Here is a 144,179-nt window from a genome sequence, read left to right as displayed (position 1 = left end):
GCCTTTCAGTATATTCTAAGTTGTCCACAAAGTTAAGTTTGCAAACAAAAAAATTACTTTCACCATTGCTACCTATCTGCTCCCCCTATCTGCACTCCTGAATGTGGGAATATTCAGACAGTATATTAAAATAAAAACACTACTTAGGTTGAAAGGTGATACAGTCTTCTGCATAGTTTAAGAAACAAACAAAAATGAAATAGATTGGCAGAATGAGGAAAACAGGTTGCTGTCTAGTTTCTTTGTAGTAGAATGTTCATAATGAGGCTTCTTAAATTTGTACTGGTATAAATTCAGTGTAAGACATATTCACATATATGCAAAATGTATATTAAAGTCAAATAGAAACATTTAAAAATTATCTTGTCAGAAGGCTTGACTACAAGTACATCACTCTCAAATTCTGTTACTTTATATTATAAATAATCAACTGTTCTTCTCACAGCATAATTTATGGATGATTTCATGGTAAAATTAAACGGAAGAAGCCACAGTGTGACAGTGGCTCTTTTAGATATATTTATAATGCTCAAGTCTAGTATTAGGAGGCTGAAAATTAATTGTTCTAAAATAAATTCCAGATGGATGGATATAATTAACAGTGGAAAATAAAACCTGAAAACTACCAGAGAGAGGAGACAAAATGACGGCGGGATAGATGGACATCTTCGGAGCCTTGTCCCAGAGCAGATGGAATGAGCAACTAAATCGAATAACATCCACCTGGAATTGGCGAAGTAGACACAGCTGGTGAGACAATTGGCAGCCGGGAAAGGAGAAGATGCCTGGAAAATGGTAAAATCAGGGATTGGGGCTGGAGAGAACTGTGAGACCTTTGAGCCCAGAGGGTCAGAGGGAAACTGCACAGCACTGAGGCTGTGTCCCTTGGGACAGGCACAGCGTCTGACTGTGGAAAGGAGGTCCACAGGACTGCTGGCAGCAGGGGAGTCTAGATCTGGGTCCACAGCCATGAAAGACTGAGCCCAGAGGGGGCAGCCTAAATGGCTGCCCAGGCCGTGCCATGCTGGGGAGAGAGGGGCTCACAGTGGTGCAGCTCTTTCCCCTCTTTTTCGTCTTTGTTTTTCTTCGATGAATCTAGTTCATAGGACCTTTCAAATACAGACACTCACCCATGTCTGAGGTGCAGGTGGAGGTGCAGACTTGTGGAGTCTGGGAAGAGGCTGGGGAGAGGAGAGAGTCCAGGAGACGTGACCGCGAGATTGGCGCTGAGTCATACCTGAGGTGCGGGACCCGGGTAGCCACTTTCTCCTGAAGAGATAGCCTCTCCCTGCAGTCTCCAGGCAACCAATACAGTCACACCCAGACTACACCCTGAGTGGCACAAAGGACACAAAGAAACATCTGAACCATCCCTGAGAGCCCTCAGGGACTGGCCTAAAGAGAGGTCTTCAGTCCCAGCAACAGGAAACTGAGAAGCTGCAGACGGTACAGAAGAGTGGGATCCTAATCGGCAGAAAGGAACGACACTTCACTTTTTCATTTTTATTTTATTTTATTATTATTATCTCTTTTTTATTTATTTTCCTTTCTTGTTTGTTTCTTTATTTTCTATTTCTTTTTGCATTATTTTTTCATCATTCTAACTTTTTTATTTTATCCTATTTTTTAAATTAATATATTTTTTATTTTTTTTCTACTCTTTCTCTTTCTTCTTATCCACTCATCCTCTTTCTACTTCCTCTATACTGAACTGAGATCCTCCCCATATTCATCCAATTCCTTAACCTTAATTTCTGTATATAAGATTCTGCTCCCACCCTCTTTACTGGGTATTTGGTGGTTGTATGTTTTGATTTATCTGTTTGTTCTCTAGTGTTTTCTGCATATATATATATTTCTTTTTCTTCTTCTTCCTTCTTTTTCTTTTCTTTCATACCATTTTTTCTCTCTTAGATATCATATGTGCTCTCTTTTCTCTCCTCTAATTCTCTTTTCTCTGGTGGTCACTTATATTGAGGTTATCAGTGTTGTGAGTACATTCTTCTTCTTTTGTTACCTTTGTGTCATGTCAAGGTGAATTTTATCCTGTTTGGCCAAAGTGGTAGAGAATGAGCCACAAAATCAGACATCCATAGAGGAGACTCCATCCACGAACGGGTCAATAACTCTCCAGACCCAACTACAGAGGCAGGAAGAAGGTGGCAGTGAGAAAGAGAGCGTGAGTGAGGGAGCAAAGTGTGAGAAGTGTGTGGACATGTGGGGTGTGTAGGTGTGTGAGTGAGGCATAGTTAGATCCCACAGGACCTTCGGGGGCAGGCCGACTGGGATCACCTAACCAGGCAGCTTCTGCTACCATTGTAAACAGACCCAGAGCGGCCAGCTCTTCTGCAGAGGTTGCGCCTTTTTGAAGGGGCAAGCTGCCCAGCCTCACCTCCACCTAGGATGCCCTCAGATAACACCTGGGACACTACAGCCACCCCTGCCAGGGACCTGCTGCCTCAGCTGTGGTCCCACGGTCACCGAAACTCCAGCCACCCCAGGCATGGGCTCCTGTGAGTTCCAAAGCACACTCCCCTCTGACTGGCTAAATGCTTTAGCCCAGGGTAGTGCAACCATGCAAGCAGCAGCCATGTGAGCAACCTGCCCCGTCTGAGGAGCAGCAGCCCCAAGACCAGCCTGCCCACATCCGAGGAACAGCAACCCCATGAACAGGTTTCCTCCATCTGAGGAGCAGCAGCCCTGCAAGCAGCACGCCCCCATCTGAGGAGCAGCAGCCACGTGAGCAGCCTGCCACCATATGAGGAGTAGCAGCCCTGCGTGCAACCTGCCCCTGTCCAAAGAGCAGCAGCGATGTGAGCAGCCTGCCCCCATCTGAGGAGTGGAAGCCAAATGAGCAACCCGCCCCTGTCTGAAAAGCAGCAGCCACACGAGCAGTGCGCCCCCATATGAGCAGCAACAGGTGCATGGGGCCTGCCCCCATCAGAGGAGCAGCAGCCACGCAAGCAGCCCAACCCCATCTGAGGAGCAACAGCCACGCAACCCGCCTGCCCCTGTATGAGGAGGAGCAGCCCCGTGAGCAGCCTGCCCTCATCCGATGAACAGAAGCCGCGCACAGCCCATCCCTGTCAGAGGAGCAGCAGCCTCATGAGCAGCCCATCCCCCTCTGAGGAGCAGCAGCTGCATGAGCAGCCTGCCTCTGCCAGCCAGAGGAGCCACCACTGCCGCGAGCAGTGCCTACCAGAGGAGCTGCCGCCAACTGAGGAAGAGCCGCTGCCACCACCGCCCGAAGAGCAGCTGCTGCCCGAGGAGCCACTACTGCCAGAGGAGCAGCCCCCGCAAAGCTCAACACCTAGATCCTTCTATGAGAGAAAAAATGGGGAGACAAAGAAACCCCCAAAGGAAAGGAGAAATCATCGCAAAAGTCGCTAAGTGAAATGGAGGCATATAACGTCAGAAAAAGAATTCAGAATAAGGGTCATACACTTCATAAACCAGATGGATGAAAATATCAACAACTTATGTAAGAATCAAGAAGAAATAGAGAGTGATATAGCTGCAATAAAAAACACCATGGAAAGTTTCAACAGTAGACTAGGAGAAGCGGAGGAACGAATTAACAAATTAGAAAACAGGGAAGCAAAACACACCCAAACTGAACTGCAATTGGAGAAAAAAAAATATTAAAAGACAGGAAGAGAGCCTAAGGGAGCGTTGGGACAACATGAAACAAAGCAACATATGAATAATAGGGGTGCCAGAATGACAGGAAGAGGAATAAGGGTTAGAAAACCTATTTGAAAAAAATAATGTCAGAAAACTTCCCTGAGGTGGGGAAGAAAAAGTCACACAAGAAGATTCCAAACAAGAAGAATCCAAAAAGACACACATCAAGATACATAATTACAATGGCAAACGTTCAGGACAAAGAATCTTAAAAGCTGCAAGAGAGAGACAGAAAGTTACGTACAAGGGATCTTCCATTAGATTATCAAATGATTTCTCAACAGAAACACATCAGGCCAGAAAGGAATGGAAGGAAATTTACAAAGAGATGCAAAGCAAGAGACTGAATCCAAGACTACTCTACCCAGCAAGGCTATCATTCAACATTGAAGGAAAAATAAGGAACTTCACAGACAAAAAAAGGCTAAGGGAGTTTATCACTACCAAGCCAGAAATGCAAGAAATGCTAAAGGGACTGGTGTAAAAAGAATAAGTAAAAAGAGAAGAAGGGACACAGGCACAAAAAATAAAAACGGCTACAAGCAAGTACCTATCAATAATAACTTTAAACGTAAATGGACTAAATGCTCTAATCAAAAGACATCGAGTGGCTGAATGGATATAAAAACAAGACTCATGTATATGCTGTTTAAAAGGGACTCACATGGCCCTAACTGGTTTGGCTCAGTGGATAGAGCGTTGGCCTGCGGACTCAAGGGTCCCAGGTTCAATTCTGGTCAAGGGCATGTACCTTGGTTACGAGCACATCCCCAGTAGGGGGTGTGCAGGAGGCAGCTGATCGATGTTTCTCTCTCATCCATGTTTATAACTCTCTATCCCTCTCCCTTCCTCTCTGTAAGAAAAAAAAAATCAATAAAATATATTTAAAAAATAAATAAAAGGGACTCACATGTACTGAAAGTGAAGGGGTGGAAAAATGCCTTTCAGGAAAATGGAAATGAAAAAAAAGCTGGGGTAGCAATACTTATATCTGACAAAATAGGCCTTAAAGTGAAGGCCATAACAAGAGATAAGGAAGGCTACTTCATAATAATACAGGGATCAATACAACAAGAGGATGTATCCCTGGTAAACATATATGCACCCAATGCAGAAGCACTCAAATACATTTAAAAAAAAAAACTCCTGGAAGATTTCAAGGGAGAGATTGACAACAATACAATCATAGTAGGGAATTTTAATATACCACTGACATCACTGGATAAATCCGCTAGACAAAAAATCAGCAAAGAAACATCAATCCTAAATGACTCACTAGATCAGATGGACTTAATTAACATCTTCAGAATATTTCACCCCAAAGCCACAGAATATATGTTCTTCTCAAGTTCACATGGGTCATTTTCAAAGATAGACCACATATTGGGTCACAGGCAAAGTCTTTCCAAATTCAAGAAAATTGAAATCATATCAAGCATCTTCTCAGACCACAATGGCATAATATTAGAAATAAACTACAATAAAAACAATCCAAAAAATTCAAACACTTGGAAGCTGAATAGCATGTTATTAAACAATGATTGGGTTACCAAAGAGATCAAAGAATAAATTAAAAAACATCCTGGAAACTAATGACAATGAAAACACAACACTCCAAAATCTATGGGACACAGTGAAAGCAGTCCTGAGAGGAAAGTTCATAGCTCTACAGGCCTGCCTCTAAAAACAGGAAAAAATGGTAATAAATTATCTAACTCTACAACTTAAAGAATTAAAAAGAGAGCAACAAGAAAAGCCCAGAGTGAGCAGAAGGAAGGAGATAATAAAGATCAGAGCAGAAATAAATGACATAGAGACAAAAAAACAACAACAATACAAAACATCAATGAAACCAAGAACTGGTTCTTTGAAAGGATAAGCAAGATTGATGAACCTCCAGCCAGGCTCACCAAGAAACAAAGAGAAAGAATCCAAATAAACAAAATCAGAAATGAAAGAGGCAAAATAACAACAGACTCCACAGAAAGACAAAAGATTGCCAAAAAAATATTATGAACAGCTCTATTCCAACAAATAAAACAACCCTAGAGGAAATGGACATATTCCTAGAAAAATACAACCTTCCAAAACTCAATCAGGAAGAATCTAAAAATCTCAATAGGCCAATAACTATGGAGGAAATTTAAGTAGTCATAAAAAAGCTTCCATCAAACAAAAGCCCAGGCCAGACAGCGTCACAGGGGAGTTTTACCAAACATTCAAGGAAGAACTAAAACCTATCCTCCTCAGCTATTCCAAAAAATTCAAGAGGAAAGAACACTTCCAAGCTCATTCTATGAAGCCAGCATTACCTTAATACCAAAACCAGATAAAGAATACAATGAAAGAGAATTACAGGCCAATATCCCTCATGAACATAGATGACAAAATCCTCAACAAAAATTCCAGCAAATCGGATCCAGCAGTACATCAGAAAGATCATACACCATGACCAAGTAGGATTTATCCCAGGGATGCAAGGATGGCACAATATCCACAAATCAATAAATGTTATACTTCACATAAACAAATTGAGAGATAAAAATCACATAGTCATATCAATTGATGCCGAAAAAGCATTTGACAAAATGCAACACCATTTCTTGAAAAAACCCTAATCAAAATGGGAATAGAGGGGTAATACCTCAACATAATAAAAGTCTTATATGACAAACCTACAGCCAACATCATGCTCAATGGGCAAAAACTAAAACCATTTCACCTAAGAACAGGAATGAGACAGGGATGCCCACTTTCACCATTCCTGTTAGACATAGTTCTGGAAGTGCTAGCCATAGCAATTAGAAAAGAAGAAGAAATAAATGTATCCAAATTGGAAAAGAAGAAGTAAAAAATTGTCATTATTCTCAGATGACATGATACTGTACATAGAAAACCCTAAAGACTCCATCAAAAAATTTTTAGAATTAATAAATAAATTCAGCAGTGTATCAAGATACAAAATTAACATCCAGAAATCTATGGCCTTTTTACACACCAATACTGAACGTACAGAAAGAGAGACTGGAAAAAAAAATCCCATTTACCACCGCACCAAAATAATTAAGATACTTAGGAATAAACTTAACTAAGGAGGTAAAAGACCTATACTCAGAAAACTACAGGACACCAAAAAAAAAAAAAAAGAGTTAGGGGAAGACATAAACATATGGAAGAACATACAGTGTTCATGGATTAGTAGAATCAACATCATTAAAATGTCCATACTACCCAAAGCAATCTACAGATTCAATACACTCCCCATTAAAATTCCAACGGCATATTTCACAGACTTAGAAAGAACTCTTCAAATTTTCATCTGGAATAAAAATAAAAAAGACCCCGAATAGCTGCAGCAATCCTGAGAAAGAAAAACAAAGTAAGAGGGATCTCAATACCAGATATCAATCTGTATTACCAAGTCACTGTTCTCATAACAGCTTGGTACAGGCACAAGAACAGACATATAGATCAATGAAATAGAATACAGAACCCAGAAATCAATCCAAGCCACTATGCTCAATTAATATTTCACAAAGGAGGCAAGAGCATACAATGGAGTCAAGACAGTCTCTTCAATAATTGGTGCTGGAAAAATTGGACAGACACATGCAAAAAAAAAAATGAAACTAGACCACCAACTTACACCATACATAAAAATAAACTCAAAATGGATAAAGGACTTAAACATAAGATGGGAAACCATAGAAATATTAGAGGAATCCACAAGGCAGCAAAATCTCAGACATATGCCAAAGCAATATCTTCAGCAATACAGCTCCTAGGTCAATGAAGACTAAGGAGAAAATAAACAAATGGGACTACATCAAAATAAAAAGCTTCTGTACTGCAAAAGAAACCATCAACAAAACAACAAGAAAGCCCACTGCATGAGAGAACATATTAGCCAATATTATCTCCGACAAGGGTTTAATCTCCAGAATTTACAGGGAACTCATACAACCTAACAAAAGGAAGATAAACAATCCAATCAAAAAATGGGCAACGGACCTAAATAGATACTTTTTGAAAGAAGACATAAGGAAGGCCAAGAGACGTGTGAAAACATGCTCAAAGTCACTAATCATCTAAGAGATGCAAATCAAAATGACAATGCGGTACCATCACACACCTGTCAGATTGGCTATCATCAACAAATCAACAAATGACAAGTGCTGGCGCTGACGCAGAGAAAAAGGAACCCTCGTGCACTGTTGGTGGGAATGCAGACTGGTGCAGCCACTGTGGAGAACAGTATGGAGTTTCCTCAAAAAACTAGAAATGGAATTCCCATTTGACCCAGTGATCCCATTTCTAGGAATATATTCCAAGAAACTAGAAACACCAATCATAAAGGATATATGCACCCCCATGTTCACAGCAGCACAATTTACGATAGCTAAGATTTGGAAACAGCTTAAGTGGCCATCAGTCAATGAGTGGATTAAAAAACTGTGGTACATCTACACAATGGAATACTACGCTGCGGTAAAAAAGAAGTTCTTACCATTTGCAACAGCAAGGATGAAACTGGAGAGCATTATGCTAAGAGAAATAAGCCAGTCAGAGAAAGATAAATAACACATGATCTCACTCATTTGTGAAATATAATGAACAACATAAACTGATGAACAAAAACAGATCCAGAGACAGAGAAGCATTGATCATACTGTCAAACCTCAGAGGGAATGTAGGGGAGGGTTGGGGGTAAGGGGGAGAGATTAACCAAAGGACTTGTATGCATGCATATAAGCCTAACCAATGGACACAGACACCAGGGGCTGAGGGCATGAGTTGGGGGCAATGGGAGAATGAGGAAACATATGTAATACCTTAATCAATAAAGAAAAATAAATAAATATAAAAAACACCAGAAACACCAATCAGAAAGCATATATGCACCCCTATGTTCATAGCAGCACAATTTACAATAGCTAAGATTTGGAAACAGCTCAAGTGTCCATCAGTAGATGAGTGGATAAAAAAGTTGTGGTAAATTTATACAATGAAATACTATGCAGCAGTAAAAAACAAGGATCTCTTACCATTTTAGGTGGCAAGGAGGGACCTGGAGAGTATTATGCTAAGTGAAATAAGCCAGTCAGAGAAAGACAAGTATCACTTGATTTTACTCATATGCATACTCTAATGAACAAAATAAACTGATGGACAAAATGGATCCAGGGACACAGAAGCATGGAACAGACTGTGGAATCTCAGAGGGAAGGCAGGAGAGTATAGGTGGGTGGGAAGAGATCAACCAAAGAATTTGCATGCATATATGCATAACCCAAAGACACAGATAATAGGCTTAAGCTCTGGGGCAGAAGATAGAGGCAGTTTAGAAGAGGTTGATTGGGGGAGAAGAGGTCATATGCAATATTTTCAACAATAAAGATTTAAGAAAATAAATACATAAAAGACAGGGGAGAATTCCTTGATAAATAGAAGTAAAGCAGTTTTGGTTGTTTCCTAATATCTGAATGAATACTATAAACAAAATGAAAAGAAAAAGTACATCCTAGGGGAAAAATTTGTAAAATACATTACAGTTAACAAAATTAGTAAGAAACTTTTACAAGTCAATGTGAAAATATTAAATATTTTAAAAGAAAATGATAAAAAAAGTCTTTAAAAGATTAACACAAGTGGCCCATAAATATATGAACAGTTGTTCAACCTCACTAGTGTGTCTTTACTAGCCCCAGCCTGTTTGGCTCAGTGGATAGAGCATTGGTGTGAGGACCGAAGAGTCCCGGGTTCGATTCTGGTCAAGGGCATGTACCTCATTTGCAGGCTCCTCCCCAGCCCAGGCCCTGGTCAGGCCTCAGGCAGGAGGCAACCAATCGATATGTTTCTCTCACATCAATATTTCTGTCTGTCTTTTCCTCTCTCTTTCACGCTCTCTAAAAAGCAATGGAAAAATATCCTCGGGTGAGAATTAAAAAAAAATAAAAGGAACTATACACTAGTACAAGTTTTTAATAGGCAAATTGGCTAGACTTATCAAAATATTTAAAATGTGCATATTTAGCAATTTCCCTTCTAGAAATTTAACCTAAGGAAAAAATATGAGATGTGAACAACAATAATGCCCTTATCAGTATCATTGGCAAAGAAAAAAATTAGAACTAGCCAATGAATTATTATTATTTAGAGTTAGTAAATTATATATAAAATGAAATTCCCTGAAACCATTAAAAATTATTGTAATTGACACGATTATGTACATCCAGATCAAGACAAAAGAAATTATTCCTCCAGCTGTTGGGAGGGCCATTGGCAGATAGCCCTCAGCTGTCAGCCTTCTCTGGGAACTGCCCTCAACAAAAGAGAGTGACAAATCTCAAGGGTTACATACCATTACAAGGTGCAGCTTGCATTCAATATGCAGTCAATACTGGGGAAAGATTCAGCCCCTTTGCTCCAACTGGGGAAAATTCTTGGAAGTTATTACAGAGTCAGAGTTCCCTGTATGGCCTACTCCAGTCTTGTGACTGCATTACAGCTCAGCTTTCCCCTTACTCCACTCTTGTTTCCTTTCCTTCCTCTCACAGTTGTTGATCTCAAGGGCACTCTCCAGTACACTTTTTCCTGACCTGGAATATGATTTCTATGAAATTCAATTTACAACAATTATGTTGAATTGTGAAGATATTAAAAATATTTTTTGTGAAGTGAAGAAAACAAAGCTGCTACCAATTTCTAGTAATATGCCCAACTAAATGAACTGAAAACCCTTCTGATGCAAACTTCTATGACTGAAAGAGAAAATATACATTCTTTCAATGCATAACCGAACTCATAAAAAAAATAAAAGAAATTTCCCTGATGCCAGAAATAAAAAGGAAACTGAAAACGAGAGTTTTTTAAAAATTAAATCTTTATTGTTCAGATTATTACAGTTGTTCCTCTTTTCCACCCCCCCCCCATTGCTCCCCTTCACCTGGTTCCTACCCCACCCTCTGCCCTTACCCCTCCACTGTCCTCATCCATAGGCGTACGATTTTTGTCCAGTCTCTTCCTGCACCCCCTCACCCCTTTCCCCCCAAGAATTGTCAGTCCACTCTCTATGCCCCTGATTCTATTATATTCACCAGTTTATTCTGTTCATCAGATTTTTTATTCACTTGATTTTTTGATTCACTTGTTGATAGATATGTACTTGTTGTTCATAATTTTTATCTTTACCTTTTTCTTCTTCCTCTTCTTAAAGAATACTTTTCAGCATTTCATATAATATTGGTTTGGTGGTGATGAACTCCTTTAGCTTTTTCTTATCTGTGAAGCTCTTTATCTGACCTTCAATTCTGAATGATAGCTTTGCTGGGTAAAGTAATCTTGGTTGTAGGTTCTTGCTATTCATCACTTTGAATATTTCTTGCCACTCCCTTCTGGCCTGCATAGTTTCTGTTGAGAAATCAGCTGACAATCTTATGGGTACTCCCTTGTAGGTAACTGTTTTTCTCTTGCTGCTTTTAAGATTCTCTCTTTATCTTTTGCTCTTGGCATTTTAATTATGATGTGTCTTGGTGTGGTCCTCTTTGGATTCCTTTTGTTTGGGGTTCTCTGCGCTTCCTGGACTTGTAAGTCTATTTCCTTCACCAGGTAGGGGAAGTTTTCTGTCATTATTTCTTCTAATAGGTTTTCAATATCTTGCTCTCTCTCTTCTTCTGGTACCCCTATAATTCGCATGTTGGTTTGCTTGAAGTTGTCCCAGGAGCTTTAATGTTGTGAGTGGAAGTTGTGCTTACCCTGGAAAGGGAGTTTCAAATTTTAAGAACCACAGGGATAGGAGATAAAGTCTTAGGCCTAAGGATTCCATCATAAACTTCCACTGGAAGGCTGTACTCTTCATAAAAGGTTGGACTAGAAGAAACTCTGCATCTGTGGCACATCAAGAAAGTTTATCTCTCTCTAAGTCCTAGATGGAGAAAACAGTTCCTCTAAGCATTATATCACAGATCTGTAACTCATGTGAGTTTTACGTTTTAATTTACCTGCATATCTGGGCAACATTTACTTTGAAGCCATTGGGAGAAGCAAAGAAAAGTTGCATTGCAGGGATACTCCCACAACATATACCACAAGACGTTTTCACAGAATTTTTTTAAAGGCCCATTAAAAATATATTGCAAAAAAAAAAACCCCAAAAAACAACAAAAAAAAAACAAGCCCTACAAGAATAAATTATCTACCACGAGTGAGTCAGTAGACACAGTCACCAGCAAGATTAGAATACTGAGAATCAGATTCCAAGATGATGGGGAATTAAGTGGAAGCTACACTGACACTCTGCCAGGACCAAATCGGAATTACAACTACACTATAGAAAAACTATCCTGAATAATCAACTGAAGACTAGCTGGAAAGAACTTAGATAACCAAGGACATAAAGTGGAAACTATATAGAGACTGGTAGGAAGTGCAGAGGTGCAAGAGGGCTGGCCAGGCTACCAAAGCCAGCAGCTGAAGTTTCAGAGAGATATCTCAGCTGTGGGGGGTTCCCACTGAGAACTATGGGGCCTAAACCCAAAGATGGACTACCCAGCCCAGAGCACCAGAACTGAGAAAGGTGTCCACATAGCTAGATGAACCTTTAGGCAGACTCATCAAGAAACACACTTATGAATAGCCTGGCCAGCATAGCTTAGTGGTTGAGCGTTGCGCTATGAACCAGGAGATCATGGTTCAATTTCCAGTCAGGGCATATGCCCGGGTTGCAGGCTCGATCCCTAGTGTGGGGCACGCAGGAAGCTGCCAATCAATGATTCTCTCTCATTATTGATGATTCTATCTCTCTCTCCCTCTCCCTTCCTCTCTGAAATCAATAAAAAATATATTAAAAAATAAACAGATGAATAATATAGAACCAGAGATAGGGAAACATGGAATTGACTGACAAATCTCTGAGGGAAGGGAGAGAGAGGGGTAGAAAGATATTAACCACAGAACTTATATGCATATATGCATTACCTATGGACAAAGAAAACAGGGTGGTAAAGGCCTGGGGCGGATGGGAACCAGGTGGAGAGAGGCAATGAGAGGAAAAAGGGAGACATCTTTAATATTCTCAACAATAAAGTTTTTTTAAAAAAAACTCCCATCAAACAAAAGCCCTCATCCAGACGGCTTCACAGGAGAGTTTTAGCAAACTTTCAAAGCTCAACTAACACCTATTCTCCTCAAACTATTCCAAAAAGTCCAAGAGGAAGGAATATTTCCAACCTCTTTTTCCAAGGCCAGCATTACTCTAATTCCAAAACTAGATAAAGACACTACAAAGAGCCTGGCTGGTTTGGCTCAGTGGATAGAGTGTCGGTCTGTGGACTGAAGGGTCCCAGGTTCGATTCTGGTCAAGGGCACATGCCTGAGTTGTGGGCTTGATCCCCAGAGGGGGGCATGCAAGAGGCAGCCGATCAATGATTCTCATCATTGATGTTTCTCTCTTTCTCTCCCTCTCCCTTCCTCTCTGAAATCAATAAAAATATTTTTTAAAAAAGACACTACAAAGAAAGAGAATTACAGGCCAATATCCCTGATGAACATGGACACTAAAACCCTCAACAAAATATTAGCAAATCAGATCCAGCAATATATTAAAAAGATAATACACCATGACCAAGTAGGATTTATTCCAGGGATACAAGACTGGTACAATATTTGCAAACAAATAAATGTGATACATCACATAAATAAATTGAAAGACTGAAATCACATGATCATATCAATAGATGCAGAAAATGCATATGACAAAAATCCAACACCCATTTTTGATAAAAACTCTCAGCAAAGTGGGAATAGAGAGATCATACCTAAACATAAAAAAGGCCATATGTGACAAACCTATAGCCAACATCATATTCAATGGGCAAAAACTGAAATCATTTCCCCTAAGAACAGGAACAAGATAGGGATATTCACTTTCACCACTCTTCTTAAACACAGAACTAGAAGTTCTAGCCACAGCGACCAGACAATAAAAATAAATAAAATGCAACAAAATTGGAAAAGAGAAACTGTCATTATTTGCAAATGACATGACATTGTATATAGAAAACCCTAAAGACTCCACCAAAAACTACTAGATTTAATAAACAAATTGGGCAATGTAGCAGAATGCATAATTAACACCCAGAAATCAATGGCATTTTTATACACCATAAAGAGAAACTAAACAAACAATCCCACTTACCACTGCAACAAAAAATTAAGACACTTAGGAATAAACTTAACCATGGAGGTTAAAGACCTATATTCAGAAAACTACAGGATACTGAAAAAAGTGATAGAGGAAGATATAAACAAGTGGAAGAATATACCATGTTCATGTTTGGTAGAATTAATATCATTAAAATGTCCATACTACCCAAAGCAATCTATAGATTCAGTGCAATCCCTATTAAAATGCCAATGGCATATTTCACAGATCTAGAACAAATACTCCAAAAATTTATATGGAACCTAAAAACAAACAAACAAACAAAAAACAACAAAAAACACTAGTGTCAGCAATCTTGACAAAGAAGAACAAAGTTGGACACCAAGTTATACTACAAAGCCACTTTAATCTGGTACTGGCACAAGAACAGACACATAGATCAATGGAACAGAACAGAGAACCCAGAAATCGACCCAGGCCATTATGCTTAATTAATATTTGACAAAGGAGGCAAGAGCATACAATGGAGTAAAGACAGGCTCTTCAATAAATGGTGCTGGGAAAATTGAACATGTACACATACAAAAAATGAAATCAGACCACCAACTTACACTATATATAAGAATAAACTCAAAATGAATAAAAACTTAAAGGCAAGTAGTGGAACCATAAAAATTTCAGAAGAAACTATAGGCAGAAAAATCTCAGACATCTCTCGTAGCCTATATTTGCTGACACATGTCCTAGGTCAAGGGAAACAAAGGAGAAAATAAACAAATGGGACTACATCAAAATAAAAAGCTTCTTCACAACAACAACAACAAAATCAACAAAATGAAAGGGGAGCCTACTGTATGTGAGAACATATTTTCCAATGATACATCTAATAAGGAATTAATTTCCAAAATATATAAGATACTCATACAACTTAAGAAAAAGAAGACAAACAATCCAGTTAAAAAATGGTCAAAGGACCTAAATAGACACTCCTCCAAAGCAGACATAAGGGAGACCAAGAGCCATATGAAAAAATGCTCAAAGTCACTGATCACCCAGAAGATGCAAATTAAAATGACAATGAGGTATTACCTCACACCTGTCAGAATGGCTACCCTCAGCAAATCAACAAATGACAAGTCTTGGCGAGGACGTCAAAAAAAGGGAACCCTAGTATACTGTGGGTGGCAATGCAGACTGGTGCAACCACTATAGAAAACAGTATGGCGTTTCCTCAAAAAATTAAAAATGGGACAGTTATTTGGCCCAGTGTTCCCACTTCTAGGAATATATACTAAGAGACCCAAGCACGAATCAGAAAGAATGTATGCATCCTTATGTTCATAGCAGCACAATTTAAAATAGCTAAGATCTGGAACCAGCCCAAGTGCCCATCAATAGATGAATGGATAAAAAGGCTGATGTACATTTACACCATGGAATACTATGTTTCTGTAAGAAAGAAGGCTCTTTTATCCCTTGAGACAGCATGGAGGGACCTGGAGAATATTTTGCTAAGCGAAAAAAGCCAGTCAGAGAAAGACAAGTATCACATGATCTCACTTATATGTGGAATCTAATGAACAAAACAAACTGATTAAAAATAGATCCAGAAATATAGAAGCATGGAACAGTCTGATGATTTCAGAGGGAAGGTGGGAGTGGGGAGAGATTAATCAAAGAACTTATAGTGTGGTGAAGGCCTGGTGGAGGAGTGAGTGCAGGGTGGAGAGGTTCAATGGGGAAAAAGGGGGCCCATCTGTAATACTTTCAACTATAAAGGTAATTAAAAAAAAAAAGGATACTGACAACCATTGGGTTGGGATATAGTTTTGAGAAAATAAAATAGATTTAAGAACAAATAATGATGGAAAATATGACAGGGTAAAATATATGGAGGAGCCCAACTGTGTGGCTCAGTGGTTGAGTATTGACCCATGAACTAGGAGGTCACAGTTTGATTCTTGGTCAGAGCATATGTCCGAGTTGCGGGCTCGATCCCCAGTAAGAAGTGTGTAGGAGGCAGCCGATCTATGAGTCTCTCTCATCATTGATGTTTCTATCTCTCTTGTCCTCTCCCTTCCTCTTTGAAATCAATAAAAAAAATATTTTTAAAAAGATATGGAGGATAGAATGAAAGACCCAACCTTTATCTAAGAGGAGCTCCAAAAGAAAAATGGGAAAAAGGCAATATTCACGGACATAATGGCTGAGGATTTCCCAATATTGACGAAATATTTAAAAAGCATAAGTGGCAAGTAAAATAAAATTAAATCTATATCCAGACCTATTAGTCAAACTGCAGAACAACAAAAACAAAGAGAAAAACCTTTTAAAACTACTAGAGCGAAAAGGCAGATTACCCCCAAAGGAACAACAATGAGATGAACAGCAAACTTTTAAATTACAAAATATAAGCCAGAAAACAGGTAAATGATATCTTCAAAGTTCTGAGGGAAAATATCTGTTAACCAATTTTTCTAAACTCGGGTAAATTATTATTCAAGAGTGAAGGCAATAAGTGCTTGCTATAGCAGCACATATACTAAAATTGGAATGGTACAGAAAAGATTAGCAAAGATGACATACAAATTTATGAAGCATTGCATATTTTGTGTAGTACCCTGTCATCCTCATACCCTTGGCTGATTAACACACACACACACACACACACACACACACACACACACACACACACACTGAAGGCAGTAAAAACATTTCCAGAAATGAACTGGAAGAATCAAGAACTCACAAACCCTGCTGAAAGAGTACTAAAGTAGGTACTTCAGCAAAGAAGCACTCATGTGGGAAAAATAATGGTGAGCAAAGATATCAGTAAACACTTGGGTAGATGTAAATGAGCATTGGTTGTAAAAATCAATAATGAGGATGATGAATGATTTAAGGATATAAAAACAACAATGGAAGGGCATGGTTTGGTTAAAACTTTCTAAGTTATTGAATTATTTTAAAGGAATAATGAAAAATCAATAGAAATAATTAAAAACTTTAGACATTTTAAGAAAAAAAACCCAAACAAAAAACATAATGTAGTAAACTTCCAAACTAGTAGGAATAAAATAATTTAAAAATTGACTAATCCAAAAAAAGCAAGAAGGGAAAAAAGCATAGTAAAGGACAGAATAAGAGAAAAATCCTATAAGAACAAGATATAAATAAATCCAAATATATTATTAAGCACCATAAAGGTGACTGGACTAAAAAACTTGTGAGTTAAAGGCACAATATTGGTTGTATTTAAAAATCCAAAATTTAACTAATTTCTGTTTATAAAATTCATAACCTATAACTTAAGGGCACGGAAATTGATGGGAAAATATGTGGTAGGCAAATACTAGCCAAATTTGATATAGACATGTTAATGTTAAGCCAATGATACTTTAAAACAGGGAGGGAACCTTTTTTTTCTGCCAAGGGCCATTTGGATATTAATAATTCACGGGCCATACAAAATTATCAACTTAAAAATTAGCCTGCTGAAATCATATAGGTTTCAAATGTACATTTATATGGCTTCTGCCATACCACCTAAATATGCCTGATCTCGTCTGATCTCAAAAGCTAAGCAGAGTCTGGCGTGGTTAGTAGTTGGATGGAAGGCATTTTAACTATTAATTCTTTCAGTCCATTACCATGTAATATGTTTTCATTTATTTGTGTATTCCTAGATTTATTTTATCACTGTACTATAATCTTCAGTGTAAACATCTTTTTGGTTAAATTTATTTTTTCTACTTATTTTATCATTTTTGATGAAATTTGAAATGGGATTTTTCTTCTTGTTTTCCTTTCTGAGTGGTCATTATTATTATGAGCAAACATTACAGATGTCCTTACTGAAAAAAAATTAGCCTGCTGTATTTGGTCAAGCATTTAATTAACTCACCCCTAATGCCTTGGCAGGGCCAGACCAAATGATTTCACAGGCCTTATATGGCCTGCGAACAGAACATTCCCCACCCCTGCTTTAAAACAACAAATATTTTAGGGATAAATTGTGTCATAGAATACTGATAAAGGGAACAGTACACCAGAAAGATACAGCAATTCTAAATCTGTTTGCACATAAATATATTGCCTCAAATTATATAAAGCAAAAATTGAGAGAATTATAAGGTGATACTGATAAATCTATCATCAGTGATAAATTTTTAATACATCTATCCATGTTGATAGTGAAGACAAAAATTAACAGGAATGTAGATTTGCATGACACAATTTTTTAAAAAAACTTGAATTGATATACAGGGTGGAGTAAAAGTAGGTTTACAGTTGGGAGCATGCAAAACAGAGTTTATTTTTGTACTATTAACTATTAATTATTGTTTGGTTTTCCATATAAACAACTGTAAACCTACTTTTGTCCCACCCTATGTGTAGAATTCTGTGCCCAATAACTACAGAAACCCATTCTTTAAAAATATACATAGATCATTTAGCACATTATTTTATCATAATGAAGTAAAATTAGAAATCCCAGAAACAAAAAGATAATAAAAAATAATACACTGGAAATTAAAAGAAAGTAGGTTATAAAATCACTAGGTGTAATATCATCCCATTTGGGGAAAAATAGTATCTATGTTATGCATTGGGGAAAAAAGGTTGGAAAGAGCCACTAAAAATGGTAAGATTTTCTTGTCTTGATGGTGAATTTTAGTTTTGCTTTATTTTTATTTATTTTTTTAAAGAATGTTTATTGATTTTTAGAGAGAGAGGAAGGGAGAGGGAGAGAGATAAACGTCTATGTGAGAGCGAAACATGGATCGGCTGCCTCCTGCATATCCCCAAGCAGGGATCAAACCCACAACCCAGGCATGTGCCTTTACTAAGAATAGAATTGCAACCTTTTGGTGCACTGGAGGATGTCCAACCAACTGAGCTACACCAGCCAGGGCTTTGCTTTATTTTTAAAGAGCTTTTCTGTATTGTTAGAACTTCCTGCTTGGAGCATGACAGCATGGAATTTTTCTTAATTAGAACAAAATTAACAATGTATTTTATTTAAGACTAGAGGCACAGTGCGATAAATCTGTGCACTCGGGAGGGTCCCTCAGCCCGGCCTGTGCCCTCTCGCAGTCTGGGACCCCTCAGGGAATGACCACCTGCTGGCTTAGGCCTGTTCCCCAGGGGATGGGGCCTAAGCTGGAAGTCCGACATCCCTCTGGCAGCCCAGGAGCCCTCTGGGGATGTCCACTTGCCAGCGGGGAGCAGGCCTAGCTGCAGTCAGACATCCTTAGTGCTTCTTAGGAGGCGGGAGAGGCTCCCACCACCACCACTGTACTGCCAGCTGTCAGCCTGGCTTGTGGCTGAGCAGAGCTTCCCCTGTGGGAGTGCACTGACCACCAGGGGACAGCTCCTGTATTGAGCATCTGCCCCCTGGTGGTCAGTGTCTGTCATAGTGACCAGTGATCCCCAGTCACTCTGCTGTTAGGGTCAATTTGCATATTACCCTTTCATTATATAGGATAGAAGCCTGGTGCATGGGTGGGGGCCGGCTGGTTTGCTCTGAAGGGTGTCCCAGATCAGGTTGGGGGTCCTGCTGGGGTGCCTGGCCAGCCTGGGTGAGGGGCTGAGGGCCGTTTGCAGGTTGGCCACAGTCCCTTCAGGGTGGGGGTCCCCCTAGGGTGCCTGGCCAGCCCGGGTGAGGAGCTGATGGCTGTTTGCAGGTTGGCCACAGCCCCTTCAGGGTGGGGGTCCCCCCTGGGGTGCCTGGCCAGCCTGGGTGAGGTGCTGAGGGCCGTTCTCAGGCCAGCCACACGCCCTTCAGGGTGGAGGGTCCTGCTGGGGTCCCTGGCCAGCCTGCGTGAGGGGCTCATGGCTGTTTGCAGACTGTCCAAGCCTCCCAGCAGGGACCCTCAACCCATGATGGTGTGGCCATCCTGGGTGAGGGGCTGATGGCTGTTTGCAGACTGGCCACAGCCCCCAGCCACCCAAGCTCCCAGTGTTGGCTGGCTGGAAGCAGGTATCTGGGATTTATTTAGCTTCTGTAATTGAAACTTTGTTGCCTTTTGTGGAGGCCACAGTTGGTCAGAGCAGATGGGAAGCTTGGCTTCCTCCATCGCCGAGGCAACCAAGCCTCCTTCTTGCTCCAGCTCCGTGGCTGCCAGCCACCATCTTGGTTGGGTTAATTTGCATATAGTCTCTCTGATTGGCTGGTGGGCATGGCTTGGGTGTAGCAAAGGTATGGTCAATTAGCATCTTTGTCTTTTATTAGTGTAGATAACATGTAAAATAATACTTTGCCTGGGCTGTTGCAATAGTCTCCTAACTGGTCTCCCCATTCCCATTCTTGACTCCCAAGACACTTTTTTCCCTAAAACACTAAAGATAAAATCCAAATTTCCAAACATTAGCCTGCAATGTTCTACATGACATTGCTCCAGACTACATTTCCAGACTTACCTACACTCACACTCCCCAGGTTCACTCTACTCCAATCACCCTGGCTTTCATTTCCCTGAACTGTCCAAGTTTTTGCCAGTCTGGTTCTTCATTATTTGCTACCCCTGGCACCTAGAAGTCCTACTATTCTCCTTCCCCCAATACTCTCTTTGCCTGGCTAAGTCCTAGGTATTCTTCATGTTTCAGCCAAAGTGTTAAATCTTTAGGAAAGTTATTTTCTGCTCTCCCTCCCCAGACTAGGTTTGGTTTCTCTAATAGATATTCTTAATGTACCTATGTTTTTTCCTTCACAGTAGTAACAATAAACTTGAAAATATATGGTTATGTGTTTACTTGGTTATTGTTTGTCTCCCTTGCTTAACTGGTTTTTGTTGTTGTTCCTCATCTTCACCTGAGGATATTTTTAAATTGATTTTTAGAGAGAGTGGAATGAAGGGGAGACAGAGAGAAACATCAACATGAAAGAGACACATTGATTGGTTGCCTCCCGTACTGGTCCTAACCAGGGCAGGGGATCGAGCCTGCAACCGAAGCGCATGCCCTTGACCGGAATCAAACCCGGGACCCTTCAGTCTGCAGGTCGACGCTCTATCCACTGAGCCAAACCAGCTAGAGACTTGCTTAACTGTTTGCTCTGTGAGGATAGACCATATCTAGTTTGCTATTGCTATATTGCCAGTTCCTAACATAGTGCTGAGTGGATATTTGTTGAAAGAATGCATAAAGGAGTGAATGAATAAATTATTGAATCCTCACAAGTTTTACTGGAAATTATGGACCCAAAAAGTGAGGTAAAGAAGTTTGTGGGAATTTTGAAGATGGCGGCGATATAGGCAGACGCGTCCCAGGCCGTGTCCTGGAGCAAATGGAGTGAGCAGCTGAAACTAATAACACCCACACCGAATTGGCGAAATTGCTCAGCTGGTGAGACCCTTTGCAGCCGGGAAGGGCAGAACTCCCCTGGAAAGATAAAAAAAAACAGGGATTTGGGCAGGAAAGTTTGCCAGACCTCTGAGCCCAGAGGGTCGGAGGGAGACCGCGTGGCAGAGAGCCACGTCCCTTGGGACAGGCACAGCCCCTGACTGGGGAAAGGAGATCCGCGGGATTCCTGGCACCGCCGGGGGATTTGAGAGCTGGGTTCTGTGATCACGGAGGGGGCAGCCTGAAGAGCTGACCAGACCATGCAGTGCCCATAAGAGAAGAGATTACAGAAACCAAGCCTTCCCCGTTTCTGCGGCCGGCGTTTGTTTGTTTGTTTTCACTGAATCCTGTTCATAAGATATTCCGGATACAGACACTCACCTATGCTGAAGAGAGGGAGAGGGAGCGGAGGAGTGGAATCTGGGAAGAGACTGAGGAGAGAAGGGGGGCCGGGAGAGGTGGCAGCGAATTGAGCGCTGAGACACCCCTGAGCCCAGGACTGGGGCAGCCATTCTCTCCAGAGAGTGAGACTCCTCCCCCCAGCCCCCAGGCAAGGAGCACAGCCACACCCAGATTCCAACCTGAACGAGATCAAGGATTAAAATAATCTGACCAGTCCCTGGGAGTTAACAGGGTCTGGCCTATAGAGGGATTTTCAATCCCAGCAACAACACAGAGCAGGTAACTATTAGGGAACCAGCTCTGGATAGTTGACCTCTCCAAATCAGTTTTAAATGCGATAAGAAACCATATAGCCTCAGAGGCCAACTCCAGAACACTGCCACCCAGAGGCTGAGCCACAAACTGACTCTTTGCTAAACACAAAATAAGGCAGTCTGGGAAACAAATACGACCTGCTTTAAAATAAGGGCTGTGGTTTACAACAGAGAGGAACAGTGTATCGCAGGGAAACTCAACACTCTCCTAAATACCTGGCAGGACTAAAGGCGAGCCAGACTGAAGAATAGAAGAACTGAAGGACCTTCACTACTGCAATTTTTTTTTTCATTTTTCACCTTTTAACTAAGAAACCAATTTTTTTCTTTCTTTTTCTTTCTTTCTTTTTTCTTTCTTTTTTTTCCTTCTTTTTCCATCACCTGATTTTACCCTTTTAATTACTACCTTCTTATTTTTAACCAGTATTATTACTGCTACCATTTTACCATTTTTTAAAGTGCCATTTTATTTTTTATTTATTTTATTTTGGGATTAGTGTCCTCCATTCTATTTTCATCGTTATATTACTAGTTGTTTCTAGTTTGCATCGATCTCCAGGGAGCTGTTGCTGGAATTTGTTGGGATTAGTGGCGGCTCTATAGGAGTATTCTCCGCATATAAAAAGTCTCTTCCCCTCTTCCACTTCATTCTCTCTTTTCGCTCTTTATTTTTTTCTTTTCTTTTCTTTTCTCGCTTTTATTTTCCCCCCTCCTTTTTCCCAATTTAATTTTTGCACCACTTTTTTTGGTCCCTACTTTTCTTTTCTTTTTTCTTTTTTACCTTTTCTCTTCCTTCTTCCTTATCCCCTAATTCTCTTAATTCGGGTGGTCACCTTTATTTGGGGTTATTAATATCATGAATATATTTGTGTTTAGTGCCTGGTACGTGGTGCCTTGTTGTGTTGTATTTTGTGCCTTTAAATCAATGCAGCAGATCCAAGCAACAGCAGCCTCCTGAGCACCACACCCTCTGCTGAGGAACAGCAGCTGTACGTGAAGCCTCCCCCCACCAGCCAGAAGTGCCACCACAGCTGTGAACAGCACCCAAAAGAGGAGCTTCTGCCAACTGAGGAGCAGCTGCTACCGCAACCGCCCGAAGAACAACCACGGACCAAGGAGTCACTGCCACCCAGGGAGAAGCCACTGAACGACTCAACGTCTAGATATGTCAGTGAGATCATGGGTAGACAAAGAAACCCCCAAAAGAAAGAAAAGGAGGACTCTCCAGAAAAGCAGCTAAGTAATACAGAGGCATGCAACATGACAGAAAAAGAATTCAGAATAAGGGTCCGAGAGTGAATAAACCGGATGGAGGAAAAAATCAACAACTTCTACAAGAAGCAAGAAGAAACAGATGAAAAAGTCAACTACCTATGCAAGAAGCAAGAAGAAACAGATGAAAAAATCAATAACATATGGAAGAAACTAGAAGTAACGAATGAAAAAAATCAACAACTTAAGTAAGACCCAAGAAGAAATGAAGAGAGATACAGTTGCAATAAAAAACACCATTGAAAGTATCAAAAGTAGACTAGGAGAAGTGGAGGACCGAATTAATGAATTAGAAGACAAGGAAGCAAAACACACCCAAAATGTACTACAATTGGAGAAAAAAATTAAAAGACAGGAGGAGAGCCTAAGGGAGCTTTGGGACAACATGAAACGAAACAACATACGAATAATAGGGGAGCCAGAACAACAGAAAGATGAACAAGGATTAGAAAACCTATTGGAAGAAATAATATCAGAAAACTTCCCTGAGGTGGGGAAGAAAAATGTCACACAAGCCCAGAGAGTCCCAAACAAGGTGAACCCGAAAAGACCCACACCAAGACACATCATAATTACCATGGCAAATGTTCAGGGCAAAGAGAGAATCTTACAGGCTGCAAGAGAGAGACGGAAAGTTACATACAAGGGATCTCCCATTAGATTATCAAATGATTTCTCAACAGAAACGCATCAGGCCAGAAAAGAATGGACGGAAATTTACAAAGTGATGCAAAGCAAAGGACTGAATCCAAGAATACTCTATCTAGCAAGGCTATCATTCAAACTTGAAGGGGAAATAAGAAGCTTCACAGACAAAAAAAGGCTAATGGAGTTTATCACCACCAAGCCAGCATTGCAAGGAATGCTAAAGGGACTGGTATAAAAAGAAGAAATAAAAAGCTCAGAAATACAACAGCCACACAAAAAAAGAAATGGCTACAAACAAGTACCTTTCAATAATAACTTTAAACGTAAATGGACTAAATGCTCCAACCAAAAGACATCGAGTGGCTGAATGGATAAAAAAACATGACCCATACATCTGCTGTCTACAAGAAACCCACCTCATTAGATGGGATTCACACTGACTGAAAGTGAAAGGATGTAAAAATATCTTTCAGGCAAATGGGAAGGAAAAGAAAGCTGGGGTAGCAATACTTATATCGGACAAAATAGACCTCAAAGTGAAGGCCATAACAAGAGATAAGAAAGGCCACTTCATGATACTAAAGGGATCAATACAACAAGAAGATATAACCCTGGTAAACATATATGCACCCAATGCAGGAGCACCCAAATTCATAAAAAAACTCCTGGAAGATATCAAAGGAGAGATCGACAACAATACAATCATAGTAGGGGACGTTAATACACCACTGACAGCACTGGACAAGTCCTCTAGTCAAACAATCAGCAAAGATACAGCAATCCTAAATGACTCACTAGATCAGATGGACTTAATTGACATCTTCAGAACACTTCACCCCAAAGCCAAGGAATATACATTCTACTCATGTGCTCATCAGTCATATTCAAAAATAGACCATATATTGGGTTACAAGCAAAGTATCCCCAAATTTAAGAAGATTGAAATCATAAAAAGCATCTTCTTAGGCCACGATGGCATAATATTAGAAATAAACTACAATAAAAACAACCCAAAATACTCAAACACCTGGAAGCTGAATAGCATGCTATTAAATATTGATTGGGTTACCAATGAAATCAAAGAAGAAATTAAAAATATCCTGGAAACTAATGACAATGAAAACATAACAATACAAAACCTATGGGACACAATGAAAGCAGTCCTGAGAGGGAAGTTTATAGCTCTACAGGCCTATCTCAAAAAACAAGAAAAAATGGTAGTAAATCATCTAACTCTACAACTCAAAGAATTAGAAAGAGAGCAACAAGAAAACCCCAGAGTGAGCAGAAGGAAGGAGATAATAAAGATTAGAGCAGAAATAAATGACATAGAGACCAAAAAACAATACAGAAAATCAATGAAACCAAGAGCTGGTTCTTTGAAAGGATAAACAAGATTGACAAACCTCTAGCCAGACTCACCAAGAAGCAAAGAGAGAGGACCCAAATAAACAAAATCAGAAACGATAGAGGCGAAATAACAACAGACCCCACAGAAATACAAATGATTGTTAAAAAATACTATGGACAGCTCTACTCCAAAAAACTAGACAACCTGGAGGAAATGGACAAATTCCTAGAAAAATACAACATTCCAAACTCAATCAGGAAGAATCTAAAAATCTCAACAGGCCAATAACTAGGGAAGAAATTGAAGCAGTCATCAAAAAGCTTCCAGCAAACAAAAGCCCAGGACCAGATGGCTTCACAGGGGAGTTTTACCAAACATTCAAGGAAGAACTAAAACCTATCCTCCTCAGACTACTACAAAAAATTCAAGAGGAAGGAACACTTCCAAGCTCATACTATGAAGCCAGCATCACCCTAATACCAAAAACAGGTAAAGACAACACTATAAAAGAGAATTACAGGCCAATATCCCTCATGAACATAGATGCCAAAATTCTCAACATGATCTTAGCAAATCGGATCCAGCAGTACATCAGAAAGATCATACACCATGACCAAGTAGGATTTATCCCAGGAATGCAAGGATGGTACAATATCCGCAAATCAATAAACGTGATACATCACATACACAAATTGAAAGAAAAAAACCACATGGTCATATCAATTGATGCAGAAAAAGCATTTGACAAAATTCAACACTCATTTTTGATAAAAACTCTCAGTAAGGCTGGAGTAGAAGGTTCATACCTCAACATAATAAAAGCCATATATGACAGGCCCACAGCCAACATCATACTCAATGGACAAAAACTAACACCATTTCCCCTAAGAACAGGAAGAAGACAGGGATGCCCCCTCTCACCACTCCTGTTCAACATAGTACTGGAAGTGTCAGCCATTGGAATTAGGCAAGAAGAAGAAATAAAAGGCAACCAAATTGAAAAAGAGGAAGTAAAACTGTCCTTATTTGCAGAAGACATGATATGATACATACAAAACCCTAGAGACTCCATCAAAAAGCTACTAGACTTAATACATGAATTTGGCAATGTAGCAGGATACAAAGTTAATCCCAAGAAATCTGAGGCATTTCTATACACCAGTAGTGAACTTTCAGAAAGAGAGATTATAAAAACAATCCCATTTACCATTGCACCAAAAAAATTAAGCTACCTAGGAATAAACTTAACTAAAGAGGTAAAAGACCTCTACTCAGAAAACTACAGGACATTGAAAAAAGATATAGAGGAAGACATAAACAGATGGAAGAACATACCGTGTTCATGGATTGGTAGAATCAACATCATTAAAATGTCCATACTACCCAAAGCAATCTATAAATTCAACGCACTTCCCATTAAAATACCAACTGCATACTTCATAGATCTAGAACAAACTCTCCAAAAATTCATCCGGAACAAAAAAATACCCAGAATAGCTGCAGCAATCCTGAAAAAGAACAAAGTAGGTGGGATCTCAATACCAGATATCAAGATGTATTACAAAGCCACTGTTCTCAAAACTGCCTGGTACTGGCACAAGAACAGGCATATAGATCAATGGAATAGAATAGAGAGCCTAGATATTGGCCCGAACCGATATGCTCAATTAATATTTGACAAAGGAGGCAAGAACATACAATGGAGCCAAGATAGTCTCTTCAATAAATGGTGTTGGGAAAATTGGACAGATATATGCAAGAAAATGAAACTAGACCACCAACTTACACCATACACAAAAATAAACTCAAAATGGATAAAGGACTTAAATGTACGGCAGGAAACCATAAAAATTCTAGAAGAATCCAAAGGCAACAAAATCTCAGACATATGCCGAAGCAATTTCTTCACTGATACAGCTCCTAGGGCACTTGAAACTAAAGAGAAAATGAACAAATGGGAGTACATCAAAATAAAAAGCTTCTGCACAGCAAAAGAAACCGTCAACAAAACAACGAGAAAACCCACTGTGTGGGAAAACATATTTGCCAATGTCATATCTGATAAGGGCCTAATCTCCAAAATTTATAGGGAACTCATACAACTTAACAAAAGGAAGGTAAACAATCCAATCAATAAATGGGCAAAGGACCTAAATAGACACCTTTCAAAAGAGGACATTCAGAAAGCCAAGAGACATATGAAAACATGCTCAAAGTCACTAATCATCCGAGAGATGCAAATCAAAACAACAATGAGGTACCATCTCGCACCTGTCAGACTGGCTATCATCAACAAATCAACAAACGACAGGTGCTGGAGAGGATGTGGAGAAAAAGGAACACTTGTGCACTGCTGGTGGGAATGCAGACTGGTGCAGCCACTATGGAAGACAGTATGGAGTTTCCTTAAAAAACTGAAAATGGAACTCCCATTTGACCCTGTGATCCCTCTCCTAGGAATATATCCCAAGAAAGCAGAAACACCAATCAGAAAGGATATATGCCCCCCTATGTTCATAGCAGCACAATTCACCATAGCTAAGATCTGGAAGCAGCCTAAGTGCCCATCAGTAGATGAATGGATTAGAAAACTGTAGTACATCTACACGATGGAATACTATGCCGCTCTAAAAAGGAAGGAACTCTTACCATTTGCAATGGCATGGATGGAACTGGAGAGCATTATGCTAAGTGAAATAAGCCAGTCAATGAAGGATAAATACCACGTGATCTCACTCATTCATGGATAATAGAGACCATTATAAACTTTTGAACAATAATAGATACAGAGGCAGAGCTGCCTCAAACAGATTGTCAAACTGCAGCGGGAAGGCCAGGGAGGGTTGGGGGACAGGATGTAGGGGGGTAAGAGTTCAACCAAAGGACTTGTATGCATGCATATAAGCATAACCAATGGACATAAGACACTGGGGCATAGGGGAGGCTAGGGGTCTGTCTAGGGCGGGGTGGGGGGGAATGGACACATATGTAATACCCTTTGTATTACTTTAAGCAATAAAAAATAAATAAAAAAATAAAAAAAGACGTTTGTGAAGGAGAAGGCTAATGATATGCCACAATTGTGGTTTTAACTTCCAATTCTGGTAAGAGCTAACATTCATTGAAAAATGCTAACAAGATAAATTTCCTTTTGCCTTCTCTTTTCCTACATTTACTTTAGCGGACTATTCCTCTTGAAAGGAAAAAAATTCCGTGAATTAGCTTAAAGACAAAACAACAATGACAACACAGTTGTTACTTCTGAGGCCAAGAATGCAAAGACAGTGCACTAGGATGATTTGTGGATGGGTATAAATTAGTGCATCATATTCCATTGTCTTAAATCTCTATTTCATTATATAATTGATACAGTACAATATAACCAAAGCCAAATTCAAGTTGGCCTGGATATGTTCTATCTTCACTTCCAGGGACAATTTATACACATTCACTCAGCTTGAGTAATAATGGTTTCTGTAATTAAGGCCAGTACATAGGAAAAATATACATTTTCCCACTTACTGTTGCTTCACTAGAGAAGAAAAATATTGGTTACTGCTTAGGCTTGTTCAAGAGTTTATACTTCAGGATGCAATCTTAAATTCTTAAAATACATCCTTTAAAAAAAGATGCGAAGAAAGCAAAATACGAGGCTCTTTTAATCCTGCAACATCATGGATTTAAATTCAGATATTAGCATCCTTTCAGTTAATCCCACCCTCAACTCTTTTTTAAAAAATGTTTCCTTAAACTGATTTTAGAGAGAGAACAAGGGAGAGAGAGAAAGAGAGAGAGAAACATTGATATGCACCTGACGGAGGGGATCAAATCCACAACCTAGGGATATGCCCTGACCTGGAATTGAACCCACAAATCTTTTGGTATATGGACGATGCTCTAAACAACCAAGCCATCCTCAACTCAACTTCCACAGAAGAAACTCATGGTGGTAATTTCTATGTCAAATTCTCTTCAAGAGCTTAGATTTTTAACACAACCACTTTTTCTAAAATCTCAGCCTTCTGCTTTGATTTGGTCTACTTACAAACTAGATGCTTGGTAGTTATCTATATAAGTAAGTGCAGAAAATATCTGCTTGAGTATTTAGTTCCTTAATAGTTCACATAGAAGGAATAAATATCTTTCCTTTATTCATCTTTTTTCAAAATGTACTCCCAGGTAACACCACAGTTCTATGATAATGTGTGAGGCCAAGTCACACAAGCTTTAAAATATAATTTATTCATAAGCAATTCTGAAATAAACATATGCAATGCAATAGAGAAGAGGTAGGGGACATTGGCATAATTCATAAAAATAGGTATGTCCAATTAAGAATGAAGATAGAAATGAGAGAATAAGATTTGTAAATGCATCACACTTTTCTTTATATTCTTTTTAAATTTCAAGGATTTCAATTACTAAAGATAAACACAGTATCCTGAAAAGTATTGCTAATAATTATTAATGCATAAAATGAAAAATATTTTTGTCTAATTAGATCCAAACATGGAGAGCAGGACTGATGAAGCCAAATAATACCATGTGCTCAAGAGTATTTCTGATTCAAGTAAAACATGTGGTTAGCATGGTACATTAACTATTTATGATCCTTTGTTATTTGTATACTAGAGGCCTGGTATACGAAATTCATGCACTCAGGGTGAGGGTCCCTCAGCCTAGATTGGGAGAGGGTGCAGGCCAGGCAGAAGGACCCCACCAGTGCAAGATTGGGGCCAGGGAAGGATGCAGGAGGTTGGCCAGCCGGGGAGGAGCCGTGGGCATGTCTGGCCCATCTCACTCAGTCCCTATTGTTCGGACCCCAGCAGCAAGCTAACCTACTGGTCAGAGCATCTGCCCCCTGGTGGTCAGTGTAAGTCATAGCGAGCAGTTGAGTAGCCTTAGCATATCATTAGCATATTACGCTTTGATTGGTTGAATGGCCAACCAGATGACCGGACACTTAGCATATTAGGCTTTTATTATATAGGATTCCATAACACTTTTGAGAGCCTAAATAGAGAACACTAAATCATTTGATCAGATCAATGAAAAGAAAAAAAATACACTTTTCTGGTAATAATAAGGTCAATTGCTATGTAACTGACTGTATCACAGTATAATTAATTGGCTTAAGTTCTTAAGACTACTGAAATAAGTAGACCATCCATTTCATGGTCTTATCTCAATTAGTTAATTGATCATGTAGTAGTCTAATGGTTAACTTATAAAATCTGTCCAGCTGTCACTATAAAAGTGGAATAGCTTATTAGTATGAGAAAACTATATTTTCTATCAGAGTGGCAGAAATGACTGTAAATGATCAGAATCCTATATAATAAAAGTGTAGTATGCAAATTGTCCCCTCTACCCGGAGTTCTTCTAGGAGTTTGACCAGGGGGTGGGGCCAGCCAGGGGAAGGGAGGGAGTACCTGGCTAGCCACTGCCAGCCACCAGGGACCCTACTAGTGCACAAATTTCGTGCCCTGGGTTTCTAGTATTAGTGTAATTGTATTTAGGCCCTTGCTAAAGTTTGTTAGAATAATAAAGGAAAAGAGAAAACATTAACCATTTATTTTTTTATCAGGGCTATTTTGCCATGTTTCTCCCTTCCTCATGCAGTTTCAGAAGAAATTAACAAAATCCAATTCTCTTTTCAAAGTTACAGTAACTTCAAGAGTTTCAGTTTCCATGATATAGGAAGCTTTGGCACTGTTGCAATCCACAGGATGGGGAAAGTTCAGCAACAATTTCCTAAACAAAACAAAACAAACATAGAATGAGCTTCCTAAAGTGATAGAAAGAAGACATCACTTTTAAGAAGGCAATGGAGAAAGCAAGTTATACCATTAGAACATTATAAACCAGAAACAAAACAAAAAAACACACACCAATATTTAGACAGTACTAGTACTGGATCAAAAGTACGCCTAAATAACACAAATAGTATGACAGTTTTTTGGCCTTAAAAACCCAAGCAGTGGTTTTTATTCCCTTCTCTTTTTTTCTAAATTGACCTCATTTTCTATGATATAAACATAGTCTCAGGCTATGTTTATAGAAATAAAAATAGAACCATTGCCACCTTTAAGTTGGTTGGATAGATTTGTTGACAGCCATACTTATGTGTGCATGGATTGTGGATAGTTGACACAAATCTGAAAATTTAAATGGTTCCACAAGAATTCTGCTAACAAAACTTTAGGCTGAGTCTCTAAGGCCTGGAATGATTTCAATTCCAGATCAATGAGAGTGCTTCTCTCCGCTTGTTTCTGGTTCTTTCTACTATGCATTAACAAAAATTCCCAATGAGGGATTGCTGGGTTTATTTTGCAGTGGATGGCTCAGTTTCTGGATAACTTCATGCTTTAGACGCTTTACGGGGATATGACATCCATAATTCTGCCATAGTGATATTAATGTAAATTATGCATGGGGTTGGTACATGCTGGTATCTGAAGAAAATTAAATTCATGAAACACTTGGTACCTTACATTCTCGATAGAGAAGGCTTAAGTATCTCTATAAAATAGTGGACAGAAAAGCTCATTTACAAGTTATAAGGTCTAAATCAGTAGGAATTTTGATATTTTTAGGGGTACTTATTGAATACTTGTATAAATAACTAGTATTTGGCCCTAACTGGTTTTGCTCAGTGGATAGAGCATCGGCCTGTGGACCGAAGGGTCCTGGGTTCGATTCCAGGTCAGGGCAAATACCTCAGTTGCAGGCTCCTCCCCAGCCTGGGTCCTGGTTGGGGCACATGCAGGAGACAACTAATTTCTGTGTTTCTCTTACATCGATACTTCTATCTTTCCCTCTCTTCCACTCTCTCTAAAAATCAATGGAAAAATATCCTCAGGTGAGGATAAAAAAAAAAAGAATTAGTATTTTAAAACAAAAACCTTGAAAATCAATTGCTTCTTTACTGATTTGCAGACCTAAATTCAGGACACTGGGCTCATTAAAAGTATTTACCACACATCTACAGAAGCTGAAGAAGAAATTTTATGTGACTTTTATTTTATTACAGATATATAAGATAGGAGAACCACCTCCTTTCACCTTAACTAATGAAATCATGAGGTATTTTAATGTAGCCTTTAATATTTGATATCTCAAAAAAAGTAGGTGCAGAAACATTTAGGGTCCATCTTTTTAAATATATTAACAATATAAGTTGTGCTACAGTTATATTTGCTTTATCCCTTATTCTACAAATTATAATATATTCACTTTAAAAAGAAAGCAAAGTTCAGTGGTAGTAGCTTCACTGCACTGAAAGAGAACTATAAATCACCTGAAGAATAAATTCCAATGACAATATACACTTCCCTGTCCAGAAAGAAATAAATTTTAAAAAGACAGTTAGTGGCCATTGGCATTACTGTCTAGTCCTTAGTTATGGCTTTACATAATACAATTTTGAATAATACAACCTGTGTAACTTATTTAGACTCTTAGGAGAAGGAACGTATTTTGATCTAATCTATTTACTGTCTCATATCTGAGATTTATATTTAAACAAAGCAAAATTTTTCCAAATACTTAACCATTGAAGGATAGGAATGTATCTTATCTTGGTGTCCCCCCACTATCTAGCAGAAGAGTTTGTAAATATTTGTTGAGTGAATAAATAAATGAGTGAAAAGAAAACTGGTCACCACAAAGTGATATCTGAATAACTACTATAGATTAGTAATTAGTACTATAAAATGTGAACAAACGTTTAAACCCAAACCCCTCTGCCTTTACATTGATAATGTATTTGTATTTTAAGAAGCTAAAGTTTAGACACTGGTCAAATATTTATCCAGTCCCAATTTCCATTAGGAATTATGTAAAGGCAGACAATAATATATGAAAATAAAAAAATATCTATACAGTGAACATTAGAGACTTGCATGCTAACATTTATAATGGAGAATTCAAGATGATGTTGCTTGCAAGAGATATACATAAAGGACGATCTTGCTCTGTGCATACTTACATAATGCAATTTTTATTTTATGTAGTTAATAAATGCTTTGATTTACATATCTGTGTAAAACACAGACATGGCCTTTTTTTAAAAAATTTTAATCCTCACCCAAGGATATTTTCCCATTGATTTTTAGAGAGAGGGAAAGACAGAGAGAAATATCGATGCGAGAGAAATACATCCATTGGTTGCCTCCTGCATGCGCCCTGACCAGAGCCTGGAGCAAGGAGGAGCCTGCAACTGAGGTACATGCCCTTGACCGGAATCGAACCCAGGACCCTGAGTGGCCAATGCTCTATCCACTCAGCCAAACCGGCTAGGGCAAAACATGGCCTTTTTAAGGTTTCCTATTGGAGATAAGATATAACTATTTTCAAAGAAAGTGCAGAAATACCTTCTGAGCTGCAATTCACTATTCTATTTAGAAAACATTAGGTATTGATGTCATGGAATATCAGTCAACTATCAAGCTGAATTAAAGGAGCACAGCAAAGGTGAAAATAATCTAAAGCAGCACTCAACTAAAATTAACTTATACTTGTCTTTAGAATGTGCCTTTATTATCATGTTCAAGGAATTTAATTATGATATTCTTAGAATTCACTTAAAAAATAATGAGTGGTAGCAATACTTATATCTGACAACATAGACCTCAAAGTGAGGGCCGTAACAAGAGTTAAGGAGGGCCACTTCATAAGACTAAAGGGAACAATTCAACAAGAGGATATAACTCTGGTAAACATATATGCACCCAATACAAGAGCACCCAAATACATAAAAAAGTCTGGAAGATATCAAGGAAGAGATCAACAGCAATACAGTCATAGTAGGGGACTTTAATACCCCATTCACAACAGTGGATAAATCCTCTAAACAAACAAAAAAAAATCAGCAAAGAAACAGCAATCCTAAATGACTCACTAGATCAGATGGACTTAATTGACATCTACAGAACATTTCACCCCAAAGATACAGACTATACATTCATCTAAAGTGCACACAGGACATTTTTAAAGATAGACCACATATTAGGACACAGGCAAAGTCTCTTCAAATTCAAGAATACTGAAATCATATCAAGCATCTTCTCAGATCACAATGGCATAAAATTAGAAATCAACTACAATAAAAACAACGAAAAAAATCAAACACTTGGAGGCTTAATAGCATGCTATTAAAAAATGATTGGGTTACCAAAGAGATCTAAGAAGAAATAAAAAGCATCCTGGAAACAAATGACAATGAAAATACAACAATCCAAAATTGGACACAGTGAAAGGGGTACTGAGAAGGAAGTTCATATCTCTACAAGGCTACCTCAACAATAAAGAAAAAATGGCAACAAATTATCTAACCCTGCAACTTAAAGAATTATAAAGAGAGCAGCAAGAAAATCCCAGAGTAAGCAGAAGAAAAGAAATAATAAAGATCAGAATGGAAATAAATGACATAGAGACAGAAAAATACAAAAGATCAATAAAACCAAGAGCTGGTTCTTTTTTTTATATATATACTAGGGGCCCGGTGCACAAAATTCGTGCACTGGGTGGGGGGGGGAGAGTGTCCCTCAGCCCAGCCTGCCCCCTCTCACATATTGGGAGCTCTCAGGTGTTGACCCCCATCACCCTCCGATCGCCTGATCGGCCCCTTGCCCAGGCCTGACGCCTCTGCCAGAGGTGTCAGGCTTGGACAGGGGACCCCCATCTCCCCCCGATCACTGGCTCTGGCCCCCGCCCAGGCCTGAGGCCTCTGGCCCAGGAATCATGCCTGGGCAGGGGACCCCCATCTCCCTCTGATCGCTTGCTCCAACCCCCGCCCAAGCCTGACGCCTCTGACCCAGGCTTCAGGCCTGGGCAAGGGGACCATCATATCCCCCCAATCCCCGGCTCCGCCCCCCACCCAGGCCTGATGCCTCAGCCAGAGGAGTTGACCCTCATCACCCTCCGATCACCAATCACCGGATCAGCCCCTTGACCAGGCCTGAGGCCTCCGGCAGAGGTGTCAGGCCTGGGCAGGGGACCCCCAGCTCCCCGCGGTTGCAGGCTCCGCCCCTGCCCAGGCCTAACGCCTCTGGCCTAGGCGTCCGGCCCAGGCAGCGGGGACCTGCAGTGGCAGCGGGGGGTGCCGCGATTATGGGCTTCGCTTTAGGCCCAGGCAAGGGACCCCTAGCTCCTGGGACTGCCAGCTTCGACCGTGCCCAGCTTCCATCGCTGGCTCCACCCCTACTTCCTGCTATCACTGGCCAGGGCGGCAAAGGCACCTGATTCTCCGATCATGGCTGGGGGGGCAGGGCAAAGGCGGCTCCAGGGCCGCCTTTGCCCTGCCCCCGCAGCTCTTAGCTCCCCCCTGGGTTTCTGATCACTGTCAGTGGCAGGGGGCTTCTTCCTGCTTTCCCTTTTGCCTCCCTGCATTGTGCCTACATATGCAAATTAGCTGCCATCTTGTTGGCAGTTAACTGCCAATCTTAGTTGGCAGTTAACTGCCAATCTTAGTTGGCAGTTAATTTGCATATAGCCCTGATTAGCCAATGAAAAAGGTATTGCCGTACGCCAATTACCATTTTTCTCTTTTATTAGTGTAGATTTTATTGATTTTTTACAAAGAGGAAGGGAGAGGGATAGAGAGTTAGAAACATCAATGAGAAACATGGATCAGCTGCCTCCTGCACACTCCCCACTGGGGATATGCCTGCAAACAAGGTACATGCCCCTGACCAGAACTGAACCTGGGACCCTTCAGTCCGCAGGCTGACACTCTATCCACTGAGCCAAACCAGTTAGGGAAAGAGCTGGTTCTTTGAAAAGATAAACAATATTGATGAACCCCTAGCCAGGCTCACCAAGAAAGAGTGAGACTACTCAAATAAACAAAATCAGAAATGAAAGAGGTGAAGTAACAACTGACCCCACAGACATACAAAGGATTGTGAAAAAAATACTATAAACAACTCTACTCCAAAAAACTGAACAACCTTTATGAAATGGACATATTCCTACAGAAATACAAGCTGCCAAAACTCAATCAGGAAGAATAAAAAAACATGAATAGGCTGATAATTACTGATGAAATTGAAACAGTAATCAAAAAACTTCCACCAAACAAAAGTTCTGTACTAGACAGCCTCACAGAGGAATTTTACCAGTCAAAGAAAAACTAAAACCTATCATTTTCAAAAAATTCAAGAGGAAGGCACACTTCCAAGCTCTTTCTATGAAGCTAGCATTACCCTAATTCCAAAACCAGATAAGAAAGAGAATTACAGGCCAATATCCCTGATGAACATAGATGCTAAAATTGTCCAAAAAATTCTAGCAAATCGGATCCAGCATTACATTAGAAAGATCATACACCATAATCAAGTGAGATTTATTCCCGGGATGCAAGGCTGGTACAATATCCACAAATCAATAAAAGTGATACATCACATAAACAAATTGAGAGACAAAAATCACATAATCATATCAATTGATTCAGAAAAGGCATTTGACAAAATCCAACATCCTTTCCTGATAAAAACTCACAGCAAAGTGGGAATAGAGGTATCATATCTCAACATAATGAAAACCTTATATGACAAACCTACAGCCAACATCATACTCAACGGGCAAAAACTAAAACCATTTCTCCTGAGAACAGGAATAAGACAAGGATGCCCACTTTCACCACTCTTGTTCAACAAGCACTGGAAGTGCTAGCCAAACTGATCAGACAAGAAGAAGAAATAAAAGGCATCCAAATTGGAAAAGACGAAGTAAAATTGTCACTATTTGCAGATAAAATGATATTGTACATAGAAAACCCATCAAAAAACTACTAGACTTAATAAATGAATTTGGCAATGTAGCAGGACACAAAATTAACACCCAGAAATCTATGGCTTTTTTTATAAACCAATAATGAACTCACAGAAAGAGAAACTTTAAAAATCCCATTTACCACTGCAACAAAAAAAGTTAAGATACCTTGGAATAAACTTAACCAAGAAGGTAAAGGATCTGTACTCAGAAAATTACAGGACGCTGAAAAAAAAGAGATAGAGGAAGACATAAACAAATGGAAGAATACACCGTGTTCATGGATTGGTAGAATCAACATCATTAAAAGGTCCATACTATCCAAAGCAATCTACAGATTCAATGCACTCTCCATTAAAATAACAATGGCAAATTTCAAAGACCTAGAACAAACTCTCCAAAAATTCATCTGGAATAATTAAAAAAAAGGACCCTGTATAGCCACAGCAATCCTGAGAAAGAAGAACAAAGTAGGAAGGATCACAAGACCAGCTATCAAGCTATATTACAAAGCCACTGTTATCAAAACTGCCTGGGACTGGTAAAAACAAACAAACACAAAAACAGATATATAGACCAATGGAACAGAACAGAGAACCCAGAATTTGACCCAAGCTATTATGTTTAATTAATATTCAACAAAGGAGGCAAGAGCATACAATGGAGTCAAGACAGTCTCTTCAATAAATGGTGTTAGGAAAATTGGACAGATACAAGGAAAAAAAAGAAACTACAACATAAACAAAAATAAACTCAAAATGGATAAAGGATTTAAACGTAAGATGGGAAACCATAAAAATCTTAGAAGAATCCATAGGCCACAAAATATCAGACATATCTCATGTTAATATCTTTACCAGCACAACTCCTAGGACAACGGAAACTAAGGAAGAAATAAAAAAAAAATGGGACTACATCAAAATAAAAAGCTTCGGCACAGCAAAAGAAACCATCAACAAAACAAGAGAGCCCACTGCATGGGAGAACATATTTGCCAATGTTACATCCAATAACAGCTTAATCTCCAAAATCTACAGGGAACTCATACAACTTAACAAAAGAAAGATAAACAACCCAATTAAAAAATGGGCAAAGGACCTAAATAGACACTTTTTGAAAGAGGACATACAGAAGGCCCAGAGACATATATATGAAAACATGTTCAAAGTCACTAAGCATTTGAGAGATGCAAATCAAAAGAACAATGAGGTATCACCTCACACCTGTCAGAATGGCTATCATCAACAAATCAACAAATGACAAGTGCAGGTGAAGATGCAGAGAAAAAGGAACCCTCATGAACAACTGGTGGGAATGCAGACTGGTGCAACCACTGTGGAGAATAGTATGGAGTTTCCCCAAAAAATTAAAAATAGAACTCCCATTTTACCCAGTGATCCCACTTCTAGGAATATATCCCAGGAAAACAGAAACACCAATCAGAAAGAATATATGTACCCCTATATTCATAGCAGCACAATTCACCATAGCTAAGATCTGGAAACAACCTAAGTGCCCATCATCAGTGAGTGGATTAGAAAACTGTGGTACAGCTACACAATGGAATACTATGCTGCTGTAAAAATAAAGGAATTCTTATTATTTGCAACAGCATGATGGAACTACAGAGCATTATGCTAAGCGAAATAAGCCAGTCAGAGAAAGGTAAATATTACATGATCTCACTCATTTGTGGAATATAATGAACAACATAAATGGCTGAACAAAAATAGATCTAGAGACATAGAAGAATCGAACAGACTGTCCAACCTATGAGGGAAGATGGGGGGTGAGAGAGTAAGAGATCAACCAAAGGATTTGTATGCATGCATATGAACATAACAAACAGACACAGACAGTAGGGGGGTGAGGACATGTGGTGGGGGTTGGGAGCGGCTGGGGAGAGGTCAGTGGGTGAAAAGGAGACTCATGTAATACTTTAAACAATAAAGAATTCAAATTACAAAGAAATAAATAAACCCCATATGTAGACAAAGTCAGGAGACTTTGGGAAATTATCCAATTCCCCTATCTTTACTCCTTTCCATCTATTTCATGTTGAGAATGTATATGCCAAAACAACCAGTTTTTTTAATGAACAATTCAGTAAACTGCATTATTTCTTTTGGTTGTAAAGGGTGTCGCAAAATTGAAGCAAGAAGTAATTTTGATAGAAAACACAGGTTTATAATTAAAAACTGTAAATTTTTTATTGATTCATAAAGTATACAGTATAGGGTTATGTATGGAATAGCATATCGGGTAAATGGCCTCCACGGCTTTGCTGGCACATACGCACTCTTTTGTTGAAGTTTTCCATGACTTTTTTGCATAAATGTGGCTGAATTTTGTTGATACAGCACTCAATTTCCTCCTTCAAGGAGTGGGTGGTTGTGGGCTTGTTGGCATAAACCTTAGACTTCAAAAAACCACAAAGAAAAAAGTCCAACAGCATTAAATCACATGATCCGGGCGGCCAATTCTGATCACCAAAATGGGAAATTACACGACCGGGAAATGACTCATGCAGTAATTGAATTGTTTCTCGGGCTGTATGGCATGTGGCACTGTCTTGTTGAAACCACATGTTGTCCACATCCATATCTTGCAATTTAGGCACAAAAAAACTGGATTATCATGTCGCGATAGTGAGCACCATTAACTACTATTGCCTGAGCAGCCGCATTTCAGTCATGGAAAATTTCAACAAAAGAGTGCATATGTGCCAGCAAAGCCGTGGAGGCCATTTACCCGATATGCTATTCCATACATAACCCTATACTATATACTTTATGAATCAATAAAAAATTTACAATTTTTAATTATAAACCTGTGTTTTCTATCAAAATTACTTCTTGCGTGAATTTTGGGACACCCTTTATAATGCTAAATATCTGGATATTATTAATAATTACAGTGTAATTGATTATCATTTGACAGATATTAGCAGTCAATTCAGTGAAAATGAATTCGCTTGTTCTCTGCTTTACGTATATCATAAAAGGCCTGTGGTTGTGATGCTGTAACGGTGGAACAACAAAACAACCGGTCACCAGGAGGTGTTGGAGCACTTCTTGGGCCCTCCCCCTACCTCTCTACCCCCACCCCCCAGGTGCGGGCAGTGTCAGTGGAGCATCACAGGGCACTGGCAGCGTCCACAGAGCGTGCGAGGCTTTGTGGGGCAGGGTGCTCGCAGCGTCCACGGAGCATGTGAGGTGTTGCAAGGTGGGGCACTGCCAGCGTCTGTGGAGCATGTGAAGTATCATGGGGTAGGGTGCCAGCAGTGTCCACAGAGCGTGTGAGGCATTGCAGGACAGCGGACATGGCCCTGATGGCAAGCTAGGTGCAGTGGTCGGCAAAGTTATTAGTCAACAGAGCCAAATATCAACAGTACAACGATTGAAATTTCTTTTGAGAGCCAAATTTTTTAAACTTAAACTATATAGGTAGGTACATTGTTATTAACTTAATTAGGGTACTCCTAAGGCTTAGGAAGAGCCACACTCAAGGGGCCAAAGAGCCGCATGTGGCTCACGAGCCGCAGTTTGCCGACCACGGGTAGGGGATCCTACACATGCACGATTTAATCATGCACTGGGTCTCTAGTAGATATATGAACAATTCTGAATGTCCTCTCATATCTTTCTTGAAGCAAGTAAACATAGTTTTACAGGGTGTCAAACTCAGAAACTAAAGAAAGTAGATGTGAATATAAATAAACTATAAAACAAGACACAATCCCACTAATACAAATTTAGATAATAGCATGGCTCCAAAGAAAACTTTAGTGTTTAAGAAAAGAAATAAAAACCTTAATTATATCTTTTGTCTTCTATCTTAATGATTTTTTTCCTTATGAGACAGTACCTTTCTGCATTAATCATCTATAATAATAAAAGCGTAATATGCTAATTAGACTAGACGTCCTTCCAGATGTCCTTCTGGATGACCTTCCAGATGAAGTTGTGGCAGGTGGAGGCCAAGACAAAGGTGGCTGCTGTGGTGGCAGGGGCTGAGGCAGCTGCAGTGGTGATGGGGGCCAAGCCCCTTGCACAAACTTCATGCATTGGGCCTCTAGTTTATTATATAAATACAGCATGATCCAAATGACCTAATGCAGCCCATATTCTATGTGAAAAAGTATTTCTATATGAGTCTTTCATTTAGTGGTCTCTGATAGATATCTGGAATGACAGCATAGCCAGAGAAGCTGCCTAAAGATTGATGGAGACAGTAAGAACTGCTAGGGGAACGGAAATTAAATCAATGGTGTGCAGATGTGTGTGTGCTTTTAACAAGCATGCAAATATCATGGAAGATTGCCTATTTAACTAACTTTCCTTGGAAAGGTTGGGTGCCAGAATAAATGTGTGCATAATACGCAATGAAAAAATTACTATTCTCCCTGAAGTAATGGTGGGGATAGTGAATGTAATTTTTATAGCATGAGATGATCATGAGGATACGTTTGAAATTACTATATGAGTAATGAGAAAATATTTGATATGTAGTCATCTCTAGATCATTTTGTGTTAAATGCATCTACATTTGCCATAGAAATCAAGGTTAAGTTATGTATGTACATTCTGTTGTTTATACATATAAGTCTTTTGTATGAGGGATCTACTTTATATATTTTTGAAGCTCTAAGATCAGCAAAGGAGAATTATAAGTACTGATAATGGAAGGAAGAGAATATGCCAGAAGCTGACTGCTCCTCATTCACAATATGAAATGCTGATGAGTCATAGTGAAAGAACCACTGCAATCAACCAAAGTGTACTCACATCCAGATGAAAAGTGAACAAAGCAGTGAGATATTTAGACATTTTATCTAGCACACACCAGGTTCCATTGACTCCTTCTTTATAGAGCTAGTTTTGAGAAATAGGACTGATTCATACAGGTCTCAGAATAATCATTTTATATCATTTTTACTGTTGGCACTAAGTTTTGGGAACATGATTTGAACATGTGTAATAGACTATCTTTGAAAATATCAGGGGGGCAAGAGGAGGAAAATGGCGGATATCTGTAAATGATCAACAATGACAAATATATTTAAAAGAACAAAAAACAACAAAAAGAAAATATCAAAGTATTTAATTGAATCATCCCATTATCACCTGTATTATTTTTAAATGTATTCACACAGTTTGAGGATATAGTGATAAATTAGTTGTTGGAATTTTTGTTTTAATTACTTGATGACAAGAAGTTGTGTTGCCTTGGCCAGGTAGCTCTCAGTTGGTTGGAGTGTAATCTGGTACGCCAAAAGGTTGTGGGTTCAATTCCCTGTCAGGGCATACACCCAGGTTGCAGGTTCAATTCCCTGGTCAGGGTGTGCATTGGAGGCTACTGATCAATGTTTCTCTCTCTCTCTCTCTCTCTCTCTCTCTCTCTCTCTCTCTCTCTCTCTCTTCCTCTCTCTAAACATATCCTTTGATAAGAATTTTTTTTAATTTTTTTATTGATTTTAAATGAGTATAATAAAATTTAATTTTAGAGCCCCCATCATATCCAAAAAGTTTAAAGATTTTGCTTCTCTTATGCTATAACTGTACAAAAATTACACATGCAAGATTTACAACTTAAGGCATTTTCATCTCTAGCTATTTTTCCTAACAGATTGTATCTGAATATCAAAGACTGTTTTGGTGATATCAACCTACCCCAAATGTACAAATGCATGGTAGAAAAAAAATCTAGGTATTTCCAAATATTGTTATGTCTATATTATGTAGAGTAAAGATCTGAATGATTAGCTAGCTTTTTAACTTTTCTTCAGACTTTAGGAATGATGCAAAATTGCTATGTACATTTTAAAATATTGACTGAGGATTCATTCATATTATAATAAATTATTATAGTTCTAAGTTTTACTTACTTATCAGGAGTACGAAGGTCGAGGATCATTTCCTGGACATTAATTTTAATTTCAGAAGGGTTTGTATTTGGCAGTTTAATTTTAACCTGAAAGGAAAAACGAGAAAAAAAATATTGTAGTCTTGAAGATCAGTTAATTTGAAGACTATAAGAAAATATAGACAAATAAGAACTAATATTTATTAAGTGCCAACTATATGCCAGGTTATGCCATTTCCTCATAAAAATCTTGAAAAACAGTGTTTATTACTCCTATTTTACAGATGGAGAAACTGAAATAAAGTGAAGTTTAGTGAGGGGCCCAAGGGCAAGGTTTTGTAATTCCATTAAGTTATATCTGACTCCAAATCTATATAGAAACACTTTGGTTACTTGCCTGTAACCTTCATTGTCTGAAGTTGCATTGCAGTGCACTTGCTAAAGTTAGAGACCTTCAACTGCCTTTATGTCAGTGGACCCTTTGTATTAAAAAATGGTTATTTCTTGTGTTAGGTATAGGTTAATGATGCCATCTGGTAGTCTCCTGGTATAAACTTCCATACCACATTTCCTAGAGAAGTGTAGGAGTCCAGAGAAGTTGTTAGCATAACAAAAAAGAAATAATAATATGTCCCCTACCCATCAAATGAGAATATTTATTAGTTTGGTAAGATTTCACTTAAAAATATCTCATCTCATTTATCACATGACCCAGCAATTCCACTCCTGAATATATATCCAAGAGCACTAAAAGCAGGTGCTCACACAAAAACATGTACATAACATTTTTGTTCATAGAAGCAGTATTCGCAATAGCCAAAAGACGAAAACCAACCAAATAAATGTCAACCGATGAATGGAAAACCCAAATGTGGTATATACATAGAATGGAATATTATTCAGTCATAAAAAGGAATGAAGTACTGCCGTAGTCAGTAGTCAGTTTGGCTCAGTGGATAGAGTGTTGGCTTGTGGACTGAAGGATCCTGGGTTTGATTCCAATCAAAGGCACATGCCTGGGTTGTGGGCTCAACCCCCAATAGGGAGGGTGCAGGAGGCAGCCAATGACTCTCGCTCATCATTGATGTTTCTCTCTCTCTCTCCCTCTCACTTCCTCTCTGAAATCAATAAAAATGTATTTTAAAAAAGGAATGAAGTGCTATTACATGGATGAACATTAAGACTATTAAGCTAAGTGAAAGAATTCAGGCACAAAAAGCCACTTATTATGGGAATTTTTATGTGAAATATTCATAATATCCATAGAGACTGAAACTAGATGAGTGTTTGTGGGAGCATGGAGAGGGAGAAAAGATAAGTGACTGCTAAATGAGTATGGATTACCTTTGTGTTGATGAAAATGTTCTCAAATTATATACTGGTGATGGTTGCACAATATTGTTAATGTACTAAATGTCACTAATGGCAAAATTTATATTTTGTGTATTTTAGCACAATAAAAGTCTCATCTTTCTAACTTATTCTCTTTTTGATAGAAGTTGATTATCTATCATCTATCTATCTATCTATCTATCTATCTATCTATCATCTATCTATCATCTATTTGAGATGACATGGGATATGGTTTCCAAAGACAAAGAAAAAACAACCTAAGTTTTAGGTAAATTATGAAGCCTTATCTAAAATGAGCTAAAATACTTGAAATATTGGACATCTGGTGATTTCAGAGCTGGAATGGAAAGGATAAAAGCCATAGGTTTTACATATAGCTGTCCAATTATCCCAGAACCATTTATTGAAGAGTTGTCTTGACTCCATTGTATGCTCTTGCCTCCTTTGTCAAATATTAATTAAGCATAATGACTTGGGTAGAATTCTGGGTTCTTTGTTCTGTTCTATTGATCTATATGCCTGTTCTTATGCCAGTACCAGGCTGTTTTGAGTATAGTGGCCTTGTAGTATAGCTTGATATCTGGCCTTGTGATCCCTCCAACTTTGTTCTTCTTTCCAGGATTGCTGAGCTATTTGGGGTCTTTTTGGGTTCCATATACATTTTGGACAGTTTGTTCTAGATCTGTGAAGTATGCTGTTGGTATTTTAATAGGGATTGCACAGAATCTTTATATTGCTTTGGGAAGTATGGATATTTTAATTATGTGGGTTTACCAATTCATGAATATGGCATATTTTTCCACTTGTTTATATCCTCTTCTATAAACAAAGGGAGAAAAGAGAAGTGACTTAAATGAGTACAGATTACCTTTGGGTTGATATTACCTTTTTCAATGTTCTATAGCTTTCTGAGTATAAGCCTTTTACCTCCTTGGTTAAGTTAATTCCTAAGTATCTTAATTTTTTTTGCAATGGTAAATGGACTTATTTTTTAGTTTCTCTTTCTGAAAGTTCATTATTGGTGAATAAAAATGCCATCGATTTCTAGGTGTTAATTTTGTATCCTGTTACACTGCCAAAATCCTTTATTAAATCTAGTATTTTTTTTTATTGGAGTCTTTAGGATTTTCTAGGTACAATATCTTGTCGTCTGTGAATACTGATAGTTTTACAACCTCCTTTCAAGTTTGAATGCCTTTTATTAATTTTTCTTCTAATCTGATTGCTGTTTCTAGGATGTCCAGTACTAAGTCGCATAAAAGTGGTGAAAGTGGACAACCCTGCCTTGTTCCAGTTTTTAGGGAAAATGGTTTCAGTTTTTGCTCATTAAGTATGATGTTGACTGTAGGTTTGCCATATATGGCCTTTATTATGTTGAAGTATGATCCCTCTATTCCTACTTTGTTGAGAGTTTTTATAAAAAATGGGTTTGGGATTTCACCAACTTATACTGTACACAAGAATAAACTCAAAATGGATAAAAGATTTAAATGTAAGTCATGAAAACATAAAAAACCTTGAAGAAAACATAAGCAGCAAAGTATCAGATATCTCATGTAGCAAATTTTTCACTGATACAATGCCTAACACAAGAGAAACAAATAACCAAATGGAACTACGTCAAAATAAAAAGCTTCTGCGCAGAAATCAGCATCAAAATGAAAAGGAATACACTATATGGGAAAACATATTTGCCAATTTGATACATCTGATAAGGGGTTAATATCCAAAATATATAATGTACTCATACAAATCTATAAAAGGAAAACAAACAACCCAATCAAACATTGGGCAGATGACCTAAATAGACACTTCTCCAAAGCGACATACAGATGGCCAAGAGACATATGGAAAAATGCTCAACATCACTAATCATCAGAGAAATGCAAATTAAAATGACAATGAAGTACCACCTCACACCTGTCAGAATGGCTGCTATCAATCAATCAACAAACAACAAGTGCTGGCGAGGATATGGAGGAAAAGGGACCCCAGTACACTATTGGTGGGAATGCAGACTGGTACAGCCACTGTGGAAACCAGTGTGGAGTTTCCTCAAAAAAATTAAAAATAGAACTGCCATTTGACGCAGTGATCCCACTTCTAGCAATCTATCTTAAGAAGCCTGGAACATCAATCAGGAAGAACATATGTACCCCTGTGTACATAGCAGCCCAATTTATAATAGCTAAGATCTGGTAACAGCCCAAGTGCCTATCAATAGATGATTCGATAAAAAAAGCTGTGGTATATTTACACCATGGAATACTATGTAGCTATAAAAAAGGGGATCTCTTACCCTTGATACAGCATGGGGGGACGTGGAGAGTATTATGCTAAATGAAATAAGTTAGCCAGAGAAAGACAAATATCACACGATATCACTCAAATGTGGAATCTAATGAACAAAATAAATTGACAAACAAAATAGATTCAGAGACATGGAAGCATGCAACAGGATCCTCAGATGGAAGCTGAGGAGGAGGTGGGCATGCAGGGAAGAGATCAATGGAAGAACTTGCATGCATATATGCATAAGTCATGGACACAGACAATAATGGGGTGAAGGCCTGGAGAGCAGAAGGGAGTGGGGCCGGAGGGGGGGGGGGTCAATGGGAAAAAAAGAGGACATCTATAATACTTTAAACAATAAAGATAAATTTTTAAAAGCCATAGGTTTTGAGGGTAATACATATCAAATAAATAATGGGAAAAATGAAATTCCTTATAACAATCTTAAAGTAGGCTATAGTATTTTTGCAATATAAAGTATGTGAATTGTCCTGGTCAGTTTGGCTCAGTAGATAAGAGCATTGGCCTGCAGACCAAAGGGTCCTGGGTTCAATTCTAGTCAAGGGCACGTATCTTGGTTGCAGGCTCCTCCCCAGCCAGGGCCCTGGTCAGGGAGTGTGCAGGAGGCAACCAGTGGATGTGTGTTTCTCTCACATCAGTTTATGTCTCTGTCTTTCCCTCTCTCTTCTACTCTTTCTTTAAAAATCAATGGAAAAATATATTCAGGTGAGGATTAAATAAAAAAGAAGTATGTGGACCAATAAATGCCTGTGAGTTACAGCTTACTTTATTAAACCTATACATTAAAAAAAAAATTGTAAATAGAGCTCTAGAGGTCTTACTTTCTAAATATATCCTATCCTGCCCTTCATGGGAGATCCACTACCCCTACCCTCCTGACTCCCTGTGGCCCGGCCTGCTGAGATTTGGCTCCTGGCAGAATCTTGGTCAGACCGAGTTGTCTGGCTCTAGGACAGGAGCCATTTTTCTTTCATAACAGGAATGGTGCAGAACTCCCCCCCCCTCCCCGCCCCCTTCACATGGCCAAATCTTGATCCTTTTGTTCCAGATAAATTCTGCTGGCCTCACCCCAATGACTCCCTGAGACCCCGCACCACCAGAAAGGTCTGTGGGCACCCAACAGCTAAACTTGGTGTATACAGGGACATTTGCTGAGTGACCTCAGACCCAGCACTGACACCAAGTTTGAACCAATATGAGTCTGGTGAATCCCACTCAACCCTATCTGGTGACTCACTGAGAACCTTCCTCATGCAACTTGTATACTGCCAGAAACTTTCAGTGACTGATTCTATCAGGCAGCTGGCAGGCAAAGGAAGCTGGAGGCGTATCTTGAAGTACTTTGGGACTTTTTCTGACCTGCCCCTGGGCTGGCTGCTGGTAAATTTCAGCCTCTGTGTGCAGACTGGTCCTTCTTGCACACACCCAGGCCCAGCAGAGGTAGCCACAACCTGTGGATTGCTTTGTAGCTCCAAACAAATTGCCCAGGGCCAGTCACAGGCAAAGTCTGACACTGGCCTGGACCAGAGTCCCTCCCAAGGGGCTCCAAATCAACACAAACAGTGGCTAGCTTCAGATGTCAGAGCAGGTTCCATTTAGCTTTACAAGTGGCATATCCAATGGGAGATATTAGCAGGCATCAGACCCTGTTAAATAAATTCTGTTTCCTATAGTCAGCACCCATACAGCAGCTCATAAACTGTGGTCATGGTCCATCCTCATAGTCAGCCAGCCTGAGATTCCACCCCACACTTGAATGAACCAATAGTAATCAAGACTCAATTACATTAGCAGGGCCCACATAACAAATACAAGGGACACTCCTGGAGCACTGAGATCAGGTGATCAAGAAAACTGTGCCACTGGGTCCCACAGGACACCTACTACATAAGGCCACTGTACCATGACTGGGAGTCACAGCAGATCTATCTAATACATAGAAACAAATACAAAGGAGCAGCCAAAATAGAGAGAAAAGAATCTTGGTCAGACTGAATTGTCTGGCTCTAGGATAGGAGCCAATGAAAGAACAGGAGAAAAATGCAGAAAAAGAGCTGAATGAAGTGGAGGCAAGCAATTTACCAGATATAGAGTTTAAAAAATGGTTATAAGGATACTCAGGTAATTTAGTGAGACCTTCAACAAAGAGATAGATAAAAAGGACATAGGGCCCTGACTGGTTTTGCTCAGTGGATAGAGCATTTGGCCTGTGGACTGAAAGGCCCCAGGTTCGATTCCGGTCAAGGGCATGTACCTTGGTTGCAGGCACATCCCCAGTAGGAGGTGTGCAGGAGGCAGCTGATCGATGTTTCTCTCTCATCGATGTTTCTACCTCTCTATCTATCTCCCTTCCTCTCTGTAAAAAATCAATAAAATATATTTTTAAAAAAGGACATAGGAACCACACAAAAGAACCAGACACAAATGAAGAAAATAGTATTTGAAATAAAGAATACACTGGAAGGAATAAACAATAGGTTGGATGAAGCAGAGAAATGAATCACCAATTTGGATAAGAAGGTAGTAGAAAACACCTAATGAGAGAAGAAAAATGAAAAACAAATTAAAAAATAAGGATAGTTTAAGGGACCTTTGGGACAACATAAAGCATAACAACATCCACATCAGATTGAAACCAGAAGGAGAACAAAGTTGCAAGGTACTGATAACCTGTTTGAAGAAATCATGACTGAAAATTTCCCTAACCTGGTGAAAGAAAAAACAAACACACAAGTCTAGGAATGTCACAGTCCCAAAAAGATGAACTCAAATAGCCCCACACCAAGACACATCATAATTAAAATGACAAAGGTTAAAGACAAAGAGAGAATATTAAAAGCAGCAATAGAAACACAGGTACCTACAAGAGAGCTCTCATAAGATTGTCAGTTTATTTTTCAACAGATACAATTCAGGCCAGAAGGGATTGGCATTAATATTCAAAATGATGACAATGAAGAAGTACAACCAAGACTACTTTATCCAGCAAAGCTATCATTTAAAATTAAAGGAGAAATAAAAAGCTTCCTAGATAGGAAAAAGCTAAATGAGTTTGTTACCACCAAACCAGTATTACCAGAAATGTTTAGGGTCTTCTTGAAGAGGAAGAGGAAGAAAGAAGAAGGTAATAACAAATATGTATAAATAATCAATTTACATGTAAATGGTTTAAATGTTCCAATCAAAAGACACGTAGGGTAGACGAATGGATAAGAAAACGAGACTGATATATATATGCTGTCTACAAGAAAGTCAGCTCAGAATGAAAGATACAAACAGACTAAAAGTAAGGGATGAAAAAAGATACTTTATTCCAATGGAAATTTTAAAAATTTTCCAAAGAGATAGAGACAAACTCATAGAGAGCAGTCTGACAGTTGTCAGGGTGGGGAGATTGTTGAGGGCTGGTGGAGGGAGTTGAAGAGCTTGAGCAAAGATGAAGAAAAAGCTATAGTAAGAGACAAAGAAAGACACTACATAACATAAAAGAAGGAATCCAATTAAGAGGTTATAACTGTTGTAAGCCATTATGTATCCAACATAGGAACAAATCTTGACAGATCTAAAGGAAAAGATCATCAGTAATACAGTCATAGTAGGAAATTTTAACACCCAACTGACATCAGTGGATAGATCTTCCAGATAAGAAAATCAAGAAATAAACAGTGACCTTAAATGACACACTAGGTCAGATGGATTTTACTGATAACACTAGAGGCTCAGTGCACAAAATTTGTGTATGGGGGGGGGGTCCCCTCAGCCCAGCCTGCACCCTCTCCAATCCGGGACCTCTCAGGGGAAGTTTGACTGCTGGTTTAGGCCTGATCCCTCTCACAATCTGGGACCGCTGGCTCCTAACTGCTCTCCTGCTTGCCTGCCTGATCACCCCTAACTGCCCCCCCTGCCCCCCGCTGGCCTGATCACCCCTAACTGCCTTTGCCTGCCTGCCTGATCGCCCCTAACTGACCCCCCCTGCCAGCCTGGTCACCCCTAACTGCCTCTCCACCAACCTGGTCGCCCCTTACTGCCCGCCCCCCTGCAGGCCTGGTCGCCCCACGCAGCCTGCTGTTCAGTTGTTTGGTCATCCCTCACTAACCCCCCTGCCGGTCTGGTTGTTACTGTGATGGCGTCCTGGGCAATTTGCATATTCCTCTATTATTAGTATAGATCAGAGCATTTCACCCCAAAGCAGAAGAATATACATTATTTTCAAGTGCATATGGAACATTTTCTAGGAGAGACCATATGTTAGGATACAAAACAAGTATTGATAAATGTAAGAAGATTGAAATCTTGTCAAGCATCTTCTTTGACTATAATGGTTATGAAATTAGAAATCAATCAGAAGGAAAAAACTGCAATACACACAAAGACATGAAAACTAAATAACATTACAAAAAAAGAATGGAATAATATCCTCTGGGACAACCAAAATGGCAGTGTAGCTAAACACCTTTACTTGCCACCTCCCACAACCACATCAAAATTGCAACTAAAATACAAAACTACTATCATTCAGAACCATCTGAAAGCTGGCTGAATGGAAGTCCTACAACTACAGAAGTAAAGAAGAAAGCACATTTAGACTGCTAGGAGGGGTGGAGGCACAGACTGGGCTTGTCCACCTGTGCTGGACCAGCACACATCCATGTGTGCTGTTTTTTGTTGTTGTTGTTGTTGTTGTTGTTTGTTTGTTTGTTTGTTTGTTTTAACAGGAGGGAAATTGGCTCTGCAGAAGCTGCCCATAAAGATCAAGGGGTCCCAGCCCCACATCAGACCCAAAGCCCAGGATTCCAGAGCTGGGAAGTAAAGTCCCCATAACTTCAGGCTGTAAAAACCAGCAGGAATTGTGGCTAAGTGACACGGAGGCAGCTGGAGACCCAGGTGTTCCTTTTAAAGGGCCAGTGCACAAATTTACTCAGATTCTATCCCTCTGAGGAACCCAGAAACATATGGGGAAGAAATGTATTGCCTGGCTTCAGGGCAGGAACTCAGGGGCAGAGTTCTCCCAGATGGGGTGTTTGCAGGGGTTGTTGTTCCTGTACTGGGACCTTCCTTGTAATTAACCATATCTGAGTCTCCATCAGTCTGGCTCACACTGTTTGCTCCAGCCTGGTGATTCCCTGAGACCCCACCCTATCCATTTTTCAGCCCTACCCAAGCTGTTTGTATCAGTTTTTCCATGTGAATGGACTGTCCTAGCTCAGGCTTCAGACTTTCCTAATATCTCTCAAACAAGCTACAGCTGGTGTCAGCATGCCCCAAACCTATCAATAAAAGACTTAAGACCCAGCACTAGCACCAGCCTGCCTTGCTTCATAGCTGGGCCTCACCTGGGCACTTCTACGCCTAATACAAATAGCAGCCATCAGCAGATCTTTCTGTAGCTCCTGTTGGGTGGCCACAGGCAGTGGCTGACTTTGAACCTCCTTGGAGGTCCCAGAGCCAGTGCATCCAGTGGACAGTTTCAGACCATACCAGATTACAACTCTACACATCCACAAGGGACACACTCAACAGGCAAATTCAGTGAGCACTAAAGCCCCACTGAAGCAAGTCCTGCTCCATAGGGGTATTTCCTGAACAGCAGTTCTCCAACTGTAGTTGCAGCTGGTACTCACAGCCAATTGGCCTAGAGGTCAATTCCTCCCAGTGATGCCAACAGGAATCAAGGTTTGATTACAAGACTGTGTACACAGCCCACACAGGGGCACACCTAGAATGCCCCCCTCAGGTGACTGGACAGGTTGAGCCACTGAGCCCTATGGGTACTTACTACCCAAGGCCACTCTACTAATTCCAGGAGACATAGGAGCTCTATCTAATACATAGATACAAACACAGGGAAGCAGCCAAAATATGGAGACAAAGAAATATGTCACAATTGAAAGAAATGTAAGCAAGAAAATTAAGGGATACAGAGTTCAAAACCATGGTTATAAGGTTACTCAAGGATCTTTATGAGAGTTTCAAGGGACTTAGTGAGACTTTCAAGAATCTTCTTGAGAATGTCAAAGGCATGAAAAAGGACCAGTCAGAAATTAAGCATACACTAATAGAAATGAATATTTTACAGGATTCAACAGTAGAGTAGAGGATTCTGAGAAGCAAATTTGGAATACGAGGAAGCAAAAAACACCTAATCAGAAGAGCAAAAGAGAAAAAACGAATCCAGAAATATGAAGATAATGTAAGGAGCCTCTTGGACAACTTCAAGCATACCAACATCGCATTATGGGGGAAGGAGGAGAGAGAGAGCAAGATATTGAAAATCTACTAGTATTTGAACAAATAATGGCAGAAAACTTCCCCTACCTGTTGAAAGAGATAGACTTACAAATCCAGGAAGCGCAGAGAGTCCCAAACAAGAAGACCCCCCCCTCTCAAAAAAAAGAGGAACCCAAAGAGGCCCACACCAAGATACATCATAATTAGAATGCCAAAAATTAAAGACAAAAAGAGAATATTAAAAGCAACAAGAGAAAAGCAGTCAGTTACCTACAAGAGAGCACCCATATGACTGTCAGCTGATTTATCAACAGAAACTTTGCAGGCCAAAAAGGAGTCAGAAGAAATGTTCAAAGTGATGAATAGCAAGGACCTATAGCCAAAATTATTCTACCCAGCAAAGTTCGCATTTAAAATTGAAGGTCAGATAGAGAGCTTCACAGACAAGAAAAAGTTGAAGGAGTTCATCACCACCAAAACAGTATTACATGAAATTTTGAAGGGTAAAAGATAAAACAATATGAACAATAAAATGGCAGTAAATACATATCTATCAATAATTTAATCTAAAAATCAAAATAAACAATATAATGAACAAAATAATTTGGTGAATAAAATAGAATCATAGGCATGGAAACATAGAACAGAACAGACTTACGAATCTCAGAGGGAAGGGGATAAGCGGGTAGGAAGAGATTAACCAAAGAATTTACATTTATATGTGCATTAGCTATGGACAGAGAAAATATGGTGGTGAAGACCTGGGGTAGGGTGGGAACTGGCTGGAGGGGAGCTATAGGTAAAAAGGGGGGACATCTGTAATACTCTCAACAGTAAAGATTAAAAAATAAAATAAAAAAGAATGAATGGGTTAATAATGAGATTAAGGAAGAAATCAAATGATACCTTGAAACAAATAAAATGAGAACACAACAACCCAAAATCTATGGTGCACAGTGAAAGTAGTCATGAGAGGGAAATACATAGCATTACAGGTCAACCTCAAGAAACAAGAAAAATCTCCTTGGGCTGCGGTTGCTCCTTGGGTGGTCACAGAAGTGGCTGCTCCTCAGTTGGCAGTGATATCAAGCTGTATTACAAAGCCACTGTTCTCAAAACAGCCTGGTATTGGCACAAGAACAGACATATAGATCAATGGAATAGAATAGAGAGCCCAGAAATTGACCCAAACCACTATGCTCAATTAATATTCGACAAAGGAGGCATGAACATACAATGGAGTCAAGACAGTCTCTTCAATAAATGGTGTTGGGAAAGTTGGACAGATACATGCAAAAAAATGAAACTAGACCACCAACTTACACCATACACAAAAATAAACTCAAAATGAATAAAGGACTTAAACATAAGATGGTAAACCATAAAAATACTAGAGGAATCCACAGGCAGCAAAATCTCAGACATATGCCGAAGCAATTTCTTCACTGATACTGCTTTTGGGCAATGGAAACTAAAGAGAAAATAAACAAACGGGACTACATCAAAATAAAAAGCTTTTGCACAGCAAAGGAAACCATCAACAAAACATCAAGAAAGCCCACTGCATGGGAGAACATATTTGCAAATGTTATTACTGATAAGGGTTTAATCTCCAACATTTACAGGGAGCTCATACAACTTAACAAAAGGAAGATAAACAACCCAATCAAAAAATGGGCAAGGGACCTAAATAGATACTTTTCGAAAGAAGACATAAGGAAGGCCAAAAGACATATAAAAACATATTCAAAGTCACTAATCATCCGAGAGATGCAACTCAAAGCGACAATGTGGTACCATCTCACACATGCCAGAATGGTTATCATCAACAAATCAACAAACGACAAGTGCTGGAGAGGATGTGGAGAAAAAGGAACACCTGTGCACTGCTGGTGGGAATGCAAACTGGTGCAGCCACTGTGGAGAACAGTATGAAGTTTCCTCAAAAAACTAAAAATGGAACTCCCATTTGACCCTGTGATCCCACTTCTAAGAATATATCCCAAGAAACTAGAAACACCAATCAGAAAGGATATATGCACCCTTATGTTCATAGCAGCACAATTTACAATAGCTAAGATATGGAAACAGCCTAAGTGCCCATCAGTAGATGAGTGGATTAAAAAACTGTGGTGCATCTACACAATGGAATACTACACTGCAGTAAAAAAGGAGTTCTTACCATTTGCAACAGCAAGGATGGAACTGGAGAGCATATGCTAAGTGAAATAAGCCAGTCAGAGAAAGATAAATGCCACATGATCTCACTCATTTATAGAATATAATGAACAACATAAACTGATTAACAAAAACAGATCCAGAGACAGAGAAGCATCGATCAGACCGTCAAACCTCAGAGGGAAGGTAGGGGAGGGTGAGGGTAAAGGGGAGAGATCAACCAAAGGACTTCTATGCAAGCATATAGGCCTAACCAATGGACACAGGCAACAGGGGGGGGGTGAGGGCATGAGTGGGGGGATAGGAGGTAAAGTGGGGATAAGGACATCTATGTAATAACTTAATCAATAAATTATTTTTAAAAAAAAGAACTTAAAAAAACCCAACTCTCAAGGCTCAATCCCTGTGGAGGGAAAATCTGTGGAAAATAAAATTCAGCTGTTGGCCAGGCCAACTCAGAAAAAGAAAAAGAAAGAAACAAGAAATATCTCAAACAATCTAAATTTACACTTAAAGGAACTAGAAAAAGAACAATAAACAAAGCCCAAGGATAGTAGAAGAAATGAAATAATAAAGATCATAGCAGAAATAAATAAAACAGAGTCTAAAAAAACAATACAAAAGATCAATGAAACCAAAAGATGGTTATTTTTAAAGGTAAACATGATTGACAAACCTTTAACCAGACATATCAAGAAAAAAAGAGAGAAAACCAAAATAATAATATCAGAAATGAAAGAGGAGAAGTAACAACTGACTCAAAAGAAATACAAGGAAATGTAAAAAAATATTACAAACAACTATATGCCAACAAATTGAACAATATGAACAAAATGGATAAATTCCTAGAAACATACAATCTTCCAAAATTGAATCAGGAAGAATTAGAAAATCTGAATAGACCTATTACAACTAATAAAAATCAAAACAGTAATAAAAAAGCTCTCAGCGTACAAAAGTCCTGGACAGATGGCTTCACAGGTGAATTTTACCAAACATTCAAAGAACTAACACCTTTCCTTGTCAAACTATTCCAAAAAATTCAAGAGGAGGTAAAACTTCCAAGCTCCTTTTACAAAGTTAGCATTATCCTAATTCCCAAATCAGATAAAGACACTACAAAGAAAGAAGATTATAGGCCAATATCCTGATGAACATTCTAATAGATGCTAAAATCCTCAACAAAATATTAGCAAACTGAATCCAGTAATACATTGAAAAGATCATATACCATGATCAAGTGGGATTTATTTTGGTGATGCAAAGTGGTAGAATATCCACAAATCAATAAATGTGATACATCATATAATCAAAATGAAGAATAAAAATCACATAATCATACGAATAGATGCAGAAAAAGCATTTGAGCCCTAGCCAGTTTGGCTCGATGGATAGAGCATCAGCCTGCAGATTCAAGGGTCTCAGGTTCGATTCCAGTCAAGTGCATGTACCTTGGTTGCGGGCACATCCCCAGTAGGGGGTGTGCAGGAGGCAGCTGATCGATGTTTCTCTCTCATGGATGGTTCTAACTCTCTATCCCTCTCCCTTCCTCTCTGTAAAAAATGAATAAAATATATATTTTTTTAAAAAGAAAAAGCATCTAAATATATATATATATATATATATATATATATATATATATATCCTCTATGGTTAATATTTTCATTAAACAAAGAATCACCTTTACTTTATATTTTGAAAATTCAAATCTTCATAATTAGATATGCTTGAGAAATGAAACATTTCTCAAAGAAGTAAATATAGGAGCTCTACCTCAAAATAAATGAGTATTCTATTGGACAAAGACACATTTTTATTGCAATAACATTCAGATCTGATAGTCAAGTTGAGATGCTCTTTAGTTGCAGGATGACTCATGTCCTCTGGAACAAGAGATACAAATATCTGTTTCTTTATTATGAAATGTTTCGATTTTTCAAGGGAAAATATTATTTGCTCAGGGTTGAAATGACATTTGAAGGAGGAAAATATTATGACTTCTGTGAAATTTACATTCAGCTTTTGGGTAGAGCTTCAAAGTGGTTCTTGAAATCATTTCAACTCTAGTGAAGGGTTAGTCAGAAACAACTAATTTTTCCTCTTAAAGAAATAAAAAATGTACACTAAAATGGCTTCAGATGCAGTACAGGAGAAGGAACAAATTAAGTGGAATGGTACATGTTAATATCTCATAAGTATGAAAAATCTTAATAGAAAAACCCCTCTTGAAACTTGAATCAGACTACTTTAGAGATATTTTTAATGAACACCTTAAAAATAGACATGATTATTTATTGACTTCTGATTATACCCATGACTAAACTTATTCAACATTAGTAAATACAGTATGTCACTGACCAAGCAATTGGTAAAGGTATTAATGTTTCTCTCTTTAGATAGGATATAAATTGAATTTATTTCAAAGAATAATTTATTTTAGTAGGTAAGCTAAGAAAAAACTGGTAAAATTTTCTTTGGGAAACTTGCAACCTTTTTGGAGCTCAACATTTGGAGTCAAACTTGGTTTTTAATTCTAGTTCTGTCACTGATAAGTTATTTATTGTTTATTATTTATTGTTACATAATCAACACAAATTCCACCCTCATACCCAATTTATGACTCAAAACATCAGTAAACATTTATTGTCTCACACTCTCCATGGGTTAGGAATTTGGGAATGTCATAGCTAGGTATTTCTGACATGTTCTATCATGAGGTTGTAGTCAAGATATTGGCTACTGCTATAGACATTTGGAAGCTTCATTAGGGCTAGAGGTTCTGCATCCAAAATAGCTTACTCACATGGCTGTTGGTAGGAGGCCTGTTATTCACCACCTAGACTTCTCCACAAGACTTAGGGCTGCTTGAATGTCCTTATGACACAAAAACTGTTTTCTCCCCAGAGTGAATGATACAAAAAAAGCAAAGCAGAAGCAATGCTTTCTTAAACATAGGCTCATAAATTATATACTTTTATTTCTGTAACATCCCATTGATTATAAAGGGAAGCACTATTTGATGTGAAAGGGACTACACAAAGGGAAGAATCAGGAGTTGAGAATCTTCTTTGTTGTTGTTAATCTTCACCAGAGGACATTTTCCATTGATTTTTAGAGAGAGTGGAAAGGAATGGGGGAGACACAGAGAGAGAAACATCGATGTGAGAGAGACACAACATGCCCTTGATCGGTTTCCAACCCACGACCTTTAAGTCCGCAGGCCGACATTCCATCCACTGAGCCAAACTGGCTAGGGCAGGAGTTTAGAAGCTTTGAGGGCCATCTTGTAGGCAGGCTACCACAGTATCCATCACTAACTAGTTCAAACCTCTGTCTTCTGGCCTTGTGAATAACAAGTGACAGGAAAAAAAGTCTACTAATTTAAGGCTTGTGAGGTCCCTTTTCCCCATTTTCAGTTTATCTTCAGTCAAAACTATTCAGTCTCTCTCTCTCTCTCTCAGCCTTCGAGAGGGGTGGTCATTAATGTGGGATTATCATTTTGAATTTCAAATTCTCTCTTTCTTGTCTTATTTTTATGATAGATTTATATGACAGAATGTTTCCTGAAGATATCATATTCCTGTAATCTAAAAGTGATTAATACAGGTTCCCCAGTTCCTCAGATAAGTGTCTATGATCATATTAGAATGTATGTAAAAATTGAAATGATAAGGTCAAATAGCAAGTGTTCTGAAGAGATCATCAATTCTAGGTTTCCTCTTGAACTGTCACTTCCTGACTACCAGGAGAGAAGAATAAATTAAACATCTACTTTTATAAAAACCCTGGGTGGTGCTCATCATGTCCAGAACCGCCACGACCAAGCAGAAGGAAGTCAGTCCTGCAGGGGTTGTCTTGGCAATGGCTGCACCCTCCCCCGAGCTGTTTCCCAGAGCTGTTTCTTGTAAGGGCAGGGTTTGAGGCAGGAGCCCGCCCTGGGAGCATGGAGGCATATCTTTATAAAGTGTGCCACACCAGCACAGCCAAGGGTGAACCTGAGTGGGGGCAGCTGAAAGGCTTAGAAAAGACAGACAAGAGAATGAAAGCCGGGTCTTGGAGGGACGCTGCTTCTCTGAGAGACAGAGACCATGCCCACAGCCATGCCTTTATTTTATAGCAGATGCTATGAGGCAAAGTAAGAGCGTGACCAAGATGTTTACAACATTCTCCTGGGTTTCAATCCTACCTAACTACATGCACCTGAACTCTATCAAGCCCACATCACTTAGGCATGTGGAACCACGTGTTCGGACCATAGGTTCACGCTTACAACTACAGCTGTTGGCTATAATTGTGCTGGGAGGGCCCTGCCCTCCAAGCTGGGACTTGCATGTGGCAATGAGAGGACTGTGCCCTCTCATCAGTTCAAGGCTTAAACCTGTCCAAAACACTGTAGCGGCTCCCCACAATGAAGTTTTAATTCTATTTCTTTGTTAGTAATGTTGTGGCCCCACCCCATAACAAAAAAACAATTTCCGGAGGATGAGGCCCAGGAATCAGGATTTTAAAAAGATTCCCAGGTGATTCTAATGTGCAGCCAAGGTTGAGAACCACTGCTATAGATAATATTAAAAATATATCTAAATGTGCAATTCTTTGTCCAAAAAATGAGCATGTTCAAAAATTAAATGAAGAAAATTTGGATATACTCGATGGAAATTTTCACACATATTTGAGTGATGATGCCATTGATTCCACAGATGATGCTGAAAAGGAAAATTTCCCATCGAACTTCTTAATAGTATTACTCCTTCAGGAATGCCGTGTCATAAAATAAAATTGAAAGTGGGTGCAATCATCATGCTATTGAGAAATCTCAATAGTAAATGGGGTCTTTGTAATGGTACCAGATTTATTATTAAAAGATTGCGACCTAACATTATCGAAGCTGAAGTATTAACAGGATCTGCAGAGGGAGAGGCTGTTCTGATTCCAAGAATTAATTTGTCCCCATCTGACACTGGCCTCCCATTTAAATTGATTCGACGATGGTTTCCCGTGATGCCAGCATTTGTGATGACTGTTAATAAATCACAAGGACAAACTGTAGACAAAATAGGCATATTCCTACCTGAACCCGTTTTTGCACATGGTCAGTTATATGTTGCTTTCTCTAGAGTTTGAAGAGCATGTGATGTTACAGTTAAAGTTCTAAGTACTTCATCACAAGGGAAATTAGTCAAGCACTCTGAAAGTGTTTTCACTCTTGATGTGGTGTACAGGGAGATATTAGAATAAGTTTAATCACTTTATCAGTCATTGTTTGCATCACTGTTGTTTTCATATCATGTTTTTGTTGTTTTCATGTCATGTTTTTGTCATTTTTATATTATGTCTCTGTTGTTACATTCTTTTGTTACTGTTTATTAATAAATTTATATATTTTATATACATTTTACTAATTTCCTTTCATCTCTCACACTTCTATTATAGAGAAAGGGCAAATAGCAATTCTCTACTAATTAATTTCCTTTTTTAAAGAAATATATTTTATTATATTTTTACAGAGAGGAAGGGAGAAGGATAGAGAGTTAGAAACATCGATGAGAGAGAAACATTGATCAGCTGCCTCCTGCACACTCCCCACTGGGGATTTGCCCGCAACCAAGGTACATGCCCTTGACCGGAATCGAACCTGGGACCCTTGAGTCTGCAGGCCGATGCTCTATCCACTGAGCCAAACCGGTTAGGGCAATTAATTCCCTTTTAATGTGCACCAATTTTGTGCACCGGGCTACTAGTATCTTATATGTAACTTGGCCAGTCTATGCTATTTACTGAAATTTAAGTGAAGCTTAAGGAATACAGAAGGGTTAGGGCTGACAATTTGGCAGACATTCTTATTTAATTTAATGACTCTAGGAAGTTCACTCTCAAGCGCTCACAACCTCATCACCACTAACTGTCTTGAGACTACCAGAACTAAAGTTATATTTTTACCTCTGTTTATCAATGAACACGAGAAGCCTCAGATTCCCATATCCCTCCTTACCACCTAATAATTACCATCTGGATCTTCATATCTCCTATTTTGTTTCCATTTCCTACCCCTTGGATTAGGTACTCTGGAACATATGGTACATTATCCCTTATCTCATAAGACTTCCTTGAATATTCTCTTCAACTTCTTAGTCTAAATGAAATCTAGATCTGCTTTAGTGACACTGATTCCCTTATAGTCTTCTCAATTGGTGCCTGTTTTTTTCCTCCCATTCCCTTTATATCACTGGGTGTGACCATTTCCTCCAGCTTTTTAAAATAAATCTCACATCTTCACACCATATCATCAATCACCTTCCTTGTGCAATTATCTACAATTCCTAGGTCACACGCTTACCCTAATTTTTCTAATAATTTTGTTCTTCATTGATATTTTTAACATCAACCTCTGTCTTAAATCTCCAGGATTTAAATATCCACTTAGATAACCTTTCCAACCTCTTAGCCTTATTTCTTTATTTTCTTCAAGTCTTTGCACAAATATTGTCTTCTCAGTGAGACTGTCCCTGACCACACTATTTAAAATTGCTACCACTACCAACCCTAGTACTCCTTTTTAATTCCCCTGGCTCTTTTCCTCTTTATAGCATTTATCACCTCCCAATGTACAATAAAATTTATGCATTTATTTTGTTCATTTACCTCTCCCACTAGAGTTTATGCTCTGTGAGGGCAGTAATCCTTGTCTTTTGTTTACTACAGTATCTTCAGTGCTTAGAACAATACCTGCCATGTTGTAGGCACTCAATAAATATTTGTTGAGTAAACAAATAAATGGGTAAATGCAAGGATTCTTTAATATTAAGAAATATAATATAACTTACCAATATATCAAAACTAAATAATCATATGATCTCCACAAATGTTGAGAAGGCGTTTGATCTGGGGGGGTGGGTGGGGCACGTGGGCTATAAGGGTTCAATGGGCAAAAAAGGGGCCATCTGTAATACTTTCAACAATAAAGATAAAATAAATAAAAAAGAAGGCATTTGATCAAATTCATCATCCATTCTTGCTTATGACTCTTAATAAAATCAGAATAGATACTTCCGTAACACACAACCCAAAATTCAGTATCAAAAAACCTCCAAAAAGGTGTTCATTCTTTAGGAAAGAAAATCCATTCTATTATCAAGATGCCAACTCTAGATATAGGTTAACGCCAGAGATTGCTGCCTCGAACAACCAATTCAAGGTTACACCTAAAAGACGGAACGGACATCATCCAGAACCACAGGAAGGCTGGCTGAGTGGAAATTCTACAACTAGGAGGAAAGAGAATATCATACCCAGACTCAGAGGAGGCTCAGTGCTGAAGTGAAATACTCAGGTGGGGAGTGCGCGCGCAGCAGGCAGGCAGCGGAGGGCGCGGTTGTTGTTTTCAATCGGGAGGGAGTTTCAGACTCTGAGCTCCAGATCCAGGAGAGTCTCTAGGGACCCAGACTCAAACGGGAGAAGCGGGACTGTCTGGCTTCGGTCGGAACTCGAAGGCAGCTTTCTCTCTGAGGTTTGCAGCAGTTGCTGGGACTCTGTGAGGCAGAGCCCCTAGGGACGGAACTGAGAGCAGCCATAACTGCTTGCTCCACTCGCACTGTTTGATCCCGTGCGACCCTCCCTGCCCAAGCCCTGCACAGAGCCATTTGCCAGATAGCCTCAGGCAAAGGCTAGATTAGCACCTCCCCAGAGGACATAAGTTTTCCCACTGCAGACACAGCTGACTCTCACAGCCAGTTGGCCTGGAGGTCAAATCCCCCCCAGTATTAACTACAACAAGACTGCGCACAAAGACCACTAGGGGTGCACCAAGAAAGCATAAAAAAAATGCGGAGACAAAGAAACAGGACAAAATTGTCAATGGAAGATATAGAGTTCAGAACCACACTTTTAAGGTCTCTCAAGAACTGTCTAGAAGCTGCCGATAAACTTAATGAGATCTACAAGAAATCTAATGAGACCCTTGATGTCATGATAAAGAACCAACTAGAAATTAAGCATACACTGACTGAAATAAAGAATACTATACAGACTCCCAACAGCAGACCAGAGGAGCACAAGGATCAAGTCAAAGATTTGAAATGCAAAGAAGCAAAAAACACCCAACTGGAAAAACAAAATGAAAAAAGAATCTGAAAATACAAAGATAGTGTAAGGAGCCTCTGGGACAACTTCAAGCATACCAACATCAGAATTATAGGGGTGCCAGAAGATGAGAGAGACCAAGATATTGAAAACCCATTTGAAGAAATAATGACAGAAAACTTCCCCCACCTGGTGAAAGAAATAGACTTACAGGTCCAGGAAGCGCAGAGAACCCCAAACAAAAGGAATCCAAAGAGGACCACACCAAGACACATCATAATTAAAATGCCAAGAGCAAAAGACAAAGAGAGAATCCTAAAAGCAGCAAGAGAAAGAAACTCAGTTACCTACAAGGGAATACCCATACGACTGTCAGCTGATTTCTCAACAGAAACTTTGCAGGCCAGAAGGGAATGGCAAGAAATATTCAAAGTGATGAATACCAAGAACCTACAACCAAGATTACTTTATCCAGCAAAGCTATCATTCAGAACTGAAGGTCAGATAAAGAGCTTCACAGATAAGGAAAAGCTAAAGGAGTTCATCACCACCAAACCAATATTATATGAAATGCTGAAAGGTATCCTTTAAGAAGAGGAAGAAGAAGAAAAAGGTAAAGATACAAATTATGAACAACAAACATGCATCTATCAACAAGTGAATCTAAGAATCAAGTGAATAAATAATCTGGTGATCATAATAGAATCAGGGACATAGAAAGGGAACGGACTGACTATTCTTGAGGGGGAAAGGGGTGTTGGAGATGCGGAAAGAGACTGGACAAAAATCGTGCACCTATGGAAGAGGACAATGGGTGGGGAGTGAGGGCGGAGGGTTGGGCGGGAACTGGGAGGAGGGGAGTTATGGGGGGAAAAAAGAACAAATGTAATAATCTGAATAAAGATTTAATTAAAAAAAGATGCCAAGTCTATTCATTAAAAGTAAATGAATATGACTGCTTTAACCAGAATTTGATGAGAATATCATTCAAGAAGCAAGTGAGTTCTCAGAGGATAGGCTGACTCTTTGCTCAGAATGACTGATAGCCCTTTCTGAGATAAATATGTGCGATAAACATGTGACTCTTGATTGTGTCTGGCAAATGGTGACAGACTTCTAACCCATCTTGACTCTCACCTTAGTCTTAGTGAGATTTAGAGATGGAGTAAGGATCATATCCCAGTGAGGAGGTGATGATGAAAAAAAAAAAAAAACACCCAACAAAACAAAAACAAAAACAACAACAATAAACAAAACCACATCGCTTAATGTCTTCTTTCTTTTTTTTAATTAAATCTTTATTGTTCAGATTATTACATTTCTTTCTCTTTTTTCCCCCCATAACTCCCCTCCTCCCAGTTCCCGCCCCACCCTCCGTCCTCACTCCCCACCCATTGTCCTCTTCCATAGGTGCACGATTTTTGTCCAGTCTCTTTCTGCATCTCCCACACCCCTTTCCCCCCCAAGAATAGTCAGTCCGTTCCCTTTCTATGTCCCTGATTCTATTATGATCACCAGATTATTTATTCACTTGATTCTTAGATTCACTTGTTGATAGATGCATATTTGTTGTTCATAATTTGTATCTTTACCTTTTTCTTCTTCTTCCTCTTCTTAAAGGATACCTTTCAGCATTTCATATAATACTGGTTTGGTGGTGATGAACTCCTTTAGCTTTTCCTTATCTGTGAAGCTCTTTATCTGACCTTCAGTTCTGAATGATAGCTTTGCTGGATAAAGTAATCTTGGTTGTAGGTTCTTGGTATTCATCACTTTGAATATTTCTTGCCATTCCCTTCTGGCCTGCAAAGTTCCTGTTGAGAAATCAGCTGACAGTCGTATGGGTATTCCCTGTAGGTAACTGGGTTTCTTTCTCTTGCTGCTTTTAAGATTCTCTCTTTGTCTTTTGCTCTTGGCATTTTAATTATGATGTGTCTTGGTGTGGTCCTCTTTGGATTCCTTTTGTTTGGGGTTCTCTGCGCTTCCTGGACCTGTAAGTCTATTTTTTCACCAGGTGGGGGAAGTTTTCTGTCATTATTTCTTCAAATAGGTTTTCAATATCTTGGTCTCTCTCATCTTCTGGCACCCCTATAATTCTGATGTTGGTATGCTTGAAGTTGTCCCAGAGGCTCCTTACACTATCTTTGTATTTTCGGATTCTTTTTTCATTTTGTTTTTCCAGTTGGGTGTTTTTTGCTTCTTCGCGTTTCGAATCTTTGACTTGATTCTTGCGCTCCTCTCGTCTGCTGTATGGTGTCTGTATAATATTCTTTATTTCAGTCAGTGTATGCTTAATTTCTAGTTGGTTCTTTATCACAACATCGAGGGTCTCATTAGATTTCTTGAGGATCTCACTACATTTATCGGCGGTCTCACCAGTCTTTTCGATGGCCTTACTAAGTTTATCAGCAGCTTCTAGACAGTTCTTGAGAGACCTTAAAAGTGTGGTTTTGTCATTTGCAACGTCATGGATGGAACTGGAGAGCATTATGCTAAGTGAAATAAGCCAGTCAATGAAGGAAAAATACCACATGATCTCACTCATTCATGGATAATAGAGACCATTATAAACTTTTGAACAATAATAGATTCAGAGGCAGAGCTGCCTCAAACAGATGGTCAAACTGCAGCGGGAAGGCCAGGGAGGGTTGGGGGGCAGGAGGTAGGGGGGTAAGAGATCAACTAAAGGACTTCTATGCATGCATATAAGCATAACCAGTGGACATAAGACATTGGGGGATAGGGGAGGCTAGGGGACTGTCTAGGGCGGGGGGATAAAATGGACACATATGTAATACCCTTTGTAATACTTTAAGCAATAAATTAAAAAAAAAGAAAAGAAAATGCAATAAATAAATAAATGAATAAGCTCAAAAAAAAAAGTGTGGTTTTGAGCTCTATATCTTCCATTTCTGACATTTGCGTCCTGTTTCTTTGTCTCCGCATTTTTATATCTTTTCTTGGTGCACCCCCTAGTGGTCTTTGTGCGCAGTCTTGTAGTTAAGCCTTGATTGTTGTCGGTAATACCAGGGGTGATTTGACCTCCAGGCTAACTGGCTATGAGAGTCAGCTGTGTCTACAGTGGGAGAGCTTCTGTGCTGGATCTCTAGGGCGGTGCTAATCTAGCCTTTGCCTGAGGCTATCCGGCAAATGGCTCTGCGCAGGGCTTGGGCGGGGCGGGTCCCCGGGGATCTACAGGGCGGGCGGAGCAAGCAGTTATGGCTGCTCTCAGTTCCGTCCCTAGGGGCTCTGCCTCACAGAGTCCCAGCAACCGCTGCAAACCTCGGAGAGAAAACTGCCTTCGAGTTCCGACTGAAGCCAGACAGTCCCACTTCTCCCGTTTGAGTCTGGGTCCCCAGAGACTCTCCCGGATCTGGAGCTCAGAGTCTGAAACTCCCTCCCGATTGAAAACAACAACCGCGCCCTCCGCCGCCAGCCCACTCCACGCGCGCACTCCCCACCTGAGTATTTCACTTCAGCACTGAGCCTCCTCTGAGTCTGGGTATGATATTCTCTTTCCTCCTAGTTGTAGAATTTCCACTCAGCCAGCCTTCCTGTGGTTCTGGATGATGTCCGTTCTGTCCTTTAGTTATATCTCTGAAGTGGTTGTTCGAGGCAGCTATCTCCGGCATTAACCTATGCTGCCATCTTGGTTTCTCCTTAATGTCTTATTTCTTAGGTTACATCAAAGTGTCCCCTAATCAATTAAAGTAGAAGCACCAAAATATCATGTATCCATTGAAGCTAAAAAGAGTATCAAGCTATCTGCAGGCAGCTTTTGCCCTCTCCTAGAACAAACAATGGTCATTTGTCAGAATATCAATAACCCTAGCCCCATTCATTTTTTTTTTTATTTTAGAGATAGTCTGATGTTCAGTACCCATGGATAAAAATGGGAATCCACTGACAGTTTTTTTGCTTCCCCATCGTATCTCTAAAGCCATGTCACAATCCCAACCTCACTTCATTTATTCAATTCCCTTGGTTTTCAATTCCTGGCCTGGAACTGGCCATTCTCAAACAGTGAGAATTTACAATGCCTCTGTTTGAAGTCTGTCTCTGATTGTTGACCCCTTCCCAAGGGCCACATATTCTGTTTCAAGTCAGTCCCATTTCTGAAAGTTCCCTAGTATCCCTATCAACAACTCCTCCTCTCCAAGCATACATATGCTACCTAAAATCAGTTATACTTCATTACAAGCCCAAAGCAAAGCCATTACTCTGTGGATATATTCCAACCTCTGGAGAGAGCAAACACATACTCTGAAAGTCAATATGTCCAGTCTTGATTCCTCATAGATTTATAATATGAACAGACTACTACATACTTCCAACAAGATTTCCTACAGGCAGTTGAAACTCAATATAACTCAAGCTTAATATTTTCTCCTAGAACTTTGTCTTATTTCTTTTGCATTGCATAACTGATCTCCAGAACACAAACAAAAACACCCTTTGTTTACTCTCATTTCAAAAAAAATTGATGGTAATTGTAAAATATGTGGAAAACTCAGATGAGCTAAAAGAAATAAAAACCATCTTTAAGATTGCCACCCAAAGATAAAACACTTTATCATTCCCATATGTTAATTAATGTCATCACCATTCACCTAGTCACTAAATCTAGAAATCTAACTCCTGTTTCTCATTTACAAGTCACATTTCACCACTTTCTAAATCATATCAATACTACCACCAAAATTTCCACTGAAGCCATTCTTTTCTATTCCCATTGCCACAGTCTTACTTCTCTTACTTCTCTCACCTGAACTATTGCAATTGTCTATCAACTGGTTTTCCTACCATCAGTCTTCCAAACTCACACTCACCTCCCACAATAATCTCCACCAAATTCTTAATCATAATCTGCCACTAGAGTTATTCGGAAATGTGCATCTAATTATTCAAATTGTCTCCCTTAAAACATTTAGTAATTCTAACGCCCACAAGATAAAGTCCAAATTTCATGGTGTCTTAGTATGCTCAGGTTACCATAACAAAATACTATAGACTGGAAGTCTGAGCATGCCAGAATTCCAGCATGGTGGTTTCTGGTGAGAGCTCTCTCCCTGGCATGTAGACAGCCACCTCTTACTGTGTGCTCATGAGACAGGGAGGGATAGTAAGCAGAGCAAGCTCTCTAGTGTCTCTTCTTATAAAGGCACTGATATAATGATGAAAGCTCCACTCTTGTGACCTTATCTAAACCTAATTACCTCCCAAAGACTATTTCTGAATACTATCACACCAGAGGTTAGTGAATGGTCGGGGAGGGGCACAGTTCAGTTCACAGCACATGGTATGATATTCAAGGGCTTTTACAGCTAGCTTTAAGTGGCCTATTTTGTTTTATACTTTATTACTCCATGCATTCTAAAGCTCCAAAAACGTAACAAATAGTTCTCAAAAAACATCATATACTTTCACAGAACTATACCTTTGCTCATGCTGCTCACTGTTTAGACAACTTTTCCACTCTGACAAACTGTTATGTCCTTCAAATGTCCAGGTCAAATGCCATCTGTATTATGAAGTGAGCTTGCTCTTCCTCTCCTTTGTGCTCACATCACTTTGCACATACTTTTATCAAATTCAAATTGTCTGGGTTCAACTTGTAGTTCTGCCAGATTCCAAATGCGTGACCTTAAGTAAGTTACTTCTTTGTGCTTCAGTAACCTCATTAGTAAAATGGGGATAATAGCAATGATTTCATAGAGTTTTGATGTGGGGATTAGTGAGTTACTATGCACAAAGTTCTTAGAGAAATGTCTGGCACTTAGTAAGCATTATATAAATTATTTGCTATTGTTATTATATTAAGTGAAAACAATCAGGAAAAAAACCTTTTACTCTTAGATGTAAATGTACAAAAATGTCTCCACTCTGATATTCTGGTGACCTTGCACTATTTACATAGGCCATGTAGGCAAGGCTCAATTGTGGTCTGCCCCAGGCCTTGGCAGAACATCCTGTGATCTTCTCAGACTGTGGGAAGATAGGCAGTCTTGTGAGGAGTTGCCTCAAGGCTGTTTTTCTTATCTGTCTTTCTACCTTGTGGGAGGCTTCCTATCTTGCAGAAGGCTAACACAAGGCAGATTGTCACCCTATTCCCTGGTTCCAGTAAGGCATAGGACTTTCTATCTTCTTCCCCTTGGGTACAGATGCAGGCTATAAAATAGCTTAGCTGCAGTCTAGAGTGAACTCTTCAGCAACAGAGTACCCACAGGCACCTTTAGTTTGATTTTGTCCTGTGGGGCAATGGAATATCGGGAACTGACACCATGCTGATCTTACTTATGCTGTCTGTGTAAGTAATCTATATTCATTTGATCTCATTGTTTCCTTATTGAATGGATTTATGAAGGTCTGTGCTGCTGCTTATGTACTGTTTGATCTATTGACAGTAAGCTCCTGGAGAGAAGTAGAAACTTAATGATTTTTTTCAACTCTATCTATTGAGTATCTAGCCTATAGTAAGTGCTCAATAAGTATTTGTAGAATTTTTAAAAATATAGCAAACAATGATGAATATGTATGCAAGGATATATAGTCAAGGATAAATATCAAACCCATTTAATCAGAACCTTGTAGAGAGGGATAGAGAGTATAGAAGACAAAATAAAATAAAATATAAAATAAAATAAAACAAGACAAGGGCATTCTACTTATAAGGTTTAAAGAAAAACATAGACATATCACCTAGGAAGAAAAAGCCCTCTAGCTTGCTTGTTTTTCCATTAATTTATATGAATGTTTGATATCTTGTAAGCTTGTCCTTATTTTCTCAAATGAACTGTAATATAAGGAAGAAAGGTTAGATTCTCATCTTTCGTGTTCCAAGGAGCCCCAGTTTTTTTTCTCCTAAGAGCTGCCTCATGGATAATAGTACCCTTTTAACCAAGATGGGGATACTTTTATGTGTTTTATATGTTGGAATTTCTCACTGAATTTTACTTGAAGAAAAGGGTTAGCAGCTAACAACAAGGCAAAACAAAAACTGGCTTAGTTCTAGCTCTAAAATTAATGTACAGCATGATGACTGAGTTAATAGTACTATATTGAATACTGGAAATTTGCTAATAGATTTCAGGTGCTCTCACTACACACACACACACACACACACACACACACACACACACACATTGTAACTATGTGAGATGATACATTAATTAGCTTGACTATAGTACTCATTTCACTATGTATATCAAATCATCATATTGTACACTTAAATATATATAATTTTTATTTAAAAATAAAATGCCTAAATATAGATTAAGGTGAGGGAAGTTTGGTAGCTACAAACTTGGGAGTAGAGCAACAGGCAAAATTGTATAATGGAGTTATTTGGATTGGAGTTAGAAGGCAAGAATGGAAGCTTTGCTGAAGACATACATATTACTAATGCAGAATTTTGTTTAAGATAATTGCTTTGATATAGGACTCATAAATCTTACTTTTTTATTTGGAATTTGGGGAGGGTAAAGGACAGGGTGGTCCTTGTGAATTTTTAACCCCCAAATCACTCCTTGTACATATAAATAAGGTTCAGGATCCAAGTAACCTATTTAGTCAATTCTAAATTGCAAATTTCCCTACATTTTAATGTTTCTGATATTAGGATGTATCGCATAATCAATGCATACATTAAATATAGCATATCTATTTTCCTTTATTATTAAATAAATGGCACAGTTACAATTTGATGATGTCTTAGATTTGAGAAAATGCCATATTATCAACAGAAATAATAAACTTATAAATTTGAGCAAGAAATACTTGAGATGGGGTCAATAACCTCTTTAGTCTGAGTCTTACCAGTGGGGTTAAGCAATGATGGTGGATGTCATAATTGATATGCCTACAGAATAAAATTCAAAATTCAAGCTACAAATAGGGCTTTTTCTTTTCTATATTCACTTCTTACTCAAATAGGCCATGCTATTTCATACCTGGTTACCATTCCATGTGCTCTTACCTCTGCTTGGAAGATCCTTCTTGGAATGTTGTCCACCACAGAAATCCTATCTACCTAAAGAGAGTTGTTCTCTTTCTGCTTTATGTTATCATGTGCCTGATATATGCGTCTAAATATGTACTGATGCAATGATTTGTTAGGTGTCCATCTCCTTTACTGGAAATTCCTTGAGGGGAATTGACTGTTTCTTATTTATCTCTGTATCCCTAGTACATAGGATAGTGCCTGGTATGTAGTAGTAGTCACTAAATTTTCAAAGATTTAATATATGATTAAAAATAAAGGGGTAACGGAATAGTATAATGTGGTAAAGTGCCATAGCACCAACAAATGTTTCATTTGCTGCTGCCATTCAGTGGTGTTTATTCCTTATCCAAACCCTTTAACTCCCAGTAGACATATAATTGTCAGCATTGAGTTTGTTAATAATGAGACATTTATGTCTTCCCAGTGGATTATAAATTTATTAGAGGGAGGGATCAAGTATTTTTTGTATATACTTGCTGAGTTTTAGATAAGTTGTATATTCCTATTCTGAGGTGTGATTTAGTTTCCAAGATTCATCATTCAGTATACCTTTATCATTAATACTCGTAGCAATTTACGTGAGAGAAATGAAAAGGCCCACAGTTTTATTTATTTAGGGCCTAGAATTTCTCCAGAGTTTAAATCAATCCTTAATACTAGAAATAAAAAACATAATTTTATACTAATTTAAGGAGAAGAATTTGAATATTACTGCTAAAACCCTGAGAGCTAGCCCTAGCCAATTTGGTTCAGTGGTAAGAGCTTTGACCAGTGGACTGAAGGGTCACAGATTCCAGTTAAGGGCAAGTACCTTGGTTGTAGGCTCCATCTCCTGCCCTGGTCAGGGTGTGTGGTGGTGGCAACCAATTAATGTGATCTCTCTCATAGCAATGTTTCTCTCTCACATCGATGTTTCTTTCTCTGTGTCTCTTCCTCTCCCTTCCACTCTCTCTAAAAAAATCAATGGGGGAAAAATATCCTCATATGAGGATTAACAAACAAACAAACAAACAAAAACCCTGGGGACTATTTACTTCAAGATCACTTGAAACCTTAATTCATTCAAGTTTGAAAAACCTCCTGAGGTACTTAAAATCACTATTCACATTTTGTTACTTGATCTTGCTAATAAGAGAAAACCTGAAGTGTGTGCAAAAGAGAAATTCCATTTATCATTTGGTTAAGGAAAAAAATATTAAGTATCCCCTATGGGCACCTCAGTACTCTATACTATATAGTATTGTAAGAGAAGGAGAAAAAAGATAAATGCACAGGCCCAGCTCTCAAAAAATAAATTCTCAGCATCAAAATTACTAGTGTATATTGTTAAAATGAGTTGCATTCTGCACTCTTGGTTATACACAGACTTTTCAACAAGATCACTATGAGGCTCAAATAAGCAAAAATAAGGTGGTTTCAATTCATACTATTGGCATTGTTATTGTAATTACATAAGAACAGCGGTTTGGCAAAAGATGCTCTCAAATACGGTGTAGTGTCACTCAGATTAGGAAGCCAAGTTACACTTTAGATGTCTTTTTAGAGTTTTAATTCAGAAGTTACAAATATTAAGAAAAAAAAATCCCTTTTTAAATTTCCCAATGCCAGCTTAGTCATTAAAAGAAACACAGACATAAGAGAGAAGACAGATTCAGGAAAGGAAATATTTCATTCTCATTGCCTGTCAACTCATGAGACATTATTAACTAATCAGATGGCATACATGAGATAGAAGAAATATGAAAGAAATTCAGTCCAATCAGGTTGGGCAGTTTTAATAGAACTAGAAATAGTGTATTATGTCATATGATTATATTATGTTTATTTGTAAATCTTACCCACATGTGTAAGGTTTGTTTATTTTGACATGTTTACTGAATTTAAACTGTCTATCCCATTGCTCCCTTAGTACTTGAAGTATAGCAACCACTATTTTCAAAGAGTTTACAGCCTTGCCTACAGTGTTATGTATGCAACAGGCAGTCAATTTAGCTATAAAGATCATAAGGAAAATAGGGAAGTGGGGAGAAGCTTACCACTAGATCCTCACAACACGCTGTTGAAGAGTCTTTTTCCGTAAGTCCTAGGAATACATCCTCAGTTCCCACCTGCTGTTTGTATATAATTTCATACCTGAAAAAAAGGCACTGATATAGAGATTCAAATGAAGGAGAAATTTCCTGTCACAGAGCAGAAAACTAGAAACTTATGAGAATATGCCATTACAAAAAAAAAATAAAAGGACTAAATAAAATGCTTACAGTTTTTCAGGCATATAGCAGAACATAAAGGAATAGAAGTCTAGAAATTCAGTTAAAAATGCCTAACACTGTAAAGCAGAATTTATATCACATATATTTCTTTTCTAAAATGAAGCTTAATTGTTTTAGATCTATACATATAAAATGGATTGAGGGAATTTCTAATAAGAGTCTAATAAAATTCAATGTAGAAGAAAAAAGGTTCTTTCCAGGAAAGCAGAGGCTCAGAAAAATAGTGGGCCCATAACCCAGTTTGATGGATAGACAGAAACTCTCCTCTGCTAAATGTAAGCCATAAAGTAGAGTTCAATAATCCAGATTTAATACCATTTCCGTCATTAATTGTGTGACCTTGGTAAAGTCACAAACTCATGGAGTCTCTGCTTCTACATTTTTGCAATTTATAGAAGGGATGGATTTGAATTAAATGATTTCTATCTTTTCCACCTCTAAAATTCTACAATAGAAACACTGGTAATATAGTCAACACATCTACACTATGATGTTTAGAATCAAGACATATAGAATTCTTAGTTCAAAAAAATTCTTAGTTCAAAAAAATTTCCTGTATTTCAACTCACATATAACAATTCACAAATTTTTCCTTGGGCCCAAACTTGGGCCCTTAGAGGTAGGATGTTTTACAGAAGCACCCAGCCATAATGTACCTTATCATTTTATATGGAATGAAGTAAGCAAACATTTACAAATGATCTTTTATATTTAATTTAATCCTGGTGAAGAAATGGTAAATCTCTGGACAGGAAGACTAAAAGATTACATTGAATTTTTGATGCCCAGGAATGAAAAAGGGATTTCTCTGAGTTGAAACAGGAGTGGCAATAAGTAGCCATTTGATATGAGTCATTTTATTTTCTTAATAGACTATAACATCTATCAGATATTTACAAAGATTAGGTCAGAATAAAACTAAGTATAAAAGTATTGACCCATATGTCCATGATTCCCAAATAGACTTGCTCTAGCTGCTGCTCTTCTCATCTCCAGAAGCAGTTTTCCAACTTCTTACTATATGTATTTGCCTAGATGTCTCAAAAGCATCTCACTGTTCACACATCCAAAAACAAACTCATTGCTTCCCTTCCACACACATTCCCAATTACAGTTAATGGTCCCACTATTCATAACCCAGTCACCCAAGATAGTAACCTTAGCATCATTTTTTACAGTTTCCTCTCATTCGTTATATCTAACCAAAATATCAAATCTGCCTTTAAAAAATCTCTCAAATAAAGGCCCTAATGCTTTTCCCTGAGGCCAGTGACTTAGATCAGGCCCTTATAACTTTTTATTTAACTACTAGTCATTCTTCTTTTGTGAACTACCTGTCTACGTTCTTTACTCATTTTCCTCTTTACCCATTGGGACATTTGAAATATAATTGCATAAGATTGAAAATGCATACTTTTTAAAAAATCTTAAAAGCCATTTTCTTCATATCCTGAATGATTTACTTATTCCTGTAAAGCTTTCATGGATGTTCTTTCTACAGAACATCAAACATCAGGGAAAGTGAGAATTTACTCTAATTTGGAGCTTGCCATATATGGATGATTGACATTTATTAGACAATATAACAAATGAGTGACTTAATTCTTATCTTTCATATGGATGTGTGTGTTCTGTATAAACATAATATGAGATTTACTCTCTTCATTCTTTTTTTTTTTTAATATTCACCGAAGGGTATTTTTCCATTGATTTTCAGAAAGAGTGGAAGAGAGAGGGAAAGACAGAGAGAAATATCGATGTGAGAGAAACACATTGATTGGTTGCCTCCTGCATGCACTCCTGGTTGCCTCCTGCATGCACTCTGACTAGGGTCCTGGCCTGAGAGCAGCCAGCAACTTAGGTACATGCCTTGACCAGAATTGAACCTAGGAACCCTTGGTCTGCAGGCAGATGCTCTATCCACTAAGCCAAACTGGCTAGGGCTACTCTCTTCATTCTTAAGATGCAGACTGAAGGTGTTTGCTTTTTTTATGAGGTTTACAAATTTTTGACATTGTTTATGTAAAAGCTGGGTACTTTTTTCCAGTTAATTATCTGCAGTCTCCTACTGATTCTATTTTCAGAACTGACTTAGAAGATAGAAGCACAGGATTTTTTGAAGCATTGGACACAGTTTTATAGTCATAGTCAATGTGGAACATCTAGTAACTAAAAGCAGGTCTTTCACATATAAACATGGTATAATAATTTAGTTTTTATGAATGCTTGTAATTGAATAGGCTATTTTCTTAATTCCACATTATATAAGTAATGGACAGTAAATATACACTTATAATGGAAATTACTGGGTTTTTCATTTTTTGTTAGATAATAAGTAAGAGGAAGGTCTTATGTTTTATTGTGTGTTTTGTTTTTCTACTTTAGAAGGAAAAATAACCAATTACACAAGCCTTCTGTGTGTCACTGTAGTTTTATCTTTTATGTGGTAGAAGTTACTTTATGAATTTTGTCAAAAATAGAATGATATCAGATGACACATCTAGTTTAAACCCTTAAACACATTCCTGGCTTCATTTGACTTACTCTGGTACTTCTCTAACATCCCACATGTCAGCATGCTCTGCTCCTTCTGGAACTTCTTCTGGATTCCAGATGGCCTCACTAGTTTCATCACTGGTTTGAGAGATGACTGTAAAAAAAAAAAAAAGGGAAAATAAAGCTGAAGCTGTTGTCCATTTTCCCCTCAAAATCACTCCTGTTCTTTACATTCAGTTTGGGATCATTGAAGTAAAACATTTTCTATTTGTGATCTCTAGCTTACTTTTTGGTTAAAAAAAAACCCTAAATTAATACAATGATTAAATAGTTTAATCAACATGCAACTGATATGTTGTAGAATTATAATAGTAATTGTAAAAAATTGGAAAAGACATTTAAGTAAATAAAAGAAAATAATCTATAATCCAACTACCAAGAGATAATGAATGATAGCATTATATCTATCTATCTAGTCTCTCCCTCCCTCCCTCTCTCATACATATATATATACATATATATATATATATATATATATATATATATATATATATATATATATTGGGGGTCCGGTGCATGAAATTCGTGCACTGGGGGGGGGGTCCCTCAGCCCAGCCTGCCCCCTCTCACATTCTGGAAGCCCTCAGGGGATATCCTTCTGATGGCTTAGGCTCGCTCCCTGCTCCCCTTGGAGCTGGGTCTGCCCCTGCCCAGGCCTAAGGGCTCTGGCGAGGCCTCTGGCCTGGGAAGGGAACCCCCAGCCCCCTCTGATCGCCAGCTCCACCCCTGCCCCCTCTGATCGCTGGCTCCGCCCCTGCCCAGGCCTGAGGCCTCTGGCCTGGGCAGGGGACCCCCAGCCCCCTCAGATCGCCAGCTCTGCCCTTGACCCCTCCGATTGCTGGCTCCACCCCTCGCCCCCCCCCGCCTTTCCCCGCCACCTGCCTGGCCAACAGGCCTGGACACTTCAGCGGCGGGGCTGAGGGGACTGGGCGCTGCCATCTTGTGGCTATGGGCACCACCATCTTTGTGATGGAGTGACAGAGTGATGGTTAATTTGCATATTACTTTTTTATTAGATAGGATATATATACCCATTTATATACACATCTAATAACATATAATATATAAAATGGCATTGCATATATAATTATATGCAAATGAATACTATATATTTTCCTAAAACATAAATAGAATCATATGTAAAATATCCTATATAATAAAGGGCTAATATGCTAATTAGACCAAACAGCAGAACGACCATCCGGACGACCTTGCAGACGAAGCTGGACTGCAAGGGCCGAGCCCCTTGCACGAATTTCGTGCATAGGGCCTCTAGTTTTATATAAAAGAAAAATCAAACAATCACTTTGATTTAGATACAAATGTCTTATCTTGCATTGTGTTTTACTATATAAAAGCCCTTTGATACATATTTCATTCAAGTTTGACATAATTTTTAAAATATACCATCAGTTAAAAAAACTTGAAATGTTCATTTCTAATCCAGTATTTTCCTTATGTAGACATGGACTTTAAAGAAACTTGCTATCCATTATCCTTAAGTAAAACTGAGAGTGTGCCTGAGTTTCTACATATCTTTAAATGTTTAAATGTAAACAGGCATACAAAACCCAGCATACGTTTGTTTTTTCCCAACTATTAAAGCAGAAATAGAGAGCCAGGTTTGGAACACAACGTTATTTGGAGTCCTTTTAAACATCTCCCCAAATGCACCTGATTGTCAAGTTTTTAATTCTGCTAATTTATTGAATTATCTGCTTCTGTCTAGCGTGGGCTTTGAAAGCCTAATTTCATATATATAATGAGGTAAAAGACTCTTGAGTACATTGAGCAAAAATAACTGAAATTTTAAAATCATCCCCTCAGACCTCATTTTTATCCATTACTTTAAATAACTTTTTTCAGATAAAATCATTTACAATTAGCTAAATTGGTGAGAGCTTTCTTTGTTTCAGCTAAATTAGAGCTTTCTATAGTTTTTAAGATGTATAAAATGTTCAGCTCTGTGAAAATGTGTAGTCTAAAATGCTGGGAATATATCCAACAATATTTATTCCAGTTTATTAAACCTGTGACTGTATAAGTTACCTCATGGGTTTAATTTATAAACATTTAAATATAAGATAAAACTGTGTAGTTTTTTTGTTTTACAAAAGACTATCAGCTTAATGGGGTCAAAGATCTTTTCTATTTTGATTTCTATGGTAGTCTCAGAGATGATCATACTGCCTGGTACATAATAGATACTCAATAAATATTTATTGAATAAAATAATGAATGAATTATGTGAAATTGCCAGAATATAGCAGGATAGAAGGTGAAGAAGCTAAGCATCTTGATAACTAGATCCTAAGTTATGAGTTATTTAACCATACATTACTTTGAGGTTTTCTATCTCAGGAAATATGTCAAAACATGTGAATAATTCAAGGCAAATTAATTTCCATAACTATAAAAACAACTTACCTGCAACAGTAGAATAATCAGCATCTTTATATGTCAATGACTTCATCATTTCTATAATTATTTGAGGTCATCATTAATAAGTGCTAGTGTTAGTATTACTCTCCCTATACTGTCCCCAAAGAAAAGATTGTACTAATTATTTTGGCCTACACACTTTATTAAATAACTTACCTTTATGCACTTCTGTTTTTGGTGGTCCAATATCCCCAGGACCCATGGCTCTGATCGCAGATAAACAATTAGTCTATGAGAGAAGAAAAAGTCCAACTTTTAGTACTACTTGTCTAACATATGTGACCAATAATACTTTAAATTGATAAGCTTCCCACCTAAAATTTCATATATCTTTCCAGTTTAATCACCCATAGTTGTTAATACAGCAGAGAGCCAGATGTAGAGTATTATTTTGAATGTGTTTTCCTTTTCTTTCAAAAAGCATTTGGTTTAATAGACTCTAAGGCAGAATTGATCTTTGATTAGACTAAATCCCTAGTTCCAGCCCAGTGAATTATGGATTCCTGGGGACAGCGGAATGAGCCACAATCATCTCTTTGAAGGTTAAAACCAAGTGTTATTATAAGAGCATCGACACTTTTGGATTTTGAGTGTCTGGTCACAGTTAGATGGGGGATAGAAGTACGGGAAAATGTTTTTTGGTGTTTTTTTTTAATACTCACCACAGGGTGTGTTTATTGATTTTAGAAAGAAAGGGAGGGAAGAAGGGAGAATGGAGGGGAGGGGAGAGAGAGAGAGAAACATCAATGTGAGAGAGAAGTATCAATTGGCTGTCTCCTGTGCAGGCCCTGAACAGGGATGGGACCCGGAACCTAGGTATACGTCCTAACCAGGAATTGAACCCGCCGCAACCTTTTGGTGAATGGGATGATGTTTATACCAACTGAACAACCTGACCAGGGCTGGGAAAGTTTTATAGAAATAAAAACAAACCACTAAATAGAGTCTAAATATACAGACATCAAATGACTCATTCAAAAGTCCTGATTTCAGCTTTTACTTCTCTCCACTGTGTGTATGAAACACTGTTTCATCCCACCACTTCATGATGCTGAACTAATGAATTTGAACAGCAATCCCAAATTAATAGGGTCAAATATATGCTGAACCACTACACTCTTCATACAAGTTCAAGTTTATTTTGCCATATTCTACACAAGTATACATACTCCAATAGGGTTGCCTCTGATGCAGCAGTACAAAAACAGCTTTCCTTTTACAAATAAGCATAACACATACTATGCCATCATTATAGTGGCAACCACTTCATTTGTCCCTCTCAGGGGTTCTCTGATATTTCAAGAAACTACCCTACCCTACACACACACACACACACACACACACACACACACACACACACACTTTTTTTCACTAATTGTTCTTGATGTCAGATTCTGCATTCCAATTCACTGCAGTCAAAAAATTATTATCTTCTTGGATCTTGGCAAACAAGCATCTCTAACTCTTCTTTCTCAGGTCCCCATACTAATCTCCCAAGATTTAAGACATGTGTGAAAGTTATAATGTGCTATTTGGGCAAGATAAATAGAGTCTGTCCTTGAAAGCTGGTGGAAAAGCTCACCTGGGTCTTTTTATGCTAAATTATTCCAACAGCTATACATCAGAAATTAATTTATAACATGTCAACAGTTTCTGAGACAGTGACTATTCCTTTCCCAAAGGTGCTTCAAAAGTGCTAAGTATGTGGTTAAAGTGTTATAGGCATTTTAATATGAAAATCCAAAGACAATATTCTGTACTTTTTTTCTTTTTAAGCACTAAGGTCATATAGACTTGTAGTGTTTTTCTTAAATTATTAATCACTGGAATACTAATAGTCAATCAGGGTAAAGCATTTCTTGGAACATGAGGACCGCTTGTTTTGTTGAGTGCCTCCTTCCATGAAAAAATTAAAATCTGTAGAAATAAAAACTTGAACATTTCTGACAAAAAATTGGTATGCTTTCCATGGAGAGTGATGATTGAGTCAGTATACTAGAACATAGGGGGAGTTTCAGTTTATTAACTTAATGAAAATAAATGATTAAAAATAAAATTTTCAAGTGAAAAGATAGATCAGAGTAATAAAAACATTAAAAACCATCTGGCAATTCTTTTCTATAAGAATATCATTTCAGCCTTCACTGTGAATCCATGTCCAATTATCTGAACAATTTTATCATTGCAATTCATTCCATTTTGCAATATGTAAGAGAGTTAGAAGATTTTTGTTACAATCTTTGTTAAGAGTAGTGAACAGTATTTCCCACAGGTTTTAAGGTCCCCTTGTAAATCAAAAACAAACAACAGTCCTAATCTCTTTCCATTCTCCCAGATTCTTCACAATTCATGGTGGGGGACAGTATAAATGAAACAATGTGTATGCAACAGTTTAATGCTGTTTTTAGACAGTGTATTTTCAAAAACACATCACTCTTGTAATCATTCCACCGTTCCCAAGATTAATACATGTGACAAATAAAAAACCATTTCTCTCCTGCAAAATTTAATAGTTCATTAAAAATATTAATTATGCTCCCAATGTTCTGATAATCCAATTCTATATCCTCTGATATCTGTACTGAGGTGTCTGAATGACTGATTATCTCAGAATTGCTTATAACTCAGATATAGACTCATACATTTTGATAGTAATTTTCTTCTATAAATTGTACAATTTGGTAAAATGGTCTTAGTTTCTCTATTCTCATAAGCACTCATCTTTACCTAAGAAACACCTCTAAATAAACATCTCCATACTTAAACGTCAAAGGGGTCTTTGTTACCAGGGTAATTCCTCATCTCTGAATCTGTTCCAAATACAAGTTCCACTTCCTTTTATGCAAGAGCAATGTTTCTAAAATATTTAGTATACTTTTGTATCTGATATAACCCCACCTTTCCCAGCATGTATTATTCTATTTCAGCTAAGGAAAAAAAAATGAGCTTGCCTTCTCAACTTAATTGATACATGCTCCTAACTTTTTCTCCTATGTCTTATTTATTGCATATATTCAAGGTGTTATTAACAGCCCCATTTTTCTTTATTTTTGGCCTCAACCAAGACTTTTCCCTTACTCAAATATCTTGGCTCCTTTGCATGCCTTATATGATTCTGCTGTGTTCCACCTAAGCTATTCCTGAAGAGTGGAAGCTAAATCCACTAAATTTGTGGATTGTGCTTGTTTTTCCACACTATGGCAAAAAAGCATTTTAGAAGGAACAAATTGATATGCATTTTTATGGGAGATGGGCTGCTCATGGTAAACTGATTATAATAATGAAAAACTTTATTAAAATAAGTGAAAGCAAAGTGATATATTCTGCAATAGTATGAGGTTTCGGCCCAAAATTTTGTTTGACTTAGGCAGTCTGATTGCCAAGGTTTGCTGAAATCTAAGGTGTAGGAAAAGGGGGAATACACAAAGTATTTTTATTATAGTGGGAATATTGGCATTGACTGTGGTGTGGCCAAAGGTCAGCTCATAGAAATTTCCTATCCAAAATAAAGTCCATCTTGTTGCTGCGAGCTTCCCTGGGGTCACCCTGTACTGACCCCAAATTCTATTCAACTACCTAATTATATTCCACCACTTTATATGAGCATGTACCCAGAGGCCAATTTTAGTAGGCTACAGCTAGTTCGTCCCCTTATTTGGCTCAAAATATTTTCTGTTCTCATTTCATCTATAGACAAATGAAAAAGGATAAGTGGACTGAATTGGGTGGCATAAATAATACTGTGTAGTTGAAATTATTTATTTTATAGAAATATTATCTAGGCTTAAAAATCCTAACTATCACACTGTGTAATGGTTGTCAAGCATTCTTTGGCCATAAATATAAATGACAAACATTTTGAAATGTAGCTATTGCTACCATAGTTACTGAACAATTTTCCTATTTAGCATTCAGGTAGCTTAGAAAAAATGTAATTATGTTTGCTAGAAATGTATTAGAGGTTTTACTCTCATACATAATCAACCCTGCAACTTCCTGCAAATGTATCAGATGACATAGCCTTACTCCCACAGCAAGGTTGGAACAAGTTGTTCAAATACAGTTTCACAGCATATTGTGAACAAAACTAATTCAACTATAAGTATACAACCACCTGTTCAGACTCAAAATCATCCTCTTCTTCAGGATAAAGTAGTTTAGAGAGGGCTTGAAGAGCTGAAACTGAAGAAATAGTTTCAGTCTCCATGTTTTCGGATTCCATAGTTTCCGTTTCCATATTTTCTACATATTCAGGTTCCATATTGTCCAAGTCCATATTCTGAGGAAGAAAATAATCGGAAAGAAGTATTTTAGTTTTCTATTTTATTTAAGACACTAGAGGCCCAGTGCAGAAAATACGTGCAGAGGGTGGGGGTCATCCTCAACCCGGCTTGTACCCTATCGCTATCTGGGACCCCTCGGGTAGGGTCCCTAGGCCTGGCTAGTGATCAGGGCGTATCAGGGCTCTCCTTCCCCAGCTGCTGGCAGCTGGCCCCACCCCAGCTGCTGCCATTGCTTGCCATCTTTGCAGCACTGCCCTTTCCCTCCCCGGCCACCAGTCGCCTCCCTCTGTGAGTGACAGGCATGGGGTCCAATTGCTTGGCTGGCCTTGGCCTCCCTCTGCAGGGCGATTACTGGCCAGCCCCACACATCTGCGACAGCGTCAGTGGCCAGTGGCCTGGGCCTCCCTCTGTGGGTCGATCAATCACTGGGCTCCCAGATTGATCACCCAGCAGAGGGAGGCCCTGCCCGCCAACCACAGCACTGCCAGTCGGATGGCCTGGGCCTCTCTCTGTGGCCACTGGCCAGGTGCTCTGGGCCTCCCTCTGTAGGGTGATCTATTGGGTGGGGGCCCAGATTGATCACCCTTCAGAGGGAAGCCCCGCCCACCTACTATAGCGGCAGTTACCGGGTAGCCTGGGCCTCCCTCTTTGGGGTGATCCATCTGCAGGGCTCTGCAATGGATTGCCCAACAAAAGGAGGCCCTGTCCAACTGGCCGGGGCTCTGCTATCCATCACCACACATATGGTGGCTTGGCCTCCTTCTTTGGGGTGATTGCGGAGGTCCCCCACCCCCATCGATCACCCCGCTGGCCAGTGGCCTGGGTCTCCCTCTGCTGGGCGATCATGGGGTGATGGCTAAGCCACCCAACCAATTGCATCGCAACTGCCTTGGCTGTCCTGGAGCCAGTGTGTGTCATAGCATGGTCGTCCAGAAGGTTGTCTGGACGGTCGTTCTACTGTTTGGTCATTCAGTTGATTTGCATATTATGCTTTTATTATTATAGACTAGAGGCCTGGTGCACGAAATTCGTGCACAGGCGGGGGGCCTCAGCAGAGCCTGCACCCTCTCCAATATGGGACCCCTTGGGGGATGTCCGACTGCCAGGACATCCCTCTCACAATCTGGGACCACTGGCTCCTAACTGCTCGCCTGCCTGCCTGCCTGATTTCCCCTAACCGCTTCTGTCTGTCGACCTGGTTGCCCTCAACTGCCTCCCCACTGCCAACCTGGTCACCCTCAACTGCCCCCCCCACCGGCCTGATAGGCCCTAACTGCACCCCCCTTGCCAGCATGGTTGCCCCTTACTGCACCCCCATCAGCCTGGTCACCCCCAACAGCCCCCCATGCCAGCCTGGTCATTCATCACTGCCCCCCTCTGCCGGCCTGGTCACCCTTAACTGCACCCCCTTGCCGACCTGGTCATCTGAAACTGCCCCCTTCTGCCGGCATGTCCCCAGCACAGCTGGGAACTGGAGGCAGCAGTCACAGGCATTTTCCTCAGCTGGTCTGGACCACCAGAGCTAACCCAACAAGTGGATGGCTGTTGGAATAGCCACTGGACTGGTAGCATTGTGTGTCAAGCACACAAACAGTGAGAGAGAATGTCTGAACCATGGGGGCACGTTGTGAATGGGATCTGAGGTGCATGCCTAAGCTACAGAGTCAGAAGACACTCTCCCTACAGAGTCGCTCCCCATGGCAGCTGGCTTTCAGGCAAAGAAAGTAGATCACAGAGCCCTGCCACGAATTAGACTTCCAGGTCTCGCCTCCTATTGCCCTTGGATTGTTTCCAGGAGTGTATTTTCTGTAGGACAAGAGCTGCTGCAATAGAAACACAGTTTCCCTCTGGGCTAGACCGTTGGAGGTGAGGGACTGCCATTACTGTGAGGGAAAAACAAACTTCACCCCCAACCAGCAGAGGCAGTAGAGCCCTATGGAAGCCACAGAGGCTCAAAACTGTGAGGCCACAGAGGAAAAAAAATCTTGCAATTCAGTGCCATCTACTGGAACAGAGTAGAAAACCTCCTCAGAGATAAATGGGAAAACAAAGGAGAACAGCGAACACCATGGACAACCACAACAACAACGATGACCAGAAAGAAAATGAAAAATCTCCAGAAAACAAGCTGGAATACACAGAATCATGTGAGTTGAATGACAGAGATTTCAAGATTGCAGTTCTGAAAATACTCAATGAGATGCAAGGCAATTTAGCTCACTCAGAAAACAAATCAATGAACAAAATGAATATTTCTCCAAAGAAGTTGAATTGTTAAAAAAAAAAAAAAGAAGAAGAATGTAGCAGAAATCCTGGAAATAAAGCAGGCAATTAAAAAAAATTAAGAGTGAACTGATGAGCACAGAAAACAGAACCAACCAGTTAGAGAAAAGAACTAGTGATATTGAAGATAGGAATCAAGAAATGATGCAGGGGGAAGAAGAGAAAGACCTGAGAATAAAGAAATACGAAATAGCCCTATGAGACCTCTCTGATTCCATAAAATAATAATAACATCAGAATCATAGGTATAGCAGAGGAGAAAGAGAGAGAGTATGGAATGGAGGGTCTATTAAAACAAATAGTGGATGAGAACTTCCCAAATCTATGTAAAGAACTAGACCCTCAAATACAAGAAGCAAACAGAACACCTAGTTTCCTCAATCCAAAGAGGCCCTCTCCAAGGCACTTGATAATGAAGCTGTCAAAAATTAGTGACAAAGAAAAAATCCTCAAAGCATCCAAGGAAAAAAATAAAGTGACTTACAAAGGAAAACCCATCAGAATTTCACCTGACTTCTCATCAGAAACTCTACAAGCAAGAAGACAGTGGGACCAAATATTTAAATGCCTGAAAGAGAGAAATTACCAGCCACTCATATATCCAGTGAAATTATCCTTTAAATATGAAGGATAAATAAGAACATTCCCAGACATACAGAAACTGAGGGATTGTATCACTAGAAAACCTCAACTGCAGGAAATACTAAAGGGAGTTATTCTACCTGAAACAAAGAACATAGGTCATAAACACTACCAATAGGATTGACAAAAAGTTGCAGCATAAACAGGAATAACTTGTGACAATAAAAACATAAAAGGGGAAGGGGGACAGGTATGGACAGGCAAAGGAAGATGAAGGTCAGATGTATTCAAAAGGGAAAAAACTATAGTATATATGTAACTTCACTTTTTATAAAACTAATGACAACCACACACAGAAATTCCCCAAACAAGACATATAGCTTAAAAAAAGAGGAAACAAGGGAAAGATGTATGGAATACCACCAAACAAGAACAGATAGAAGCATAAAGGAAGCAATGGAAGCACAGAGTTACCAGAAAATAAAAGATAAAATGACTATAGGAAATCCTCATACATCAATAATTACCCTAAATGTAAATGGTCTAAATTCACCAGTAAAGAGGCACAGAGTAGGAGAGTGGATCAAAAAACAAAACCCAACCATATGCTGCCTACAAGAGACACATCTAAACAGCACAGACAAAGGTAGATTCCAAGTAAAAGGGTGGAAAATTATTCTCTAAGCAAATGACATCCACAAAAAGCAAGTGTAGCCATACTTACATCTGACAAAATAGATCTCAAGATAATAAAGATAAGAAGAGACAAAGATGTACACTTTATAATGATAAAGGGAACATTACATCAAGAAAACATAACACTTTTTGACATAACCGGTTTGGCTCAGTGGATAGAGCGTCGGCCTGTGGACTGAAAGGTCCCAGGTTCGATTCCGGTCAAGGGCATGTACCTTGGTTGCGGGCACATCCCCAGTGGGAGGTGTGCAGGAGGCAGCTGATCGATGTTTCTCTCTCATCGATGTTTCTAACTCTCTATCTCTCTCTCCCTTCCTCTCTGTAAAAAATCAGTAAAATATATTTTTTTAAAAAAGAAAACATAACACTTTTTAATATATATGCGCCCAACCAGGGAGCACTGAAATATATTTAACAGCTACTCACAGAACTAAAGGGAGAAACAGGTCAAAACACAATTAAGTTGGATACCTTAATACTCCATTGATAGCTCTAGACAGATCAACCAAACAAAAAATCAATAAAGAAATATCAGCCTTAAATGAAACACTAAACCAAATGGATATAATCGACATTTACAGAACATTTCATCCCAGAACATCAGAGTATACATTCTTCTCCAGTATACATGGAACATTCTCAAGGATAGACCATATGTTGGGCCACAGAACAAGCATCAACAAATTCAAAAAGACTGAAATTATTCCAAGTAAATTTTCTGACCACAATGCCATGAAATTAGAAATCAACTGCAAAAAGGAGGTAAAAAACACACACACACACACACACACACACACAACAAAAAAGAAAACAAAAAACTACAAACACGTGGAGATTAAACAACATACTACTAAAAAATTACTGGGTCAAAGAAGAAATAAAAGATGAGATCAAAAGATATATAGAGACAAATGAGAATAACACAACATATCAAAACCTCCAGGATGCAGTGAAAACTGTAATAAGAGGGAATTTTATATTATTACAGGCCTATCTCAAGAAACAAGAGAAATGCCGAAACCGGTTTGGCTCAGTGGATAGAGCGTCGGCCTGCGGACCGAAAGGTCCCGGGTTCGATTCCGGTCAAGGGCATGTACCTGGGTTGCGGGCACATCCCCAGTGGGAGATGTGCAGGAGGCAGCTGATCGATGTTTCTCTCTCATCGATGTTTCTAACTATCTATCTCTCTCCCTTCCCTCTCTGTAAAAAATCAATAAAAATATATTTAAAAAAAAAAAAGAAACAAGAGAAATTCAAAGTAAACAACATAACACCACACCTAAAAAGACTAGAGAAGAAAGAATAAAAGCAACACCAAGTCAGCAGAAGAAAGGAAATAACAAAAATCAGAGCAGAATTAAATAAAATAAAGAACAAAAAGACTGTAGAAAAAAATTAATAAAACAAAGAGCTGCTTCTTTGAAAATATTAATAAAATTGACAAACTGCTGGCTAGATTCACTAAGGAAAAAGGCAAAAAGATCCATATAGGAAAAAACTAACATGGCGGCATAGATAAACACCGGGAAATTGCTGCCTCCCACAACAATTGAAAAATACAAAAAAAAAAAAAAAAAAAACACAAAACGGACATCATCCAGAACTACAGGAAGGCTGGCTGAGTGTAAATTCTACAACTAGAAGGAAAGAAAAGCAGACTGAGAGCCAGAGGAGCTGCGGAAGTAAAGTGCAGAGGTACGGGGGCTGGCACCTGAGGACGCGGCCGTCTTTTTGAATCCGGAGGGAGTCACAAGCTCCCGATGGCTCTGAACTCCAGTTCCAGGAAGTCTCTGGGGACCCAGGACTCATACGGGGAGAAACTGGACAGTCTGGCAGCGGGCGAACTTGAGGGCGGCTTTCCCTCAGAGGTGCTTGCAGCCGTTACAGGGACACTGAGACTCATGACTCCTTAGGGCAGGGCTGCGGATCCGCCATAGCTGCTTGCTCTGCCCTTTGATTCCTTGAGACCCCGCCCCATGCAGGCTCTGGCAGAGGCTTTTGCATATGAATGCCCCGGCCCTTTGCAACCTGATAATTACCTAACTGCAGCCCGGCCAGACAGACCCAGAACTTCCAAGAGAAGGCCCAAGGCCCCACAGCGGCTTGCATTGTTTCACAGCTGAGCCTCATCAGGGCACCTCCAAACTCCAAAAAAGGAAGGGGAATCTGCAGTTCTCTTCGTAGCTCCTGCTGTGTAACCTCAGGCAGAGGCTAAATTAGCAACTCCTTAGATCCAAGAGCCACTGTACCCAGTGGTCAGAGGGGGACCATCCAGATCACAGCTCCTCAGATCCATAAGGGACACACTCAGGGTGCAGTCTCAGTGAGCACCAAAGCCCCACTGAAGCAAGTCTTGCCCCAGAAGGGTGTCTCCAGCACAGAAGTTCTCTCACTGCAGACACAGCTGATTCTCACTGCCAATTGGCCTGGAGGTCAATTCCTCCCAGTGATCCTACAACAACCAAGGCATAACTACAACAAGACTGTGCACAAAGCCCACAAGGGGGTGCACCAAGAGTGTCCACCTCAGGTAACTGGGGAGGCTGAGCCACTGGGCCCTACAGGACACCTAGCACAGAAAGCCACTCTATCAACACAGGGAAGCAGCCAAAATGCGGAGACAAAGAAACAGGTCACAAATGGCAGAAATGGAGGAAAGCAAACGACTGGATATAGAGTTCAAGGCCACGTTTATAAGGTTTTTCAAGAATTTTATGGAAACCGCCGATAAATTTAGTGAGTCCCTCAATAAGTATAGTGAGACCCTGGAGGACATGCAAAAGGACCAACTAGAAATTAAGCATACACTGACTGAAATAAAGAATAATTTACAGAGATCCAACAGCAGACAAGAGGATCCCAAGAATCAAGTCAAAGATTTGAAATACAAAGAAACAAAAAACACCCAACCGAAAAAGAAAAAAGAAAAGAGATTCCAAAAATATGAAGATAGTGTAAGGAGCCTCTGGGACAACTTCAAGCGTACCAACATCAGAATTATAGGGGTACCAGAAGAAGAGAGAGGGCAAGATATTGAAAACCTATTTGAAGAAATAATGACAGAAAACTTCCCCCACCTGGTGAAAGAAATAGACTTACAAGTCCAGGAAGCGCAGAGAACCCCAAACAAAAGGAATCCAAAGAGGACCACACCAAGACACATCATAATTAAAATGCCAAGAGCAAAAGACAAAGAGAGAATCTTAAAAGCAGCAAGAGAAAGACAGTCAGTTACCTACAAGGGAGTACCCATACGACTGTCAGCTGATTTCTCAACAGAAACCATGCAGGCCAGAAGAGAGCGGCAAGAAATATTCAAAGTGATGAATAGCAAGAACCTGCAACCAAGATTACTTTATCCAGCAAAGCTATCATTCAGAATAGAAGGTCAGATAAAGAGCTTCACGGATAAGAAAAAGCTAAAGGAATTCATCACCACCAAACCAGCATTATATGAAATGCTGAAAGGTATTCTTTAAGAAGAGGAAGAAGAAAAAGGAACTCTTACCATTTGCCACAGCATGGATGGAACTGGAGAGCGGATAAATACCACATGATCTCACTCATTTGGGGAATATAATGAACAACATAAACTGATGAACAAGGACTGATCCAGAGACGGAGAGGCATTGATTGGACTGTCGGGCCGTGGAGGGAAGGTAGGGGAGGGTGGGGGTAAGGGGGAAAGATCAAGCAAAGACTTACATGCAAGCATATAGGCTTAACCAATGGACACGGACAACGGGGGGGTGAGGGCATGAGCGGGGGTTGGGGGGTAGAGGGTAACGTGGGGACAAGGACAGATATGTAATATCTTAATCAATAAAAAATATATTTTAAAAAAAGTGGGGAAAAAAAGATCCATATAAACAAATTCAGAAATGAGAGGAGAAATCACCATAGACATCACAGATATACAAAGGATCATACTAGAATATTATGAAAGCCTTTATGCCATCAAATTCAATAATCTAGAAGAAATGGGTAAGTTCCTAGAAATATATAACCTTCCTAGACTAAATCATGAAGAACTAGAAAATCTAATAGATCAGCAGTGAGGAAATTGAAACAACCATCAAAAACCTCCCAAAAAACAAAAGTCCAGGACCAGATGGCTTCACCAGTGAATTCTACCAAACGTTCAAGAAAGAATTAAAGCCTATTCTTTGCAAACTCTTCCAAAAAAATTGAAGAAGAGGCAATACTTCCTAAAACATTCTACGAGGCAAATATAATCCTAATACCAAAACCTGGCTAAGGTAACACAAAAAACGAAAACTAAAAACCAATATCCCTGATAAATACAGACGCAAAAATCCTAACCAAAATACTAGCTAATCAAGTACAACAGTACATCCAAAAAATAATACATCACGATCAAGTGGGATTCATTCCAGGGGCACAAGGATGGTTCAACATTCACAAATCAATCAAGTAATACACTGCATTAACAAAAGAAAGGATACCAATCATATGATCTTATCAATAGATTCAGAAAAAGCATTTGATAAGATACAACATCCATTAATGATTAAAACACTCAATAAAATAGGAATAGAAGGAAAGTACCTCAGCTTAATAAAGGCCATATATGATGAACTCTCATCCAATATCATACTCAATGGTGAAAAACTAAAAGCTTTTCCCCTAAGATCAGGAACAAGACAAGATGTCCACTCTCACCATTCAACATAGTAGTGGAAGTACTAGCCAGAGCAATAGAGCAAGAGAAAAAAATAAAAGGCATCCAAATAGGGAAGAAAGGAGTCAAACTGTCACTTTTTGTGGATGACATGATGCTGTATATAGAAAACCCTAAAGACTCTACAAAAAAAACCCAAAAACTACTGGAAACAATAAACAAATAGTCAAGTTGCAGGATACAAAATCAATGTACAAAAATCCATTCCCTTCCTCTATACCAACAACAAAACTTCAGAAAAAAAATGGAGAAAACAATTCCTTTTGCAATCACAACCAAAAGAATAAAATACCTAGGACTAAACTTAACAAAGAATGTGAAAGACCTATATAATAAAAATTACAAAACTTTATTAAATGAGATTGAAAAAGATGCAACAAAATGGAAAAACATCCCATATTCATGGATTGGAAGGCTCAACATAGTTTAAAATGGCCATTTTACCCAAAGCAATATACAGATTTAATGCAATCCCCATCAAAATCCCAATGTCATTTTTTAAAGAAATAGAATGAGAAATCATCAGATTTGTATGGAACCATAAAAGACCCAGAATAGCCAAAGCAATTCTGAAAAAAGAAAGAACAAGGCTGGAGGTATCACACTACCTGACTTCAAAATATACTACAGAGCTACAATAATCAAAACAGCATGGTATTGGCAGAGAAACAGATACACAGATCAATGGAACAGAATAGAGAGCCCAGCTATAAAACCACACATATATGGACAGATAATTTTCCACAAAGGAGCCAGAAATGCACATTGGAGCAAAGGTAGTCTCTTCAATAAATGGTTCTGGGAAAACTGGTAATCCACATGCAAACGAATGAAACTGGATTGCAATTTGTCCCCATGTACAAAAATTAACTCAAAAAGGATAAAAGACTTAGACATAAGACCCGAAACTCTAAGTCACAAAGAAAAAAATATAGGTACCAAACTTATAGACCTGAGTGGTAGAGAGCATTTTATGAACTTGACACCAAAGGCTAGGGAGGTAAAGGCAAAAATAAATGAATGGGACTATATCAAACTGAAGAGCTTCTGCACAGCAGAAGAAATGGACAACAAAACAAACAGTCAGCCAACCAGATGGGAGATGATATTTACAAACAGTAGCTATGACAAAGGTTTAATTTCCAAAATATATAAGGAACTCATAAAACTCAACACCAAACAAATAAACAATCCAATGAAAAAATGGGCAGAGGATCTGAAAATACACCTCTCCCAAGAAGACATACAAGTAGCCAATAGATATATGAAAAGATGTTCAACCTCATTGGCAATCAGGGAAATGCAAATTAAAACTGCAATGAGATACCACCTTACACCAGTTAGAGTGGCCATTAGCAATAAGACAAGCAACAACAAGTGTTGGAGAGGTTGTGGGAAAAAGGGAACCCTTATTCACTGTCGGTGGGAATGTAGACTGGTACAACCACTATGGAAAGCAGTCTGGTGATCCCTCAAAAAATTAAAAATAGAGCTACCATACAACCCAACAACCCCACTCCTGGGTATATACCCGAAAAACTTGAAATCATTTATACACAAAGATATATGCACCCCTATGTTCACTGCAGCATGATTCACAGTGGCCAAGAATTGAAAACAGCCAAAGTGCCCTACAATAGAGGACTGGATAAAGAAGATGCGGTATATATACACAATGGAGTACTATGCGGCCATAAGAAACGATGGTATAGCCTCATTTACAACAACATGGATGGAACTTGAGAACATTACGCAAAGTGAAATAAGTCAAACAGATAAAGCTAAGAACTACATGACTTAACTCATATGTGGAATATAAAACTGAAACTTATATACCCAAACAGCAGTGTGGTGGTTGCCAGAGGGAAGGGGGTAAGGGAAGAAAGGGGTCCTAATATGAGGTTACAGGAGATATGTCTTTGGGTGGTGGGCACATGGTCCTATATACAGATTTTGTAAATTAGTAATTCACACATGTAATCTATATGTTCATGTATACTAATGTCACTCCAATAAAATTTTTAAAAAAAATTACTTGCAGAGTTGGTTAAAAAAGCAGAATTTTTTAGTCCTACCTCCAGACAAAATGAAGTCAGTGTCATATAGAATGTATGTCATTATTTAGAAACATAGTTGTGTAAGCTACCTTTTTATCTATCTCATGTATGCAGTCTAGGCTGTATATTCCACTTAGGGAACTGAAAATAATGTTTTCCACAGGGTATGACCTAAGGAACTTATTTCTAACTTTTAACTCAGATAGTCCTGTACTTTCTGATTTAATTTTTAACTAACTGTATATGATACCTAGCATTATATTGCCATTTGAGAACTCATATGGGTTGGGTTCAGTGGCTTTAGTAAAAGTTCACACAAAATAGTTTTTCTGATTATAATAATGATACTGTTTGTTGTGGAAATTTTAGGAAATAATACATTAAAGTATAAATAAGTAAATCACAAATACCTATAATCCTACCAACCAGACATCAGTCTCTTAAATAATCTCTATAGTTATGTTTGGAGTAGGATGTCAGGATCTTTAAAAATCTTGGAAATTTCAGACTTTAATGACTAACCTGAATAAAGACTGTAGAATTAGTCCTATTGTTAGTGATTTAGGCATAAATATAATAGGAATCTTTTTTATACTTCTGCTGATATTTTTAAACATTATTTTATTAAAATTAATTCACAGGAAGCATTACTTTAGTGCTTTTACTAAATGACCAACTGAAATATTTGCATTGTGCCTATAACAGGAATACAAAAGGGATTCACAAATGTGTACCTGTCAAAATCAATTGGCATGCAGATGGTGTTTTCAAACCTTCTGTCTTATTATTTTTAACATTAATTTAATTTTTTAAATAGAAAACTGATTTTAATGATTATAGGAGATGTCAAGGATATGAAACAAATGTTAAATTGCCCTGTACATCCAGTATAGAGACAGTATATTAGAGTGGTTAAGAGTAAGGACTCTGCAGTCATGCTGCCTAGACTTTTTATCTCTATCATTTATTTTCTAACTCTGTGGCATATCATTTAAACTCTCAATACCTCATTCTCCTTATCTTTAAAATGAGAGTAATAATAATACTACCTCATTAGGTTGTTACAAGGATTAAGTAGCTTAATACATGTAAAAGAGCTTGGAACAGTGCCTGGCACATATTAAGCACTCAACATATGTTAGCTATTATTGGTCCTTTAAAAATTTAATTTTTCTAGGCATGAATATCACTTCTAATAACAATGTTGAATAAGTTATTAATAAAACTTATTCCACTGGAAACTCATTATTTTGGAAAAGGTGGAATAAAAGGTGATAAAACTATCTTCTCTCACCGTATGGCCTGGTAGTGTGCTATAGAAATGAATAATTGACACAAATTAAACAAAGAGGCTCCTGTTTATATTTTAAAAGTCCTAGTTGATTATGTGTTCATTAAATATTTACTTAACATTAAAAGCAAAAAGTTTGAAACATTTTCTAACTTTGACAATGAAAGGGGAAAATGGAACCAATATCAGATGCAATAATATAATTAGTATTTTGAGTTGAGATTGTACAGTGAGACTTTAAAAAAAACAAACATAGCAGAAATTGTTTCATTATTTCAGTATTACTTACCTTATAAAATTGTTGTGATGCCATTTTATGCAACATATGTGAGTTTGCTAAGTAAAAATATCATTACTGTGTGGCACATGGTGCCAGCACCCACAGCTACTTGATGATGAGGCTTGTGAGAGCTCAATAGTGGGCTCGTGAGAGGGGAATAAACTGAAACCAGTAGGGCTAACCTGGAAGAAGGGTATTCAGAATTCCCAAATGTAGTGTCTGAGATAGCAATCAGAACTGCTATTCCTGCATCCCCATCTGTTAGGCAGGAACATGGCCAGGGAGAGTTATGAGATGTGAGCAGTGTTTCACAGCAGGATGACTGAATAGTCGAGGTGACAGGGAGACTCACTTAGGGTGTATTAGGACCCTGGCCCATAGGTGGGGGTATAGGAGGCAGGGTCGAGTTCTTGAGGACTGTGGGGGAGTTGGCAGCTAGATGAAGGTTTAGAATAGGATAGGGCTCAAAGTCACAGCTGGAAAAGAGAAAACGAACTAGGCACTGCATCAGAGGCTTTCTCATGTCACCGGGACAGTCATAGTACAGGTTATTTAAAAAAGCCTGTGCTTCAGTGGACACACTGGATCCTGGATTTAGGGAAAGCAGATTAATTCTAAATCCCACGCTGAAAGGAGCTCTGGCCTCTCATTTGTGAGAGGCAGGGCAGCATGGGCAGTGGGAAGTTATACCTATAGGCTAAATGTCTTCAATAACTGGAGCTGGCATTTAGTCAAAAGTCAATGAATGCTGAATGAAGCATGATTTAATTCATACAAATGTTATATTAAAAAGGAGTCACCATGGAAGGTTATATACATTGATGTAAATTATGCTATCAATGCTCAAAATATTTTGGAATTGTCTTTAGATGTACCACCAAGAAAATGGGTATCATTATGGTTTTACTCAGTCTGATTACAAATCAGATTTGTCTCTAAGTAATTTCTAGATACATCTATATATCACATCTACTTTCAAAATATGAAGATTTTCTACTATGAGGATATTCAAAAGAATGTGCTACAGGCCCCAAGGCAATTCTAAAAGAGTAGTTTCCAAAGTAATTTGAGCAATAACAAGAGCATTGGAATAAGTGGATAGCCTTCCAAAGTGACTGCTTCGAAGGTGATGCCACTCCTTGGAATGTATGTTTGAGTGTATTTGTTAAACAAATCATTCACAATAATTTATAGTAACACACTATATATCTGAAGCATATTATAAATTGGACTTCTTCAAATCCAAGTTATGCTGGCATAAAGTAGCATAGATTCATACTAAGCTAAATTGGAGTAAAAGTATAATTGGCACTTTAGCAAAAATAATTGTATTAAATCAACTGTAATAATAATCTGTAAACACAAAATAATAAATCATGACAATTTTGTTGATATTGTATTTTGAGAAACAAAAGAATCACCAATATTTTGTCAATAATTAAATACTTCAAAACATTAAAAGAGAAAATAATGTGAATTTTTGAAAAAATATTCTAAATTAAATGGAAATAAAGACTACATGCCAAACCTACATCCAACATCATACTCAATGGGCAAAAACTAGAACCATTTCCCCTAATAACTGGAACAAGACAGGCATGCCCACTCTCAATGCTCCTGTTCAACATAATACTAGAAGTGCTAGCCATAGCCATCAGACAAGAAATAAAAGACATCCAAATTGGAAAAGAAGTAAAACTGTCACTATTCACAGATGACATGATATTATACATTGAAAACCTAAACACTCCATCAAAAAACCAAAAGATTTAATAAATGAATTCGACAATGTAGCAAGACACAAAATTAACACCCAGAAATCTATGGCTTTTTCTTACACCAATAATGAACTTACAGGAAGAGAAACAACAAAAACACTCCCATTTTTCATTGCACAGAAAAACTTAAGATACTTAGGAATAAACTAAGGAGGTAAAAGACCTGTACTCGGAAAACTACAGAACATTGAAAAAAGAGATAGAGGAAGATAAACAAATGGAAGAATACACCATGTTCATGGATTTGGTAGAATCAACATCATTAAAATATCCATACTACCCAAAGAATCTATAGATTTAATGCAATCCCCATTAAAATACCAATGGCATACTTCACAGACGTAGGAAAAAACTCTCCAAAAATTCATTTGGAACAAAAAAAGACCCCAAATAGCTGCAGCAATCTTGAGAAAGAAGAACAAAGTTGGAGGGATCATAATAATAGATATTAAGCTATATTACAAAGCCACTGTTCTCAAAACTGCCTGATACTGGCACAAGAACAGACATATAAAGCAATGGAACAGAACAGAGATCCCAGAAATCAACCCAAGCCATTATGCTCAATTAATATTTGACAAAGGAGGCAAGAGCATACAATGGAATCAAGACAGTCTCTTCAATAAATGGTGTAGGGAAAATTGGACAGATACATGCAAAAAAAAAATGAAACTGGACCACCAACTTACACCATACACAAAAATAAACTCAAAGTGCGTAAATGACTTAAATGTAAAGCAGGAAACCATAAAAATCTTAGGAGAATCCATAGGCAGCAAAATATCAGACATATGTCGGAGTAATATCTTTACTGATACAGCTCCTAGGGCAATGGGGACTAAGGAGAAAATAAACAAATGGGACTACATCAAAATAAAAAGCTTCTGCACAGCAAAAGAGACCATCAACAAAACAACAAGAAAGAGAACACATTTGCTAATGTTATATCCAACAAGGGTTTAATCTCCAAAATTTATAGGGAACTCATACATCTTAACAAAAGGAAAATAAACAATCCAATCAAAAAATGGGCAAAGGACCTAAATAGACACTTTTCAAAAGTGGACATACAGAAGACCATATGAAAACATGCTCAAAGTCACTAATCATCTGAGATGCAAATCAAAACGACAATGAGATACTATCTCACACCTGTCTGAATGGCTACCATCAACAAATCAACGAACTGACAAGTGCTGGCGAGGATTTGGAGAAAAAGGAACCTTCGTGCACTGTTGGTGGGAATGCAGACCAGTGCAGCCACTGTGGATAACAGTATGAAGTCTCCTCAAAAAATTAAAAATGGGCCCTAACCAGATTGGCTCAGTGGATAGAGCGTAGGCCTGCGGACTGAAAGGTCCCAGGTTCGATTCTGGTCAAGGGCATGTACCTTGGTTGCAAGCACATCCCCAGTGGGAGGTGTACAGGAGGCAGCTGATCAATGTTTCTCTCTCATCGATGTTTCTAACTCTCTATCCCTCTCTCTTTCTCTCTGTAAAAAATCAATAAAATATATTTTACAAAAAAAATGGAACTCCCATTTGACCCAGTAATCCCACTTCTAGGAATATATCCCAAGAAATTAAAAACACCAATAAGAAAGGATATATGCACCCCTACATTCATAGCAGCACAATTTACCATAGCTATGATTTGGAAACAGCCTAAGTGCCCATCAACAGATGAGTGGATTAAAAAACAGTGGTATATCTACACAATGGAATACTATGCTGCTGTAAAAAGGAAGGAACTCCTACCATTTTCAACAGCATGGATTGGACCTGGGGAACATTATGCTAAGTGAAGTAAGTCAGTCAGAGAAAGATAAATATCACATGATCGCACTAATTTGTGGAATATAATGAACAACACAAACAGATCCAGAGACAGAGAAGCATCCAACAGACCTTCAAACTTCAGAGGGAAGGCAGAGGATGGTGGGGGTGGGGACTAAGAGATCAACCAAAGGACTTGTATGCATGCATGTAAGTATAACCAATGGACACAGACACTAGATAAGTGAGGGTATGTGCTGGGGGGTGGGGTGGCCAATGGGGAAAAAAGGATACATATGTAATACTATATATAATACTTTAAACAATAAAGAATTAAAAAATAAAGATTGTACCAGCTTTTGTAGAAGTCTAACAAATTATGAATAATTTACTAACATTTATTAAAAAGATGTTAAAGTTCATTTGACGCAAACAGATAACATTGGAAAAACCTAAGGCAAGATGCCTTTTTATTAACTATGCAGTGTTATTTGTAGGGCTATCTGTTATTTGTAAATTTGATACACATTAAGTTCATCTTGAGCCTGGAAATCAAAGTCCTTCAGGATATAACCCCAACCTAATTTTCTGTCCTTCCCTCCTATAATTCTCTTACATGCAATCTGTATTCTGTTAAAAACTGAACTGCTTATTAAATATACCCTATAATCTTCTGCTTTTGTACCTTGAAATACATCCTTCCTTTTTCCTATACTCAGGTACTATAGTGTAGGGATAAAAATGCATTCTAGAGCCACAATGCTTATGTTTGGGAATCTGGCATTGCCACTGAAATAGTCCAAGAAATAATTTAAGAAAAACTTAAATAGAAGTTTCATTGAAAACAAAATATATTGCTAAATCTTTTATTTAAGATTTGGTTATTGATAAAACAAATTTTCTAGGCCCTTTATTTTTATTTCTCTCACTCTCCTTTGCTAGGCCAATTCCATGGCAGCATATTCCAGACAAAAGCTTTGATTTTCCCACATCAACCTAACTCCTTATGGCCTTCATAGATAGAGGTGGGATTGGGGGGGCCTCTCTTTGTACTAGTCACAATGAACTGAAGAGAAAACCAGGTCATTACCAAAACCTAGGACTAAACAAGATGAACCAGGATAGCTCCAGACCCATGGAATTAAAGCAATATCAATAACCTGCTTGTGAGGGCTGGGGTCTTGCTTTCTATTTTATTTGCCTCCGTTCAAATTGTCAATAGGGGTTGCTTTTTGACTTGAAGTAATTGAAGAGAAGTCTAGATAAAATTAGTGAAAACTGTGATTTTTAGACTATTCAGAAAGTAATAGTATTTTATTAATTTAACTATATATAGTAAATAAAATCAGAATAATAAAGAATCACCAAATAGTATTCTTTGGGAACTTGTTTAATAGGTAAACCCATACCCCTTCATAAAATATTACTTATAGCTGAATGATTTCAAAGTAGTCAAAATCCATTTATTTTCCTAAGTAAATTTTGCAACTTTATTTCCATAATGCCTTATTTAGCAATACCTGTGTTAAAATTCTTCTGAAAATGCAAAAGTAAACATAATCTCTGCCTATGTCTGAATTAAATTATAATATATGGGCTAATTGTTTCCCCCTTTTTAAAATCTTGACAACTATACACATCAATGATTCCATGCTCATTAAAAATAATTCATTTTGACTTTATTTTTACAAAACCAAGAACGATTTCTTTTTTTAGGTGTCTAACTTCCATTGCCATCCAATGATGTACCAAGTCATAAAGAACTATGGGAACTTAACAGAGTTTCATTACAAATTTAAAATATATTTAATGAAAGATGATTTTTGAAATTATCTGGAATTTTTCATAAACCTAAAAGTAAACAAATATTTCCTCTATTTATTCTTTATCTTAGCCAAACTTAACACAGTTGTCAGTAATGTTTTCCTGTTTTTCTGTCTCATTCTCATACTCAATCTAAAAAAGAACTGAGACAGAAAATTTACCTTCGGTACTTCAAAAATTTTCCCTCAAGAGGCCTGTTTTCTTCATTTGTTTAGGGAAAAGTCTCTGTCCTGAATCCTTTCCACAATAGAAAACTCATAGGAGAAATGACCCTTACCTCTGGTCAAATTCGATTCTGTCCCCTCACTCAAATTTTATTTTTTATAAGGTTTCTCACCTGATGACAGCGACGTACTTTCTCAATTACCCCTTGTTGAGTAGCAGGTTTGGCAGGTACAAGTTGTCTTTGTACGCTACGCTCCAGTCCACTAAGTGTGGACTGACTGTTTCTCACTCTTCAAAGGATCTTATCTGACCAAGGTCCGTTGGAAGCCTCAGGCCCACGGCGTTCACGTTCTGGCGCACAGGACATTGTCCAAGTAACAAGGGTGCCGACATGGGCCAATTTTTTCGGTCTGAACAGCGTTACACCCCCTAAAAAATATATCCCAACCAAAGCGTGCTGGTCCAGGATAAATCATGTTTATCCGTGTAAAACAAGGCACAGCGGCTACTTTCACTTAGAACACCCAAATCTACCCACAAGGAAAGGTAGTTTTCACTCTCAAATTCGTGTTAACAATCAATAGAGTGTGAGAGTGGAGTGAAAGCCGTTAGGCAACCTACACTTGTTCATATTGGCTTTCTGACATTCGATCAGCATCCATCCTCTGTATGATAAAACTCTAACACACACCCTGATAAACTGAGTTTTGTTAAAGCGTCTTGCTTAGAGTGTCTTGCGCAGGGGAATTTAGGGTCTGTTCTATCTGCGATTTGTGGGCGGGGGGTATTATTATTTCTCAGCGTTGTAAGTATCTAGAGTCCTCCCTACTTTCTCTGAGAGCTACGGAATCTGAGGACCCCTTATTTCCCCCACGTAAGGTATGGGTTCCTCACCTGGGTCAGTTTTCGGGTCGCTGGCTAGGCTCCGAAAATAGCCCAGAGCTCTGTGTACCTCTGTTGCCTAGGTAACAACTTTGTCCCACCCCCCTTTCCACCCCTCACCTCCGGGTTCCCGCTTGGCTTTCCTGACCAATCATAGAAGAATCGTCTTTGAAACAATACCAAAATCAACCAATCCGAGCGCGCGCCAGTCAGGGTCAACGGCTGCCCTTTTCACTTAACTACGTCCAGGAGTTTTAGCCCCTGTCCTGTCAGCTTCACGCAGCGGGAGTTTGTCCACTTTGCAGTCCGGCTCTTTCCGGCCCAAGTAGGTCCCAGCCCGCCTCTCTGTCCGTTACCTAGTTGCTATGGGGCCCTGATAGGGATCGGCAGCCGCGCTAGCCACCAACTTCGTTTGCGGGGTTTTCGTTTGTCCTAGTCATCCTCCTGCAGGCTCGCTCTTCCTTAAGCTTTTCCCTTACGTGAGTTACAGATCGGACAACTCCGGAGCAGTAGGAGCGGAAGTGTGGGCTCAATGGTGCGGGTGTTGGAGGTTTTGCTGCCGCCTATTCGCGCTTCCCACGCCCCCTCTCTGCCCAACCGCAGAGTTGAGTTCCGCCCAGGCTCAGCGTTCTTGTGTGTAGAGAGGGATCGCGCTTCCCACCCCCACCCCCACTGTTGTGGGCAAGTTTTCTGGGTCTGCAGCCGAAGTGGGAGCGCCCCGTCGGCCGTCACGTGGGACCTGTTAGGCACCAGCTGGAGCTCCCAGTGGCTCCCACTCCAGGGGACATCGCGGGACCTGGTGCCCAGCTTTCCCAGCCTTACAGTTGAGATAACGCACGTGCCTCGCGGCTTGACAATTTGAGTCTTCACTTCAATTAGAGGTACAGGCTGTGACCCTAGATTCCCACAGATTCCGTGGTTTGGTTTTAAACAAAGAGAAAAAAGAGATGGCTCAGTAAATGTTTGCATTATTCGGAACTGATTAGCTGTGTTCCTTGGTGGGACCGTGCATCCATTTGAGTTTTGCAAACAAGGATAGAAAGGTTTTAACAGATGGCTACTTTTGGTTATCCAGGGTTTGGAATTAGATAATGAATTAAATAAACTGCTCTCCTTTCTGCTATTGCTTTTCTAACTTACACTCTATCTGGCGAGGGGGATAGTGAAGTTTAAGTAATTTGCCTATTCTGCTTGTTATGACCACGGTAAACAACAGCAGCAGCAAACAACAAACGGAGGTAGAATATTTGTTATTTGCCAAAGTTAAGTTATTGGATTTTCCATAATACCCCTTCCAGTGGTTCTCAACCTGTGGGTCGCGAACAATGAAAATACATCCTGCATATCAGATATTTACATTACGATTCATAACAGTAGCAAAATTACAGTTATGAAGTAGCAACAAAAATAATTTTATGGTGGGGGGGTCACCACAACATGAGGAACTGTATTAAAGGGTTGTGGCTTTAGGAAGGTTGAGAACCACTGCAAGCTTTCCTCCTTTGTTTGTTTGTTGTCCCTTATTCCTATAGATGATCAGAATTTAAGTTTCTTCAGTTTCATTTTGCATGATACTTATGGAGCTTAAATTATGTATGTTATGCTGTTTCCTTTTTTCTTTTTTGGTTTCTATTCTACCCCAATTTGCATTAGTCTAAGTCCACAATGCCTAGCTTGTGCTTTTCAGACCTTTTGGCTGTGACTCACAGTTAAGAAATAAATTTTATATTATGACCCAGTACATAATACAGATATATAACTGATAACTGTTTTGCAGAATAAGTACGTAACTACATGCAATGTACTCTAATGCTTTCCACTAATAAATTGTCATTCACAGTTTGAAAAGACACTGACCTTAGACCATTGGTTTTCAAACTTGTGTGTGTTTTATCAATCACTTAGTATATATGTTACAAATGCAGATTTCCTTGGCTAACTCCAGGAACTAGTTCAGTGGGTCTGTGGTGTTTCATATATCATATATAAAGTTCTTGGTACAGTGTCAGGTGCACAGATATTAAATACATAGTAGTTTTCTTCTTAAGGAACACAGGCTTTTTATCTTTAGAAATATAATCACCTCTTCAAGGTTTGGCCTGCCCCTGGCAAGGTAGAGACCAATGTTAAGCATTGTATTCTCCAGGGTTGAGGAGATAGGAAGGTAGGGGATGAGTCCTGGATCTGAGAAATCTTCAAGCATTTTACCTCCTTGGAGAATTTCATAAATACAGAAATTACAGCTTAAGGAACACAAAGATTAGAGAGGTTCAGTAAGATAGATCTCACTTGATTGAGTCTAATATTCTTGTCCATTCTGACTAGCAGGTCAGATCTAGGGGCAGAAGTTTAAACAGGAAGAGGGCTTTCCTGTTTTGCCTATCCCAGAAGCAGAGGCTAAAGATTTTCTGGCTTTTGATGGCTAGGTTGGCTTTAGAGTAATGAAACTTGAGAGATTTAAAAGGTAAAATACACCTAAAAGTTTCCATGGGGTATAGTTATGAAAAAGGAATATAGTTCAGCTAATTATTTTATAAAATACTAGAGGCTCAGTGTATGAAATTCATGCACTGGGGGCGGGGAGGGCTCCCTCAGCCTGGCCTTCACCCTCTCACAGTCCAGGAGCCCTCATGGGATGCCAAACTGACAGCTTAGGCCTGGCGCAGGCCAGGCTGAGGGACCTCCCCCCCGCCCCCCAGTGCACAAAAGTTGTACACTGGACCTCTAGTAACTGATATTTCTGTTCTCTGATTTTATCTATATGTACCCATATTTTTATATAATCTTCATTTTTGTTTATACAGTTTTATTCCTTTGATTTGATACTATCCTGGGAATTTTTCTATGTTGATAGTCTTCATATTTTTTATTATTAATAGCAGCCTAACATTTCATAGAGTGGGATGACCATAATTTACTCAGCCTTACTAAACCAACAATAGAAGATTTATTTCCAGTTACTCCATGCTATCATTAACACTGTGAAGTCTTGGCTATTTAAAATCATTTATAGCCAAAACCGGTTTGGCTCGGTGGATAGAACGTCAGCCTGCGGACTGAGGGGTCCCAGGTTCGATTCCGGTCAAGGGCATGTACCTGGGTTGCGGGCACATCCCCAGTGGGAGATGTGCAGGAGGTGGCTGATCGATGTTTCTCTCTCATCGATGTTTCTAACTCTCTATCTCTCTCCCTTCCTCTCTGTAAAAAATCAATAAAATATATTTAAAAAAAAATAAAATTATTTATATAACTTTTGCCTTCCATGAAACTGAGGAGGAATCCTAGCAGGAAGGCCAAGGATGTTGACATGAGCTGTGAGTTTTTGCCACCCTTGAATATATGAATTTGCCCATATAGGTTTGTATATGTTGGAGCAACAGTGATCAACCACATTATTCATTATACATATGAGACTTAGGTTGAATGTATGTTTTTAACTAATAAGTATAAACATTTTCAAAATGATTTCGTTTAAAAATATGAGGCATAGCAGATTCAAGTACCACACTAACACATTCATCACATTTTTTGTGTGTGCTGATAACATTTAAGATCTACTCTCTTAGCAACTTTCAAGTATATAATACAGTATTGTTAACTATAATCACCTGCTGTACATTAGATCCCCAGAATGTATTTAGCGAATTGTGTTACTTGAATACTAGAGGCCCAATGCACAAAATTCGTGCAAGGGGCTTGGCCCTCACAACCACGGTGGCTTGCCTCGGCCCTCGCAGCCCTGGCTTCGTCTAAAAGGTGTTCAGCTGTCTGGTCTAATTAGTATATTATGCTTTTATTATTATAGATTATATAATTATATTATTATAAAATTAGCTATTTATTATCTATTATTTATAAATAATAGTTTATTGTTTAATAAAGGTTTATTATGTGTCAGATATCATGGCAAATTTATCTCATTTAATTCTCACCTCAAAGAGGTGTCTGTGCTCTTTGATCAACATTTTTTCATTCCCCCAGCCCCTGGCAGCCACCATTCTACTCTTTGTTTCTGTGATTTAGGTATTTTAGGTTCCACATGAAAGCAAGAATATAGCCCTAGAGAGTTTGGCTCAGTGGATAGAACGTCAGCCTGCAGACCAAAGGGTCCCGGGTTCGATTCTGCTCAAGGGCACGTACCTTGGTTGCGGGCCCTGGTCGGGTTCCTGCAGGAAGCGACCAATAGATGTGTTTCTCTCACACAGATATTTCTCTCTGTCTTTCCTTCTCTCTTCCACTCTCTCAAAATCAATGGGAAAATATACTCGGGTGAGGATTAAAAAATAAATAAATGAAAATAAAGGGATCTTATTAACAAAAATAATAAAGCAAGAACATAGTTCTCTTTCTCTGACTTCTTTCACCCATAATGCCCTCACAGTACATTCACATAATTTCGTCAAAGTCCATTCATGTCCATTCATGTTGTTGCAAATGACAAGATTTCCTGTATTTTGATGCCTGAATAATATCCTCACTATATATGCCACATTTTGACACTTAGGTTGTTTCCATGTCCTGACAATTGTGAATAATGCTGCAATGAATATGGGTTACAGATAGTTCTTTGGGATAGTGGTTTCATTTCAGATAAATATCAAAAGTGGTACTGCTGGGTCATAAGGTAGTACCACTACCTTATGGTAAAAAATTTTTAATTTTTTAAGGACTCTCCTTACTATTTTCTATAGTGGCTTTACTGATTTTCATTTTTACCAAACAGTGCACAAGGGCTCCCTTTTCTCCACATCCTCGCCAACATTTGTCATTTCTTTCTTTTGGATAATAGCAATTTTACCAGGCCTGAGGTGATGTATCCTTATGGTTTTGATTTACATTTCCCTGGTGAATAGTGATGCTGAACATCTTTTTATGTACCTGTTGGCCTTTTGTATATCCTCTTTGAAAAAATGTCTATTCAGGTCCTCTGCCCATTTTTCAATTTGATTATTTGCTTTTTTGCTGTTGAGTTCCTTATATTTTTGGATATTAACCCCTTATCAGATATTTTATTTGCAAATATTTTCTCCAATTTTGTAGGTTGCCTTTTTATTTTGTTGGTGGTTTCCTTTGCTATGCAAAGGAGTTTGGGTTTGATATAGTCCCACTTGTTTAATTTTTATTTTATTGCATTTGCTTTTGGTGTTATATCCTAAAAATTGTTGCCCAGACCAATGTCTTACAAACAATGCACTAGTATGCTTGTATAAAGCTTTTATGAATACTATACTTCATAATTCCCCAGAGTTTTGTTTGTTTGTTCTACTTCTCCAACATTTTGGTAAAGTTTCTTCTAAAGGTGGGTTTGTCTTTGAGGCTGTCATTTGCATTTGAATGTTATTCTTTTTGTTTGTTGTTTCTTTGACTAGTTCTCTAGAGTTTTCCTCTCTTCTTTCTTCTTCCCCCTCAACTTAACCCTGTTCTCTACCTCTCCGCTCTCTTGGGTTCCTCTGCCCGCTTTCCACATAGCCATGCTTTCTCTTTGGGCCTCTCTGCCCTCCACACCCATTCTCTCTCTCTCTCTCTTTTTTTTTAAATATATTTTATTGATTTTTCACAGAGAGGAAGGGAGAGAGATAGAGAGTTAGAAACATCGATGAGAGAGAAACATCGATCAGCTGCCTCCTGCACATCTCCCACTGGGGATGTGCCCGCAACCCAGGTACATGCCCTTGACCGGAATCGAACCTGGGACCTTTCAGTCCGCAGGCCGACGCTCTATCCACCGAGCCAAACCGGTTTCGGTCCATTCTCTCTTAAGTCTCCTTTTCTCTCACACAACTTCTCTGCTCCTCCAAGATTCTCCCTCCTTTTTTCCCATTTTATATTTTCACCAGAAATATATTAAGATTCCTATTTCTCCATATCCTTGCTTTCACTTGTTATTTTCTGTTTGTTTGTTTTTTTAATTTAGACTTAAAAATTATTTTATTTTTCAATTACAGTTGACATTCAATATTATATTAGATGCAGATGTACAGCATACTGGTATAGACATTTATATAGCTGACAAAACGATCCCCCCCATAAATCTAGTAACCACCTTCACCATGCATAGTTATTACAATATTATTGATTATATTCCCTATGGTGTACTTTACATCTGCATGACTATTTTGTAACTCCCAATTTGTACTTCTTAATCATTTCACCTTTTTCAACCAGTTCCCAACCCCCTCCCATTTGGCAACCAACAACTTGTTCTCTCTATCTATGAAATTATCCTCTCTTTAGTACTTCTACTCACCCTCCCCTTTGGTCACACCCTTAGTCTTTCCAATTTTGTTACTGCTAAAGGCATTCTCTGAGAATGAGACCTGTTTCATGGCAATTTACAGTCTTTTGCAATGTCACACTTCTAATATTTAGAAAGTTGGTCTTAATTTTGGAACTTAAAATTTTTTTCTAGCCCTTAAAATAAGATTCTGACCTTATGGCTTTGCCATGTTATAGTACAAAGGGGGAGAAAGGCACTTAATGTGAAAGGTAATCAGTAGTTATACTGCTTAAGATATTAAATATGAACTCAAACTAACGCACCATTTTCAGTAGCCTTATATTTTATTTTGGCATAAAATAAAATGGTTAAGTTTGATCACTTTCAATTTCCTTAAAAATGGCTATGCTAATTTCACCTCTCTGTGTCAATATGTCTCTGGGGGCTCAAACATTTAGAATAAAACATTGGTAATTCAGTTTCAATTCCAGAGCTGGCATTTGTAACTGTCGGTGCAAATAAGGATCCTATTGTACTTTGAGGTTAATACTTTCTTCTTGAGTAACATTTCTAGAAGACTTTCTTTTTTTTCTTTTTCCTTATTGATTAAGGTATTGCAAATGTGCCCTTATTCCTCCATTGTCCCCCCCACACCTCCAGTCCTGCCCTTACCCTCACCCCCTGTTGTCTGTGTCCATCTCTTGTGCTTATATGCATGCATATAAGTCCTTTGGTTGATCTCTCCCCCATACCCCCACCCTCCCCTACCTTACCTCTGAGGTTTGAGCATCTGATCGATACTTCTCTGTCTCTAGATCTGTTTTTGTTCATCGGTTTATGTTGTTCATTATAATCCACAAATAAATGAGATCACGTGATATTTATCTTTCTCTGACTGACTTATTTCACTTAGCATAATGCTCTCCAGCTCCATCCAGGCTGTTGCAAATGGTAGGAGTTCCTTCCTTTTTACAGCAGCATAGTATTCCATTGTGTAGATGTGCCAAAGTTTTTTAATCCACTCATCTGCTGATGGGCACTTAGGCTGTTTCCAAATCTTAGCTATTGTAAATTGTGCTGCTATGAACATAGGGGCGCATATATCCTTTCTGATTGGTGTTTTTTGATGGAACAAGGGGTTTTATTCAGTGAATTTGTACTTTTCCTTTGCTTCTCTGTGTCCCTCCTTAGTTTGGATAATTAATGATATATCAAAGAATAATATGTGTTATCAGAAGTTGTTATTTATCAGAATGGTTCTATAACACGACTAATCACATTGCATGAATTTTTAGGCCAAATCAATTAGTAATTATGTTCTTGAGGAGTTGAAATTAATTCATGGAACTTGATGGTTGTCAAGTAACTGGGCAGGTTAGGGAGAATGTTGCCTCTAAGGAAAATCTACTTGCTTCCAAGAAGGTAGGGAAAAAATTAATAAATTATATAGCTGTGCTTCTATGCTAGTCACTGCTTGCATCTGTAGGGGAATAGTAGCAGAGTGATTTCCCCCAAATCATTTATACTGTGTGAGACAGAAGTCCCTAAACATTTATGTTTAAATGGTTTAGATTTAACCATGGTCGGCAAACTGTGGCTCGCAGGCCACATGCGGCTCTTTGGCCCCTTGAGTGTGGCTCTTCCACAAAATACCACGTGCGGGCACGCACATACAGTGCGATAGAAACTTCGAGGCCCATGCGCAGAAGTCGGTATTTTGTGGAAGAGCCACACTCAAGGGGCCAAAGAGCCGCATGTGGCTCGCGAGCCGCAGTTTACCGAGCCGCAGTTTGCCGACCACTGGCAAGGATCCTGTCTTGAAGTTACCTTGTTTCTGCTTTTTGAGATGCAGATTATGTTCCTCATAATGTGTTGCTTGAGCAAATATTAAAATGGAAGTATTATGTCTTGTTCCTTCACTTAACTACTTGCTTGACCTTGGGAAAGTTATTTAGTGTTTCAGAGCATCACTTTCCTCAACTATAGAATGATGATCAAAATAACAGTTTTGATTTGTTGTAGGTAAATAAGGGGATTCTGATTTAGTAAGTGTTACATTTTCTCTTTCTTTCTTTATATTATGTAAGACATTCAAGAATTTAAATGGCAAAGTGGTATGTACTGAAATGACCTGCCATCATTTATTGAATTTAGGTCAAATTTCCTACTACTCAGAATACTCCTTGGAATAATAAATTACGATAGGTAGTATACAGATAATTTGCATGCTGATGAAACATGTAGTATTTTTTAAAAATTGTAATTTGAAATCCATTTTATGTTCACTCTCTGGGCCAGCTAAGAGAGTACTACAAAATTATCTATCCCTGATTTGTTGATCTTCCATTGACAGCAAGAAGAATGCCGACTTTATATTTGGAAAGCTTTCATACAGTGTTTTACATTAAATTAAATTAGACAAAGTAATATATGTGGAGGGCCCTCTGTAAACTTATTTTAAAAATATTTTAGTTATTTAATTGAACTGCAAGAATTTTAGAGGTGAGGAAACTGAGACTCCAGTTTATTTAAGTGACTAGCACAGTCTGATCACCAAAAGAAAAATGGTGAAGCAACATTAATGGCAGTGGCACTCATTCGATTGTTTTCTTTCTTAAAAAGATTATTTTCTTTCTATACAGTTGTTTAGATAATTTAGTAAGGCACATTTCCATTGGAAAAGCAGGCAGGGAACAACTATCTTCCCATTCCCAGGAGCCCGTTCATTGAGCTCTGATGATTTCTTTGGGTGTAGTGGGTTTTCTGCAGAAGCTTTTTACCACCTAGTATTTCTTTCTTTGAACATGTGTGCTTGCATTAAGGCATCCAAGATAGAACTGTAAGCTGGGGCCAACATAAAAATCTATAGTTTTGTCAACTTTAAGCTCCTATAGTCAGACAGCGTGGATAAGGAAAGATCACTTTGAAGAGAAATAGAGGTTACCTGCTGGAACTCAACAAAAACAGACAGTTATCCCTATTCATAGCCACGTATAGGGAGTATAAGTTTATTTTATTTGTTTATAGGTTTTCCATTTGGAGAGTTAGAGGGTGCTAATGTCCTGTTGGTTAAAAAAGAAGGGGAATAGTGATTAATTTCAGGCTTTGTTAGAAAAACATGAATTTGTTCCTATGTTAAAAGAAAGAGTTCAAGAGAAACCCATATCAATTAATATAATTAGAATATGTAGCTTTAAAACATTGGAAAACTAAGGAGAACAGAGTAAATTCCATCAATCCAAATATTCAGAAAAAGATACACATGCAACATGGCAAATTAAAAACAATAAAATGAAAGAAATAAGTCCTATTTTACCAAGTAGTCAGTATAAATGTGAATAAATTAAACTCATTTATTATGAGAGTCTTAGATTGGATTTTTAAAATTTCAGCTTTGCTATTTACCAAAACCATATATACTAGTAAAATGACACAGAAAGGTTGAAAACAAAGAAATGGAAAACAATACACAAGGTGCATATCAACAAAAAGAAAAATGCTGAAGCAATATTAATGTCAAACAAAATGTGATTTAAGGAAATTTAGTAAAAAAGTGACATTTCACACTGATGAAAGGAAGGAAATCTGCCAAGAGACTATCAAACATGAATTTATGGCCCTGACAACATAGCCTGGAAATATATAAAGCCAAAAGCCATGGGATTATAAGGAGAAATTGACAATCCCTGGTAAAAATAGGAGACTTTTTAAATACCTCTGTCAGAAATGGTTAAGCAAAATAGGTTTTAAAAAATATATAAGGATATGAAAGATTTAAGATCTAAATGAGATGGAATGGACAGAATCTTTAATTTTAAATTCTTAGTATAAATGCATTTTTAGTCCAAAAGTGATTTTCTCAAATTTATATGGTTAAAAAAAATTAAAGGTTCATGTTATATTTAACAGGGAATTTCTTAAATTCTTTCAAAAGAATATAAAGTTCATAAATGCAAAGGCGCAGGGGAAAAATTCACCTTTTGATGGCTACCAGAATACTCTCCTTTGGCTTACAATATGACATTGATGACAATGCCTAAATCTCAAAGTGTCAATTTCTACTACAGTATCAATCCATGGTTTGAAAATACTAAGTTTTTCTGCCAACATTTATAATATTATATAAATATTTTATAAGTTTATAATATATAACTATATGTTACATAATATATGCAACAATATACTATTATTATAATACTAGAGGCCCGGTGCATGGATTCGTGCACTGGTGGGGTCCCTTGGCCTGGCCTGTGCCTTCTTGCAATCTGGGACCCCTCAGGGGATGTCGAACTGCCAATTTCAGCCTGATCCCCGCAGGCCAGGCCAAGGGACCTCATCGGTGCATGAATCCATGCACTGGGCCTCTAGTATGCATATAAGATCTTTTTTAAAAAATAAATCTTTATTGTTTAGATTATTACAGATGTTCCTCTTTTTTTCCCCAATAGCTCCCCTCCACCTGGTTCCCACCCCATGCCCTTACCCACGCCATTGTCCTCATCCATAGGTGTAAGATTTTTGTCCAATCTCTTCCCGCACCCTTCACACCCCCTTCCCCCCAAGAATTGTCAGTCCACTCCCTTTCTATGCCCCTACTTCTATTATATTCACCAGTTTATTCTGTTCATCAGATTTTTTAATTGACTTAATTTTTAGATTCACTTGTTGATAGATATGTATTTGTTGTCACTTTGTTGTTCATAATTTTTATCTTTACCTTTTTCTTCTTCTTCCCTTTCTTAAAGAATACCCTTCAGCATTTCATATAATACTGGTTTGGTGGTGATGAACTCCTTTAACTTTTTCTTGTCTGTGAAGCTCTTTATCTGACCTTCAATTCTAAATAATAGCTTTGCTGGGTAGAGTAATCTTGGTTGTAGGTTCTTGCTATTCATCACTTTCAATATTTCTTGCCACTCCCTTCTGGCCTGCATAGTTTCTGTTGAAAAATCAGCTGACAGTCGTATGGGTACTCCCTTGTAGGTAACTGACTGTTTTTCTCTTTCTGCTTTTAATATTCTCTCTGTCTTTTGCCCTTGGCATTTTAATTATGATGTGTCTTGGTGTGGTCCTCTTTGGATTCCTCTTATTTGGGGTTCTCTTCACTTCCTGGACTTGTAAGTCTATTTCTCTCACCAGGTAGGGGAAGTTTTCTGTCATTATTTCTTCTAATAGGTTTTCAATATCTTGCTCTCTCTCTTCTTCTGGCACCCCCATAATTTGGATGTTGGTATGTTTGAAGTTGTCCCAGAGGCTCCTTACACTATCTTCATATTTTTGGATTCTTTTTGCTTTTTGCTTTTCCAGATGGGTGTTTCTTGCTTCCTCATATTTCAAATCTTTGATTTGATTCTTGGGATCCTCTAATCTACTGTTGAATTTATGTATATTATTCCTTATTTCAGACAGTGTATGATTAATTTCTGACTGGTCCTTTTCCATTTTCTTTGGCATTCTCATTAAGATCCTTAAAGTTCTCACTAAGTTCCTCAGAGGTCTCACTAAGTTTCTCAGAGGATTGTAGAAGATTCTTGAGTAACCTTATAACTGTGGTTTTGAACTCTATATCCAGTAGTTTGCTTTCCTCCATTTCTGTCATTTGTGACATGTTTCTTTGTCTCTGCATTTTGGCTGTTTCCCTGTGTTAACAGAGTGGCTTTGTGTGGTAGGTGTCCTATTGGACCCAGTGGCTCAGCCTCCCCAATCACCTGAGGTGGACACTCTTGGCGCACCCCTTTGTGGGCTGGGTTCACAGTCTTGCAGTTAGCCTTGATTACTGCTGGTAACCCTGGGAGGAATTGACCTCCAGGCCAATTGACTGTGAGGACCTGCTGTGTCTATAGTGAAGGAACTGCTGTGCTGGAGACACCATTATGGGGCAGGACTTGCTTCAGTGGGGTTTTGGTGCTCACTGAGTCTGCCTCTTGAGTGTGTCACTTATGGATGTGAGGAGTTGAAATCTGTTATCAGACCACTGGGTACACTGGCTCCTGGATCTCCAAGGAGGTGCAAAGTCAGCCACTGCCTGAGTCCACCCAGCAGGAGCTACAGCGATATCTGCAAATTTCTCCTCTTTGTTTGGGATTTGGAAGTTTTGGAGTTCTCTGACCCAGCTGCAGTTTGTTAGGTTAGGCTGTGAAAGGACAGGCAATTCATATGCAAAAGCCGCTGCGCACAGCTTGGGTGGGGTTGTAAATTGGGTGGGGCGGGGTCTCAGGGAATCAGCAGGGAGAAACAAACAGTGATGGCTGTCAGTCAGCCATCTCCCCGTCTCCCTGTCTCTGGGTCTCCGAGTCTCTGCGTCCCTGAGTCCCGTGCCCCCACAATAACAATGATCCCTGCGAGCAGCTCTGCAAGAAAGCCACCCTTGCTTTCCGACCCAATGCCAGACAGTTCAGTTTCTCCCCGAAGGAGTCTGGGTCCCCAGAATCTCGCCGGAAACTGGAGTTCAGGGTAGTCTGGAGCTTGTATCTCCCTTCCAATTGAAAAAGTAAACAGCACACCCAGTTGCCAGCCCATTTCACGTGCCTCCGTACCTCTGCTCTTGGTGCGTCCACACCTCCTACCCAGTCTCAATGCACTTTTTTCTTTTCTTCTAGTTGTAGAACGTCCACTCAGCCAGCTTTTCCATGGTTCTGGATGATAGCCGTTTTGTCTTTTAGTTGTAGTTTTGGTGAGGTTGTGGGGGGCAGCAAGTACAAGTGTATTTCTTATGCCGCCATCTTGGTTCTCCATATAAGATCTTTGATTAAACTCTTCCCATCCTCTCCGCTCCTCCCTTCCTTCTGAGATTCATCAGTCTGTTCGATCTTTCCATGCCTGTGCGTTGAGCATCTGCCCTCTGGTGGTCAGTGCATGTCATAGCTACCGGTCGAACAGTCGAACAGTTGCTTAGGCTTTTATATGTATAAACTAGAGGCCCAGTGCATGAATTCGTCCACCCAGTGGGGTCCCTCACCCTGGCCTGTGAGATCGGGCTGAAACCGGCTCTCCAACATCCCCCAAGGGTCCCAGATTGCAAGAGGGCATAGGCCAGGCTGAGGGACCCCACCAGTGCACCGACAGGGCCAGGGAGGGATGTGGGAGGTTGGCCAGCAGGAGAGTGACCACGGCAGGGCTCCAGGATATGTCTAGCCCATCTTGCTTAGTCCCGATTGGCTGGACCCCAGCAGCAAGCTAACCTATAAGTCAGAGCTTCTGCCCTCTGGTCGTCAGTGCACATCATAACAACTGGTCGACTAGTCGACTGTCTGCCCCTGGTGGTCAGTGCACATCATAGCAATTGGTTGAGTGGCCTTAGCATATCCTATATATTGAAGAGATAATATGCAAATTGACCCTCACACCCTCATGAGATGGCTGCCTGCAACCAGGCCGGCAGGGGGGTTAGTGAGGGATGACCAAATGACTGAACAAGCAGGCTACATGGGGTGACCAGGCCGGCAGGGGCGTTAGTGAGGGACCACCAAACGACTGAACAGCAGGCTGCATGGGGCAGGGGGGCAGTTGGGGGCAGCCAGGCCAGCAGGGGTGGCAGTTGGTGGCAACCAGGCTGGCAGGGGGCCAGTTAAGAGCAACCAGGCCGGTGGGGGGGTGCAGTTGGGGACAACCAAGCCAGCAGGGGGGCAGTTGGGGGAGATTAGGCTGGCAGGGGAGGCAATGAGGGATGGCTAGGCAAGCAGGGGGGGCAGTTGGGGTGACCAATCTGGCAGAGGGAGGCAGTTGGGCTGACCAGGCCAGCAGGGGGCAGTAAGGGGTGACCAGGCTGGCAGGGAGGGGGCAGTTGGGGGAAACCTGGCTGGCAGCGGGAGCAGTTTGGGGTCATCTGGCCAGCAGGGGGGGAAGTTAGGGGCAATCAGGCTGGCACACAGAGGCAGTGAGGGGCAATCAGGCCAGTGGGGAGGTCATTTAGGGGCGACCAGGCAGGCAGGCAGGTTAGGAGCAATTAGGAGCCAGCAGTCCAGGATTGTGAGAGGGATGTCCGGCCTAAACCAGCAGTCGGACATCCCCCAAGGGGTCCCAGATTGGAGAGGGTGCAGGCTGGGCTGAGGGGATCCCCCTCTCCATGCACAAATTTCGTGCACCAGGCCCCTCATCATTAGCATATTATACTTTGATTTGTTGAACAGCCAACCTGACTACTGGACACCTAGCATATTAGGCTTTTATTATATAGGATAATTTATAATAACATCTCAGGAGAGTGGTACCTTTGGGAATATTAGACTAAATACAGAAATACCCAGAATGTCTCCCTTTTTGTGCCTTCCAGGATTGAGTTATTACACTTGAAATCACCATTTAGAGTTTACATGTTTAAAGTTTTAAAATGTGTATATGACTTAACAAGTATGTCAACTAACACATTCAGATAAATATTGTCCTTGAGAAGGTGTTCACTTATACCCTCATACTAAATCTATTCAAGATAATGTGTTTCAATTTTTAAGAGGTATGGTTTTTCATATTTTAACATCTCTGAAATTAAAATGAGTCTTAATAACTGATGGATCTTGCAATCCCTTTTGACCAAGTGACAGTTGTGACATCATAATTGTTCCTGTAATATCACAATGTCTAGAATGAAAACTTGTGTAATGGGTGGCTTGGGTGAAAAATCCCTGAGCTAACAAGGTATCACCTTTAGGTCCTAGAAACCAATGATTGTGGGGCAAAAATGGAGGAGATGGTGAATTGGATTTAGTTATTGATTATGCTGAAGTAGGAGAAAAAAGGCTAGTCTACACATTTGCAAAGCTGGCTTGAAAGATAGTGAAAATGGCTTTTAGTTCCCTTACGATTTCTTTGAAGAAATACTGCATCAACAATGCTCCTGGTGGCACAGAAAATCTCAAGGAATTTGAGTTGAAAATTGGATTCAGAATATTTTTTCTTAATGTATGCATGTTTGGTTAAAATCTATGTCTACATTGAAAAGAGCTCTTTCAAAAGTATAAAAAATATTAAGTGATAGAAAGGAATTGTGACAGGTTGGTGTTTTTTTCTTTTCTTACTGGTGCATTAAAGTAATGGGGTTCTTAAATGGAAGAAATGTGGGTTTTTTTAAAAACTGATTTCTTAGAATTTCCTTTCAGAGCTATTGTGTAAAACTTGATCTTTAGTCACATCCCATTGTATAAATCTTGATTGGGATGGAATTATAAATATACAATGATTTTTTTAACGTTTTAAAGATATTATTCCATCATCTTTTAACATTTATTTTTGCTAATGAAGCGCCTGCTGTCATTCTGGTTGTTAGTCCTTATTAGGTAAACTAGAGGCTGGTGCATGAAAATTCATGCACTGAAGGGGGGTTCCCTCAGCCCGACCTGCCCCCTCTCACAGTCTGGGAGCCTGCAGGGGCAGGAGGCGACCCAGTGATCAGGGGAAGGCAATGCCCCCATCACACCTCTGCTGCTGCCAGTGCCGGAAGCACAAGCCTCAGCCTGCCCTGGTTACCTGAGCCTCAGGCAGCCCTGGGTGGCTGGACAGGCACCATCTGAGGTTTGTCTGTGCCTCGGGTGTTGGGTGGGCAGCTGCCATCCAAGCCTTGCCTGCGCCTTGGGCATTGGCTGGGCAGTCGACATCCGAGGCTTGCCTGCACCTTGGGCCAGCCCTAGGTGGCTGGGCAGCCAACATCCGAGACTTGCCTGCACTTTGGGCTGGCCCTAGGCAGCTGGGGGGCTGAAGGCGGGTCTGACCACACTGTGCACCTGCCACTCCCACGGCAGGGCTGAAAGGACTCGGGGAATCTGGTGGGGCGGTGGGTGCCTCCATCTTTGTGACAATGTGACAGTCAATTTGCATATTCCCTCTTTATTAGATAGGATGGTTTATTTCCCTCTGGTAATATTCAGATTTTTTCTCTGTACTTAATATTCTGGGGTTTCAATATATTGTATATAAAAGGTATGCATGTGTATATAGTGGTGGGGAGGGGTTGCCTTCTTGCACTGGTGGCTTTTTTAGTGTGAGGACTCATTTTTCTTCAGTTCTAGTAAGCTCCCTTATTAATTCATTGAATAATGTTTCTGCCATTCTATTTTTTCCTTCTGACATTCATTCTGGATATATATTGAAGTTTACCTTTTGTTTTAGCCTTATCTCATAATTTCTCTCTTCTTTCTATCATTTTGTCCATCTTGTGTTCTGGCAGATTTCTTCTGTTCTCTCTTATAGTTTATTCAATTTTTTCTCTTTAAAAGTGTATCTAGTCTACTATTTAAATCTATCACTTGAGCATTTTTATTTCTAATACTGATATCCACTTCTTGGACTTCTTCTTGGTTCTTTTTCACATTCACTTGTTTGCTTTAAGGATGGTTTTTCTTTCTTGAGCTCTTCGAACATATTAAACATATATTTTAATGTGCCATACATATTGCTTTATTATTTCTAACTCCTTGGATAAGAATTATTTTGGGGGGTCTATATACCACTTACTTAGTTGTTTTGTAATTCTTGTGTATGAGTTAATCTTCTGGGGGCTTTTTATGACCATGTGTGATCCAGGAAGTGGGATATTTGCCTGGGCCCTGAAGGTTTCATCAGCTTCTAACCAATTTTTGTGTTTGCATCTTAGCTTTAAGTTTCCACTCGTCAAAGGTAAATGGAATTTGAGCCACCTATGTATATTTTCTGTACCAGCTTGGGATTCCTGCATGTTTCCATTGCTTTTTCCATTGTCCTATAAATGTTTCCCAGATTTAAGCTTCACTAGGTCTCTGCTAATTGAGGAACCTATGGCCTTACCCTATGGCTTCAAATGGTACACACATCTTAGCATATTTCTATTGATTAAGGCACATACCTCATTCAAGTCACCCCCTTGGACAGAGTAGCTTCAATTCTGTTGATTGACATAAATGCCCTTTCTTTCTGGCACCTAACAAATGATATTCTTTCTTCAAAAACTCTGCTTTGTATTTTTACAAAATATTTTTTAAATATTTTTATTGATTTCAGAGAGGAAGGGAGAGAGACAGAGATAGAAACATCAGTGATGAGAGAGAATCATCGACTGGCTGTCTCCTGCATGCTCCCACTAGGAATCAAGCCCACAATCCAGGCATGTGCCCTGACCGGAAATTGAATAATGACCTTCTGGTTCAGAGGTCCATGCTCAACCACTGAGCCACGCCAGCTAGGCGTTGGCAAAATATTTTTATTAAGTGCTTTTAAACTGTTATTTCTAGGAGTTTGGAGTACAAGAAAGTGATTCCAATGTGTCTTGATCCACTATCTTGGAGGTCTAATTGAGATCTCTAAACTTTTTTTCTTCCATCCCTCTCTTACCCCCATTTAGGGTTTGGGGTCGTGAACAGGTTTAATTTTGGAGGAACTGATACCCTTACAGGTGGGTTCACTTGATTCCACAAAGGGAACAACCACCACTTCAGCTACAGGTCTACCTCCTCCACACCTGGTATAGCGGGGTTTAATTTTGGGATTCCATCCCAAGCAGTTACAAGTACATCTTCTAATGGCCTGTTGTCATTCAGTACACAGTGCCAGACTACAAGATTCAGCTTTGGAACACCAGTTACATCAACTTCTGCCCCAGACGCAACTAGATTTTCCTAGGATAAGACCAGTACCCTTTGATTCTTTTTGAAAAATATATTTTATTGATTTTTTACAGAGAGGAAGGAAGAGGGATAGAGTTAGAAGCATCGATTAACTGCCTCCTGCACACCCCCCACTGGCGATGTGCCTGCAGCCAAGGTATAGGCCCTTGACTGGAATCGAACCTGGGACCCTTGAGTCCGCAGGCCAATGCTCTATCCGGTGAGCCAAACCAGCTAGGGCTACACTTTGATTCTTTTGGTGGATACAGCTCTAGTCGTCTTTCAAAGACAAACTTTCAGTTTAGAGTACAGAAAGGGTAAAGAGATGGCATGTTATTTCTAAGTCTGAAAGAATGTTACAAACTGCACAGGCCCAGCTGCCAGGCCTAGCTGCCTGTTTTATCTCAACTCCCTAGGCTTCCCCCACTAGAGATAGGAACAGAGAGAATGACGCCCTCCCCAAGGCTGTTCCTCCAGGAGATAGCCCCAACAAAGGGAGGGCTGAGTAAACCAGGCTTCAATCAACCTTGAGATAAACAGGTTGTAAAAACACCAGGCAGGAATGCCCTATCCCTATCAAGACACCCTCCTGCATGCAACCCCTCCCTAATGTATGATTTTTCCATATAAATAGCTGAAAGACCCCTTGCTGGGGGCCCAACTCCTCTGCTCCTGCGTGAGTATGAGTTGTGCCCCAGCATGCTGGAATAAAGCCTCTTGCTGATTGCATCAAGTGACGTCTCCTGCGGATGATTGGGTCGCCGTCAATCTATGGGACAGAGTGAGGGTCCCTCTTGGGGGGTCTCACAAGTCAACAATTTGGAATTACGCCACTCATTTCCAATACAGTCTTATAAATTGAAGCCATCTTAGATTTGAGGCACAAGGCACATTGAATTTTGATTTGTGGTCTCCCTTCATTTTATGTGAGCCATAGGAGGAGTACTCACTGAATTTTGGACATATATCATCTTGGAATTAGGCTGCTGGCTTATTAAGTGTCTTTCTCTAGAGGGATCTTTATCTATTTATCATTATAATGACCTTGACTATGCATTCTTCCCTCCTGCATCTCAGAATTTTAAAGGGAGCACTCTTTTAATAATTTTCTATGTGAATCTAGTTGGACCCAGCCATTTCTTTCATTAGTACCTGATTAGCCTGATGAAAGCTAGAGTATTCTTTCTTTAATTCTCACCTATTCTTTTAGCTATCTAATAACTTAAAGTTTTAATATCTGGTTATCTTTTGTTCTATATTGAGAGGAAATAATATAGAACAGCATTTTTGTAACCTGTTAGTATTTATTTTTTCCTTTTTATTGAATTTATTGGGGTGACACTGGTTAACAAAATTATACAGGTTCAGGTGCAGTTTCACAACACATCATCTATACCCTGTATTGTGTGTTCACTACCCCAAGTCAAGTCTCCATCCTGGACAACAGTGTGGTATTTGCTGGGGGCGTGGCACGGAGAGGGGGTGAGAGGAGGTGGAGGTTGGTGTAGGAGGTTAAATGGTGATGGATGTAAACTGTTAAAATTTAAAACATAATTTGACAGGAGCTATGTAACTTTGCTGCCACTTAATGTGTCTACTTAAAAAAAAGTGTACCAAAATCAAACTTTGGCAATACTGCTTAAATACAACCTACAGTGATTACAGGGGCTTTTGGACTGGGTACCAGCACCCTTACTAATGCTGAAGCAAGCATTGCCCCATCAAACCTGGTAACAGCATTCACTCCTTTTGCTTTTGGCTCTGATATCACTGCTACTCAGTCTGAAACTACCACAGGTTTCTCCCTAATGGGGGAAGTGCACCTCAGACTGGGAGCACCAGTTTCTCCACAGGGAAGAAAGCTCACAGCATTTGCAGGATTATCCCTCATTCCTGCCACTGAGGCATTGTGGAACAATTGCTGTACAACCAATTGCTCCTTTCAATCTCGGCAGACAATCTAGGTTCGAACTTTGCTCTCTAATGGAGAAGCACAGTATTCAAGATTGATTTTGAGATTCTTGTTTCATTGCTTCAAATCCGAGTATGACTCACTTTTCTTGTTGGAGGTTGGTGTCATTGATAAATGTGATAGAAATTAAGTCCAAACTGCTGATTCTGGTTTTGCACTTTTAGATTAGGGACCAAGGAATGCTTGTTTGGGGAAAAGTTACAAGCTTCTGAGAACCAGTAGTCTAGGCCAGCGGTCAGCAAACTCATTAGTCAACAGAGCCAAATATCAACAGTACAACGATTGAAATTTCTTTTGAGAGCCAAATTTTTTAAACTTAAACTATATAGGTAGGTACATTGTTATTAACTTAATTAGAGTACTCCTAAGGCTTAGGAAGAGCCACACTCAAGGGGCCAAAGAGCTGCATGTGGCTCGCGAGCTGCAGTTTGCTGACCACAGGACTAGACAGATTGGCATTTAGTCATAATAGAGTTATATTGAAATGTTTTATTCAGTCATTTAATGGTTGTATTTAGCAAATACATTCTTATTCACTATCTGATTATATGTTGTGTTTTCCTTTTTAAAAATAAAACTTCTGAAATGAAACTTATCAGAAGGTAAAATAACATAGGAAAGAATACCTTTGGAGTAGTATAAAATTTTAGAGAATATTGAAATAATAATGAGTCAGTTATATGGCATGGTTGGGGAGGGTAGTTTGGCTAGTAGATACATCTTACATATGCATGGGTTATCAGTGCCCAAATAATTAGGATTTGGGGGGGGGGACAAAGAAAAACAAAGAATTAGTATTCAGTAAAATTAATTTATCCTATATTGAACATTAATCAGAAGATATCTAAGATCTTGCCAAAGCAAAATGCAGTAAATAAAGAGTTCTGGTTTATAAGACATACAAACTTGGTTTTATTATAGATGTCTTAGATATTTTAGAACCTGGGAAATAATATTGAGATAGTAATACATTTTACTTTATAGTGTATTTTATTAAATTAGATATTCATCATAATGATTTCAGAACTTTCAGAAATAAACACAAAGGAAATATATTTTTTAGATTATGGATAATATAGAAATAACATATTTATAATTTGTAGTAGTGCTAATAATACTAATTTTGATGGCTTAATATGGTATTGTAGATCATAGCAAGATAAGACAGAGCATTTAAATAATTATGATGCTAGAATATTTGGTCTCTATCTTAGGGGTGCACCATTTTAATTGTGTGCAAATGAATTTTTGATGATAGAAATACTGTGGAACCTGGTTCTCAAACTTAGTTTGTTCCTGACGGCAGTTCGAGATGTGATTTGTTCAAAAATCCCGAATCATTTTTTCCCATCAGAAATAATGTAAATTGAATTAATCCATTCCAGACCCCCAAATGATTCCATTTTAACCTTTCTTATATACAGTATATATCTAATGTACTGTTTAATATATAAACAAACACTTCTTAAATTTATCAAACCACCCCCTTCTAGCCTTAAATCACTTTCAGCACTCGTTCCTTAGGTGTCTTTCAGGAGGTCTGTTGAGTGTGTTTCCTCCACGTTCTGCGTGGAGTAGGGTTCGGTATCTGAAAGAGGAACCGCACAACAAATGAGAGAAAAAGACACGAGATAATTTTGCAATATTGGGGGACCAGGCGGCAAGTCCCGAAGGACTTCCTCCTTGCTCAGGCCTCACCACGCTTTTATTGATCTCGGATGCACCCATAGCATAGCCCTTAGGCAAGTGACCCCCTAGTAACAAGCAGACTAGCCCATCAGCAAGGATTTACATAATAATAAATGGGGGAGTAGTTTCAGCTACCACTGTCTGGACAAACAGAGGTGGTGCCTAGCTCCGAGCTTTGCTAGGGCTTCAAAGGCACCCAGCCTTTGGGGGGTTTCGGGGAGTTCTCTGTCTATGCTTATCAGATAGTGAAGGCAATAAACAGTTTCCCACATCTCCCCCTTATTTTTTCCTTAAAAAATAATCAAGTCCCAATTTCAATGTCCAAAAGTTCTGAGTCCATGTTTCAATGTCCAAAAGTTCATGTGTACATGCCAACAATGAAATGTTGGTTCTGGATGGTGGAAAATGCAGGTCCGGTCCTTTCTGGTCTGATCCTGGGCACCCTGCAGCGACGCACAGCTGCTGACTGCTAGCATGGCAAGGCATCTTCCACCATCTCCATCTCTGAACTGTCTCTTCTGTCTTTGTGGCTGGCTTTCTGTGATCCGTTGTTACAGGAATCCACGTGGTCTTGTAGCTGTTCTCTGAAAGTATACAAACATATTCTCGACCAAAGGTTAAAGGAAAAAAAAAACCTTACTTGGGGTCTTTTCTTTAACATGATCTTTCCCTGGCCTACCCTGGCCTAATGTGTGGTTTTTCTGGGTGTCTCACTATTAGCATTATAAACGAAAAAAATTTTTCTCTAACTGTAATTTAGTTACAGGATCTATTTCCTTACATGGTATTCTTCCACTATATTTTTCCACTATCCCCCCCTTTTTTTAATTTAATTAGGAGACTTCTTGGAAATTTTATAATGCAGTCTAGATAGCTTTAAATATTAATTTTTTGCACGCAAAAAAAATGAACCTGAACATGCTTTAGGTTCATAGCATGTTTACCATGAAATGAAAATTTTTGGTTAATACTATATGAATAATTACTTATTTCAAGTTAGCCAAATTTAATTAATTTGAAAACTTGACAACTATTTTACTGTCAAATTTAATATTCTAACAATGATCTTAATTTACACTGTAAATATTAATTGAAAGGATCACTTTACATCCTTGTGAAGGCTCTGAGCATTCCTGTTGTTAGGCTAGATTTAGACATAGGGTCTGTTAGCCAAGCCTCCTTTTATCTGGATTCTGATTTCAGCTGGACCAAATCTCTTCTGTTATTTGGTTCCTGATCTGGGCTGGGCATGGGAAGCAAGAAGCAGCCATGGGGACAGGAGACCTTCCTCAGAAGGGCCGAGTGTTCAAGCCCGTGCACCATTGGGGGGGTCTGTGCCCCACCTTTGTTGCACCCCAAGTTTTCTCCTACTGGCCCCCGGCTGTGCCTGTCTTAGGTCGCCCCACCCTGTGGGGTCTTACCCGTCTTTGACTACCAACCATCTCTGGGCCAAGTAGGGTGATGTGAGGTTCAGTTCTGTCTCCTTGGTAGCCTATGTCCCTCTGGCCTCCATGCCCAGCAACTGCCTTTGGATCCCCTCGCCTGCTGGCGGGGCCCCGGCATTGATCATAGGGAACTCAGGTTTCTTCTCCAGAGAGGGCCCAGCTTACGCCATTGGGCAAGAGACAGATCCATGGTACCAGCTTTTCATGATCCCAGCTTGAACAGAGAGCTCAGGTAACAGCTGTAGGCAATTGGATTCCTCTTGGCAAAAAAAGTCAAGATAGGTCAATACAGAATGCTTAAGTGCCTTCCCCAGGAGGCCCTCCACACAGTGGAAAGGAATAAATCCCTTCATGTAAAACATTAAAATTCACTTGTAAATTTGTTTGGGATAAATGCATAATATACTGTTGTAAAGCATCAAAAATTATTAATAAAACTTTGTAGAATAATACCATGTAAGAATATTCTTTGCTCTAGGTCATGACAACTTAATTTTAAACTCAAGGTTTGGAATGAGGAACCTAGTTTTCAAAAAAAGAAGAAATGTACAGAAGCAGAGACAGTATGCTATCTAAATTACAGTTCTGGGTCTCCAGAGCACTGAGTTGACACGCTAACTGGAGCCTTCTGACTTTGGGATAGCTGTGCTGTCCTTCCCAAGTAAAGGAAAAATGTGCCTTCTAAGACCAGTATGAAACTATAGTTTTTACCTGAATTAATTGTTACCATACTTCACTTTACCGTGCCCCAGGTGGTCTCTGGGCTATTGGTTGTCTGGTTTGTCTTCCTCCTGTTCCTCATCTTCAGTGGACTGCTTGGAGTCGCTGCTCTCTGTGGCTGAGGTAGTTGATTGTTTACAGCTACATGTTATGGCTCCAGGCACAAGATCTTCAGTCTGGCTAGATTCCTAATGCAGTTTAATATTTCTAGCAGGAATCCATACGGGTTTGGAAAAATTCTCTGGGAATATACAAGCGTACCCTCTGCCAAAGGTTAATAATGGGTCAGGTCCCTTCCATAAACCAGATTTGGGATCCTTCCGTTTAACTAGACCATTTTCTTTTGTTTTATTCTGACACCAATGTAGCTCCATAGGTGTCTTTCCATCAGCATCACAAGTGAAAAAATTTAGAGTAATTAAAGCTAGGTGCAGCCTACCTGTAGGTGATTTCTCCATCATCCCCCTTTTTTGTTTTTCAAGTTGGGATTTTTAAAAGCTGATGAGACTCTGAAGCCTCTTTTAATAAAGCAACCCATTGATCAGCATGTGCATTTCCCTTAGTTAATGGGCTAGGTAATACACTGTGAGCCTTGATGTGGGTGATATAAAAAGGGTATTTTCTCTGCTGCACAATCTGCTTAACTTGCTTAAATAGTAAGAATAAACTTTGGTCACTAAACCATTTCAACCGTGCAGTTTCAATTCTATTTACTAGGCCCGAAGCATAAGAGGAATCAGAAATTATGTTAACAGGCTGTTGGAAATCTTGCAATGCAGCCTTAATAGCTTCTAATTCAATTCTTTGCACAGAAGTATGACTGGTCAGTATGACTAGGTCAGAATTTATAGTATGATAGGCAACTTTCCCATTAGAGACCCATCAGTAAAAACAGTTAAAGCTCCAGGAATTGGTTCCTGCCTAGTATTTTTTGGTATAATGATGGAGGTCTTATTTAAAAATTGTAGTAGTTTATATTTTAATAGGTGACAGCTAAGTTCCCCTGAATTTCCACTTAGCCCAATTTGCCAATTTAAGTCAGTTTGAAATAACATTTATTCTTTTAACTTGTCCTAATTTATGGACAGTAAATGACATTAATTAAATTTCTGGTATTAGTCTTTAAGTAAATTTACATAAACTTTGTTTAAGGAGGCAAAACACAAATTATTTAATTTAGCTTCTGAGGCCCAATATATTGATTTTTAATTTTAGTTAGACATCTGAAGGAAACCTCTTTTTATTCCCTTCCTGACAGTTTTCTTTCTCACACAAGCAACAAATGTAAGGAACATGGTTGCCTTTTGAGATTTTAACAAATACTGTCGCAAAGCTATATATTTCAAGTGATTTTTCATTTATGGTGACTAATTATTGTCAGATTTAGTATTTTAACAACAATCTGTAAATGTTAGCAATTATATTTTTAAAGAGTATACCCTTTGGCTTATTTGCATATACAGAGGGATCATGGGAAGCCTTCAGTAACTTTTTAGAAGAATTTTACTTTACTAGGATTCAATTGCTTACAAAGATTAGTAAATTTAGTAAAGTTTTATTTTGATACACGAGATGCAAACGCTGCTTCACTTCCAGCCTAATTTAAAATGCAGCAGGAGCTTTTAAATAAAAGACATTGCTAGTTTAAATAAAGACTTTGCTACTAATAAATCAATTCTTTCTTTTATTTGGCAGAAATTCCTTATGCAACCAAGCATATTATATTTTGAAATATTGCACTCAGGAAAAACTTCCAAATACATATCCAATTAAAACATTTTCAACACTTTTTAAACAGTTCTCAACATAATAGGATCTAATCTTGACCATGGAATCAATTACTCTTAATTTGTTTATGATATATGCATAACTGTGCTTCTACTGAGAATTTAAGGTATCTTAAAAATGTATCTACAAGCCTTTTAAGAAATATGAGCTCTATTGTTGGCCCTTATAAAGCCAACTGCTTAAAACATTGGTCTATCATACCACTGAAATTATATTAAGACCATGATTGCTAATTTATTAAGCATTAAAAATATCTTCTTAAAAATAGTATTAAATAAATTTGCGAGGCAAGCACACTTTCTGCCCCATCCGCATTTCCGCAGTAAAACTCCGCCTTAAAACTCCACCCCTGAAATCCCATCCTGCCTCAGTGAGCAGACACTCCTTTTGTGATTGGCTAAATCAGAGGGCGGGTCCTTTGTTGTTCCAAGATGGCGGCCCCCAGGGGGAGTGGTGAGCCATGCGGCCAACATGGCGGCTGCCAAGTCACGCAGCCCAACATTGTGGCTGTCTAAACTGTTCTCTGACAGAAAAGATGATTTCCTTATTCTCACAATAAACAAGGGAAGAGCAAACCAAAATCCCTAAAAGATAGATGGCCAACATTATAGTGTAGACAAACAGAAATCTCATTAGCTGTTTATACCCTTTATAATTATCTTAAAGAATATTAATCAAATTTAAACTGGTTTTTGTATTAAAAATTTCAGTTGAGATCTTAAAAATTAATCCTCTTTTTATCAGATCAATAAGCAACATATTTTGAATTCTAATTATTTCAGAGAAAACAAAAATTATTTTCTCAAAAATGAAATATTTTTTTTCTACTTTTAAGGCATTTAGCTATTATAATTATACAATTTTTCCCAATTCAATCCGAATCTTAAACTCTTAGCTGGCAAGTCAAATATTCAGTATTTCTCAATCAGTAACATTTTTAAGAATAAACTTCAAAAATGCAAGACATAATCAACCAACAGATTTAATACTGTCCTCTAGATTTTGTACGAGGCATACTCAGATCTCATTTAATTCAGTATTATGTCACTTCAAGATACCTAGGTATAAACTCCATGGTCTTAAATTTCACAACAGCTTTGGAAAACCACATTTGAGGCTGGCAAGGCAGGCCTGGCCCAGCCTTTGATTTTAAAAGGACCATAATTTTTTCCTCTGGGGAAGGTCAAGAAACAAGGTTGTAGCTACATTGTTTTCTGACCCTTGCTTGCGGTGGGAAGTTTCAAAATTGGCCTGGGGGAGGAAGGGGGGGGGGCTGTTTTCCCTGGAAGAACAGGTTTGGCCTACCCTGGACCAATCAGATGTAATTTGACCACATTCTTTAAGAATTTGCTACAGGTGGGAAGCAACTAGCCCCTTTTCTCATTAGAAATGTTTTGGCCAGCCTTTTCAATTAACTATGAGATTCAAATTCAATTATTTTAAGGCATTTACTTTAGCAAATTTTTGTAACAGAGACAATTTTACTGATATTCCTTTTAGAGGTCTTAAAGTTAGCTTTGGAATAGGCTTCATTAACATTATTATGGAAAAATACCAATCTTGTTGCTAGAATTTCTACCCTGGGACAAATTCACCATTTTCTTTAGGAAATAATCATTCTTGGGTTTTATTCTGCACATTTGTAAAGAAATTCCAGCTCAAAACTCTATCTAAATGTCCAAAATCGGAACAAGCGTGCATTAGTTCCAAGCCAAGTTTTCTCTTTACACGTGAACAGAAATCCCAGACGCATTTTAAATTTTTGTAAAACTTTTCAATTACGAGAAGGAGACTTTAAATTAGAGGAGGCATCCATATTGGATCGCCATGTGCTCCCTTTTCCTTTCCACCACATCTTGCTTTTGGAGGAAGTTTCAGCAAATGACTCAGATGGCGTATTTGTTCCCAAAGTCATGCTTAATAGAAAAACAGATTTTAAAGTGTTTTTTTTTCCTTTTTCGCTTTCCAAAGTAATAGCTAGCACCCAAGGTGACATTGGCTAGACTTTGCACTTCCCAACATGTTCTCAGGTAGTTTTTAAACAGAACATTAAGTAATCTCATTGCGGGAGAGCTTATAGATCTGCGCTCTCCTGCCACCTTTGAATCTCTCCGAACCAGAGAGAGATTCGGCAGTGGGGTTCCATTTCTTATTACAGATAGATTCCAAATACAAATTAAGATTTTAATTTGGGTAAGAAAACACATTAAGATGACCATGGCACTCTTTTTTCAGCCTGATCTAAAAGAGTACCTTTTTCAAGAAAAACGAAGGTTATGTTCTATAATAATGTGCAAAAACTGTAAAAGATTACCTTCTAAAATTTTAACACTTTAAACATGCAATCAAAAGTCTATAATAAAGTTTCTTAGTTTTTAAAAGCCAAATATACCTTTTTAAAGCCGAATCTACTTTTTTAAAGCCAAATCCTGCCCCGTTTGTTAGCCTGGTTAAGAAAACATTCCCAGTGTACTTACAGACCCGGGCTTCTGTAGTTGATCCTGGGCATTGCGTGCGGTAGACTTCCCCTCACCTTTTTCGGTGAGTTTTCCACACCTTTTCGGTGAAAACTTCCTTTTCTCGCTCCAGCGAGCCCTGCACTTCCAGATTACCCGTCGGGCGCCAGATGTTGAGTGTGTTTCCTCCACGTTCTGCGTGGAGTAGGGTTCGGTATCTGAAAGAGGAGCCACACAACAAATGAGAGAAAAAGACACGAGATAATTTTGCAGTATTGGGGGACCAGGCGGCAAGTCCCGAAGGACTTTCTCCGTGCTCAGGCCTCACCAAGCCTTTATTGATCTCGGATGCACCCATAGCATAGCCCTTAGGCAGGTGACCCCCTAGTAACAAGCAGACTAGCCCATCAGCAAGGATTTACATAATAATAAATGGGGGAGTAGTTTCAGCTACCACTGTCTGGACAAACAGAGGTGGCGCCTAGCTCCGAGCTTTGCTAGGGCTTCACAGGCACCCAGCCTTCAGGGGGTTTCGGGGAGTTCTCTGTCTATGCTTATCAGATAGTGAAGGCAATAAACAGTTTCCCACAGAGGTCAGCATGCAGTATCTTGATTTTTCACATATCATTGCCTCCGAAATGCTATCACTGGCTAACTGTTTTTGTTCATCCACATCAGCAACAGCTTTTCTACCTCAGTTGTCTGTGATCATTGTTTTGTGAGCACTTCCACACTCTTAGCAATATCAGCACTTTTGATGGCCACTTTATGTTTTAAAATTGTGTTAATTTGTCCAATTGGTCAGCAACAAAAGCAACAACAAAAAATCCCACAAAAATATTCACAGCACAATTTACTGAGATGTTAACATGCTCTCGAATTCTCTCCATTGTTTGTGGCCTGAGAGCCACTCATCTGGTCAAGAACCCAAGTTTTGTTCCACAACCAAGACATTTTTTTCCATGAACAACTTGTTGGAGAACCGAATTGTTTGAGATGGGAGATGTTCAAGACACGAGGTTTGACTGTAATACATATCTGTGATTAAAAAAAACAGCTTGGGCCCTGACCAGTTTGGCTCAGTAGATAGAGTGTCAGTCTGGGGACTGAAGGGTGCCAGGTTCGATTCCGGTCAAGGGCATGTATCTTGGTTGCAGGCACATCCCCAGAGGGGGGTGTGCAGGAGGCAGCTGATCGATGTTTCTCTCTCATCGATGTTTCTAACTCTCTATCCCTCTCCCTTCCTCTCTGTAAAAAATCAATAAAATATATTTTTAAAAAAAAACAACTAGGAAATAAATGTTTGACTCTTGGCTCTATTTACTAGTTCTATGACCTTGAGCAAATTGCTTTAACTTTTCAATATTTGGTTTATACCTTTGTAAGTACTGAGCACAGGGTGGTTGAAAGGATTTAATAAATTAATATAGGTAGAATGCTTAGAACCTTGCCTGACATGTGACAGGCACTTAATAAATGTTACCTATCTTGTTGTTTTTATAAAGGTGTACATTCCCCTGCAATGTTATATAGAGGCCTGGTGCATGAAATTCGTGCATGGAGGGGGGCGGTCCCCTCAGCCCAGCCTGCACCCTTTCCAATCCGGGACCCCTCAGAGATCAGGCCTAAACTGGCAGTCGGACATCTCTCTCACAATCCTGGACCACTGGCTCCTAATTGCTCACCTGCCTGCCTGCCTGGTTGCCCCTAAATGCCCCCCCTGCCAGCCTGATCGCCCCTCACTGCCTCTGCGTGTCAGCCTGATCACCCCTAACTGCCTCACCCTGTTGGCCTGGTCGCCCCACGCAGCCTGCTTGTTCAGTCATTTGGTTGTCCCTCACTAACCCCCCTGCTGGCCTGGTTGTAGGCAGCCATCTTGTGAGGGCATGAAGGTTAATTTCCATATTGCCTCTTTATTATATATAATATTTTTATTGATTTCAGAGAGGAAGGGAAAGGGAGAGAGAGATAGAAACATCAGTGATGAGAGAGAATCATTGATCAGCTGCCTCTTGCACACCCTCCAGTAGGGATGGAGCCTGCAACCTAGGCATGTGCTCTTGACCAGAATCGAACCTGGCCAATGCTCTATCCACTGAGCCAAACTGGCTAGGGCACATTGAATATTTTTTTGTGTTTGTTGTTTAAGCTTTGGTAGTTCATCCTATCAGCATCATCTTCATTTACATATTTTTAATTACTAGTGAAGCTGACATTTCAAATTATTTATTAATTGTATTTGAGTGTTTTGTGTGTATGTGAGAAAGATAGAGAAAATTCTCTGTCTTTTGCTCAGTTTTCTAATACAGTGCTTATGCTTTTGTCATTGATATAAGAAGTATTCTTCCCAATTGGTTTGCTTTTTACTTTTGTAAGAGTTTTACAAATATTAAAATATTTTAATTTTATTTTTTATTGAATTTATTGGGATGACATGTTAATAAAATTATATAGATTTCAGGCGTACAATTCTGTAATATATCACCTGTATATTATATTATGTGTTCGCCACCCCAAGTCAACTGTCCTTCCATCATGATTTATCCCCTCTAAACCCCCTTCCCTCTTCTACCATCTCTTTCCCTCTGGTAAACACCATAATTTTTTTGGCGTCTATGAGGTTTCTTTTTTTGTTTAATCCCTTCACCTTTTTCACCCAGCCTCTCTCTGACAGCTGTCAGTGTGTTCTGTAACTATGAGTCTGTTTCTATTTTGCTAGTTTATTTTGTTCATTAGATTCCACATATGAGTGAAATCATATGGTACTTGTATTTCTATGACTGACTTATGGAACTTTCTTATGACCCAGCAATCCCACTTCTGGGAATATATCCAAAGAAATCAGAAACACTAATTCAAAGAATATATGTACCCCAATGTTCATTGTTGCATTATTTACAATAGCCAAGATTTGGAAGTAGCCTAATTGTCCATCAATAGATGAGTGGATAAAAAAGTGGTGTTATGTTTGCACAATGGAATACTATGCAGCCTTAAAAAAGAAGGCTACCTTACCCTTTGTGACAGCATAGGTAGACCTGGAGAGCATTATGCTAAGTGAAATAAGCCAGTCAGATAAATATTTAATTTTAAATTAAGCCTTTTATTTTGACATAATTGTAGGTATTCATGCACTTGTAAGAAATAATAAAGAAAGCCTTTTCCCATTTTTTACTAGTGGTAACATCTTGCATAACTATAGTGCAATATCTCACCTAGATTATTGATATTGATAGCAAAGATATAGAATAGTTCTGTCACCACAAGGAATCCCCATTTTGCCCTTTCATAGCAACACCCACCTCTCTTTGTTCCCACCCCCATTTAACCCTGGCAAACATTAATTTGTTTTCCATTACTATAATTTTGTCATTTAAAAAATGCCATATAAATGGAATCATACAGTATGTAATCTTTGGGGGATAGCTTTTTTTCACTCAGCATAATTTAGAGATTCATCTTGATTGTTGTGTTTATCAATTGTTTGTTTTATTGCTGCATAGTATTGTTCCATAGTATGTACATAGTTTGTGTTAACAATTTTCCCATGGCTGGATATTGTTTCCATTTTTTGGCTATTAAAAATAAAACTGCTGCCCTAGCTGGTTTGGCTCACTGGATAGAGCATCAGCCTGGGGACTCAAGGGTCCCAGGTTCGATTCTGGACAAGGGCATGTACCTTGGTTGCAGGCACATCCCTAGTAGGGGGTGTGCAGGAGGCAGCTGATCGATGTTTCTCATCGATGTTTCTAACTCTCTATCCCTCTCCCTTCCTCTCTGTAAAAAATCAATAAAATATATATTTTAAAAAAATAAAAAACTGCTGCAAACATTTGTGTACAGGTTTTTTTTTTTGTGTGAACATAAGTCTTTATTTCTCTGGGATAAATGCTCAGGAGTGCAATTGCTGGGTCATATGCTAATTGCATATTAAATCTTATAAAGAAACTGCCAAGCTGTTTTCCAGAGTGGTTGTACCATTTTACATACCCCTCGGAAAGTATGTGTGATCCAATTTCTCTGTATCTTCACTATCATTTGGTATTAGAACTAGTTTTTCTTTTTTTTTTAATATATTTTATTGATTTTTTTACAGAGAGGAAGAGAGAGAGATAGAGAGTTAGAAACATCGATGAGAGAGAAACATCGATCAGCTGCCTCCTGCACATCTCCCACTGGGGATATGCCCGCAACCAAGGTACATGCCCTTGACCGGAATCGAACCTGGGACCCTTCAGTCTGCAGGCCGACGCTCTATCCACTGAGCCAAACCGGTTTCGGCAGAACTAGTTTTTCATTTTAGCCATTCTTGCAAATAATGATCACATATTGTGATTTTTACTTGTATTTCCTCAAGTTCTAATGATATTGAACATTTTTTTCTGTGCTTATTTGCCATCTGTATATCCTGTCAATGTCATTTTTAGTCAGGAAAAAAAAAAAAAAACAATATCCAAACATAGCAATGTATTATATGGGCCTTTTTTACACAAGGATGTGGAAAATGGTTTTTTTTCCCCACAAACATTTTATTTTTAAAATTTATCATTATTGTTGAAAGTATTACACATGTTCCCTTTTTTCCCCATTGACCCCTTCCACCCTGCACCAATCCCTGCGCCCTCCAGGCCTTCACCACACTATTGTCTGTTTCCATGTTTTTACAAAAGACAGAAGTGTTGGTCTCCTAGGACCTGGCTGGAGGCAAGATAGCGGGCTTGAGGTGAGCAGCTGTCAAGGGATGAAAATAGGTATGCCCAGAAGCAAATTTTAAAAGCATTTTCTCTTCATATCTTTTTCTATACCACCTGATAAGCATCTTGCTTTACCATGGCCGTATCAGCAGTGAAATGGGTGATATCAAACAGAACTATCTTGAAACATTTATTTCCAATCCAAAATGGAGCTTTATATTGTGTTTGTCATAAATCCACACACTCTTCTCTTCCAGATGACTATAATTGCAAAGTATAACTTGCTTTGACATCTGATGGCAGGACGATAGTTTGCTACCATCCTTCTTTGGATATTCCATATGAACACACCAAACCTATCCCTCGGCCAGATCCTGTGCATAATTATGAAGAAACACAGAATCAAATACTGAAAACCAGATTAGAAGAAAAAGATGAACAGTTTGAGTAAGGATTCATGATAGAACAACTTAGCAAAATGTTCTTTACTACTCAGCACAGTTGGAATCCTCGTGGACAGAATCATACACATCAAAAGACAGATGATATTAAGGTTTCCAGTAAAATGCTATCCTGCTCATTTTTCATTTGAGAAAATGTAATCAGGTATATTCACTTCTATGTTCTATAGTAAAATAATAATAAAATGTCTTTTCATCTATTAAAAAAAAGACAGAAGTGTTGTTCAACTGGAATTCTTTTCCTGTTGTTAGATTTACACCTAAGTCTTTTTTCCTCTTTTTTATTTTTTTATTTATTTACTAGGGGCCCGGTGCACGAAATTCCTGCACTGGGTGTGTGTGTGTGGGGGGGGAGAGTGTCCCTCAGCCCAGCCTACCCCATCTCACATACTGGGAGCCCTCAGGCGTTGACCCCCATCACCCTCCGATTGCCTGATAGGCCCCTTGCCCAGGCCTGATGCCTCCGCCAGAGGTGTCAGGCTTGGACAGGGGACCCCCATCTCCCCCCGATCACTGGCTCTGGCACCCGCCCAGGCCTGAGGCTTCTGGCCCAGGAATCATGCCTAGGCAGGGGACCCCCATCTCCCTCTGATCGCTTGCTCCACCCCCCGTCCAAGCCTGACGCCTCTGACCCAGGCTTCAGGCCTGGGCAAGGGGACCATAATATCCCCCCAATCCCCGGCTCTGCCCCCCACCCAGGCCTGATGCCTCGGAGAGAGGAGTTGACCCTCATCACCCTCCGATCACCAATCACCGGATCGGCCCCTTGACCAGGCCTGAGGCCTCCGGCAGAGGTGTCAGGCCTGGGCAGGGGACCCCCAGCTCCCCGCGGTTGCAGGCTCCGCCCCTGCCCAGGCCTAACGCCTCTGGCCTAGGTGTCCGGCCCGGGCAGCGGGGACCTGCAGTGGCAGCGGGGGATGCCGCGATCGTGGGCTTCGCTTTAGGCCCAGGCAAGGGACCCCTAGCTCCTGGGACTGCCAGCTTCGACCATGCCCAGCTCCCATCGCTGGCTCCACCCCACTTCCTGCTATCACTGGCCAGGGCTGCAAAGGCGCCTGATTCTCCGATCGATCATGGCTGGGGGACAGGGCAAAGGAGGCCCCAGGGCTGCCTTTGCCCTGCCCCCCAGCTCTTAGCTCCCCGCTGGGTTTCCGATCACTGTCAGTGGCAGGGGGCTTCTTCCTGCTTTCCCTTTTGCCTCCCTGCATTGTGCCTACATATGCAAATTAGCCGCCATCTTGTTGGCAGTTAACTGCCAATCTTAGTTGGCAGTTAATTTGCATATAGCCCTGATTAGCCAATGAAAACGGTATCGCCGTACGCCACTTACCATTTTTCTCTTTTATTAGTGTAGATTTTTATTTATTTATTTATTTTTTTAATGATGCATTGAGATTTATTCATGGTTTGACCAGTGTTTCTTGAAAACTGCCAAAGCATTCTTTTTTTTTTAATTAAATCTTTATTGTCCAGATTATTACATTTCTTCCTCTTTTTCCCCCCATAACTCCCCTCCTCCCAGTTCCCACCCCACCCTCCACCCTCACTCCCCACCCACTGTCCTCATCCATAGGTGCACGATTTTTGTCCAGTCTCTTCCCGCATCTCCCACACCCCTTTCCCCCCCAAGAATAGTCAGTCCATTCCCTTTCTATGTCCCTGATTCTATTATGATCACCAGATTATTTGTTCACTTGATTCTTAGATTCACTTGTTGATAGATGCATGTTTGTTGTTCATAATTTGTATCTTTACCTTTTTCTTCTTCTTCCTCTTCTTAAAGGATACCTTTCAGCATTTCATATAATACTGGTTTGGTGGTGATGAACTCCTTTAGCTTTTCCTTATCTGTGAAGCTCTTTATCTGACCTTCAGTTCTGAATGACAGCTTTGCTGGATAAAGTAATCTTGGTTGTAGGTTCTTGGTATTCATCACTTTGAATATTTCTTGCCATTCCCTTCTGGCCTGCAAAGTTTCTGTTGAGAAATCCGCTGACAGTCGTATGGGTACTCCCTTGTAGGTAACTGAGTTTCTTTCTCTTGCTGCTTTTAAGATTCTCTCTTTGTCTTTTGCTCTTGGCATTTTAATTATGATGTGTCTTGGTGTGGTCCTCTTTGGATTTCTTTTGTTTGGGGTTCTCTGCACTTCCTGGACCTGTAAGTCTATTTCTCTCACCAGGTGGGGGAAATTTTCTGTCATTCTTTCTTCAAATAGGTTTTCAATATCTTGCTCTCTCTCATCTTCTGGCACCCCTATAATTCTGATGTTGGTACGCTTGAAGTTGTCCCAGAGGCTCCTTACACTATCTTCGTATTTTTGGATTCTTTTTTCATTTTGCTTTTCCAGTTGGGTGTTTTTTGCTTCTTCGCATTTCGAATCTTTGACTTGATTCTTGCGCTCCTCTGGTCTGCTGTTGGGTGTCTGTATAATATTCTTTATTTCAGTCAGTGTATGCTTAATTTCTAGTTGGTTCTTTATCACAACATCGAGGGTCTCATTAGATTTCTTGAGGATCTCACTACATTTATCGGCGGCTTCTAGACAGTTCTTGAGAGACCTTAAAAGTGTGGTTCTGAACTCTATATCCTCCATGGACAATTTTGTCCTGTTTCTTTGTCTCCGCATTTTGTATGCTTTCTTGGTGCACCCCCTAGTGGTCTTTGTGCGTAGTCTTGTTGTAGTTAAACCTTGATTGTTGTTGGCAATACCGGGGGTGATTTGACCTCCAGGCTAACTGGCTATGAGAGTCCGCTGTGTCTGCAGTGGGAGAGCTTCTGTGCTGGATCTCTATAGCGGTGCTAATCTAGCCTTTGCCTGAGGCTATCTGGCAAATGGCTCTGTGCAGGGCTTGGGTAGGGCGGGTCGAACTGGATCAAACAGGGTGGGGGGAGGGAGCAGTTATGGCTGCTCTCAGTTCTGTCCCTAGGGGCTCTGCCTCACAGAGTCCCAGCAACCGCTGCAAACCTCGGAGAGAAAGCTGCCTTCGAGTTCCGACCGAAGCGAGACAGTCCCGCTTCTCCTGTTTGAGTCTGGGTCCCTCGAGACTCTCCCGGATCTGGAGCTCAGAGTCTGAACCTCCCTCCCGATTGAAAACAACAACCGCGCCCTCCGCCGCCAGCCCGCTCTGCGCGCACTCCACACCTGAGTATTTCACTTCAGCACTGTGCCTCCTCTGAGTCTGGGTATGATATTCTCTTTCCTCCTAGTTGTAGAATTTCCACTCAGCCAGCCTTCCTGTGGTTCTGGATGATGTCCGTTCTGTCTTTAGTTGTTTTTTGAAGTGGTTGTTTGAGGCAGCAATCTCCGGCGTTAACCTATGCCGCCATCTTGGTTTTTCTCCTTCCTCTTTTTTAAAAAGTGATTGTAAATGTTACTGTATTTTTCATTTCAGTGTTCACTAGTTTATTGCTAGTATGTAAAAATATAATTTATTTTGTATGTTTCTCTTGTATCCTGTGACTTTGATGAACTCACTTATTCTAGGAGTATTTTTGGAGATTTCTTATGACTTTCAACATAGTCACCTGAAAATAGGGACAGTTTTCTTTCTTTCTTTCCAATCTAGATATCTTTCCCCCTCCACCTCCCAGTACTATGTTGGATAAGAGTGATGAGAGCAAGCATCAATGCTTTTTCCCAATCTTAGGGAAAAACATCTAGTTTCTCACCATTAAGTATGGTGTTAGCTGTAATTTCTTATACATGCTCTTTATAAAGTTTATGTTCCCCTCTATTCATATTTTTCTAAGAATATTTTTTTTTTGCCTTGACTGGGTGTTGAATTTTCTAAAATGCTTTTTCTTGCCCAGGTGGTGTGGCTCAGTGGTTGAGCATCAACCCATGTACCAGGAGGTCTCCAGTTTCATTCCAGGTAAGGCTGGTTGGATTCCAGGTCAGGGTGCATGCCCGATGTTGGACTCAATCCCCAGCAGGGGGCGTACTGGAGGCAGACTATGGATCGATGTTTCTATCTCTCCCTTTCCCTTCCTCTCTCTCTCTAAAAGAAACAAATCAATAAAAACATATTTTTTAAAAATGCTTTTTCTTCATTGGTTGATATGATGATGTGAACTACATTGACTGATTTCCAAATATTATACTTACTTTGCATCCTGGTATAAATTTCACTTGATCATGGTATATAATCCTCTTAAAAAGTGCTGAATTATATTTGCTTATATTTTAAGGATTCTTGCACTCATATTTAAAGAGGAAAATGTTCTGAAAGTTTTATTTTTTATATTATCTTTGTCTGGTTTTGGTTAGGCTATAATAATGGCTTCATAAAATAAGTTTGTGTTTGTCCTCTTTTATTTTCTGAAAGAAACTTTTTAAGCATTTGGTAAAATTCTCCAGTGAAAGCATCTGGACCTGGAGATTTGTTTCTAGGAGTATTAATTTAACCGACCTGTGACTTTTGAAGTTTTACTGTTACACATCAATATACAACAAAACAAACTTTTGATTATTATAGGTATTATAGAAAACCCAGGATCCTCTCCTGGGTCTCGTGGGCAGAGAACAGATCCTTTCATAATTATAGGCCTACTCAAATTATCTACGTCATATTAGTGAGTTGTGGTAGTTTGTGTTTTTTGAGGAGTTTGTCAATTTCTTCTAAATTATTAAATTGTAGGCATAGTATTCTTTTGATGTCTGCTTGGTGTGTTGTGATATCCTGTTTCATTTCTGTTACTGGTAATTTGTATCTTCTCTCTTTTTCTCTTACTAGGGGTTAGTTAGTTTTATTGATTCCCCCCCCCCCAAGAATCAACTCTTTGTCTCGCTGATTTTTTTCTATTGTTTATGTTTTCCATTTCATTTATTATTTTCATTCTTCTGCTCACTTTGGATTTATTCTGCTCTTTTACTAGGTTCTTCAGGTGGGAGCTTAGATTATTGATTGGACACTTTTTTAAAATTTTCATTGAGATATAATTGACACATAACATTATATTAGTTTCAGGTATAAAACATAACGATTCGCCCTAGCTGGTTTGGCTCAGTGGATGGAGCGTCAGCCTGCGGACTGAAGGGTCCCAGGTTCGGTTCCGGTCAAGGGCATGTACCTTGGTTGCAGGTACATCCCCAGCAGGGGGTGTGCAGGAGGCAGCTGATCGATGTTTCTCTCTCACTGATGTTTCTAACTCTCTATCTCTCTCCCTGCCTCTCTGTAAAAAGTCAATAAAATACATTTTTTTAAAAAACATAACGATTCATTATTTGTATATATTGTGAAATGATCACCACAATAAGTCTAACATCATCATCACACGTAGTTATAAATTTTTTTCTTGTGATGAGAATTTAAGATCTACTCTCTTAGCAATTTTCAAATATATAATACAGAATTGTTAAATATAGTCACCATGCTGTACATCCATCTTCTTTTCTAATGTGTACATTTACTGCTATGAAGTTTCCCTGCTAGCACTACTTTATATCGCACCAATTTTGATATATTTTGATTTTCATTCAATTCATTGTATTTTTTTTAATTTCCCTTGAGAATTCCTCTTTTATCCATGGGTTATTTAGATGTGCTTAATTTACAAATGTTTAGAGATTTTCCTGTTACTTTCTGTTACTGATTTCTAGTTTGATTCTATTGTAGTTGGAGACCACACTCTATATTATTTTTATTCTTTTAATTATTTGAAGCTTGTTTTGTGGCCCAGGATAAGGTCTATCTTGGTATATGTTCCACGGACACTTGAAAAGCATGTGTATTTTGCTTTATTAGTTGTATTCTATAAATGTCAATTGGATTCTGATGATTAATGGTTTCACTGAGTTCTTCTATGCCTTTGCTGATTTACTGTCTAGATCAGTGGTTCCCAACCTTTTTTGGCCATGCTACACTTTAAGCATCTCTAAAATCCTGATGCCCCCATGTGACATATAATTCTTACTATGCAAAAAGTGAACTCCTATTCATGTGGAGGAAGCCTAAAAGGCCATTAACTTGGTCTAAACAAGCTTCCAAAGAACATGGAATCCATGAAAGACAAAAATAACAGAACAAAAGGACAATTAAAGTACTGAGGAAGAAATCACTACCAAATTGTTTAAAAAATAATATGAAATGATATGAAAAAATAGCAAATAAAATTTCAAATCATGGACAACTGAAATGCATAAATATGCCACAATATATATTTATATACTGTATATGAGGCCCTAGAACCATAGGAAATGCAAAAAATTCACTGTTAATAACTCATTCTCGAACTTTACCCTTAAAAATCAAATTGGTCTCCTGTGGGGCGTGTGCCCCACATTGGGAATCACTGGTCTAGATGTTCTATCAGTTGGTAAGAGAGTGGTGTTGTAGTCTAAAAATAGTGGATTTTTCCATTTTCACTTTCCGTGTGATTGTGTGTGTGTGTGTGTGTGTGTGTGTGTATTTAATCCTTACCCGAGGATATTTTCCCACTGATTTTAGAGGGAAATACAGAAATATCAATGTGAGAGAAACACATTGATTGGTTGCCTTCTAAATGTACCCCAACTAGGGCCTGGGCTGGGGAGGAACCTGCAACCAAGGTACGTTCCCTTGACTGGAATCAAACTTGGGACCCTTTGGTCCACAGGCCGACGCTCTATCCACTCAGCCAAAGCAGCTAGGGCTGATCACATTAGTTGAGGCTCTGTTGTTTGGTACTAAGATTTCTTGGGAGAATCCTTTATGTAATATCATTATGTAACAACCCTCTCTGTCTTTGGTAATTTTCTTCATCCTGAAGTTTACTTTATCCATTTCTACATTTTTTGGTTAACATTGCATGATAAATTTTTCCATCTTTTAACTCTAAACTGCCTCTCTCATTATTTTTGTATTATATGTGTGTGTGTGTGTGTGTGTATTTTATTGTTGATAGTATTACAGATGTCTCCTATTTTCTCCTCCTTAACTCCCCCTCCTCTGAGCCCCTACCCCCTCTCCCAGGTTTTCAGCAAACTATTGCCTGTGTCCATGGGTTATGCATAAAAGTATATAAGTTCTTTAGTTTATCTCTTCTCATCCCCCCAATCTCCACCTTGAGGTATGTTAGTCTGTTCCATGCCTTCATGCTTCAGGTCTTATTTTGTTGGTCAATTCATTTTGTTCATTAGATTCCACAAATAAGTGAGATCATGTGATATTTGTCTATCTCAGATTGGCTTTTTTCATGTAACATAAGAGTCTCCAGGTCCTGTCTCAAAGGATAAGAGATCCTTTTTTTTTTTTTTTTTTTTTTTTTTTTTACAGCTGCATAGTATTCAATTGTGAAAATGTACCACAGTTTTTTATCCCTTCAACTACTGATGGGCACTTGGGCTGTTTCCAAATCTTAGCTATTATAAATAATACTGCTATGAACATAGGGGTGGCATATTCTTTACGATTGGTGTTTCAGGGTTTTTAGGACATATTCCCAGGAGTGGAATTGCTGGATTAAACAGAAGTCCCATTTTAAATTTTTTGAGTAAACTCCATACTGTTTTCCAAAGTGGCTGCACCAATCTGCATTACCACCAGCAGTTTACTAGGGTTCCCTTTTCTCCACATCCTTGCCAGCACTTGTTGATTTTTTTTTTTTATGATAGCCATTCTGACAGGTGTGCGGTGATATTTCATTGTGGTTTTAATATGTATTACTCTGATGATTAGTGACTGAAAATTTTTTCATGTCTCTTGACCATTTATATGTCCTCTTTGGAGAAGTGTCTGTTGAGTTCCTCTGCCCATTTTTTTTTTAATTTTTTTATTGCTTAAAGTATTACAAAGGGTATTACATATGTGTCCATTTTATCCCCCCGCCCTAGACAGTCCCCCAGCCTCCCCTATCCCCCAGTGTCTTATGTCCATTGGTTATGCTTATACGCATGCATACAAGTACTTTAGTTGATCTCTTACCCCCCTCCCTCCTGCCCCCCAACCCTCCCCGGCCTTCCCACTGCAGTTTGACAATCTGTTTGAGGCAGCTCTGCCTCTGAATCTATTATTGTTCAAAAGTTTATAATGGTCTCTATTATCCATGAATGAGTGAGATCATGTGGTATTTTTCCTTCATTGACTGGCTTATTTCACTTAGCATAATGCTCTCCAGTTCCATCCATGACGTTGCAAATGGTAAGAGTTCCTTCCTTTTTAGAGCAGCATAGTATTCCATCGTATAGATGTACCACAGTTTTCTAATCCATTCATCTACTGATGGGCACTTAGGCTGTTTCCAGATCTTAGCTATGGTGAATTGTGCTGCTATGAACATAGGGGTGCATATATCTTTTCTGATTGGTGTTTCTGGTTTCTTGGGATATATTCCTAGAAGAGGGATCACAGGGTCAAATGGGAGTTCCATTTTCAGTTTTTTAAGGAAACTCCATACTGTCTTCCATAGTGGCTGCACCAGTCTGCATTCCCACCAGCAGTGCACAAGTGTTCCTTTTTCTCCACATCCTCTCCAGCACTTGTCGTTTGCTGATTTGTTGATGATAGCCAGTCTGACAGGTGCGAGATGGTACCTCATTGTTGTTTTGATTTGCATCTCTCGGATGATTAGTGACTTTGAGTATGTTTTCATATGTCTCTTGGCTTTCTGAATGTCCTCTTTTGAAAGGTGTCTATTTAGGTCCTTTGCCCATTTTTTGATTGGATTGTTTATCTTCCTTTTGTTAAGTTGTATGAGTTCCCTATAGATTTTGGAGATTAGGCCCTTATCAGATATGACATTGGCAAATATGTTTTCCCACACAGTGGGTTTTCTCGTTGTTTTGTTGATGGTTTCTTTTGCTGTGCAGAAGCTTTTTATTTTGATGTAGTCCCATTTGTTCATTTTCTCTTTAGTTTCAAGTGCCCTAGGAGCTGTATCAGTGAAGAAATTGCTTCGGCATATGTCTGAGATTTTGTTGCCTTTGGATTCTTCTAGAATTTTTATGGTTTCCTGTCGTAAATTTAAGTCCTTTATCCATTTTGAGTTTATTTTTGTGTATGGTGTAAGTTGGTGGTCTAGTTTCATTTTCTTGCATATATCTGTCCAATTTTCCCAACACCATTTATTGAAGAGACTATTTTGGCTCCATTGTATGTTCTTGCCTCCTTTGTAAAATATTAATTGAGCACATTGGTTCGGGCCGATTTCTGGGCTCTCTATTCTATTCCATTGATCTATATGTCTATTCTTGTGCCAGTACCAGGCAGTTTTGAGAACAGTGGCTTTGTAATACAACTTGATATCTGGTATTGAGATCCCACCTACTTTGTTCTTTTAGAGGATTGCTGCAGCTATTCGGGGTCTTTTTTTATTCCAGATGAATTTTTGGAGAGTTCGTTCTAGATCTCTGAAATATGCCGTTGGTATTTTAATGGGAAGTGCATTGAATTTATAGATTGCTTTGGGTAGTATGGACATGTTAATGATATTGATTCTACCAATCCATGAACACGGTATGTTCTTCCATCTGTTTATGTCTTCCTCTATATCTTTTTTCAACGTCCTGTAGTTTTCTGAGTAGAGGTCTTTTACCTCTTTAGTTAAGATTATTCCTAGGTAGCTTAGTTTTTTTGGTGCGATGGTAAACGGGATTGTTTTTATAATCTCTCTTTCTGAAAGTTCACTATTGGTGTATAGAAATGCCTCAGATTTCTTGGGGTTAATTTTGTATCCTGCTACATTGCCAAATTCATGTATTAAGTCTAGTAGCTTTTTGATGGAGTCTCTAGGGTTTTGTATGTATAATATCATGTCGTCTGCAAATAAGGACAGTTTTACTTCCTCTTTTCCAATTTGGATGCCTTTTATTTCTTCTTCTTGCCGAATTGCAATGGCTAACACTTCCAGTACTATGTTGAACAGGAGTGGTGAGAGGGGGCATCCCTGTCTTGTTCCTGTTCTTAGGGGAAATGGTGTAAGTTTTTGTCCATTGAGAATGATGTTGGCTGTGGGCCTGTCATATATGGCTTTTATTATGTTGAGGTATGATCCTTCTACTCCCACCTTGCTGAGAGTTTTTATCAAAAATGGGTGTTGAATTTTGTCAAATGCTTTTTCTGCATCAATTGATATGACCATGTGGTTTTTTTCTTTCAATTTGTTTATGTGATGTATCACGTTTATTGATTTGCGGATATTGTACCATCCTTGGATCCCTGGGATAAATCCTACTTGGTCATGGTGTATGATCTTTCTGATGTACTGCTGGATCCGATTTGCTAAGATTTTGTTGAGGATTTTGGCATCTATGTTCATGAGGGATATTGGACTGTAATTCTCTTTCATTGTGTTGTCTTTCCCTGGTTTTGGTATTAGGGTGATGCTGGCTTCATAGAATGAGCTTGGAAGTG

At 39.1% G+C, this 144,179-nt stretch overlaps 1 protein-coding gene across 1 annotated transcript; it reads right to left on the bottom strand.

Moving 5' to 3' along the window:
• Positions 1-30,736: 30,736 nt before the first annotated feature.
• On the bottom strand, positions 30,737-100,294 carry DNAAF6 (dynein axonemal assembly factor 6). The gene is made up of 7 exons (XM_081115020.1): positions 100,130-100,294; positions 82,356-82,520; positions 78,398-78,470; positions 75,788-75,893; positions 73,007-73,103; positions 42,840-42,925; positions 30,737-30,931 (listed from the first exon to the last, which is right to left on the bottom strand). Exons 2-7 carry the CDS (start codon positions 82,515-82,517, stop codon positions 30,802-30,804), a joined length of 654 nt encoding a protein of 217 aa, XP_080971146.1. The 5' UTR covers positions 82,518-82,520; positions 100,130-100,294; the 3' UTR covers positions 30,737-30,801.
• Between the last annotated feature and the right edge of the window lie 43,885 nt (positions 100,295-144,179).

This window comes from Myotis nattereri (assembly GCF_964212035.1).
Source record: "Myotis nattereri genome assembly, chromosome: X".
Taxonomy (NCBI): Eukaryota; Metazoa; Chordata; class Mammalia; order Chiroptera; family Vespertilionidae; genus Myotis; species Myotis nattereri.
The sequence above is the reverse complement of the archived record's forward strand: the minus strand, read 5'-3'. Positions and strand labels throughout refer to the sequence as shown.

What these genes read in the sequence shown, in the direction of transcription:
- DNAAF6 (XM_081115020.1), bottom strand. Translation starts at nt 82,517, where the DNA reads ATGGACTTGGACAATATGGAACCTGAATATGTAGAAAATATGGAAACG. An exon ending in AAAAACAGAAGTGCATAAAG is followed by an intron (nt 75,894 to 78,397) that starts GTAAGTTATTTA and finishes TTTTTTTTACAG; the next exon opens with TCATCTCTCAAACCAGTGAT. An exon ending in GACCTTCGTACTCCTGATAA is followed by an intron (nt 30,932 to 42,839) that starts GTAAGTAAAACT and finishes TGTTTTGTTTAG; the next exon opens with GAAATTGTTGCTGAACTTTC.